Below are 135,406 nucleotides of genomic sequence, written 5' to 3'. Positions count from 1 at the left end.
AAATCATTTTAGGCGCCTCTACCAAATGTACTAAATATTGTGGGCATTTAGTGAGCCATGCCTTCTCCCAAATTCTACAATGAGCTTAACACCTTCTGGTTTGGTGATGTCTTCATTGTACAGCGGCACTATAGGCTCCTTTTTAATCCTCTTGTTGATTGTAGCAGCCTCGTATTTTAGAAGAGGATAGGGGAGAGAGGGTTGTAGCCATTCATGTTGAACGACATTTGCATCTAATTTCTGAATGGTCATTGACTTCAATATCCTCTGCTCCCACTGCATTGCTTCTTTGGCGGTGTCTTTTATGGCTGCTTCTATTGCTTTCTGTAGATTTTCCTCTTCTTCTTGTATGAGATCTCGGGGCTCTTGTAATGGTCCCACAAGAATGTCTTCTTGTATTGTTGTGTCCACCGGATCTGACACATGCTCTATATCAATTCCTTCCATAGCAGCCGGCCCATGACTTTGTTGATGTTCTTCACTTGTTTGGCTCTTAAGTTCGTCCAGCTGCTTCTGTAAGTCGTCTTTTGCTAACTGAGCTTGTACAGCTACTAATAGGTCATTAAGTTCTACATTGACTCTAGTAGCTTTTTCTAGCTTCTATCTTACCTCATCATTCTCTGTCTGCAGCATCTTTGTAGCATCTTCTAGTCTTTTCTGAAGGTTAACCAATTCTTCTTTCGATGATTTGTTATCATCTTCCAATCTGCTTTGTATCACCATTGATCCCTCTGCTAGCATCACTCTTTGCCTCTTTTCAAGCGTCAGCTCTTTTTGAAGTTCTATCTTTTGTTCTTCAAACACATCTTTATCTTAGCTAGTGCTAGTTGCAGCTGCAGCTCTTGCTCTGCCCAGAGATGCTCTCAACCTCTGAATCGTTTGATCTTTCACTTTGATTTGGTCCTTTAGTTCAATCACCTCATCTTGGCTAGCCTCATGTGATATTTCAGCCTTGTCCTTGGCCTCTTTCAAGCTCTCAACCTGTTTTGACTCTTCTGCCAGCTGTAGGGTGAGCCCATCCCTTTCCTTTTCTGCTTCAGTCAGAGCATTGCTCATTTTTTGGTATTCTTCTTCAGAGTTCATTAGCTTCTGATTGGTTTCTCGGTTTTGGCTTTCTAACTCTTGACATTTCTTCAGTGCTACTTCTAGTTCAGCTTGCAGCTGTGCCTGGCTGTGCATTTTCTCTTGACTTTTCTACTAAAGTGTTTCCACTTCCGCCTTCACCTTTTCTTCACTCAACCTCAACCCTTCATACTCAATCTCTTTGGCCACTGATCTAGCTTTTAATCCTTGCAGTTTCTGCATCACTTCTTCCCAATCTTCGCCTTGTGGTTGCAAATCCATGGTATCTATTGCAATCTCCTTTAGCTCCACCAAACAAGGGCTTAGCGTGTCTTCTTCTGGTTTAGGGGTTGACAGTTGAAAAGCTGTATGAGCTGCCTCTGCTCGGGTGTATCCAGTAGCTAGTAGATCCAAGAATATTCCATAGTTTTTTGCTTCTGGATCTTGCTTCTCGGGCTTCGATTCAAATTCTTCCTTCTGCTCTTTCTCTTTGTCCTCTTCTTTGTTGGAATCTTGTTGCTTCTCAGATTTACTCAACTCCTCAGTTTGTCGTGGTTGAGGAGGACTAGGAGGACGTGGTGATGGTGGAGGACTGGACTCGTGGCTTGATGGTGGGGTTGATGGCTTCTTTTTGAAGTCTCGATCAGCCTTTGTTTTCCTCTCTCTCTCTCTTCACCTTCGTGCTCTTCTAACAGCTGCCGCCGCACATCAGCAACCTCTTCTTTGGTAAAAGGTATGATTGGAATATTCTCGGCCGTCGCATCTAGGATCTCAAAATTCTTTATATAATCTTTGATGCGATCCCTATTAGTCCTTCGAGAACATCCAGACATGGCCTCAAGTGAGGGTTTCCATAATTCGTTTAGATCTCCTTTAAGCATTCTTTGGGCTCTGAAACTCTCCATTAGCCTCTCTAGCCGAGCGGCATTCTGGGATTTTGTCTCTTTTGTTGGCATCTGAATGGTAGCTTTCTTTCCTTTCTTTGGCTGAGGTGGCTCTTCTTCTACTGTCTCTAACCTTCTTTTCAGTCTGGTGGTTACCCTGGGAGCTGTAGGTTTCTCTTCTTCCTTGTCTTCTATCAGCTTCAACCACTCATTCTGTGATGGAGGAAGAGGCCATTGGCCCCTAGCATGTAGAGCTTCATATATCACCTTTGTAAGCATCTCCCCTGTTGTCATATACGTAGGATTCTTGGTTCCCATCCTCATAATGTGGTCTTGCAGGTATGCCGCATAATCTATCTCTCCAGTGCTGCTTGTCTTTATTGCCCATGTGAATGTTGTTCCAATTGCTGCAGGTGGCACAATGTACTTTTGAGGCCTCTTGGTGCAGATATGGAAATATTGGTTGTAAAGTTGGCACATGGTTGCCACCATTGGATCCGCAATATCCTCGAAGGTGTAGTTCTTCTTGGTTTCCTTGTATACCTTCACCTCTTCTCGCCTCTTGTTGACACTGTCTCCTCCATTACAGAGGTTCAAGGCACTTGCAACCACCCCTGGCGTGATTACAATCACTCTGTTCTTTCCTTGCAGATCTGTCACCTTGGCTATGCCATTCTCCTTTATTGTGGTGACGAATTCCCAGACTCTCTGAATGTCAATTCCTGCTGGAAAAGCCTCAAAATAATTGTGTAAGTCTAACTTTTCCCAGATAGACACTATTTGTGGCTTTCTCGTGTGGTATCATTGGCAGCTCTATGGCATTGCCCTCTGGGTCTTTGAACATGCCTTGGTATATTCTAAGGTCGTTTCCTTCAAGTAAGTTTCTTTGTAACCAAGTGGTAGTGGGCTTTATGGTTCCTGTTGGTATTATAAATGGCTCCACCTCATCTAGGTAGTCCTTGTTGGTCATTCTTTTCTTCTTTGCTGGCGACTTAGCGGCTGCAATGGATCCTGTTGCACTCAGTAGCCCAAAGTTAGCTTTCTTTATAGATTAGCTGATAAACTAAGTTTTAACTATCCAATTGACTTGAAAATTGAAACATGAGCTCAAGAGGGACTAAGGATGCCCTGCAAGTGAAAACAATAGGATTTGTGCTGCAAAATAAGCCTAAAGACATACTACGTGTAGGATGTCGTTTTCATTAGAATGACTTGAAACTTGACATGATGATAGCTTATGACTTGTACCTCACAGCTATGTGCTTGGATTTTGATATTTAGACACCAAAAAGTGCATGTTTGGACTATTTTTGGCTTCTTGGTATACAAATGAGTAGGATGTCTTGTAATGATGAGCAAATGATATCCAAATGACTTGAAACTTAATATGTAGGCTCCTTGTAGCATGTTGATCACATTCATGATGTCAAACTTTGCTCAGTAAGTCAAAATGACTCTCGAGACATACTACACGTAGGATGTCTTTTTGCTCAGAATTGCATGAAACTTGTCAATGTGATAGGGCATAGTCTGTGGATCATCACCATGGTCTTAGATTTTGATTTGGATAAGTTTTGAGGGTAGGAAGACCATTTTTTGTGCTTTAGAGTATGAAAAGTCCATCTATGGAGCTATGAGGCCAAAAAGTGATTTGTTTGGCTTGAAACTTGGTGGTTAGGTTTGTATGAATGTGATAAAGATGTTTGAAGATTAAAAAAAATCCACCTGCAGGTCATTTCAAGCTTGGGTTTGCCCTCATATATCTGTAGATTAATGATGTATAAGGGCATATGTACTTAGTTAGTCCAAAAAATTTTGCAATCAAATGTAAACCCCTCAAAAAAAGTCAAAACGTGCCCTTTTTGTTGCTTTTTACGGTCATCGGGTTCGCATTGAGAATGCCTCCCCCTCCTAATCGGAAGCCTCCTGGACGACAAGGTATTGCCTCGAGGTATGTGCAGTGCATGGGTTAAAAATCGTGCTAATGCGCGGCCTTGTAACGTGGCCCTACCTTATGCATACTCAGGTAGGGCCACGTTACAAGGGTTCGCATTGAGAATGCCTCCCCCTCCTAATCGGAAGCCTCCCGGACAACAAGGTATTGCCTCAAGGTATGTGCAGTGCATGGGTTAAAAATCGTGCTAATACGCGGCCTTGTAACGTGGCCCTACCTGATGCATACTCAGTCAATGCATGGTAAAATTAATGCGGTGCGAGAGGAGGGTATAAGCAAGATGCTCATTGGCATTCGACGTTGAGGTGTCCTGTTTGTTCCTGGTTTGGTTGGCAGATTTTCTTTGTAATTAAAAGTTGTAGTTCTGCCGCTCGTTGTTTGATCGTCTTCTTTGGGAAAGTGGCTTGGTTTGCCGCTACTGTAGATATTTCCGTTGTTCTGTCCTTGGATAGGAGTGTCTTGTCCGATGTGGCCATAATATTTTTCTCTTTTGATTGCCATTTGTAGCTTTGATTTGGGGGCGTTTGGAGGTTTATGCCTTCTTCTTTGGTTGTTTTTGTGGTTCTTTTGATCGGCACCCACATAGATCGATTTGCCGATGTCGGATTTAGGGATTGTCTGGCTTCTTGTGTTGCTTGTACTGAAGGGAGTTCTTGTAGCATCGCTTTGGGGATCCAAATGCGTGTCTCATGTAGTTGGCGATTGAGCATGTTTTTCGGTATCCAGATCTGTTTTATTGCTCGTTCACTTCCATCCTTCCGTACCCATACCTATTGTTTGCGTATCGCTAACCTTGATCTATTCATTATCGCCTGTGGTGTCTCATTTTTTGATTGAGTACGGTGGGCGGTTTCCTGGTTATGCTGGTTAAGTGGCACCCATATTTTTTGCTCTTTATCAAGTGATTATGGCACCATTATCTTGTTCTTCCGGGTTGTCTGAGAAATTGCTACCACCTAGTGTTGCTGTGCTTGTTGAATTTTGACAGTATTCGAACTCCAATCTATCTGCACATTATACTCTTTCTGCCATGGTTGTCCCAACAACATTGGATGTAGTGTCCTCGCATCTTCAACCACATAAAACTTGTGGGGATAAACATATTGATGTATTTGTACATGCAATATCGTCCAGCCCAACATGCTTAATGAATGTGATGTACTGCTTTCCAGTGCTTGTTGAGTAGGATGGAGTTGTTCTTCACGCTTGAGCTGTTTATAAAATTTGCAAAAAATCAGATTTGCTAGAGCTCCTAAATCAAGCAATGCCGTCGATTCAACTTGGTTTCTATCCACTTTGACTGTGATTATGGGATCCACTGTGTCGTAATTAAAATTCATTAATCGATTAGCATTTATTTGCAACGGTGATCCCATATGTTGTTGTTGTCGTAGAAGCCTTCTTTTTGCAATGCGCTCTTTTGCTTCTGCTTGTGCTTCTTCTCTTACCCTCTGTTTCTCCTTTGTTCGTTGTTTTTCATGATGGATTTGTTGAAGCATATCCTGTGTTAGTGGTAAATGATACTTTTTTAACCGACACCCACTAATCCAATTTGGCATTTCTTCACCTTCCAACTTCGCAAGTTTGACGGCTCCGCTTTGTGATCAGTCACTAATCACAAAGGGTCCCATCGCTCACTTTTTAAGTTTTTTGGCATGTTGCTTCAAAGTGTAAACAAGTACATAATCACCTGTTTTAAACTCTTTCGTGCGTACATGCTTGTCGAAAAACTCCTTTTGTCTTCTCTTCTGAGCATAGATCGAAGCTACAGCTCTCAATCGAAGTTCATCTAGCTTTTCAAGATTATCTATTCTTGAAGAGAGTTCATGTCTTGTCCATTCTAAGCATTTCGCCACTCGTAGAACTGGAATCAAAAACTCTATGGGCAATATAGCGTTTAGACCAAACACCATGTTGTACGGTGTTGTTCCAATCGATGTTTTATAAGCTATCATGTATGCCCATAGTGTTGAGTGTAATTGTTGATCCCAGTCTGCCCTTGATTCTGATACAATTTTAGTCAAAACAGTGCATAGGGTTTTATTGGTGGCCTCAGCCTGTCCATTTGCTTGTGGATGATATGGAGCAGATTTTTTATGTATGACCATGAATTCCTCTAGCAAGTATTCAATGACTTCATTAAAAAAATGTGTTCCTCAATCACTGACAATTTCTATTGGTAATCTGTATCTTACAAAGACATTCTCATACAAAAATTGTGCAGTGGTTCTTGCATCTGCTTTTTGTGTCACTTTGGTTTCAGCCCATTTTGTGAGATAGTCCATAGCCACGATCATATATTGGGTATGGATGCGATACACAGGAGGTGAAACAGGCCCCACAAAATCAATTCCCCATTTTGCAAATGCCCGTGCTCCCATCATTGGCCGTAGTGGCATCTCATCTCTTTTTATCGGCACTTTAGTGCTCTAACATGCATCACAATGCTTTACAAATTCCTCAGCATCCATGTGCAATGTAGGCCACCATATCCCCGCGATTAAGACAATTTTTACCGTCTTATCACTTGAAAAATGGCCTCCACTTATTCCTCCATGTGTGTGTTCTAGAATCAGTAGGTATTCACTTTCACTTGCACAGATTCTAAGTTGATTGTCCTTTCCTCGCTTGTAGAGTTAATTTTCAATTAAATTAAAGTCTCAAGCCTCCAACTCTATAGCCCTTTGTCGTGCTTTTCTTGTGTTTTCAGGAAATGCCCTCATTGTTAATAAATCAATGATATATTGACTCCATGCAGGTGCAATGGTTACCTGAAACAATGTCGCGTGATCCACCGGTCGTTCGGCACTATATATAATACATTTGTTAACATGTGTGTCAGCATACCTAGTTGGCCAATATACTCCTAAGTGTTTCAACCTTTTGTGCGTTTCCATTATTGAACAATGAAATGCACAGTCTTGGATGTGTGCTTCCTCAAGATAACACTCGAATTCCTCTGGATTTATACATAAGCGTAGAACCTTATCCAAGCCTAGATGGTATAGTCGTCCCGCAATCAATTGAAAGTTTTTTGTTTGTCAAAATGTTTGTTGTGTGGATTCTTCTTCCTTTTTATCAAATCTACCTCCAAAGGAAAGAATGCTAACAATTTTCTGAGACCATTTGGGTATCATTTCAATATTGAAAAGATAAGCATCAGGTATGTCATCATCGATTTCTTCAGGAGCTTGTCCGTTGTGTAGCCTTGAAAGATGATCCGCTCGTAGATGCGTTTTACCCTTTTTAACTACCACTATGAAGTCAAACTCTAGCAATATAATAAACCAGTGCAAAATTCTCCTAGTATTGCATGGTTTATTTACTAGATAGAGAAGAGCTTGATGATCTGTGAAGAACACAAATTTTTTTGCAAGCAGACAATGCCGAAATTTCTTTACAGCATATATCATTCCTAATCCCTCTATTTCAGTGGTGATGTAGTTCTTTTCTGCACTATTTAGCTGTCGGCTCGCATAACAAACTGGGAAATACATTGTTCCGTCTCCCGGTTGAGCCAAAATACTCCCAATTGCGTATGCAGAGGCATCAATGTGAACATGGAATATCTTTTCCCAATCTGGTGCTTTAAGTACAGGTGTTGATACAAGGTTTTCCTTAAGCTTTTTGAATGAAGTTTCACACTCCTCAGTCCAGTCGAAACTGACTAATAAACGATATAGTGGTTGTGCAATGACCGCATACATATATATGAATCTTCGATAATATCCGCAGTGTCCCATGAAAGATTATACTTGTTTGGCATTAGTAGGCCTAGGCAAGTCTACTATGACTCTAATTTTGTCTAGGTCAGTAGTTATGATATTTCCTGAGATAATATGTCCTAAGATGCAGATAGTTATGCCATTTCTTGAGACAATATGTCCTAAGATGCGGCCTTGCCTTACCATAAAAATGCACTTTTCCAGGTTGAGATAGATTCGATATGTTCTGCACTTCTCAAATACCTTTTGTAAATGGTCAATGTGTTCTTCTCGAATAAGAGAGTGGACACAGAGATCATCCATATTTATTTCTAAGAATATTCTTAGGTATTCTTTGAATGCATGAGTCATTAACCTTTGGAAGGTGGCTGGGGCATTGGTTAGGCCAAAATGCATAACTCTATACACATATATGCCCCATTTTGTGGCAAATGAAGTTTTGTGTTGATGCTCTATTGCAATTGCCAATTGGTTGTACCCCGAAAACCCATCCAAAAATGAATAGGCTTTGTTTTCCTGCTACCCTCTCAAGCACATGTTCTGTGATTGGCAAGGGATAATTATCCCTTATTGTTGCTACGTTTACCTTTTTGAGGTTCACACACACACACACACACACACACGCAACTTTCCGTTCTTTTTGGGGACAACCACAATGGGTGACACCCAATCTGTATGCTCGATTTCATAGATGAATTCGGCATCCTTCATCTTGTCAATCTCTTCTTTGATTTGTTTAGCAAATGTGTCATTATATGTGTAAGGACGTTGTTTGCTTGGTTTGGCATCTGACTTTAACGGAATTGCATGTTGGTATATCGATGGATCAACTCCCTTGAGGTCTTTGTAAGACCATGCAAACACATCTTTATACTTCTTGAGAAGCTGTGTTAGCATTTCTTCTTCTTCAGACCCCAAATCAGTTGCTATATAGAAAGACTGAGGCTCTTCGCCTGGCGCAATGAGGTCAATTCGTTTTGCATTTTCCAGTCCATCGTAAGATTCTTGGTTTATTCTTTCCCTTATTGGTGGTGTCATTATGATTGTTCTGTCGTGGATGGTGAATTTTCGATAGTGGGATAGTACATTCATGTTTTCTTTTTCTGAATCCTCCTTACCTTCACTTTCTGCGTCAGTAGTCCATACCTCTCGTAACGACCGTTTAAGTTCTTGGTATTTCTTTTTACGCTCCATTTTGTCCACTCGGGATCTTTTATCTTTTCACGTTTTGATTGTTGAGATTTTCTTGAATTTGTTTCCGTTTTAGTTTTTCGTGCTTGTTTTATGTCCTCATGTGTCCTTTTCCCTCAAACTCTTGAGAATCTTCCTGATATTTTGTCTTTTACACAATCCTCTACCTTGGCTAGCATTAGATAGTGCGCTTTGTCTTTTATCCTGGGCATCGGGTTTTCTCTAACCTTGTTTTCTGCTCTTTTTTTCCTATAGCATTCCTGTCGTGTAGGGTGCTGATTTGCAAAATCATAAAACTTGATATCTACGGTTGTTTCCCTACTCTCGTTTGAGCTGTCTGAACACTCGTTATCTGCATCGTTACTTAATTCCAGATGTGCAGAGGAGTCATAAAACTCTTCTTGTTCTGGTGACTCTACATTCTCGTCTCCTACTAATACAAGGTTTACCATGTAATAGGGTAGCACATCATAACCGTCCTTATCAGAAAATTTTGTTGTTGGGCTATCTGTAATGGCACAGACGTCCAATGTTGCTAGTATGTGTTCCCATTCCATAGGTTCTAATACATCTTCGGGAAAAGGTTCCGGAATATAATCCTTGTCTTCAATAGCTCTTTCTAAGATGCATTCCTCTCTTTTCAAGCTCCCACAATGTGAAGCTCCACACATCCATAGCTCTTTCCCCACGCCTGAGGTATATGTGGTCATAACCCCAATCCTGTACCATCTTTAATTGTCTCATGAACGTTCTTCCCAAGATGATCTCGTAATTGTTCTTTTTGCCAAAATCAACTATTGCAAATGTATGCTCATACTCGATTCCGCAAGAGGTGACAATTACTTTTTCTAAAAGTCCTAGAGGCTTTTCCATGAACCCATCTGCCATTTGTAATTTCATTATGGTTGCTCTCAAAGCCGGTTTTCCCCATTTTTTCTAGATTTCGTTTGTGGCGATAGCGACTCCCGCTCCACTATCGAAAATAGCTTTGGATACTACTCCCTGGAATTTCACTGGTAGTGTGGTATTTCCATCTTCTCCTTCACAATATTCTCCAACCTTGTTTAAAGGTACAGGCCTAGTGTTCAATTGAGGCTTGTCCAATTCTCTGATCCCTTCTTGAATTCTCGAGGTAGGGTCTTTTACTCCAAATTTTTCTAAGCATTTGCCTACTGTGGTCCACATGTTTGGTCGTAACCTCAGGAGCTCGGCTAACGTGATTGTGCATGCCACCGGGGTGGACAGTAACTCAATCAACCCTTGTGAATCCATTATTCTTTTGGGAGAAAGTCTTTGGGATGGGATTGCTCTCACTTCAGACTTAGCTTCATACTCCCCTAGGTAAGAGGGTAGAGTTTTTAGCGAGTCAGGCTGGCTGTGCCCCGAGCTAATTGACCCCTGGTCCCCCTCTTGTGAATGCATATCAAAGTTCATTTGTGATCTTACCTCAAATTCTTCAATGGGAGGTAAGATCTCATTTTTCTCGTTCTCAGCACGATTTAGTTGGTGGTTCACCTTGTTAGCTTCATTTGCTTCCCGGATTTGCTTCCACAGGTCATCTAGACTGTCACACTCTTTATCCATCCCCACAGATATTTTAGGTTGGAAACCATCAAATGTCTCATTAGTTGTATTTGGCACTATGATAGGTTCTAGCTTAGACTATGAGGCAGTCGTGAGTCCCTCCATTGTGTCCGCTTGTTTCTCTAGAGTTAGTGTGATAGGGGTTGGAGCTGGCAGACCTGTGCCAACTTGCAGGTTTACTAGGTGGGTTTTCTATCAAAGATTGGGTTGTTTCAATCATCTTCCTACACATTTCCAACCTTTGTTTTTCTAGTTCCGCATATGGATAAGTCATCCATCGTTGCTCTTGGTTTTGGTTGTTTTTTAGTCTGGCTTCGTATGCTTTTAAAAGTGCGTCAAGCTGCTCATTTATTTTTTCTACCAGTACTGATCCTCCCGATCCTGCACTTTTGGGTTCCACTATTTCCTTGGGTCCTATGGTTGCAGCAGTGTGTGAACTTAAACTAGTTAGATCCTTTAATCGCTCCAATCTATCCTTTGTGTAATTTATCTCCTCGGATAGAGCCGTTTGCTCTCGTTCCTTCCTGACTTTCATACGAGCCTTTCTAGCTTTCCAAGTGCTTCATTGATTTTTCATTTCTACACTGGGGGCATCGATCTTTGGCTCTTCAATTATGGGTTCGTTTGTCCTTCTTTGAGCTTGTGCCCGTGTGACTACCTGAATAGGTATTACTGTTTCATTTTCTGACCCCCCCCTAGATGGCACTGCTTCCAGCATTTTTTAAGTAGTTTTTGCTCCTTTGCTCGGGTTCTTAGGGAAATCAGGAATCAAGTGAGTAATTCCACACTCAGTGCAATACGCATTGACTCTAAAGATTTCATCGTGAGGACAGTCCCTTAGCCAATGATCTCCGCCACACTTGTAGCAGGGTCCCTTTGGCTGTTGAGGTGCTCCTTGAGCTCCTCTCTATTGGTAAGCATGCCTCTACCCGCCCATGCCTCCGTTGGCTATGAACAACACTGTTCGTTCATCCAAGCTGTATCTTCCTTCTCCTACAGTATGGGTAGCTGTTGGTGGTCTTGTACTTCCAATCATGCTCCAAGGTTCTTGCGTCTTAGGTTCTTCATGTGGATAATAGACAGGATTTGCTGCATATCCATTGGGATCCTCATAATATGCATGCATGGGCACCAAAGCCTTCTCTTGTTGTTCGTTTTCCGTTGGTGCATACCTTATGCCGACCGGTCTTGCTCCTAGTAGGGGTGGTTGTTGCCCAATACTGGTTGGGGTCTTTCAACTCCTACAGGTCCTGGTAGGTTACCTGCTGGATACCTAGGCATCGGTGGGATTTGAGGAGATGCTACTTGAGCTTGGGGAGCATAAGGTCACTCTCTCACATTTCCCTTGTTATAATAACATTCCTCCGTCACATGGTTTGTCCATTTTTGTTCAATTGCACACCACTTCGGGTGCTTAGCCTAAGGCTTGGCATACAAATTAATTTTTTTTAGCACTTCTTCCACCAGCTGCTCCTGACTTACAGCTACTTCTCCTTTCTGTGCTGACTTAGTGGACTTGCTTCCACTTTGTTGTGAGGATGAATCGTCATCAAGATCCTTGAATTCACCCTCCTTGTAGACCACACAATTGTCTACAAGGTAAAGAGCTTCCTTAGTTAACTCATTTAACGTTGTGCTCCGCTTCATATGTAAGTCCTTCTGGAGATCTGTGTTTCTCAATCCTTGAATAAATATAAGCATAAGTCTGGACTAGGTTGGTAGCTCTTCCACAGGGCAGAACTTCACATATCTCTTAAGTCGTAGGGCTGCCTTTCGAACAGATTCTCCTTCCTTCTATTTGAATTTATGGATTTGTGAGACTGTATTATGAGCTATTCCCCTTTATGAGAATTCCTCAATAAACCCGTCAAAAACCTCCTCCATAAACTCAAAATCTCTACGCTCCACAAAATCAAACCAATTGGCTGCATCCTCTTCTAGGGTAAGTCCAAACCCTACAAATTGAGTAGAAAAATCCAAACCTTCTTCAGCTCTAATTACATGCACGAAAGCTGCTACATGATCCATAGGATCTCTGTTTCCCGAGTATTTCTTGTTTACCCATTTTTGCACCTGAGAAGGTCTAATTCTATGATGGTCTACAAATCTCATCATTGGTTCTCCTCATCCTCCTCGATATGCCTCTTATGGCCTTCAATAGTGGGAGGGTTCCTCTCTCAGAGGTGCTCCTAAGCAATAATTCTGACGGTTCTTGCAAGAGGTGGTTCATCTCTCCGAATTCGTTCTCTTTGTTCTCGTTCCATGGGTTGTCTTCCGGGCTCTGCCGACTCTTGAGTTTTTGTCTTACTCTCACCTTGGTAATGTGAATGGAGTGGTGGTTCTTGTAAATCTCTTAGCCCTCGTGTGGCTGGATAACCACCTCTGTTTAGGTCTTGTTTGGATGTTGCATTTTGTTGAAGTCATGCCTACAATGATGGTTGGGTTGCCTACTGGTTCTGATTGTTGAAAGTCTGCCAGTTAGAATGTGATGTTGCATCGCACTCTTCTGAAAATGGATTTGTAGACTTGCTAGGGGTATATGTGGACCTTAGTACTTCTTCGGGGGCATATGTTGATGTTTCTGGAACTGTTGCCTTATCTACCTCCTCTAGCAGAATTCGTTTGTATTCTCGCCCGTACTTGTCAACAAAAATGATATCCTTCCCCATGGCAATTTCATAAGAGAACAAGTAAAGAACCTTGTCATCGCTTAATTCATTTGGGTAGGGTTCTTTGCATCGAAAATAAGAGACTACTCCCTCGCTCTCATGCTTGTAAATTCCCACATTCTCATTATAGGTAGAGACTCTTGTTGTTTTTTTATCATACATAAAATGAGCTCCAGGTCGATCAATTTAGGAGGCGGCTCTTGAGTTTTTGAGACCATTTTTCCTTTTGCCACATTATCTCCATACCTGTTGTAATCCTCAAGGTTCCTAACTATCAGATAGTGGTTCCCCTTTTCATCTCGAAATCTATCTCCATCATCATAGACTTGAATTATCTCCAGTCTCTGAGAAGGCCGTTCCTCTATACAAATACACTTGCGTCCCCGATAGTCAGAATAAACTAGGGCTCCCCGAGAGTTTGTTCCTTCTAAGAAGATTATAGTGAACTTGTCCTTGTTCAAAGGGTTTTGGGAGGTACTTCCTCCTAGCATCGGTCCTTCACCGGAGAAGTCTCATGGCTGTTGACTACCCATCATGAAGAAGGACTTGTCTGATGAAGTGTCAGTATCACTACCTTCCTCAATGATTGGGGCTAATGGATCTAGCCTTGCCTGAGTTACACTCTCCTCAGTGGATGCTAAGCTACCCTGATCATATGCCACTTTTGGGTCTCTCGAAATGTGTCTTCCTGATCTTAAATTCATCAAACTTAGCAATGCAATTCATCACAAATCCAACCACTCACCTGGCAAAGGATCAGTTTCTGCACAACTTCTTGCTTTGCTACCGAATACCTGTACACAAGCGTTTAATTTCGGCAATCGAATCAAAGAATTTAACCGCTAGAGGTGGTCTTAGTAATGATTGGTATAATTGGAGTGTTAGTCCCAACCACTACTGTACTCTATACACTTTTGATGTTCTTGATTAGGTCCACTAATCTTGAACTGTACACCACCTATATGTTTGTCAGTCTAGAGGTAACGTCTTAATTCTCATCTTTGCTTCGTAAATAGGTCAATCAAAGTCCAATTTCACTTCTGGAAGAAGTTCTGGAACCCTTAAGTCAATCGAAACCTCTTTGTATGTCCACATTTTAATATTGTCCTAAAATGACCCTGTAGACATCCTACGCGTAGGATGTCTTTTTGCTCTATTTCAATTTAAATTTACAAGGTAGCTTTCCCTTGATGTGCTGAGCTCACAGCTATTCTCACTTTTTGGTTTGGACACCTATAAGCTGGTCAACTAATCAGAAATGTGTTTCAAAAGCCTAATGTCCGTTTTGATGAATTCACCAGTCAAATCAACTCCAAATTGGACCAAACTTGACTAGGAGGTTTGTCCAAGGCTATATCAGAGCGTGGTATGTCAAATATAATTTTGGGCCTTGTAATCATGCATTAGACATACTACGTGTAGGATGTCTTTCGCATCAGAATTTCACCCAACTTGGCCCACAACTTTTCCTTGATGTGCTGAGCTCCCTGGTGTGTTTAGATTTGTGTTTAAATGTCAAAAGACCCCAAACTTAGCTATTCTGGCCTTTTTTTCTGTCAAAAATGCTAAAGTCTGCTTAAACCCCAATTTTCTTACCCAATTGAGATAAAACCTTTCACATGCACTCAATAAATCATGTAGATCATGCACATGAAGACATCCTATGGTCTTGGTCTCAAAATTATGCCTTGGCACAATTTGGGTAGGATGTGTCAAGATATGGTCAATCTTGCACTTTCCAAGTGAAAATAGGGTAAAACCTACCTTCTAAACACTCTGGTCAACTCAGATCCTCAAAATTCCTGCTAGATCACCCTGTAGACAACTACGCGTAGGATGTCTACTGTCTTAGAATTTGATTTTTCTCTACATGTGGGCTTCCCTATGCTCTGTATATCTCTCATCAATAATCACAGAAACTTTTGGACTTCAATTCAGCTTCTAAACACAATTCACCGTCTTTTATAGTTCTTCGATGAGCCTAACAACAAATATAACATGCATGAAGTGCTCCAGATCATAAATCATGATGTCCTACTTACCCTACTCCTAATCATCATGTGAGATGGTGATTTTCGTGTCTCGGTTGCTTCATGGCCTCCCACAGACTCTCAAGCTGTCTTCTCACCGCATCTACCACTCCAACTCCTACTCTCCACTCCACAACCTAACTCCTATCTAACACTACCGAAGACAGACGATCCAGGCCAGCCATATGCTCCCTAGACTCCTCCTAAGACCTAGAGAGTCCACCACCCTCTGATCCTATCTAAATGTAAAATAAGACTCTGGCCAGCCAAAGAATCACTATCCTCAAGGATTAGTCTCGGTCACCTACCTAGGGTTTTCGTCCCGACAGCGGCGCCAATGTTGGCGGATACGCTGCGACGGACGTCAACACAGCGATAACTCACCTAACAAGAATTGTCAGCTAAGGACGAAGCTCGACCTGCAGGCACGTGGAAGCAAGCATAGGGTGTCAACCTACACTCGACCGACTATTGACTACTTCCTATAGAGGTCTCTACTCAATGTTTAAGTTACAGCCTATTATAGTGCACAGGAGGAGATTTCCTACAACGCTTCCATGAGCCAAATACCCATTAAACGCTCTCAAAACGCTACGAAACTTGAGGGATATCCTATTAACACCAATAGGCCACTCTCTCCAAGGTCCATGACCCAAAAACCTACCCAAAAACACCCGGTGCAGAATCACGTAGGATGTCTGACAGGTTTTTTCAGGTCGACGTTTCTGAAAACTAAGGTGCGTAATATGTAACTCTACTCAATACGAACAGGTGGATATGCTGAAATGTGAAAACAGACACCGTTTGCTTACCGAATCCCTAGAAATAGCTCGCGGGTCAATCTCGCGAAGCCGAGTCGTACACGTGCAATGTGGGTATTGGCGCGTAGCTCTCTCCGGGGGCAGCACCCAACACTTCTCTGTACTTGATTCCAACCACCAGTGTGCGCGTAGCGTCAAGATAAGCTCTCACTCTCTCTCATACACGGAATATGCTTCTCACAGACACTTCATAGAATGAACAAGGGGTTTTTTCATTAAGGTTAAAATTTGGTATATATACCTTCCAAATACAAATCCTCATGTTCCAAAGTGAAATCCTACTCAGTCTAATGGCAAAAAATAATATACAAAATTGGAAACTTCTGCAAGCTCTCAGTATTTACAAGTGAAATTAACGGTTTTTCTTAATCAAAGAATGACTACATAGGATTTCCTTCTTTTCTCATTTCGTCAGTCTTCAGTTGAGTGTGGCCGCCAGTCTTCAGCTAACACCCATTCAGGTTGTGTGCATGGTGTGATCCCTACTCTTGCAATGTCGAGACCATGCACCCATTGTCCATGTGATGCTCTCGATGCAGTCCAGTGTGTGCCATCGAACCAGAGAAAAAAGAATTCTCTTTCGTCTCGATGGCGTCCCTTCGTCGTTTTCATATGTGCTGACGATCAAGCTGAGGAGCAACACCCTATTTACTAGAGCATGCATAGGACGTCCAAACATTGCAAATATTTGTCAAGAGAAGATGCACATCAGCCAAAGGCTAAGCCGCGTGAAGCAGTGACTAAAATGTGAATGTTGATTAGCACGTCAATCGTTAGTTTCATGAGCACTAGGTCCCAAGTGGGATAGTTACCACAAGATTGTGATAGTTTTGCCTTGCTATTTCCACGTGTCTCCTCCTTTCCGCCCCTTACTCAACATCGATTGTGCAAGCAGCTAATTGACACCTCACATTACCATGCTTACCCCTTACACTTACCGTTTGGACGCCACTTTTGCTTAAAATTGAAGGGGATCTATTGAGATTCCCATTAATAAAGCCCCAAAAAAATGTTGTACCCAATAAGCTTACTTAAAAATAGAGAATTCACATTATGGAAATGTGAGTATAAGTTAATAACTACGATGCATTTTCATGATTAACACTTGTCTTTGCAATTGTCTTTGCAATGAGTATCCTTTGTGTGCTTGACCAGTCAAATATAATTTTTTTTAAATTCTCCCTTTTTCACTAACAAAAAGGGAACATGTCACTATGTCCTTTGGGAAGGCCAAAAAAACGAAGCCAATGAATCTTTAATGATTTTGTAGTCCCACACGTAGAAAGAGAATTTGCAAAGTGAGTACAAATTAAAGTCAAATGAATTGACACATCTCCCTCCGTCAAGCCCTCCATTCTACCTTTGGCAAAAAGACATAGTAAGTCTGGTTTTAGCAAGCCAAAAAAGACTCAGTAAGTTACGTTACTCTGCTCAATTTTGAAAATTGTGAATCTAGGAAGATGCTCTCATGCTATTCGAGGTGAAAAGGTGGGGAGGTGCCGCGTGTGGAGAGAGAGAGAGAGAGAGAGAGAGAGAGAGAGAGAGAGAGAGAGAAGTGCCATGTGCAAGCAAGATAGTTTTTTGGGCCTGTGTCATCTTGACAATGCGATGTGCGAGTGAAAGTAGGAGAGGGAACTTTCACATTTGCAATAATCACCAACTTTGTTTATGGGAACTAGCTTCGCATCCTTTTCAAGTTTGTTCCAATCCTCCACTTCTCGACCTATTGTCTCAATAGGATCTTTAATTCCCATTTTCCCAAGACATATATCCACATCTGAGGTCTGACTTTTAACGGCTTAGCTACCATGAGTGTGCATCTCACTAGCATTGACATAAATTTTTGCAATCCTTAATAATCTATGACTTTATGAGTTCTTCTCTGAGATGGCAAAACCATAACATCATAATTTTCCTCATATGGTCCTAAGTAGGAAGGAAACTCCTTAAGGGTTTCTTCTCTACTATCCTTTGGCCTTTCTAATTCTTGGTCACCATACATGGATTTCATCTCAAAGTCCATCATGCCTTAGTCAAGGTTGACTTCTGCAATTGGTGCCGATTCCCACAAATGGTTTCCATCTCTAGCCTCTTTAACTACATCCCAAAGTTAGTTAGGACAATCACCTTTAACTTTCAACACTGTAGGAGGTATATGGTAAACAGATTCATCTATTGGGTTCTCTACCACGTGTTCAACCACTTCTTCTCCACAAGTACTCACATTCCCAATCCCTTGAGGATCTTGGATCCCTGTTTTATCCTCTTTCTCACCTTGCTCATTTGAGCCCTTTTTGTGAATCCCATCATTAACTAAAATCTCAGCTTCCTTCAATTGTAGCTTGGGCTAGCATATTTGTTGGAGGTTTCATAAGTGCTTGAGCAGTATCAATTAGCCTTTTTGCACATCTCCAACCTAAGATTTTTCAATTTTTCATTAGGATAAGTCATCCATCGATGCTCCATTGTCTATTGGTTGTCTAGTCTTGCTTCATATGCCTTCAAACTTGCTTCTAATGGCTCAAATTTCTTATTGACTAAGATCGAACCTCCTAAACTAGAATCTTTTGACTCTACTCCGCTTGGCTTGTGCTTGCTTTTGGGTATTTCTTTTAGTATAACACTAGATGAAGATCTTGTTGGTTTTGTTGTAGTTTCCCTCGAGCTTGTGATAACTCAGCTATAACAAGCTTTAGCTTCCTATAATATTGGGCTCTAACTTTATCTCTCATTGCTTTTCTCGTTCGTTTCACACTCACAAACTTGTTAGAGTCATCACTAATTTTCTCACTTGTCACTTTTTGTTTCGCTTGCACTCTCATGTGACCACCTTCAATGCACTTTTGCATCTAAATCAAAACCACTTGAAGAGGGGATAACCTCTACAATGTTCATTCTCGCTTTTCTTTCCTAATTTGGGTTTTGAGGAAAATCCTAATACAAATGTTTAATTCCACAACCACTACAATATCCATGTGAAATACTACTTGCAGCTTGCAAAGCGTTAGTAGTAACATTAGGGGTATTGTATGTCATGATAGCCGGGCCAGTCAGACAATCCCTTGCTAAATGAACCCCGTGACACTTAATACAAGGTCCTATAATCCTCTATTGTATTGGTTGATAAGCATGTGTTCTCTAGTGATGTGCAATTGTTTTAGCCTCTCCTTGATTGGCTATGAACATTAGTGTTCCCTAGCTCAACATAAATCCTTCATTCTGAGAGACACTCCCCATTTTCAAGGGATGATTACTAGAGAATGAATGTATTTTTTCATATGACTCCATAACCACTAATGGGTTAGGATTGTATGCATGGTGGTACCCATAGATTTCCTCTCTGTAATACATGTGTACGAGAACTATGGAATTCTTTTCTGGGTATTGGTCTAGATACACATACCTCACAACTACCTAGTATTGGTCTAGATACACATACCTCACAACTACCTAGTCGTCACTTGACACTGGCGGTTGGTGGACAACATTGGTCTTGGTCTTTCAACTCCTAGTTGTGGATTTGTAAGACCTGATACATATCCATGTGGCGGTGGTGCTGGCCAATTCTGTTGATACTGAGGATCTAATGATGCGTGAGCTGGTATTACGAGTTAGGCTGATAAGGACTTTCCCTCACTTGACCTCTATTGTAATAACATTCCTCAATGGCATGTTTAATCCACTTATTCTCAATGGAACACCACTTCTATCTAGGATATTGTTGTGGCAACATGGAGTATTGTTGCATTAGACGGTCTCCTTCACATGTCAAGCAAAGGTGGTCTTCTTTGGTTCTGGACTCTCAAAGTCTGATCCATTCTCTTCATAATTCATCCGTAAGATTATCCATATTCACTTGTTGATGTATCAGTGTTGTCCTCACTATATATACATCACTAGCTATAGCTTATGAGTCATTGTATTATATCCATATCCTGTGATACCTATCCATATATCGTGCATTGCCACCTCTTTAAATGATGCAAAATGTGCATGGGGATCCCTTGATTCTTTATACTTTGATGCCATGCATTTTGCAACTTGAGACGGACGCATGAACCTTGGCTCAACAACATATCTCATTACTCTCAAAGCTCTTGAAAAAGATTCCTCATAAGGAGGTGCTGTCATTGTGGGTGTAGCTCTTGATACTTCTCTCATATACACATCTAGCATTGCCCGCTCAATATGGTGTGGCATGTATGACCCAATAATGATCGTAAAGCCACATCTATCTGTAGTTATCTCTCGATAAGTATCCTCCACTCTGGTTACTCTTGTGGTAGAATCTACTCTTCTAATGCTCGGTTCTTCTCTCAACTTTATCTGTGCTTCAACAACTCTAATTTTGGCCGTTAAGTTCTTGGCTCTAGACTTCATGGCTTGCCAACATCCATAGTGTCAGACAAAAATCCTAGAATGACCAATAATTTTTAGAAGGGTCTCTTTGAGAACTAGGAAGTAGATTGACTTTCTCTTTCGGCCTATCATCCACAAACGGATGACCAAAGTGAAATAACTAATCTAATTATTCTTGAATCTATTAAAAGTCTATGTCATGGAAGTAGATCAATGTTCTCAATGAGAGAAGTACCTACCTCTTATAGAGTATGTGTACAATGACATTGTACATACTTCTATGGGGAAAGCACCTTTCAAGGTTAAAAAAGGAAGATCCAAAATTCCCTTACTACTTAAAGTATATGGGAAGATATTCGTTCCTAATCAATATAGTCGAGACTTACAAGAATCTTTTCCAAAGATTAAAAAGGTTATATCCATCTCACAGCAAAGGCAAAAAGGGATGCTACTAATAAGCACAGAAGAGCCTTGGCCTTTAAGAAAAATGATTGGGTCTTGCTAAAGTTTCTCAAGGCTCATCTAAGGCACCGACAAGAATCCTATGAGCCACCAAGAGTATTATGTAAATTAGCAAAAAGATACTATGGTCCTTTCATTTAAAATTCTTAAGCCAATCAATGAGATGGCTTATTATTTAAAGTTGCCCAACCATTCACAATGCTAACCATGTGAGCCTACTCAAGCCTTACGAAGGAGATCCATCAAAAGAACCAATAATGGAGGACTTACCAGAGATCGAAGATCAAGAAGAGGTGTTGCATACCAAATCGATTCTTCGACACGAAGACAAGGTACTAAGAAACGTTAACGTTATCCAATGATATCTTGTTAAGTTTAAGAATTATCCTTTTAAAGATGCTACATGGATGCAAGGAACCTAGCTTAAAGATAATATGACCATTATCAATGCTTACAATGCTACATTAGAGTAAGCAAATGAAAATGCATTTTAAATGAACAATGTTTTTGTGTTATAAGACTCATTCTCTTTCTTTTATTGTGCACAAAATTTAAGAAGTATGCATGCTTAGAATCATGTTTGAGATGATGACGTCTCCCTAACACCAAGTAGAACTTGTCACTCTACTTTAGAGGTATGATATGGACTAAAGAGCAGACATGCTTGCTATAGCTAAGTCTCTCGAGCACCAAATGGATTGATCATCCATTTTGGAATGATGTCGTAGGGTAAAAAAGAATCCTCTACTCCCTAGGAAACTTGGACTAATGACTAAGCTTTATCTTCTCTATCTCACAGTCGAGGACGACTATGATTTCAAGAGAGAGGTAATGTCATAAAATATAATATCTAACTTTACCAAATGATTTTCTCATATTAAACTGATCATTTAATATGGGAATATAAAAGGGACACAAGAGTTAATATATAGATATGTGCTTCTAGACCTATCTCAATAGCGAACCAAAAGGAGAAATGGTTGCATCTTGATAGGGGTCCAAAAGGAGATGGTCTACCAAAGAGCAATGTGCAATAAGTGCTTCTAGATTTACCTCAGCAAGGGACCAAGAGGAGAGATGGTTACATTTCACTAGGGGTCCAAAAGGAGGTAGTCTATCAAAGAGTGACGTGCATCTAATGGAGCTTCAAAGACCTTAGGGTTAGTTTCATTAAAGACCTCCAGAAGTTAGTGTTAAAAAGTCCTTTGACCTTAGGCAAGCTAGGACTGACCTTGAGGTGGGAAGCCTACCCAAGCATGAGGTGCTTGCCGGCTTGCTAACTAAAGTGTTTAACATGTTTGTGGGAACCTTGCCCAAAGCTTGACATGATTTTTATGCTTAAAATGACTAAGGTTCTTAAGGTGTTCAATTCAAAGATAACTCTCAAGAGGCATCAATTGTTTCCATGCTTGATTTACTAAGTGCTTGAAGTATTCAATTCAAACCAAATGACTTGGCCCTCATGATCTGCTTAAATCCTATTGGATAGGTTTTAAAGGGGTCCAATGAGAATTTAGATGCATGAAAATAAATATTTAAGTTCTTTCTCTCAAAGAGGAAAAAGAGGACACAAGTCCAAATGAAATATTTAAATTAGGAGAGAGAGAGAGAGAGGGAGATAGGGGGGTATACTCTCCCACAGACACACACACACACACACACACACATTCTCTCGTTGTGTGGAGTGCAAAGTGCAAGAGCTCCGTCTCCTTCTCCAAGATTGTTGAGAAGTTGGGAGCCTACACCAACACTCTTGGCTATGGAATGCAAATCCAACCAAGAGCCATGATTCAATGCTTAAGCTTGTCGTCTTCTTCATCTTCATTACTATGCTATTATGCTATGCTAAGTGAGAAGAGTGATGATAATTGAGGAACTATTTCTTTCTCCTATGAATGATTCTTCTTCCTCTTCCCTACCCTCATTCCCCGCTAGCTTTCTCCACCTTCGAAGGTGTTTGAGGTCTTGGGATTGAGCCTTGGGATAGTTAATGCTTTTTGCAAAGTGTAAGAGGGTTTGTGTATGCCTTCCATCATTATCCCTCCCTAATATATGACCACTTGTATGACCCTGCAGCTTGTGTGACCCTTCCTTAAAACTAAACACCTAAAGAGTGATCTATTGCGATTCAACTCCCTTAGCAGCCACATGATCGCATTTGTGGAGATTGGCAAAGAAACCTTAACCACCTCCAACGGCTTCAGCCGGTAGTGCACGCCTCGTAGCTTCTATTCCTTATACATTCCACCTTCTCACTGCTTTAATTTGGTTCAAAGGATGGATCGCCATCCAAGAAGTGACCTAGCTGTGTGTTAGGAAATATGACATAGCTAAGTAGATAATTGAGTAGATTACTTAATGGAGAGAGATAATTTTTACACACAAGAGATTATAGAGTAGAGAGAGAGAGAGAGTACACACGATATACGTGGTTCACCCAATATGGGCTATGTCCACGGGAAAGCAGCCACTCAATGGCTTTAGTACTTCAAAACAAAAAGTAGGTTACAAAGGGATTATATCCTTTTGGAGCTCCCGCCTTGCTTCACTCTCACCACCTCACACCCACCTTGTTGCATCAACTTCACACTGTGAAATGTGTGTAGAAATGGCCTCCTTTTATAGGCCAAAAGGGATGCCCTCTCTCATGAGAGGCAGCCATGTGTAGCCGCCCTTGTGTAGATAAGTCCAAATCGGACCCTCCAATCCGCCCATGTGTGGCCGCCCTTGAGAAGACAAATCCGCTTTTGAATTCGACCACCGGCCATTGACATCCGACCACTGGCCACCGGCCATTGACTTCCGACCACCGGCCACCGGCCATTGACTATCGGCCACTGGCCAACTGGCCAACCGATCGATCGTTTTCGACCACTTTCAAGTCGCCATCCGGCCATAATATTCCGGCAAAAAGGAATATTCCGTATTTTGATTTTTGGCGAGTTATTTTTCTTCACGCACGATGGCTTCTCCTCATAATGGGGGCCTTACAAATGTGCGTTTTTAACACAAAAAATTACAAGGGTAAATCAGGCTCCATACTTAACAATCTCCCACTTGGAGACTGATCTCCAAACCAAATGTATGACTACTTTCCATCCTGGATTCTTATCCTTGAATGCTGATTGAAGATGAGAAAAAGCTCAACTTCTCCTTATTGACCACCTTTGTAAACATATCTGCAGGATTTTTACTTATATGCACCTTTCCTAGCTTTAGATGTCCCTCTTCCAAAAGAGTGCGTATGAAGTGATATCTCACCTCAATGTGCTTTGTCCTTGAATAAAAGGCTGAGTTCTTCGCAAGATCGATAGCGCTTTGTCTATCACCAAGACACAATTGTCTTGTTTGAATCCAAGCTCTTCTAAGAATCTGTGAAGCCACATAATTTCTTTGCTTGCCTCCATCATTGTTGCATACTCTGCTTCCGTGGTAGAAAGTGAGACCACTTTCTGCAGCTTTGAAGCCTAGCTTACTGCTATGCCTCCAACTGTGAAGACATAGCTAGTAGTGCTCCTTCGAGTATCTTTGTCACCTGCCATATCTTCATCAACATACCCTTCTAGAAAAATATCAGTTCGTTCAAAATACAAAGCATTTGTTGTTGTCCCTTTTAGCACAGCTTGCCAGTGCTCTTTACCTGGGTTGTCCATGAACCTACTTACAACTCCCACTGCATGTGCAATGTCTGGCCTTATAGCATACATAAGAGAACCTACCGCTGCAACATATGGAACTTTAGACACATAGGCTATCTCCTCTTATGTCTTTGGACACATATACTTGGTTAGTTTAAAGTGACCAGCCAAAGCTGTAGAAACCGTTTTTGCATTTTGCATTGTAAACCTTTCTAGTACCTTCTTGATGTAATCCTCTCGAGATAGCTTTATTGTCTTCTTCATCCTGTCCCTTGATATCTTCATACCAAGTATCCTCTTTGCAGCACCTAAATATTGCATTGAAAATATTTAGACAACTCCTCTTTTAGATCTTTGATGTCTTGCATGTTAGCACTTGCAATCAGCAGGTCATCAACATACAACATTATGATGATGAACTTCCCATATCCCAAATTCTTTGTGTAGATACAATGATCCGAGTTGCATCTTGTGAATCCATGACCAACATCCATCGATCAAACTTCAAGTACCATTGTCTTTATGCTTGCTTTAAACCATACAAGCTCTTCTTTAATCTACAAACCATTTTCTCCTTACCTTTTACTTCATACCCCTATGGTTGAAGCATGTAAATTTTCTCCTCTAAGTCAACGTGAGGGAATGCCGTATTTACATCCATTTGCTCAAGATTTAGATCATGAGCAGCCACAAGGCTTAAGACAAGCTTAATTGAGTTCATTTTTACAACAGGAGAAAATATTTCATTGAAGTCAATACCTTTCTTTTGAGAAAACCCTTTTACCACAAGCCTAGACTTGTACCTTTTCTTCCCACCTTCTTCTTCCTTCAGCTTGTACACCCTTTTGTTTTGAAGTGCCCGCTTACCTTTAGGCAACTCAACCAACTCCCATGTTTGGTTGCGATGTAGTGAGTCCATCTCCACTTGCATGCTCTTCATCCATTCTTCTTTGGATTTGTGATGCATAGCTTCTTCGTTTGATTCTCGCTCTCCAGAATCTAGGATCAAGAGATGGTTGAAGGATAGAACGAACCTTTCTGGAGGTCTACTTGCTCTTGTAGATCTTCGGGGAATAGGTTGAGGCTCCTCATTTGGTTGACGTTGTTGCACATTGCCACCAGTTGCTGTCCTTGAGTCTTCACCGTCCTTAAGCTCCATGTACTCATCATCACCTGTTTCTTTTCTTTGTTTTCTTTCTAAGTAATCTTTGTACATATTTTGTTCGTTAAAAATTACATCCCTACTCTTAAAGATTTTACCATCTTCAGGATTCCATAGGCGATACCCAAAGTCACCTTCTCCATAGCCAATGAAGAAACACTTTTTGGACTTTGCATCTACCTTTGATCTTAGGCTTCTATCTATGTGCATGAAATCCTCACACCCAAACACTTTGAGAAATGCATAGTTCACTGGTTTACCTGTCCATGCCTCTTCTGGAACTCCCCCATCCAATTCGTTGAGGGTGACCGGTTAATTAAATACACATATGTACTTACAACTTCTGCCCAAATCTCAAGCGGTAGGCTTGCATGTAGCCGCATTCTTCGTGCTCGCTCCATGATTGTTCTGTTCATCCTTTCGAAAATGCCATTTTGTTGAGGTGTCCTTGGGGTTGTTCTTTGCCTCCGAATGCCATTGCTAGCACAAAATCTTTCAAAAGCTTGGCTGCAATATTCGCCTCCATTGTTGGATCTGAGGCATTGAACCTTAGTACCTGTTTCATTCTCCACAAAGGCTTTCCACCTTTGAAATATGGAAAACACATCGGATTTATTCTTCACTAGTACGGCCGGCCGCCTTCGGCGGCCTCTCTCTCTCTCCCCCTCTCTCCCTCTTTATCGCGTGCAACTGGGCTTTTTTTCTTTTTGGACTTTAGCCTTCAGGTTGTAGATTATGACACGTGTAAAGGGGATCCCTTCCGCCATATTATGTTAGTAATTTACATAAAACCCATGTTTTCCTAGTCGCATCGTCTATGAATGTTACATAGTACAATGAGCCACCAAGTGATGGTGTACTTGCAGGACCCCAAACATCAGAATGAACCAACTCAAGTTTTATATTTTTCTTTCATTTCCAGATTTTTGAAATTTTACCCTCTTTTGTTTACCATAAACACAATCTTCATAGAAATCTAAGTCTACATCTTTCAAACCTGGTAGAAGCTTCTTTGTTTGAAGGATTTGCATTCCTTTGGCACTCATATGCCCAAGCCGGTAGTGCCACATCGCACTTTCGACTTCTATAGTTGTTGCACAAGCTAAAGGTTGCATGCTAACAGTACACAAGTAAAGTGTACCAACCTTTTCTCCCTTGGCAACCACCAAAGATCCCTTTGAGATCTTGCACCGTTTGCTTCCGAATGGAATGTTGTGACCTTCATCGTCCAATTGTCCTGTAGAGATCAAATTTTTGCGAAGAGAAGCAACATGCCTAACATCTTTAAGCTTCCATTCATTTTCGTTAGCATTGTTGACACAAACTATATTTTTGTCGACAATTTCACAAGCTTCATCATCTCCCAAGTATACATACCCAAAATTACCTTTGGTGTAATCTTGAAAATGTTGCTTGTGTGGTGTCACATGGAATGAATCCCCGGAATCTACTATCTAGGAATTACCTTTGGTGTAATCTCGAAAATGTTGCTTGTGTGGTGTCACATGGAATGAATCCCCGGAATCTACTATCCAGGAATTAGACACATTGTCTAATGAGAGAATTAGAGCATCTTGCTCTACTTTACCTGCCACATTGGCCTCCGATGTTGGCTTGTGTTCTTGAGACTCCAACTCCTTCTTCTTCTTGGACCAGCAATCCTTCTTGACGTGGCCCTTCTTGCTGCAGTTCCAACATTCAAGAACTGACTTTTTGCATGACTTGCTCCGTCTTGAGCGATCATGACCATTTTGGTTTTTGAACCTCTCCTTAGGCCTTCCTCTTGTTTCCATTGACAATGCAACACTTGATGATTCTCCTGTGCTTCTCCTTTGCATTTCCTCGTTTAGGAGAACACCCACAACATCATCAAACTTAAGAGTATTTGTGCCAGAAATAGAATTACTTACAGCCATCACAAGGCTGTCCCAACTATCCGATAGAGACGATAGTATAAGGAGAGCTCGCATTTCGTCATTGAAATTTATTTTCACCGATCGAAGTTGACTTATGTTGGTGTTAAAGTCATTTTGGTGTTCTGCAACTGAACCATTCTCTGTCATCTTTTGATTGAATAAGCGCTTCATGAGAAATACCTTATTGGATGCCGATGGTTTCTCGTAGAAGTCGTCAAGTGACTTCATCAAGTCCTCTGTGGTCTTCATCTTCAAAATGTCGAAGGCCACCATTGACGCCAAGCTTAACCGGATTTTTCCCGGTGATTTTCGATCAAGGACAATCCATGCTTCATATGCCATCGTTGTAGGCTTCTTTGCAAGACCGCCTAGTGGCAAATAGAGGTCCTTATGGTAGAGATAGTTTTCAGTCTGCATCTTCCAATGTTGGTAGTTTTTGCCATTGAGCTTCTTGATCTTGAGCTTCCCTTCCTCCACCATTACTCTCACTCAATTCAAGGAATCCTTTCCTTGAGATAATTTAGCTACGAGCAAACCTTGCTTTGATACCAGTTGTTAGGAAATATGACGTAGCTAAGTAGATAATTGAGTAGATTACTTAATGGAGAGAGATAATTTTCACACACAAGAGATTATAGAGTAGAGAGAGAGAGAGAGAGAGTACACACAATATACGTGGTTCACCCAATGTGGGCTACGTCCACAAGAAAGCAGTCACTCAATGGCTTTAGTACTTCAAAACAAGAAGTAGGTTACAAAGGGATTATACCCTTTTGGAGCTCCCGCCTTGCTTCACTCTCACCACCTCACACCCACCTTGTTGCATCAACTTCACACTGTGAAATGTGTGTAAAAATAGCCTCCTTTTATAGGCCAAAAGGACTGCCCTCTCTCATGAGAGGCAGCCATGTGTAGCCACTCTTGTGTAGATAAGTCCAAATCGGACCCTCCAATCCGCCCATGTGTGGCCACCCTTGAGAAGACAAGTCTCCTTTTTGAATTCGGCCACCGGCCATTGACTTCCGACCACCGGCCAACTGAGCAGTCATTTTTTTACCACTTTCCTGCCGTCGTCCGGCCATAATATTTCGTGAAAAATAAATATTCCGCATTTTGATTTCCGATTTTATTTTCCGGCGAGTTATTTTTCTTCACGCACGATGGCTTCTCCTCAAATGGGGGCCTTACAAATGTGTGTTTTTAACACTGAAAATTACAAGGGGTAAATGAAGCTCCATACTTAACACTGTGGGGACTAGATGCCGCTTGTAGATGGGGTGAAAATAAAGCAAACCAGATTAAAGCATCTTATCATAAAAAAACAAAGCTTAAGAAGGAGTAAAGAGGAAGGGAGCTAGGACTTGGCTATCTAGATCATGGGTAGTGGTTTGCCTCTTGCTAGGATCTGGTAGCTTATTGGTGTATTATGAGATCCCTCCTCAAGGCTTGACACGAGCTTGAGGTTGTTTTATACATCTCTTTTGGAAGAGTTCAAAGAGCCACTCACAATTGTGAGTTTAGCAACAAAAAAAAGGAGTAAAGAGGAGAAGAAAATGGACAAGAATTACATGACTCTTAGCATCTTGAGGAAAAAGTCAAGAACTTATAGTAAAGTTAACCTCTTGTGGATGTGTCTATGTACCATGTTCTACTATATAGTTTTATATCATCCCTGGCAAGGCCTAAAGCCTTGTCATATGTACACTAGAGCAAGTTCTATCAAAGGTTATAGATCTCAAGCCATGCTTGTATCAAGTTGTGACATCTCCCAGATACCACAAATACATTTAGAACCATGCACTGACAATACATTGGCTGAGAGTGGAGCCACTCCAAGACATTGAAAAGGACACCAAAGCCTAGACTGGTTGAACAGGGAGAAACCCTCGACATGAGCAAGAACCCATACACTCATCCGTGCAAGTCAGCCACTATGGTGCCAATTGATCTATTCCACTCTTTAGAGTTCTTCCATTTCCCAATAGTGACAATCACTTCCTTGCTTTCTTGTACAATCTTCATGAATCTAGCTGTTTCTAGGGCATTCTCAAATACCCGACAGTTCCTAGCCTTCCACATGTGCTTTAAGTAATAGAATCTAACAATTTGCATATAAATAAGCAGTGCTTGTCTTTTCAACACCTTCCCTACTAGGAAGAGATTGTTCTTGAAGAACCCTATCTTCTAGGCCTTTTGAATCCATTTGCAAATCTTCCTTGTCAGGCCACAGATTGTCAAGAGCTCCTTGAATACATGAGGTAGGTCCACACTAGCCATTCTACATTGCGAGCATCTATCTAGACCAGAACCTCTAGCTAGAACCTTCACACCAGTTGGCAAGGATCCCCATAGTACCTTCCATAAAAAACCTTCATCCCATGCGACCATTGTGGGCACCATATGTTCTTTTCTATTGACACCCATGTTGATTCTAGCCATTGCTCATCCCATTACTGATTTTGATGGATTGCCCCCCCCCCCCCCCAAACAACACCGCGCGGAAGGTTAAAGATGTTTTCTTTTTGCAGTACTCACCAATTGGTGAGCTAAACCAAAACATGTGCCATGAGAGCCCACATAACCTTGGAAGGTTATAGATCTTAAGTAAAGAACATCTTTCACACTCAAATGTTATGTGCCCATGAGATTGCTCCTAGTGACAAGAAGCTTTCTAGATTCGGATAAGTTTTTTGGAGTATTAGTCTTTGAAGATAGGGATTGTGTTTTGAGGCGTACTTGTTGCTATTAATCTTTTGTTTTTTGCAAATCTCACATCATGTGAGAGGTTACATTAATAAAAAGAAAATCATACAAAGAATATCATCATAACACAAAAACATTGGCATGGATGCAACAGGGCACACACCTCCTGCCACCCAGGATAGGTCCCCTCTCATACAAATCCAGAGAAGCATATCGAATGAGAAGTTTGTCATAGGGGAAGAATCCGCTCTTTGATGCCAATGAAGGACCCATTCTAGAAAGCCAAACCATAACAATCGTCAAGATTTTGTGGAGAGCCAGGCACTAGCAAAGAGAAGCCAATCATTGCCACCATGTAGTTGACACCCGCCACATGACAACCAGGGCATGTTTGTTGCTCTTAATCTTGTATAGGAGTTGAGACAACATCCATGGGGCTAACAAATTAATGCCATCACATCTAGGTTTCAAAATTGTTCTCACCTATTTAGGGATACATCTTGACTCTTGTACATGGCTTTTGATACTTCACTATCTTTGATGACACAAAAATGAGAATCATAATACTTATGGTGTATATATCATAGCCATATACATACATCATAGGCACCAAGGTGGAGGTTCACTTAGGAGGTTAGAGGACATTACCATCTCCAGCAAACCTACCCTTCAATCCTGAAAACTGCAGGGCACCCTTACCCATCTTAGGGAAGGGAAATATTCAAGAGTGCCTATCCCATGAGAAGGGCTATCTAACATTTTGACCTTCAAAACAAAACGCAAAATTCTTGATGCCCTTATGATCAAATCTTTACCAGAATCAAGTTTTGTCATGAGTGCATTTTAAATAACCAAAAACATGCATTTTTGAACAATTGTAAATAAAACTCTAAAGGAAAATGAACAAGGGTGCACTTTGAGAATGTTGTGTAGCGGTACTAAAAATCAAATCAAGTGAACTACAATTTTCAAGATACACGTTGAGCAAGAGAAATAGTACCTGGTACATGCAAATACTTGGAACTTGAAATTTCCTTGAATTTGCACTTGTCAAAAAACAGAAGCTATCAATAAAGCTTGTCAATGCCTCGTAACTTCTTTGAATGCTTATTCAATTTCGCGCTCCCACCACATCATATAAATTTCACATGCATAGAAATTTCATGACATTTCATTGAAGACTTAGAACTTAGGACCTCAACTTGCAGTCCAAAAACCACATAGAACAAAGTGTAGGAGAGGGGTTGTTAGGGTAAGCCCAACTTTTGGCACCATATGGAAAGCCCTCTAGCCACCTAGGAAAAGATAAATGATCACTTGGTCCAATAGCAACATGATGCAACCTCTCTAGCCAATGATTGTAAAGCACTAAGCCTACTTAAGAGGTTGTTCTCTAATGAAGCATTTGCACTTTGAGCATTATCATTGTGTTTATACTCTCTCTCTCTTTATGCTCTTACACTTGGCATAGCCTAACCCTAATTTTCATATCTCTAGCCCTACTTTAACACCATGGTTAAGCTAAGGCTTCACCCTCCATAGCCTAATGCTAAACCATTGGTGATTAAGAGCGTGCTTATCTCTTCTTATACTTGATAATGGGGCTGGTGTAGCCATTGCCATTCAATAAGCTAAATAATAATGGGGGAATCCCATAATAAGGAGAACAAGAATGAACTTTTAGATTGCTGATGGGCATGTATAGCAATCGATGGGGTTGCTAGTAGATATAGTAGCCAACCATACGGTATTGATAACATGCACACACTTGCAATAGTAGACTTTGGAAAGAAGTCTAACTATGAAGTTATAGTGGGTTGTCCCTCCATGAGAGAGATAGAAATGATTTATGATCGGGGCTATAATTACATCCGCGTTAGGCAAGTGGGATCCATCACACATATTAACTCAATAGATCATACCTGTAGAGTTGTGGAAAAGACCTTGATTGATGAATTTGACTTATTGACAATGATATATAGTGACTTGCCATCTTTGCTAAACAAAAAGATAGAGCTATGTTTGTGTGAAGCACCTAATAAGGGGATTTTACAAAAGAAAGATTGGATTTTGAATCGTGATACTCAGGATCATGAGACCTATGTATTAAGAGCCTTGACTAAGCACCTATTTGAGCCTTTCAAATGGACTAGCATCCTTGCAATAATGGATGTCTATGTTTATGAGTCTACACCAACTAAACTTTGTGTTGAAGAAGGATATGTAATAATTCCATTAATTGTGGTGATTGTAAATGAACCTTCACCACAACTAGGAGAAGGCCATGTGGATCAAAGTTAATAGGATGAACCAAAGATTGAGCCATATTGGCCTATGGAAGGCCATTGGGTTCGTTGTGCAAGGTTGTTGCAACACCGAGACCGTTGGATTCTTTGGCCGGATGAGTGCCGCATGGCAAAGGTCTTTGTAAAATAACTTTGTTGTCCCTTCAATTGTTCCTTTACATCAACTTTTCATGGACATTATACAAGTTTATTGTTTCTTTATAGTGATTGGATTTACCTTTTTATACAAACAATTATAAAATTCTCTTGTTCTCGACCAAGAAGGCCATAGAGGAGTGGTGGAGAAAACGTGCAAACCTCTCACTATCAAAAATTTCACATTTAAAAGGTCTCTCCATATTGGTGCTAATGTGAGGCATTAAAATCATAAGATGCAAGAAAAGATGACCATTTCGGGTAACAATCACATCGTTTTCTATTTTTGTATGATACTCTCTCTCTCTCTCTCTCTCTCTCTCTCTCTCATATAACGCGCACACACACACACACACACAAAACTTATTACATCGAAACATATCACATTTATAAATCTTTCCTCCCCCCTTACCTCAACGGGCCATCATGAGTCCTCACCTTGTATTTTAATATGCTTGAGACATGATAAACTCATGGATGATGCTTACATTTATGGGGGAAGTTTTTAATAGCTCATTATTTTTGAGACATGGAAAAAACTAGGAAAACTAAATACCATCTAAAGAAGACATATTCCTAATATATTTACCACATGGATTTTTTGAATTCAACCAAATGTTGTGCAAATATAACCTGTGCAAAAGTGTCATGGCATGATCAGGTTTCATATATGCTTACACAGGTTACATTTGGCCTCTTTGCCATTTTAAAAAGCGGACACCTTGTTGTCCACTTCTTTCATGTCGAGATACCTACCACTTAGCCTCATGTTATAGAATACATACACCAAGTCGGTCACTCCTTTTGGATGTAGTTTCTTTCTCGTCTTTGAATGCACAAAGTCAAAGGTAGACCAATTTCTTTCATAGATTCCACTTAAGGTAGCTAGAGGTCTTTTAAGTTGATGAAATTGTTAGCCATTTTTTGTTCCAATTCAGCTTGTTATATTTTTATAATTTAATCTCTTTTCTTTTGTAACGTAAAAGATAGATCTTTTTTATTTTAAAAATTTAACTTGTGTTGTAAATCGATGGTTCCACAATTTAAAGTAATTAGTTGTACATTTTTAGTTAAAATCTCGAGCTTGATTTTCTCAAATTTTGGATTTCCATGATGCAGACTTTAAAACTCAAGTAATTTTTGGCATGTCGTTTTTTGGCTTTTTTGTTTTTTGTTGTTGTTGTGGGGAGAGGCTCATGATTTGTAAGTTGAGAAAAACAATTTGATGTGAAAAAAGTGTACTCTTTTGTTTCTCCAAAAAGAAGCATCATGGGATATCTTGTGAGATTTCTTTTGAGAATTCATGACGGAAGCTTTTTCTATTACATTCTCTTTGTGGAGATTTTATGCACCATTTCATTGAAACTTGGTTGGATTGTAAAGTGGACTACAATGATGCACGGTTAATTTTACTGACCTCCCGAGCAGAAGGGAAAATATGTGGGATAAAAGTATCTCAATAGATTCATACAAGTAAGGATTTTTTGAAATTGTGGCCACATACCTAATATGGAATCTATATCAATTCATAAACTTTCAACTAATATGCCCTCTCATGCATGCTCCTGCATGTGTATATGTGTGCACATAGACATACATGAGAGAGAGAGAGAGAGAGAGTTTTAATATTTATATATTTTATAGTGAAAATTTATCTTACACATCAAAGCATATGATGGTTATTTTTTAACTTGTTACAATTATATTTTAAGTATCTCTTTTCCTCCACATATATATATTTTCAAGCGACATAAAACTCATCATTTTATTTTTTGATTATCTTGTTCTTTATGTATATTCGGACGAGCACAAATATACATTCAAGCTCCTCTCTGTGTCCTTTTCATACATTTTATGCTTGCTCTTAGCTCTAACCGTGTCCTTTTGCTAGATGACAAAGCACATCAATTTACAACTCTCAAAAAAATGACTACCCTCCAAAACATCATTTTCATGTATCTCGATCCTTTCTTTTATGGTAGCTCCAATCTTTCCTTTTTCCACACAATGTCATCTTCAAATGCTCAAAACAATGTCATTTTCAAATGATTAGTTGTGTACACACATTACTAAACAAAGGTGCATCCTAAACTGTGTTTAATTCGATAAATTTGGAATGCATAAGACTTTAGTAACCGGTTGCATTTTGGGTGCAATTATGGACCATTGGATAAAGTTTGTTGCTTAGTGCTGCATGGCAACAAACTCTTTTTTCTACTATTCTTGTAGGCCCTTGTGTGTCTCTCTCTTTAAAGAGAAGCATTGAGTATTGGGTCACACATAATCTTTCTTATCTTTTTGGACTACAGAGGGAGTCCTTAGTGAAGGGTGTTTTTTTGGGTGAAAATTTGGACCATTGGAAAAAACTTGTCGGTTAATGCCACATGACAAGCTAATGATAATTTTATATCATTTCTTAGGCCCTTGTTGACATTTGTGTACCATTGTCTTTAAAGAGGGGAATTGAGTTTTATGTCAAAAATTATTTTTTATGCCTTGAAAAATATTGTAATGTATTTCATTGTTACACTTTTTTTCAAAAAAACATAATATTGTATTGTGACACTACATGTTTAAAAATAATAGTTTATTTTTGGTGACTCTATAATTCAATCAGTCACAATTGTGAGTTTTGCGCACACAAAAAAAAGTGTCACTTTCTATTTTTCTCAAAGAAGGTTTTTATTCGGAAATTCTTGTCAAATATAGCCTTATGTAGGCCATAGTGAATTTTCACTTTGTTTCACTCTTTTTTTTTTGCTTGAAGAAGGCCATAAGAGGGTGGTGGAGAAATGGTGCAATTTGTTGGCCGTTGATGTAGAGGTTGTCAATGGTGGACACGTGTCCTTTTAAGTTGGAAAATGAAAGTTTTGTAAATATTATATCTTCATTTTAAATTATAAATGGGTATTTCCATGATTGTAATTTGGTCTTTCATCAAAAGCTCTCTTTACTTCTTCTTCTTCTTCTTTTATCGTATATTTGGACATCTAAAAAAAGACTTAAAGAATAAAGCATTGAAAGTGCATTCATAGAAATTTGATCCCCTGATGTGAAATATTGCAATATTTTGATTTGTTAAAAAATCTTCTCATTTAAGGACCTCTAAGAGGACATTTCATGAAGTTATAGTTTGATTTTTTATTCTAATTAAACTTACCTTTAATATGACCCGTTCTTCACTTTAGTGTTTTTAAAAGCGGTCTCCATATTGGTTTCTCTACTATCAAAATATGATTTGTGTGCTCATGTAAGGCATTAAAATCATCGGCACAAAGTCTTGTCTTTTTGTATGATTTACTATCTCTCTCTCTCTCTCTCTCTCTCTCTCTCTCTCACACACACACACACACACACACAAATAAAAAGAATGTCTTATAAATGAAGTGCACTTTTAGACATAAGTTATTTCAAAGGCACAAGTTAATTCATTTAAGAATGTCTTATAAATGAAGTGCACTGTTAAGCACAAGTTATTTCGAACTCTCTCTCTCTCTCTCTCTCTCTCTCTCTCTCTCTCTCTCTTATCTCCAGACTTAGATGAGCGTCTGGGAAAGTTGCCCAGTAGAGAAACTGCCAGACATACCAGGCTTTAAAAATAGTCTAAGACTTTAACTTAGCGGTCTACTGAAGCACATTATGAGACAGAATCTGACATAGGTTGATTGAAGCCTTGGCATCCAATCTCTTAGCCAGTAACATAGCAAACAACTTTTCTGAAAAATATGTGGGGTTGTTCTCTAGACTCATAGCTTCAACCACAAACCGGTAAGCAACTGGAACGTCCAAACCTACTACTAGAACCCCTTGTGCAATGGCCTTACGTTTTTTCTTAGCTACGTCATCTTCCTTTAGAGCTGTACTTATTTTCTTTGTAGTTGCCACAGCCGGCTTCGACTCATTTGGCATCTTGAAAGCATAAGCAATGTTGTCCAGAGTTGCTAACACTTTCATTCCATACACCATAGCACTGCCTTCATCAACATTGAAGGAATCAAGAACCTACCTCATGATGGCTGTGTCGAACTCTATTCTTGTGGCTTGCACCACCATATGCAAATCCCACAGTCATAGCAACGCTTCTGCTTGCTCAGTAAACACATACCGTTGTATCTTACTATGGGGAATGAGTCGTAGGGAGGCTTTGATAGAGGTGATAAGTGCTTGAGTCTCTTCTATAGTGTCCTGCATCTTATCCGACATTTTTCTTCGGTCCATACAAGGTGAAGACGATGCCTCTGTGGAAGAAGAAGAAGACTTACCCGAATATTCAAATCCGTATCTAGGTGTGTCAGGTAAAGACAAACAGCAATAGACAGTTGCTTCTGAAGAAGAAGTCTGTGGTTGCAGGGATGAAGCTTCGGAGCTTGGCGATAGCGAATGTGTGACAGCAGGCAAACATCGCGCAGGAGATTTATGAGGAAAAATGCTTACTCGTCTTACTGTTATACGCGTTCGCGCCATAAAAGCTCCACTACTTACCGTTCCTAGAGTCTTGTGCACCACAAATGACGTGGCATACATGCATTGGCTAATACTCTCCACGTTCCTTGAAATGATTACTACTGATGGTCCAACTGACCCTTTTTCCCATAAAAATTGATACTGGTTCTGACACTTTACAGATTCTGCTACTGACACAGTTTTGTCGTACTGGAACTTTTCTGACCCTTGAGCTACCTCTTTGATTGGCTTTGGTACTGGCTCCACATGAAACATGCTAAGAATAACCGATTCTCAATTTTCCTTGTTTTCAGCTCCCAAAATACCAGTATCCTCATCCTTGGAAGTCTCTTTGTCATTGGAATAGTATAGCTTGATTTTGGCCCCATTATAAACGCCTGGCAACAGTAATCCAGAGAAATCTTTCAATCTTACTATGCCATTGGAAAACACCCAATCAACTTCATATGGACCAGCCCAAGCTATCTTTAAGTTCAGTTTCTTAGGACCTAGTTTTGATTGATACAGCAGAACCAAATCTCCCTTCTGAAATTCCCTAACTTTAATTCTTCGATCATGCTAGTGTTTCCGTCTTTGCTGAACAATTTCCTATTCCAGCATAGCAAGCTGTCTCAACTCATCCAGCTGTGTTAAATCCTCCAGTCTCTGTTTCAGATTGTGATTAAAATCCAATCCATACTCCACTGCCATCCTGAGACTGGGAATTACAAACTCCATAGGCACAACAACTTCAATGCCATATACCATTCTAAATGGTGTTAGTCCAGTGGTGACCTTATAGGCTGTTCTATATGCCCAGAGAGCAGTCTGGAGTTTCAGATCCCACTAGTGTGGCTCCTTTTGCACAATCTTAGTGAGAATGGTCTTGACAGTTTTGTTACTGCTCTCTGCTTGCCTATTGCATCAAGGATAATATGGTGTTGATTTCTGATGTTTTACTGAGAGCATTTCCATTAAAATGTCCATAATATCATTTATAAATTGTGTTCCTTGATCAGATACAATCTCTACAGGACATCCATAACAGCATATGATATTTTCAAATAAGAACACAGCAGTGGACTTCGCAATGTTGTCAGGAAGAGCTTTAGCTTCCATCCATTTGGTGACATAGCAAGTAGCCATCAATATATACCTATTCTTCCTTGGAGTAATTTTCTTGAATGGACCCATAAAATCCAGACCCCATTTCATAAATACTCCCAGTGGCTGAACTGGAGTTAGAGGAGTCATGTCTGCTGCTGTGGGTCTCCCCATCCTCTGACATATATCACATGTTTTACAAAAGATTCTAACATCAGCTATTAAAGTTTGCCACCACAAACCTGCTTGCAAAATTTTCTTGTAAGTAATATCAGTAGAGAAATGTCCTCCAGAATCCCCATTATGTGCCTCTGAATTACTTGCATTCTGCCTTCCATAGGTACACATCTTCGAAGAACTCCATCTACTCCCAATCTGTAAAGTGATCCGACACTGATGGTGAACTTCAGACTCTTAATAATCAGCACCTTCTTCTAATTCTGCATCCAATTGTCTGGAAATCCTCCCTTAGAAAGAAATTGATATACATCACAACTCTGGATTAGTGGTTTCTTCAGCTGTTATCTGAAATAGTTCTGCATCCACTGGCTCGTCTCTCAAAGATGCTTCAGAGTAGCCATCCGTACTTCTGGACAAGAAATCAACACCATAATGGGTTTTACCAGGCTTATGAAAAATGAAAAACTTAAATTCCACCAGGAACATCATCCATCTTTCAGTCTACCTTGAATAATGACTTTGTTGATAAAAAATAATAATGCCTGATGATCCACATAAAAGTGAAATAGCTTGCCTAGTAAAAAATGTCGGAATTTGGTAGCGCTGAAAACCATTCCTAAGGCTTCTCTTTCAGTAGTGGTATACCCTTGTTCAGCCTGATTGAATCTTCGACTGGCAAAATATAATGGATAATCAGTTCTGCCTTCTGGCTGAGCCAAAATTGCTCCCATCACCAGTCCTAAAGCATCTACATGTACATGAAAAATGACATCCCAATTCGGTTGTCGAAGTACTGGCTTACTGATAATAGCATTCTTTAGACTCTAAAAACTTTCCTCACATTCAGCAATCCAACTAAACTTGCTGGTCTTCTTCGTGAGTTCATACAAAGGTAATACCTGGGAAGCAAACTTGTGCACAAATCTTCTATAAAAATTGATATATCCCAAGAAAGAACTTAACTCTGATGCATTGCGAGGAGCCTTGGCCTATTGGACACACTGAATCTTGTCATTGGCCATTTCTATACCATTCCTGGACACTACATGTCCCAGTAGCTATCCTTTCTAGACCAAGAAAACAGATTTGAATGGGTTCAAACAGATTCGCTTTTCCTGACAGTGCTGGAAAACCATTTCTAGAAAAAGTAAATGCTTCTTCTCTATTGAATATATAGTGAAGTCATCCATAAATATGGCAAGGAATCGGTGGAGAAATTCACTAAATATTTCCATCACACACCGTTGAAAAGTCACTGGAGCGTTGCAAAGACCAAATGGCATCATGCAGATACATGAATGCTCCCCACTCAGTAATGAAGGTCGTTTTACTCCGGTCCTTGGGAGAAATCTGTAACTGGTTATAGCCACTATAACCATCCATAAAGCTATACATCTCATAACCTGCAATTTCATCAAACATCATGTCTATAAAGGGTAAGGGAAATGGATCCTTGATGGTATGAGCATTCAGCTTCCGATAATCCGCACAGACTTGAAGCTTTCCATTCTTCTTAGGTACCACCACAATGGGAAATAACCAATCACTACTGGCTACTTCACTAATGAATCCAGCCTTCAGAAGGTTATCAATCTCTTCCTTGACCTTCTTGTCATAATTAGGATTCATTCTGTACCTTTGCAACCATACTGGTCTGGCATCTTGTTTCAATGGTATTCGATGTTGACATACCTTTGGATCTACTCCCTTGAGATCAGTATGTTCCCATGCAAATACCTTTGTAGGGCTGAAACATGTGCCGAGCCTTTTCTTTCATTATTGGATTCACATGCTTGTTGACTTTGATCATTTTAGGATTTTCCTCCGAACCCAAATTCCATTCCTCTATTTCTTGATCATCTGGAAGCAACCAGCTAGGCCCACCACCTTTTGTTTGGTTGAGTCCTCCATATAATTCCAAGACGGTCCTCTGAGCTCTGAACCATTATTCTGAATTTCAGTGTCGTCTACAAAATATTCTTGTTCAGAAGCCGTTGGTATACTGGAATCAACTGGTTCTTCCGGCCTTCCAGCCAGCTGAACTGGTCGTTCCCAAGAGTTCAGTTTAATGAACTGATCTGGAAATTGCCTCTTTTGCTTTTCAGCTTGATCTTTGTCTAGTAAGACTGCGTTGAGGTCTATTTCAACTAGTGAAAAAATATTAATTGCAGCTAGCATCCTCTCAATTTTCTTCACCTTATACTTCTAGCAAAGCTCTTCTGGTCGCAGCTCCTTTCGCTAGCTCCTAGTGTTGTTTGTCTGAATCTGAATTCTGCTACTGGAACCTTGTATTGTTAGAGTCTGAGTGGCATAGTTGTGAACAGCTTGCGCTGTTCGCAACCACGGGCGCCCCATTAGCATTCCATATGCACCTTGCAGGTCCAGTACTAGCAAACTAGTTTTGAACTTTTCTTTGCCTACTCTTATCTGCAGACTCTCTATCATTCTTGTTGCTTGCACCACTCGATGATCTGCCATTTGAACTTTGAAAGGTGTTGGTTCAGGTTCGTGATACCCATTATTTGTTGAAGGTGTGCCCCTAGGATATTTACTCCTACTCCTCCATCCAATATGACACCATAAGTGGCTCCCACTGTTTTCTAACCTACGAGCCACCGAGAGTATTATGCTAAACTAGCAAAAAGATACTATGGTCCTTTTAAATTCTTAAGCCAATCAATGAGATGGCTTTATCAATTAAAGTTCCTCAACCATTGGCTCATGCACAATGTTTTCCATAAAAGCCTATGTAAGCCTTACAAAGGAGCACCACCAAAAGAAGCAATAGTTGCAGACCCTCCAAAAATCGAAGATCAAGAACAAGTACTTCAATTTGAGTCTATCCTACGACATGAAGACAAGGTATTAAGAAATGGTAAGATTATCTGACGATATCTTATCAAGTTAAAGAATTATCCTTTTAAAGATGCTAAATGGATGCAAAGAATCTAGCTTAAGGATAATATGAACCTTGTCAATGCTTACAATGATGCCTTAAAGTAAGCATATGAAAATGCATTTTAAATGAATAATGTTTTTGTCTTATAAGACTAGTTTTCTTTTTATTGTGCATAAATTTAAGGAGTATGCATGCTTAGGATCACGTTGTGGTGATGACGTCTCCCAAACACCAAGTAGAACTTGTTACTCTACTTTGGAAGTATGATATGGACTAAAGAGCAGACATGCTTGTGGCAGCTATGTCTCCCAAGCACCAAATGGATTAGTCATCCATCTTGGAATGATGTCATAGGAGGGTAAAAAGGGATCCTCTACCCGCTAAGTAACATGGACTAATGACTAGGCTTTATCTTCTCTACCTCATAGTGGAGGATGACTATGATTTCAAGAGAGAGGTAATGTCATAAAATATAATAATTAACTAACCCAAATGATTTTCTCATATTAAACTAATCATTTAATGTGGAAGAATAAACGGGAACAAGAGTTAGACTAGAAACATGTGCTTCTAGACCTATCTCAGCAGGGGTCCAAAAGGAGAGATGGTTGCATCTCAATAGGGGTCCAAAAGAAGACGTTCTACCAAAGAGCAATGTGCAATAAGTGCTTCTAGACTTATCTCAAGAGGGGACCAAGAGGAGAGATGGTTACATCTCAATACGGGTCCAAAAGGAGGTAGTCTATCAAACATCAACGTGCATCTAATGGAGGTAAAAGACCTTAGGTTTAGCTTCATTAAAGACCTCCAATAGTTAGTTTTAATTGTCCTTTGACATTAGGCAAGCTAGGGTTGAGCTTGAGGTGGGAACCCGACCTAAGCTTGAGGTGCTTGTCGTGCTTGCTGACTAAGGTGCTTGAGGTGCTTGTCATGCTTGATGACTAAGGTGCTTGTCATGCTTGATGAGGAAGGTGCTTCAGTAGCTTCATATGCATGGGGGGTAAGGTGCTTGAGTCAAAAAGAGACCCTACAAAGGAGGGGGAAAGCCCCAAAGTTAGGGGAATCTTTGACTTAGTCTCCCACTCATCCAAAGGGCACCCTTTTCTCAAGGGGCACATGGGACACATGTCAGACTCTCCCTATGCTTAGTCACATGGTGTGCTTGAATGTTATTGGCTGGGCTAAAGAGAGGTCCAATGAGCTTATAGTTCCATTGAACATATATCTAGATATTTTCAAGCTCTCTCTCTTTCTCTCTCTAAGGGGTAAGGAGGACACTTGTCCAAAGACTACCCATGTACTTGAAATGCATGGTGCATATGATTGGCTAGGGGGAGAGGGGTCTAATGAGCTTGAGGCATGATAAAAAAGTAGAACTCGCCCCAAGAAAGCAAGGGGTGTGATGGGGGGGTATATACCTCTCACACACTCATTTTGTGGATTCATTCTCACTTGGTGAAAGTAGAGGAACTCCACCTTCTTCTCCAAGATTGTGAGAATTGAGAGCCTACACCAACACTCTTGGCTATGGAATACAAATCCAAGAGCCATGCTTCAATGCTTAAGCTAGCCATCTTCTCCATCTTCATTACTATGCTATTATGTATGCTAGCAAGAAGAGTGATGATAAGTGAGGAACTATTTCTTTCTCCTATGGAATTTTTCTTCTTCCTCTTCCCTACCCTCATTCCCCGCTAGCTCTCTCCACCTTTGAAAAGGTGTTTGAGACTGAGGCTTGGGATAGTTAACACTTTCTACAAAGTTTATGTTATGTTTGTGATGCATGAAGCTTTCCATCTTCATTGCATCACCTAGGTCACAAGGAACACAAAGATTGTATTGTGCCAAGTCTCTCTTGATGGGAAAACCTATAATACAAATGCCTATTGGAGGGGGGACCTTCTCCGTATGAATCCGGTCCTCAATCATTGTCATGTTATCTAAACTCTCTCTCTTGCAAAAGTATTGTTCATGCCAAGTTGACTAAGTACCATGTTTATGTTGCTACCATCAATTAAGTTCACATATCCTCGCAAAGTAATCTCACAAAAGTGCTTTATCTAATTCCTAATTATGTTGCTCTCAAAGTTCATAGGCCATTTCCATTACACATTGGCTCCATATGAGTTGGATAACGGCTCATTCAAGATTCATGAGAGACAAATTGTGAGACATGGCTTGATATGAAGAATACATCTCTTGATTTCCTCTCAACTATACTCTTAAAGGTGTTGCAATATTTCCTGTTGTTTCCATATGTAGCATGTCTCTTAGTTGAGCCAAAAACCCTGCTGGTGGGTGATGTGGAATCGTTTACGTTCATTCAAAACTCTTGTTATTCCTTAACTAGTCTACCATTGTGATCTACAAATAGTGACCTAGATCTACAAATAGTGATAATTTTCCCCTATCGAGTCTTTTGACAAATGCTTTTGGTATACCTAGGTTGGACACCATAAAAGTCTCAAATTAGTAATCCCATTTCTACCTAGCTATACCTAACTCAATTTGAGATTTACTTCAAAAAATTAGAGCAATTTTGGTGAACTACACTATAAACAATCTCAAAATCACAAAAAAATCACACTTGGACTCTTTAACATATAATTTATGTTACGTAAGAAGATCAAACACCTGCTTCAAATATCGTTAGTGCTCTTCCTCGGATGCACTGTATAGATGAGGATGCCATCTAGGAAAATAGTGATAAGCTTGCCTACATATACGGTTTGAAAACACTATTCATGATTATCATTAAAGTAGATGGTGCATTGGTTAAACCAAAAGACAACACTAAAAATTCATCTTGTCCAAACCTTGTTTGGAAAGAAGATTTAGGTATATCAACAAGTCCAATTCTTCCTTAATGATACCTTGATCGTAGGTCTATTTTCATAAAAATATGAGAATTCATGAGTTTATTAAATAACTCATTACCTTTGGCAATGGATACTTATTTTTAGTAGTAACTGCATTTAGACGTACCACGATCATCTACGCACATGTGCATACTAGTATCCTTTTTCTTCACCATTAGAATGGTGCCCATGACAAGAAATTAGGCTAAATAAACCCTCTATTGAGGCAGTCAACAATCTGATGTTCCTCCTTAATAGCCTCAGAATGACTCAATCTATACGGGGGTTTACTAGCAAGTTTACTATGTACAAGCGCATCTATGCCGTGTTGCACAAAATGTGTCGGTGGTAACCCATGTGGTAAATCTTGTGGAAAAACATTTTTGTATTCCATTAAGAGTTCCTTCAATTGATAAACAACATTTGATTGTTGTGATTGCAGAGAAGTAGTAAGAGAAGGAGGAGATAAAAGAGAAGCATGTGACATTGAGAAATTTACAGACACAATATAATCATTATCAACATTTCATAAGAGTGACACAAAGAGTAACACAAAAAGCTTTCTTCTATTTCATCATTTAAAGAGAGCTTCATAAGCTCGACTGTACAAATGAGTGGTCAGAGAAATACATCTTTTTTTCCCAATAGCAGCAAGTGTGTACCATTGGATGCAAACATAATATTGTTACGCTCATAACTATATCGTGATCCTAACTCATGAAACCACTCCTGAATGAACACCACATCTTCTCTATCCATATTCATTACCTGAAAATCTAAGGATGTCTGATACGATTGGATCTCGAGAGGTACACCTCTTACTTGGGTATCTAACACTTTATTAGCATGACCATTTATCATCGCTACCTTGTAGTAGTGGGAACTAGGTGTTTGAGACATATCACCAACTTATAGTTAATGAAACTATGAGAGGCTCCATCATCTAGCAATATTCTAACCTTGTGACTGTGGATGTAGCCATACATTCTCACAAGCTTGTGTGGACCAAATGTCGGTTGCCACATAGAGACCTTGATACAACACATCGGGAGCGTCACTATGTATAAATTGTGTATGACTATTTTTTAAACTCCTTATCTGTGAATTTTTAACAAATAAATACACCCTTTTCCTATTCAATCTGTATTACTTTTTTCAATTCCATTTTATGGTACCTTTTTGTATGTGAAAAAATGAGAAAAATTTAAATTTAATAATCCCTTCTGTTGCGCTCACATGATAGTTAGATAATAATTAAGTGACCCCCTCGAGTACAACACTCATGCATTGCTTTAGTATGTGTTACCTCCACATTGGAATAATGAGAAGAGGATTTCAAGGAAAGCAATTGCACCATGTGAACTGCTTTTTCCTTACCTTAGGTAGCATATTTCCCCTTAGGACAATCCTTTTTGCCATGCCCACTTCCCATGCAAGTAAAACATAACTTCTCTTTCTTTAATTTTTTAAATTCCTTAATTGAAATATGGATTGTAGGCCCCTTGGGCTTGTTGGTTTTAATTTCAAATTCCTCACTTGAAATATGGACTCTATGCTCCTTGGGATTTTTGCATGCATCAAATGAGGCTACCATAAATTCTCTTTTATTATGTGCTTGATGATTACCTTGAGATGCACGTGCATGCAAACTATTAGGCATATGTGTGTTATGCAATGATTTATCATCAAGATCATCATGAATATGTACTTAAACTACAACTTCCTCAAGTGTTTTGGGATCTTGGGCTTTAACATGCTTCTTAAGCTCATGAGTTAACCCACGAATAAAGCCTTGTAGCACCTGGAAATAATCTAAACCCTCCAACTTGAGGATAACATCTCTATAATGCAAGGTAAATTCAAATAGTGTCTTATGCTACCGCATAAAACACTTATTGCATGTTGTTCAATTTCTATCCTTCTCATCAGTTAAAAGAAATTCTTTTCTAAACATATCCTCAAAAGCAACACATGTGCGCGATATGATGCCCTTCTCCTTGAGCGTCATCCACCATTTAAAATATTGTCCCATTTTCTAAGGAACATATTTATCATGTCCTTATTGCGTTCTTTCTCCTCCTTTCGAAAGAGTGACGGATTCATATTTTTCAACAACTCATCCACCTGATCTTTCTGAGTGAGAATTTGCAACAAGATTGGATTGGAGCCATAGAATGAATTTTCAGGTCTTGAGCTCGAAAAAGCCCTAGGTGGCTCACTTATATTGCCTAATAAGAAATCACATTAATAAGAAATTTTCACAAAATAAATCTAAAATTGTTAATTTTAGCCAATCTCAATTGAACCAGTCACTTATCTGCATCCAATAGTAAATTTTCTCTCAGACATAAAAATACCAAAATATATCTTGCTAATTCTTCCATTAAGAGTACAATCATTAATGACTTTGCCCTTTGTGCACTAAATCCTTCTAATTTTGGCAGAAAAATTGAAAGAATTTTAATTGTGTCCTTATGCAAATGAATTGATTTTTAAGGTCAAGCTAATGTGATAGGTAGGATTTATGTCAACATGAAGGGTATTTATTGGGATTTAATGCTCAAAGTTTTGCCTTAAAAATTACAATTGAGAGTTGCCATATTACTAAAAAATTTTACATTACAAACTGGGATATGTGGGCAATGTTTTTCACTTGTTGAGGTCCAATGAAATTACAATTAGGATTTACCATTCAGACTAGGAAATTTACACTACAAAACGTGATGTGCGGCAACAACACCGGTTCATCGATAGAAATTTGGGAAATTGATTTTTTGAAACTAGTGCAGGAAATTTTATCATTAGAAAGAAAATAGCATGTACATCTTAAAAACAAAGCAGGAGGTTGATATACAAAAGTCCAAAGGTTTATAGAAAAATGATTTTATGGAGCAAATATGGTGATTTACAAAACTTCAAAAGATTTATAGAAAAATGATTTTATGGAGCAATATTTTCAAGTTTTTTTTTTATGGTTTATCAAACTCAGTTACTTGGGGGACCCTACTGGCTCGTATGTTAGTTTATTCATTCGTTTCTGAGATTCTTCGATGAGAGCCTCACCTCTTAGGTAGGCTCCTAACTTGAGATGCCTACCCTTCAAAAGGGAACTTGCGATTCGATCACGCAACCGGCCGCACTTTGGCTCTCGTGCAAACAACATAACTAGGCAAAACTCCTGCGCAGCTGTAAGCAACAACGCTCATCTTTTAAAAAAAAAATCCAGTTGACCCCCGCCTCGCTACCTGCTTCGTTCGATGCTGGCCCTCGCCCTCCTGAAGTCTGCCTCGTCTCACCTCCCCTGTTGAGACTTCTTGTTTGTCGCCATTGCAGTTCTCCATGGTCATCGACTTTTGCAGTCTCGTTTTGTTTTCACCAAGGGTATCTTTTGATTATTTGGTGATTTTCCCATTTTCTGCAATGGGATACCCCCTCCTGGTTTACAAAAGTTCAAAAGAGATGTAGAAAAATGATCTTATGGAGCAATAGTGAATGTAATTATTAAATAGAAAAGGTAGCCAACTTGCCAAATGCATCACCTAGTGCTGCGGCGTGTTGCTGGATTGTATGCAAGGTGCTGATGATTGGGAGGGAGTGTAGTGCGAGTGAGAGGGGCCGTACAAATAAATGCGACGCTTTCAGTTGGAAAGGAAACATTCGCAGTGGGTCTCGAGAGGAGTCAAGTTTCAAGGGCCGATAATCAAGGAAGCAAAGCGCGGGCCCCCTTTGGCAGTGAGGTCTATGGCTGCGGTTCATCAAGGGGTGGGGGACGAGGTGGCGTTGGCTGCCTGTGTCTTGGCGCTATCACACCATACCCCGCCTTTATAACACTTTTCCCCCCTCCTCCGCCCTCTTCTTTTCTTGTAGACGTCTCGCAGCAGCAGCAGTAGCAGTAGCAGCCGTCCCTCCATATCCGCCTGTAGCAGCAAAACGCCGTCCGACACAAAGGTGTCACTCTCTTTCTTCTTCTTGCATTTCCTTTCCCCCATTCCTCATACATGCGTGTATGGTATTGCTTATTCGTCATACGCTTTCTGGTTGGTAGCTTTCCCGTGAGCACGCAGATAAGGAACCCCCCCCCCCCCCCCCCCCCCCCCCCCCCCCCCCCCCCCCGCGCTCCTCCTCGTGAGTGCATTTCACCTTCCTCCCTTCGTGAAGCTTGGATTGATCGCACGCTGGATTTTCCCGTGTGTTGAGTCAGATTATGTGTCGCGCACGCTTCCGTGTGCGTGTGTGTCCTGCGCTTTTTTTCAACCATTACTTGGGAGGACCTTCCAGCTCTCAAGCAGCAGGTAGGACTTTATCCTGCAAGCTCAATGTGCTACAGACGAGGGGCTAGCTTCCATTGCGCTTTTGCACTGCATCGGTTTTCTTGCGTGTAGGTACGTCTTTTATTGCATGCATGAAGACTTACCACAATCTTGAGGAGGTTTCAGACCAAATTTACTTCTCCATTGGGTCATGCTTGGATTAAAGGTTTAGAATGATGATCCTCCTATGTCCGAATGTCTACGTTACTGGAGCCATGACTGCAGTCTGTACCTTCTGCATTAACATATACTCTGAAAATGAGAGCTTGTTAGGCCCAGGCAATAACCTTTGCTAGCGAACAGGCTTTATGGTTGGAATCATCTCTTCGAGTTTTGTCTTTTGCTTTTGATGAGCCTTGAGAAGCTTCCGTATTGTTGAAGCCAAATCATACTGTTGATGTTTTGCGGTAATCGATTGGAACTTTGCAGGCAGCTAATCTCATCGAATAGGTCTCTAAAATTTTCCGTTCTTTGAGAGCATGTTCTCAAATATATCAAACACGCTCCTATCTTCTACTACTATTTTCAGAATTTGATCAGAAGCCCTAGGATTGCCATGCCATCAGTATCCTTTGTTCATAAAATTTCACCAATTCGAGATTCATCTGCCTTTTTTGTTAATGAAAATATGAAAAGTCCTCTTTACTTTTGTCTTGCTGATTGCTTTCTAGCACCTTTCTTTGAGTTAGTCACTAATTAGCATGGAGAGTATTTAAATTTGTGCTGAGAGAAAAAGGTGAAGTTTAAACTGACCAGCCATCAGAAGCATTGACAGCCATCAGCCATCAGCCATCAGCCATCGGAAGCATGATACGTGTAAACGACAGGCGTGTTTGAGAAAACGGATTTTTTATTCTTTCTTCCTGTGGAATATTGAACAAGATATGTGTAAACCACAGCCACACTAAAAAGGGATTCTTGATTTTCTGTTTGCCTGTGGAATATTGAAAGTTTCCATGAAGGCTTTAAGAACATTACACAAAAGCGTTAGGGTTTCTTTGTGCATCCTTTGTTTAAGAGAGGAAGCCATGCTTCCAAGTCATGGGACACCGAAAAGCCCATTCTAGATCAGACAGGCCATGCTTGCTGCTGATCAAACTGCACGAATCTTCCTCTGAATGATGTGTGCATTGAAAAGCTCATGCATTCTGTGCTAGCGATAAGTTTACTCGGTGTATACAAGAGTGTCGTTATAGGGGAGGCAAAGGTTTTCTGTTTTTGTTAGCACGGTTGTTTTGGAAGCTGTAGAGAGGTAAGAGAATGTTTGCACAATGGAGGAAATTGAAGGCATATATTCTGGAACAAGTCTTTTTTCAGAGAACTCCGCTTTCTTGATAAGGTCATGCAGCCAGAATTAATTCACTAATAATTTCTGCCAATCAAGGTTTGAAAGGCTAATAAATGAGATGGGAGATGTTGTACAAGTAAAAATGAGATGCAGATACTGTGATAGTTTTTTTGCTTTTCTATGTTGTTGTGTCTTATCATACAACATAGCCTGTGATGTATAGGGCTATATCAAGGCTTAGGCAGTCTAGGAGCTTGGGCCTCATCTGAGCATCTGCGACCAGTTATATGAATGACAAAGTGAATGACCATAAAGACTTCATATGTGAGCAACCAAACAACTCAAACGCTGCCATTGGAAGAGTAGAACACACTTTAAGGAATGCTTTGAGCAAGCATGTTGTATGGTGGGCTAGGGGCAAATGCAAGGCAGTAAAGAGGAGTATTTCAGGTGAAGCAAACCTGAAAGTGGCTAGCTAATCATGTCTCAAACCTAACCATTCGTGTATGTTTAAGTTTATTATATTTATACTTATTTCATTATATATAAATTTCTTCCCATCCAAATCATTTCACTGTTAGAGCTTGAAACTAAATTTTGATATTTTTGTCAGCCACCAGTTCAATGATCTTCACTATGGTGATTGACAAAGATATAATCCTTTCGACAGAGAAACATAAATGCTGATTTGCTTTGCATTGTATGGGATCCAATAGTAGCAGGAAGTGCATCTCCTAGATGTGCCTATGTATTGGTGTGTGCACATGCGTACCTACAGGCTGCCTCATATTGTTTGTGATCCACTATGTGGGGGTTGATCTTTTGCCTTCCCCATTGGTGCCCCTTTACATATGTTGTGGCTGAGTTATTTGATGTTGGGATGATATCTATTGTAAGGTGGGCTAGGGGTAAATGCAAGGCAGTAAAGAGGAGTATTTCAGGTGAAGCAAACCTGAAAGTGGCTAGCTAATCATATCTCAAACCTAACCATTCATGTATGTTTAAGTTTATTATATTTATACTTATTTCATTATATAAATTTATTCCCATCCAAATCATTTCACTGTTAGAGCTTGAAACTAAATTTTGATATTTTCGTCAGCCACCAGTTCAATGATCTTTACTATGGTGATTGACAAAGATATAATCCTTTCGACAGATAAACATAATAGCTGATTTGCTTTGCATTGTATGGGATCCAATAGTAGCAGGAAGTGCATCTTCTAGATGTGCCTATGTATTGGTGTGTGCACACGCGTACCTACAGGCCGCCTCGTATTGTTTGTGATCCACAATGTGGAAGTTGATCTTTTGCCTTCCCCACTTTATTGGTGCCCCTTTACATATGTTGTGGCTGAGTTATTTGATGTTGGGATGATATCTGTTGTAAGGGATTCGGCTAGTGTCGCAGGAAGGTCTGCGTTTTTGCCCAATGGCTGAAGCAGAGAAAAGTCTGAAGGAGCTGCGTATTCCGTCTTGGAGACATGTGGAGTCTGCATGTTTGCCCGCCAGTGGAATTGGGGAGGATGGTGCTGCAATTCAATCCCTAGAGGAGCAATGCTGGGCTTAGATCGTCTTTTGAGGGGTGGGCTCGTGTTAGGGATTCAGCATTGAAAAGCCTTTGGCCCCTGTATGTGTGGCCAATGAAAGGTTTTCCAATGGTGAGATCCATCTTTTGGAGGGGTAGTGGTCCTCTCAACTGAGGATTACTGCTTGTAGTTGTGGCCGTGAAGAGGAAGTGATTTGGAGCTTTGGTCTCTGGCCAATGGTTATCACCTTAGCTCTATGTTTAAAACCCTAACATGAGAGGTTGTGAGGCTATGCGTTTACTTGGGTGTCGCCTTGGACCTGTAATTTGTACTTTCTTTGAGGTGATGGTTGATGGGTCTCAACCAGACAAATTAATGGTTGGACATAAAAGACGTGGCAGTGTTTAACCAAGTGATAACGAGGCAGGACCTTCTGCAAATCAGGGCATGAATCGTGGCTGCTGAAGTGGACATTGTACGGCAGCTTCTGATGATGCCTTTTGGCCAGCTTTTGGGGGTCCCATTTTCAGAAATTGCAAGCTTTTGGGAGTGCCCAATTTAGGGGTCCCTGGGTACCTTTATAAGAGTGCCTTGAGGGAGGGATTTGCAGATCATTGCATTGAAGAGTGAGCAATTGTACTCTGTGATTATCAATATAGAAAGAAGTACCGAAAGGGTGCCAGACTTTGGGTCCAGTGCATCTGGAAGTGGAACTCCATGGCTTTGTGCCGACTTTTCTCTCTTTTCAGCTCCATTGTTCAGTTTGTTCGAGTATTTGTTTGTGTGTTGTTTATTCTTGCTTGGTGTCCAAGCTGGTTAAAGAGAGACTTCCCAGAGTGGTCCTTTGTGACTACTATTATAAAAAGAAATATTGTGTGTGGTGCCTGAATTAGGGACTAGTGCATCTGGGTAGAAAACTATTGTAGTCTGTAATTGGCTTGGTCTGATAAGGCGGTATTCTCATACCAACGCATAACTATAATTTAAAACTCTTCAACTTTAAAACTCAAAGTAGTCACGACATGAAGGGGCCGAGCCAGATCCCCGGAGTCTAGCGCCCCTTTCGGTATTTCTCTGTGTATTAGACAATCTCAGAGTACAATTGCAAGGAAACCACTGCACGATCTATGGTTCCAAGCTGTTCTTTCGGAGTGAACCCCCTCGGCATCCTTATAAAGGCCCTTGGCCGAAAAGCAACAGATACAAAAAGTGGACGCTATTAAAAAGCAACCGCTAAGTGTTGGAATTAATGTAGTCTAAGGGACCAAATAGGTCCACTTTAATATCAGCCACCCCTTCATATGCACATTAATTAATAAGGGTGGAGGTTTTTGCCATTGGGTTTTACTTCACCACATGTAGATACTTAGCACTCCTAGAATGATTCCGCCCCTAGTCTCCCTCTTTTTATGTAGCCATTAAATGCACCTCATGCATGGTCATATCATACATTCTAGGTGGGTGTATTCACATGGCCCTCACATGCTCTTTATCGGTGTATATGAAGGCCCTCTATTGTACTCTTTTTTTATGCTCTTAATGTAACCACTTATTGCTTACATTGTGTGCCATTAGTCTTATGCTTAATGGTGTATTAGTGTGTGTAATTAAGTGAGATACCTAGAGGCTACACACACTCTAGTGTGTAGATTAAGTTGTCTATTACATTGCCATATGTGCACTAATCAAATGTGGTCCTAATTTCCAACTTGATTAGCCTAGCCCTTTGCTTTGGAGCCATAATTATGGAGTGTGTGGTTTCCTAATCACTTATGCATCCTCGGAACAGCTAGTTGGTATTTTGGCCACCACGGTAGCTTCGGGTGTCCGTTTTGCTGAACCAAAGACTCTATTTGAAGCCAATCACAAGCACTACGCATCCATGTAAAGATTCAGCATTTCCAGGTACCCTAAGGCTTTTCAGTAACAACATTTAGATTTTGGGCTATCGGGAGTACATTTTTTGCCAATCGTTTGTGCTTGGACCTCTTTTACTTTTGTGTTATTTTTAGGTGTGTGTAAGGGGACTTTCCTACACCAACCCAAATGGGCAAAGATGGGGAGCCACCTAAGTTTCAAAGACAAGGACTTCACACTTGGCAAACCCATGTCAAAAATGGTTCACAAATGAAAGACTTGTAGAAGATCATCACTACCAAGAAGAAGAGACTTGAATTACTAGAGATGCTCGAGCCACTGGGATGCCAATAACACCAAAGCTCTTGCGATCATCGCAGTGGCTCTTGGAGATCACTATATCCACCACCTTTCAGATGAAGAAAGTGTGGCTAAAGCTTTGGAGAAATTGGACAAAAAACAAAGGTCAAATTGCAGCTCTATAGACTCAACATGAAGCTAGGGAGTTCATTCTCCTTACACCTAAATGATTTTAAAAGCTTGCATAGTCAATTAGCATCAATTCAAGCAGTAGTTGAAGAAGATTATAGTATTGCACTTCTACTCTTGAGCATGCATGAAGAGTATGACAACATTGTCACCACTCTTTTGAAGATGCCTAATCTAAAGCTTGTAGATGTGGAGTCTTCTCCAAGTATTACAATAAGTACAATACCTTCAATCTATCTTCATTTCAATGGACTTGAATGTGTATGACCACTAGTTAGAGCTCCATTGCAGCTTCCATCTGGTGTTGAGCTTGCATTTCAGCTTGGCATACATTGCTGAAGGAAAGCCACACTAAAAGCCCAAGGACGTGCTCAATGGGAAGGAATTGCAGTTCAATTCAAAAACCTGTACTTTTTGTGGTAAGACTCTTTTTTTTGAAAGAAGGCACAAAAGGCATATCTACTCAGTTAATGCAAGGATGAAGAAGAATCTCAAGATGAAGATCTACCAAAGTCTTCCTCTAAAGAAGAGGAGGTCAACCTTGTAGAAACACGACTGACAAGCCACTGAGCTTGGGAGATCCAAACGCCCCGACTGCGAGGGTCATCGAGACATCGGTGGAAGCTGCATTAGAGGGACCATACTGTTCTGGCACGACATGGGAGACGCCTAGTCAGAGTACTCACTAAGGAGGACATTGATGAGCTTCGCCAACCACCGATGTTGGATATCATAGGATAGAATCTTGATTCCAGCATTTCAGCCTTTCATTTCATTTCATTTCACTTTAGCTCAGTTCAATTTCAGTTTTCAGTCTTCTACACAGACATTGTATCAAATTCACCATTTGTAAACTCTTTTGTCTCATAGGTCACTTTGGCCTTTTGAAGACGTTAATATATCATTTCATTTCTCTCTCTCTCTCTCCGTGCTCTTTGACACCTGGCATTGAATCTCATTCTCAAGATGAACATTGTGCTGCATTATGTTTCTCATTGCTGCATGAGAACTGCTGCCCTTAGGGCAAAAAAGGTTGTTTGCAAATTACAACACATCCAACAGGAATGTAACACAAAGGAAGGATGTTGCTGGTCCCAAAGGCCAGTTTGGCCTTGTGATGATGACCCCTTTCCTTCTCTCACGTTCCCTGATGACCCCTTTCCTTCTCTCACGTTCCCTAGTTTGTTTTTACGGTCTGTATTTTTTAAATCTTGTGTAGTCTTATCTTGAGAATGCTTATTTTTTGTCTGTTCTTTCTAAAAAATAATCCGGGTGGTTTTGTCTGACAAAATTCTTCGCCTTATCCCTCAGGACAATACTAGGTTGAGGAGAGACTACTCCTATGCTTGTCAGTTGCAGCCTACAGCTATAGAGTCTTTCAGGAGATCTTTCTCATCTATTTTAGCTAGGGAGTCGGTTAGGATTGTGGTTTTCTTCTTTGTGACACTTTATGATGAGAAATATTTTCATCAATTGACCTTTTAAGAGATGTTAACATATCTTTATTTCTTTCTTCTCTTTACCTCTGTCTTACTTATAACCTGAGCGCTTGTCTGATTTTCCGAATCATTAATTTGTCCTGCACATGGAAATATTACATAATACAAATAGACAAAAGACTCTAGTAGTGATAAGATGGCATTCCAATTTTTTCCGTTTTCAGGGATGTTGTTACTTCTATCTATGTCAGATGTTATGTGATGACAATATATACTGTTTATAAATACACATGGGTTTATGGTATCTTGGTAAGGGAGTCATGTTCTAGCATACTTTCCATCCTCTGTGTAACTCAGTGGGTTTGATGCTTTTTTTTTTTGTAGATATTCCTTTTGTAACAAAACTGAAGGAACAACTTTGTAGTGACGTTGATCGTGTTTCTGGCAAAGAAAGCCTTAAGACAGCAATCTATGTTTCAACAGTAAGTGTATGGTAGCTGCATTTTGAATGCACAGAGAATTGCATCCTGAGTTTCCAGAAGAGAATCTTGAAATTTTCCATGACGCCTGGCACTTCACCAAAAATTCTGTTTATGTCATCAAATGGCACTCTTCCTCTGGCTTCGGTAGCAATACCCATGGAGAAGAAAGAGGATGATCATGGTCAAGTTGAGGGGTGGCTTGAGGCAATGCGATCATCTTCACCACCTCGGTTTTTTAGTGAAGCAGAAGACGACAGGAGACAGATTTCATTTGAGGAATTGGCCAAAGCTCAGTATGAGAAATGGGTTGTAAGTTGTCTTTTTGATCCTTTACACTTTCTTCTTCAATGTTGGCATTTTAAACTGTTTGTATTTTCTTTTGTTTTACAATTCATGTCTATGTTTAAACTCGTGAAGCTTGTTACACTGGGTTGGATCTGAGATGTTTTGACACCGTTAAGATAGGTGCCATATAAGTGTAGTGTAAAGTTCTTCTGGCCCGAAATTTAAGTTATCTGTTCTTTAGCTTGAATCATGGGAATAGAGAAATCTAGACAGAGCCACCAGGGCAGTGCATTGTCCCTTGTAAAGTGATGATTTGTTATCTTGCAATACAAATTTCCCCATTTTTATCGCACATTGCGCACGTCACATTCCCCTACACTGTGACTGTTCTGCTTTGTACTAACTTATGAGTAACTATGAAGTCCAAAGGTGTCAATATTACTTAAAGAAAGTCAATTACTTTCTCAACCTGTAGCTTGGAATTTTGACGTGGAACCTTTTACAGGTGAGGAGAGGTAGGATGAATAGATGAAAAAGAAGATATGGTGCACTGTTTTGCTTGATGTCAAATATACATGTAATATGTTTGCTAAAAAGAAATCTGGGTGTCAGTCTGTAAGAAAACATTGAGGGAAGAAAATTGCCAGGTGAAGCATCCGTCGGCTCTACATATGTTTGAGCCAATTACAAAGCAGGCAAGAGGAAAGCAAATTGCTGTTTTTTTAGACTATGATGGAACTCTTTCACCAATTGTTGAGGACCCTGATTGTGCTTATATGTCTGAGCAGGTAGTTTCCAGAACCTTTATGAAGTGTTGCAATATTACCTTGCACTGTTAAGTCTATTTCAGCTGTTTTCTCTGCTTACTTTCGATGTAACTACTCTGATGGGGGCTAATACTTTCTGCAGATGCGTGCGACGGTCAAGGAAGTTGCTGCAAATTTTCCCACTGCAATAATCACTGGCAGACGTAGAGATAAGGCACAGGCTTTTAAATGTTTTTATTTCCTTTAAAGACTTAGCACATGCCGTTTTGAATGATCTCTGACTGCCGAAATGAGAATCTTTAAAAAATGCCAGCAATAATGGGGCAGCTGACATTACTTTTGGTTACTGTTTATATATGCAGGTGTATGAGTTTGTGCATTTGGCAGAGTTATATTATGCAGGTAGCCATGGAATGGATATTATGGGTCCTGCTGAGGGCTGTAATGGCTATAAAGCCCATGGCTTGCAGACAAAAGACTCAAAGGTGGTATTCAGTTTGTTCTGACATTGTCTTTTGAAGTACATGTTCCTGCACAACCATGGGTCTTATTGGTTGCAGATCACATTCTTGCGCCTGGTGTAGTCAGGTCTGATCATAATTTTGTCCATGCAAAAAAGGCATTGTTCAACTTCTTAATTGCACAATATATTGCTTACAAGTTTTGGTCGTGGCACACGTAATTACCATGCTGATTTTTTTCATAAAGAGGCATGGTAGATTGCTTCATCTATTAAATTTCCGGTGAGGCTGGATGTGGTTAAAGTCTCCTATTGCTCATATTTATTGAGCAATAGGAGACTTTAATTATTTTTGGTAAGTTTGATATTGTCAACCTCATAGAGTCCTAAATTTGCTTGTATCTGTGGGCTGATGAATCAATAGATTCTACAGTCAAGTCTTTTCCTTTGTTTAGTAATGTGAATTCTTACGTTTACTAATATTTAAGTATACTTAGCATAGTTGATCACACAAAAATTTCTCTCATAGAGAAAAGACCCTTTCTTACAATTTTCTTATTTCCTTCTTTTCTCACAGTAATTGAGTCTCTTGGGGCTAGAGGTGGCCTTATATCTATCTCCTGTTTTTAGCTTGTTATTGCTTCTGGCATGTTTTTCTCGTGTATTCATTGAGTGGAATCCACACAAGTTATCGCTTTTGCTGAAGCAAAAGCTGTGCTTTTCATTCTTATCTCCTCTAAAATGAAACATAGTTCCTGCTGATACATCACGTGTCACTGTTGCTTCGTTTAGAGAGGTAATGAGGTTGGGTCTCTTAAGTCCTTGTATTTTAAGGCTTTAGGCTTAGCCTTTTGTCCAAGGGAGGGCTTCCTCAAAAACCAGCCCCCTTTTTTGATGAAGAAGCTCGTCATTGGAAAGTGTTCCTATACTGAGGGCCGGGTTCCTTGTCTCTCTTTTTTTCGATTCGTGAGAATTGGATGCCTTGTGATCAAGAGTTTCTCCCTTTAAAGTAATGGGATCCTAAATAAACTGTCCTTACTCTTGGGGTAGGGCTTAGGGGATGCTACCTTAATCTAACCCATGAGGAATTATTTTGAGCTGCTCAATTTTCTGATGTACAATTTCAGAAGATAACTGTAATGGACTGATCAGACATGCATAATCAGTCAGTAATGTGACATGAAGCGTATAAATGGGAGAGACGAACCTAGATACTTAAGCGGCTCAGTGTTCCCCTGTCCAGCCAATCTTCATGAAGATGGCCTTCTTTAGAGGATTTTTTTATTGGCAGCAGGCAGAGTTATTGTAGCTCAAGCTATTTGACTTCACATTGTCTCAACTCAGGAGGACCACATGACATCTATGTTACCTAAAGGTAGAGACAGAGTAGCATCTGCAGATGCCTAGTTTCTCTGACGTTCAGGAGGATTTCAGAGGTTCTATTGTGATGAGATCCATGCATCATGGACTTTCAAGATAAGGAGTCGTTTACACCATGAGTGCAACAGCAGACAGCAGCTTTTGAATGACAAGGCCAAAGGTTTTCGAATGTGTTGTTTTTCTAAAAAAAATGACGACAGACATCACAGTCGAAGAGAGGAGCAGATGTCGATTTGAGAGATTTTTAGAGGGGAGCAAATGACGAAGAGCGAAGGCCCATGACCATTCCCACGAGTTCCAAAATTACCTTGGGGTTTCCCACCGCAAGCATCTAGTATATAAAACAAGAAGTGTGTTTGTGTGTGAGTGACATTGTCAGATAATCCAAACTGTGATTGCCACTATGTTAACATATATTGATTTGTCACACTCGTGGAGAGAATTGAAGTATCTCATGGTTTTCAATTTTTCATATACGTGCTCATATTGATGTCGTTAATGTTTGCAAATATTTGGTGACAGGGGAATGATGTTGTTCTTTTCCAGCCAGCTAGTGAATATCTGTCTTTGATGGATGAGGTACTTTTTGCTCATGTCTCCTGTTCAATCTATGCTAAAATATACACTACGTAAAAGTCTCCTGTGGTGCAAACTTGTTAAAAGCCAAGTATCTTTTCATCTTTGATCATTTCTAATTCTTTGTAGCAACTCATGCTGAAAACAATAGAAAATCTTGATAAGACTTTCATGAGATTTGTTTTTCTGGATTGGCAGGTTTGCTTACTTCTAAAAGAGAGGAGTAAGAAGTATCGTGGAGCACGAGTAGATCACAATAAATATTGTGCCACATTGCACTTCAGATGTGTGAAGGAAGAGGTGATGCTCATAGAAAACTTATGGATGGAAATATTATGTCTTGAGAACTCTTAATTCTTGTCACGCAATGGTGGCTCTATGCTATCAATACAACTTTTAAGTATCCGGTAGTAGCTTGCATGAAGTTCTTTGGCATAAAGTTGCCATGCATATTAATTATCTTCCTTCAAATAGTCTGCTTTTCCCTTTTGGGTTAGTAACATGTGACGATCAGTCTAATCACAACATCAACACCCTTGCTGGCTTTTTGCAACTCCTTCACATAAAGCATCGTAGACAATGTACTTTGACTTCTATATTAATGCTACTGATGAAACTGCATGTGCATGTTTTGATGGTATCTCCTTTAGATATCATACCCCTCCCTTTAAAAGAGGAGTAATCACCCTCGATTATGCGTACAAAACAAACAAAAAACCAGGATTCAATAGACATTGAGTCCATGCAAGCATGCATTTGACCATCACTCACAAGACGGTACAATCTCAAAGCATGCAGTAGCACAAAGAACCCATAATAATCAATAATCACATCCACATCTTAGTCTCCATTGAGACCTCATATACAAATTGTGATCACACTGAGTCATTTATCCATCACATCCAGGCCTTGCTAACCTCTTATTGACATCTCAATGCACTAAATTCATCGTTTCAAACATCAGTATCAGCCCTACCGGTGAATGGATACAAAATGTTGCAGACATTCCATCTCACATGCTCAAACAAATACAATTTGAAAGAGCACACATCATTTGTTCAAACACTTCCATCACACATTCTGGAATTCAAACCATAACATCACATATTGCGGTAAAGTATGTACAATCATACAGCAGTCACCACATAGAATGCCGTCAGCACAAAAATGCTCGACTCGAGCTTAATGCGTTGTTGAACTGTGACTAAGGAGTGGAGTGGCTCCTCTCTTGTGCAGCATGCACCACACTAGAGCCAACTCGCTGAATTGGTGTGCAATTTTGGAATGGTTGCAGCCAAACCAAGAGCCTCCAAGTAAAGCGCTAACAACTGAGGAGTATTTTTCAAAGTCCTCCTCCTCCATCCACTTTGCGTCAAGGGCAGGGTAGTTTCTGAACTTAACCAAGTATACGAGGACCAGTTTTACCCTTCACTTTCCTTTCCTTGTGCGTGAGGATCTACTCGGGTATAAAAATCTCCTTGGCTTCCTCTACTTCAGGTTGCTCCTGGCGTTTGTTTCACTGCCTTGTCAGTGACTTGCCGATTACAATGTCACTCGTAGCCAGTTCAAAGTAGTCATATTAGTTTTGGCATAGTCATTGCTGAAGTTGCCGCAAAATGAATGGAAAGAAAATTCTCTGAAGCTTCAAAGTCAAAGAATATCAAAGCTTTCTCTCCTTTTACTTGTCCCCAAGATCCGCAAAGTTCTCGGGCTTATCATTAGTCACAGTGCCAATCATATCAACAACCAAGCCAATTGATGGTTTAGAGCGCTTGGTTGGAGATCTTTTTGGAGAGGTAATTTTTGGCAAAAGCACTCTTGAGCTATGACCAAGTCTTGGGAGCATAGGGTTTGGCTATAAGGGCACTCCACCATTGCAGAGCATTTTCGTTGAGAAAATGCCGGCGGTGACTCTAGCAAGCTTGGAGTCTTCTATGTAAGCCTTGTGTAAAACCAAAATGAAACACTTGACACAACGGAAAAGATTGCACTTGCACTTTGTAGATGGCACAGAAGAGACGTAGTTCCGCTTTGGAGAGTGTTGGCCCTCAAGTGGAGCGCCCGCGGCAGTATTTGTGTTATTATCAAAGAGAGTTTACAACTGTCTTCAACCACCCACTGATGATGTGTTTATGACTGAGGCCTTGTATCAAATTTTAGGCTCTTGTCCTCACAAAAGCAACTTGAAAATTACTCGAAAATCATTCAAACAGTAGATATCAAAGCATCTGCTTTTGATAAGTGGACATTAAAGTAGGGAAGTGTAGCGCGGATAGTGTGTCGTGCTCTCTACAGTGGGTGCGGGGTGCTCCTCAGTGCAATGTGCGTGACAATCTCACTCAAAACAGACTGTTGAAAACAAAGGAACAATAGATAACAACTGAGCTCACAGAGACACAAAAGTAGACCAGAACATATGACTCGACTATCTCAAAGAACCGATACAGACTCTGGCGTGGCAGCACACTCAGCTCCAACCCAGGACTCACAGGTACAATGGGGGGGTCGAGGTTCAGATGTGCAAGGATTGTGAAGACGTGCTGCGTGTAAAGACGTGCTGTGTATACACTTGCTACCTAGACGACGACGACGCTGGACCATATATGAAGAAGATAATAATCATAACCCAACAGCTACTCCTCATATGTACAACCATAAAGAGCCACCAACGGCTCATACATGTCAGCCATCTAAGTCTATTCCTAAATTAAGTGGTAGGTGACCAGGCCACAATGTCCACTAGACCACCGTCTGTATCCCTGCCACGTGTCACTGTCCAGCCCAGAGAGTCCGTCCAATGTGAACCAGATCAGACCAACTGTACTAACTATGTGTCCTGTACTTACGATTGCCGGGTTGAGCAGGTGGAGTAATTGGACCAACAAAGTCCAAGCCCCATCGCTCAAAGGGCAACCACGCCATAGATACCTGCAGAGGGCGATTGGATTGCTTGCTAGGCTTGGGCGCAGATCGCTGACAGACATCACAAATCTTGACATGAGCAATAGCATCTCTAAATATATAGGGCCACCATAAGCCGGTTTATAAGTTTTTTTGTGCCGTGATGTGACTAGGGTAATGGCCACCAGTAGGACCACTGCGTGTATCTTCCAGAATGTGGTCTACTTCATGAGGGGAGACGTACCTGCGCAGCACACCATCTGGCCCATATTTGTAGAGCTGTCCGCCAATCAAAGAGAAGGGTCTAGACTTCAGCAAGAGTCTTCTTTTTTGCAAGGGAGAAGCATTCTCAGGATATAGGGCAGTAGAGAGCAGATATAACACATCTCCGTATCATTCTGAGGTCGTGTCGACCTTAAAGAGATGACTATCCGGAAAGTCATCATCAATCCCAGTATCGGGCTCACCTGTATGTATGTGAGATAGATGGTCGGCCATGACGTGCCGCTTGCCTGGATTAAGACTACTTCGAAATCAAATTCCTGGAATATCAGTAGCCACCTCCAGACTCTTCCTGCAACTTGGCGTTTATTCAGAAGATAGCATAGCGCATGATGATCCGTGATGATAGTGAAGTGAACCCCTAACAAGTAATGCCGAAACTTTTGTAAAGAATACACCATAGCCAAACCTTCCCTTTCTGTGGTGCTGTAGTTGCACTCTGCTTTGGTGAGCAGGTTACTTGCATAGTGAACAAGGCGATCCAGGTTGTACTCCTTACTAGGCTGAGTTAGCACAGCACCCGCAGCCAGTTGATTGGCATCAGTATGCAGAGACCAATCTGGAGCCACTAGAATAGGTGCTTCAGTGAGGCGTTTTTTGAGGTATGCAAATGCTTCAGCCTCAGGTTTTGACCATTGGAAGGGTACAGTAGCACTAGTGAGTCAGGTCAATGGTTGAGCCACTTGTGCATACATTCGTATAAACCTGCGATGATAACCTGTGTGGCCTACAAAGCTCTGAACACCTTTCGGGTTGATGGGAGGTGGTAACTTCAAGATGGCCATGATCTTCTCTGGGTTTGGCGCTAAACCTTTGGCAGACACCACATGGCCTAGAAGTGTACCCTCTGTTACCAAAAAATGACATTTGTTAGGATTGAGCTTTAGGCGTGCCTCTCTGCACCTGAGGAAGACAGGAGCGAGTTGAGCGAGGTGCTCCTCTAGATTTTTTACCGGGGTTGAACATTGAGTACTTGAGAAGGTCGAAAAAAATCGTCCATGAAGATGCGAAGATGATCCGTAAGTAAAGGGCAGAATATGAGATATATTGCTCGATTGAAGAAAGGTGGAGCGTTTTTCAACCCAAACGACATTCTAGTGTAGATAAAAATACCCCAGGGAGTCACAAAGGCTGTTTTAAGCTGATCACCTGGATGGATGCCCAACTGATTGTATCCATTGAACCCATCCATGAAACTGTACAATACATGCCTTGCTACATCTTCGAGCACACGCTCAGTGAAAGGTGTGGGAAAACCATCTGGGATAGTTATCTTGTTTAGAGCGTGGTAATCTACGCACACACGGATTTTATTGGACTGCTTCTTAGGTGCTATCACCATGGGTGATAATCTACGCACACACGGATTTTATTGGACTGCTTCTTAGGTGCTATCACCATGGGTGATAACTACTCAGAGTGCTCCATAGGTACAATGATCCCCGCCTCTTGCATTTTTTCGAGCTCTGACTTAACAGCCTCTGCATACTTTGGGTTGAGCTTGTAAGCTCGGTCTCTGACAGGCTTAGCCCCTTCAACCAGAGGGATAGTGTGGACACCCAATTCTGGTGGGATCCCTTCTGTTGCTAAATTGGCTTCATCTGACAGAAAAATAATTCTAAATGAATTATTGGATTTATAAGTGAGAGGGTTTTCTCACTTGGAACACCAAGAAAATAATTCTAAATGAATTATTAGAATTTTAAGTGAGAGGGTTTTTCTCACTGGAGACATCGGAGTACAGAGTATCCCTAGTGCGTCATTCAAAGTAATGACAGGAGCATTGTGAAAGGGAATATCTGTAAGGCCACCAGGAACGGGTATTTCTGATGCGTCACAACGAATGGGTGACAGGGAGCATCAGTAAGAAGTATCCGACCATCCGGGAACGAACATCTCTGATGCATCATAGGAGGGGTGACATAGAGCATCGTGAAGGGGATTGTACGTAAGTTCGGTAGGAAAGGACTAGGTGATGGGTATTCCTGATGCGTCACAAGGTGGGTGAGGGGTGCATCGGAAAGGGGATATCCATAGTCGAGAGGAAATCCGAACTGGAAAGAGGAATACGCGTAAAGACGCAAGCACAAGAATAAAGCTGGGTTCTAAGAAGCTTTTCTTAAAAAGCGAAAAATTTCAACGAGTTTTCAAACGCTTTCTCGCGAGGAATCTATGTTTGCATTGCATTTGTACATGTGGTTGCATCCAGGGACGGCTGGGAAGTGTTGTGAAAAGCATTGTTTTAAACTTATAAGGTTTTATTGAGTTTTTGGGCAGGTTCAGACCAATTTTAAAATATGCCGGCCGCCCACTTAATAAGTGGGCAGCCACTTAGAAAATAAAGAAACAAAACTAGCCAGCGAATTCTCTCTCCCTATTTCGGGTAGAACCGCACAAAATAAAAAAGGCCGCGAACTCTACGCGAGCAGCTATTCGTGCCGTGGCCAAGGAGCTATAAAAGCACCACATGCCCTCACTCAAAAGGGAGTTACCAACGTCAGCAAGAGAAGACTCTGCCGCCAGATAACGCAACAGATCGTGAGACTACGAAGCACGGAAGTCTCTCTTCCCGCGCAAGAGCGACAGGTATCTATTGTGGATTCGCCATACGAATTGTTGTCGCATGTTTGCGTGTGTGTTTGCAGGTACTTCATCGCGAAGGAGAAGCGAGAAGGCTTCGGCCTACGCTTGGGAATTCCAGGAACGGAATTCGGAAATTGTCTGCGGAGTCTCGACTTCGAGTACAGACGGAAAAAGGATTGAGAGTTCGTCTCTCGGATTTCCCTTACCAGCCCATCTTCTGGTCCCCAGTACTGTGTGGATCTTCTCACTCTCTCTCTCTCTCTCTCTCTCTATCTATTTCTCTCTATATCCTCAGGCTTCAGTAATAAGTGATAAATCCTATTTATTCGAATGTATTTTATATTGTTATGCGCTCCCGTTTGTGACACCTTCCAAATCCTTGTAGGACCAAACAAAAACATCTTTAAAAGAGTGTATAAAAGAAACTACCTGATCAAGTAATGCGGGATGCTCGCATAACCAAGCTGCTAAGAGGATGTGCTAAGGGTTGTCAGGGTCGCCCAGGTTGACTTTATTGACCGGGTCAGGAGGTGTAACTGTGGAGGGTGCTTCGGAAGTTGAGAAGTGAGCTGCCTCTTGGAGTATGAGACATCATGGGCTGGTGTTGGATCGATTGGAAACTCTGCATACTCTTCTTGTAACCATCCTGGTGGAAGCTCCTCGAAGGGTAAATCTTCAGACATAGACATAGCAGAGTGCTTTTGAGGGGATGGGGCGTCCGAACTAGGAGATGTCAGAGGAAGGGGGGGGGTCATTGGCGAGCTTATACAGAGGAGATTTCTTCCCCCTTCGGTGATGTGTTATAGGTTCACCAAGGCCGATGGCTTCCATCAGAGGGACACTTGAATCATGGGCATCAAGGACTGACACTTCTTCGACTGGCACACTTTCTGTTATAGGGCTTGGGACACTGGTGTCTGCCTAAGGAGCTGGGAGAGAGAGTGTTACAGGCACAGGTGAGGCTTGAATAGAGACCACATAGCATGGCATCGATGTGGTAGCTTCCAACCAGTGCAGCAGGTCTTCGTCAGACCCGTCAAGTGGGATGGGCTGCTCGGGGTCGGGGTTGGACTGTACTGACAATGAGTTGTGATGAACCACTGGATCCATACCTCCTTCGAGTCGAATTGGTTGCATGGGGGAGCCAAGAGTATGTATCCACATGGCGTCGTTTCCCCAGTCATGAAATGCCTTAGTATGCCGCAACCATGGTCTACCAATAAGCAAAGGAAATCCTCCCTCCACCTGATAAAGACTGACCACCACAAAATCCAAGCTAAATGTGAAGTCTTGTACCTTTAGAGGCACCTTCTCTACTATGTCCACAGGGTAGATTGTCCTCTGGTCGACCAATGTAGCAGTGAATGGAGCAAGGTGGGTAGGCTGCAGACCTAAGGCCAACATAGTAAATTCTGGCATCAGATTGATCCTAGATCCACCATCCACTATGACGCTTGAGAATTGATACCCAAGAATAGACACTGTGAGACAAGGACTTTTGTAGTCGGTGAGGGGAGCAGCTGGATAAGAAATCATGTAGGACTCCAAGGGTTGCACAGGTAGGTGTCCGCCACTAGTAGGCCCTGCACCAGGATACAAAGACTGGATGATGGAAAGGGTGTCACTTCAAAAATTTGCATCAAGTTGAAGCATGTCGTACAGTGACACTTGCTGAAAGGTGTTTTTCAAGATAGACTCTGCTATAGGCTTCTCTCTTTTGATCAGATCTTGCTCTGGTATCTTAAGCTTCTGCAAGTCCTCTACTGCTTCCATGAAAGCACCATCAATGTCTGATAGAAGAGAGGTAGGTTGGCTCTTGGCACTACCTACTGGTTTGTCAGCTACTAAGGGAGTTTGACTGATTTGTGTGACTGGAGACGAAAAAATTGGACTACCAGGGAGGCTGAGACCAAGAGCAGCTCTCTGTGCCCGTGTGAGCACACCAGCCGGCTCTTCACTTGCTTCAATCCACCTCGAGAGGTAACTACAAGAGTGGAAGGCGGGGCGTGTGGAATGGAGCTTAGTGTGATGAGGTTAACCTTTGGGAATGTAAACTCCTGATGGTTCTGGCTTGTGCTTGCAGATGTGGATGCACATTGTTTTGGGCAGTCCTTACTATAGTGATCCTTAGCTTCAGGGCAGTGTCGACAAGGAGGGGATCCTTTTGGCAACGGACATTTGCTCTGATAATGTCCATACTCCCCGCACCTGTAGCACAAAATTGTCCTATTGGAGGGGCGAGGTGGTCTCGGCCCTTGCTACATGGGGCCAGATGCTGACGTGTAGAAGCTTTGGGGAACTGAAGGAGTACTAGCATGATAAAAGCTGGAGGATGCAAAGTTGTTGTGCATACCTTGCATAGGAGGTGTTGTCAGTAGAGGTGGCATCGGGTTTTCATGGCCATAGGGTGAAACCATGTTGGATGCAGGTGCTATCCCTTGTTGGAGAGAAGGACCTAGACTTTGTTGTATTTGCCGCAATCCCTTGATATAGTAGCAATCCTTGTCTTCATGCCCAGACTTTTCGTAGAAGTGGCAATAAGCCCGAAGGGGACAGTCCTGTGGAGGATGTCCTGGAGAACGACATGAGCTACACCATACCATAGCCTTAGTCTCCTGGTGAGACCGAAGCTCTTCTAGCTCTCTCTTGATTTGATCGAAAGCCTCAAGATGTGGTTGTTTCTCCTGTCTAAGAGAGATTGATTTCTCCTCTTGGAGAGCGTGTTGTAGTTTTAGGGCTTCAAGTTCCCTACGTAAAGAAGTCAATGGATCAGCAGGACTTTCCGAAAACACAGAGGAGGTCTCGATGTGAGGGGAGTTGGTGAACAGCTTCCTAGCCCCCTCTATCCTAGTAGCAACTGCGACGAACTCCTCCAGAGTGGTGTCTGGTCGGAGACTCTCTCTCAGTGTTTTTGCTGAGAATTTTTGGGAAGAGCCTTCTCCACCCACTTCTTAACCATAAATTCACCGGGTTGTTGGGGAAGCTTGGCAACCAGGGACTTGGTTCTAGTCATAAGTTCTGCAAAAGTCTCCTCTGGCTGGAGCACCATGTTGGCCAACTCATCCAAAACCTTTTCCTGGTAGTCACTTGGCCTGTCTTAAAGTTGCCCAAGTTGCAAAATGGTTCTCTGCAAACTGACTGTACCATTTGTTTGTTAAGCTATCCAAGGTAGATGGAAAGAGTACCAAATAAGCATCTTCTCTATTAAGACCACGACCCCTACAGAGAGATACAAACCTTCTTGCATGGTCGTGTGCATCTTCTGAAGAGAGTCCCTTGAAGGTAGGAAACTTGATGTTTACCTTGGCCAAAACACTAGCCAACACCTCCATGGCCTCTTGCTCAGGAGCCCGTTGCTCAATAGCCTGCTGTAACAAAATAGGAGAGAGCTTTACTGGGGAAGGTGACCTGGAAGATGTGGAACCGGATGGAGGAATGGGTGATGCTGTATGTGGAGGTATGGGTGATGAGGTTGATGGACTTCTACTAGGTACGAAGTCATCTTCTGCTGTAGTACTTTAGAGGACTCAGTAGTGCGCTTTGATGCTCGAATGACCGCCTTGTATGTGTCATGTAGCGACCACAAATCCAACCAAGCTTTGGACAAGAAGACCTTTAACTGCTTTAATTGGTTGAAGATAGGTCTAGACTCTACTAGACCAGGCAAGTGACTAGACCCCGGCTGGACCAGGGACGAGGAGGGCTGGACTAGGGACAAGGAGGGACTAGACCAGGGACGAGGAAGGCCTAGACCAGGACGAGAGCTAGTCGGACCAAGGCGAGAGAGGACCAAACAGGACCAGACCAGCAGGCTACACAGTGCAAGGCAAAGTAGGTGAAACCAACTAGCTTCATGATTTGTGCCTCAACAGAGAGTGAGACTTCAGTTGAGGTCCATCGTGATCGCCAAAATGAGAGCACTCGTAGCGCGGATAGTGTGTCGTGCTCTCTACAATGGGTGCTCCTCGGTGCAATGTGCGTGACAATCTCATTCAAAACAGATTGAAAACAAAGGAACAATAGATAACAATTGAGCGCACAGAGACACAACAGCAGACCAGAACATATGACTCGACTATCTCAAAGAATCTGGCGTGGCAGCACACTCAGCTCCAGCCCAGGACTCACAGGTACAATGGGGATGTCGAGGCTCAAATGTGCAAGGATGGTGAAGACGTGCTGCGTGTAAAGACGTGCTGTGTGTATACACTCGCTACCTAGACGACGACGCTGGACCATATATGAAGAAGATAATAATCATAACCCAATAGCTACTCCTCATATGTACAACCATAAAGAGCCACCAACGGCTCATAAATGTCAGCCATTTAAGTCTATCCCTAAACTGAGTGGTAGGTGACCAGGCCACGATGTCCACTATGTCACGATTGTGACTTGTTACACTCTTCTTGACTCATTACAGATGTAGATGCGAAGTGTGACTAACCCAGGAGGACTCCTGTTCTCGAATGGTCGCACCTCTTCGCCCAAAAGACATACCTCTTCGCCAAAAGCCACACTCCTTCGACGACTGGTCACACCCCTTCACCGTACGGATGCGACTCTTCACCCAATGGTTGCAGCTCTTCGCCGAAAGGATGTGTCTTTTCGCCTAAAGTCATGTCTCTTCACAAAGAGACATGCCTCTTCACTGATGACTATTCAATTCCTATAAAAGGAACCCTTGTATCACACTTTCAATCAATCAAACACAGAGTCTTCTAAGTCTTGTTCTAAGTTCAGTTTCAATTTCTTAAGTCTTAATCATGAGTTTAAGTACTTAATTAAGGATTAGCGACTAGAATCCTTACAGTGGTATCAGAGAAAATTTTTCCCGGGACCCGAAGGTTGTGAGCCTCTCACCCTCGCCGCTACTCTCCCCCTTCCCGGAGTTGTATGGAAGCAGAAGAAAGATGGCCAGGACCCATGTCAGCATGAGGTAATCTTTTCTCAAACACATACATAAAGATAAGCAGAAGACGGCAGACAAAGTAGGTGTTGCAGTGTACCGGTTGCAATTCAAGACTCTTTGCGAGGACAGGATGAGTTGCACTCTTTCCTTCTTGCGCAAGTGACGCGACCCAGTGCATCCAGGCCGCCCCTTCACCCGGCACCTCACTCACGGCAGCCACATGTTGGCAGCGCTGGCTGTTTTTCCAAGAGGCAGCAGCGTTCGAATTAAAAAGGCAGCTACGCAGCGTTTCACTTTAATTAAGCCAGCGCTGATTTAAATTGGGGCCACCTTTTCATTTTAAAAGGTTTATTGGCTGGCTGCCCAACCTCACTTTTAAGTGGGCACCCTTGGGCACCCCATAATTAAAAAAAAAAAAAAAAAAACAAGAAGGCCAACTGCAGCTAGCGCAATGACTTATCAACGCCAGCGTGAGAGAAATTCATCGCCCCCTCTTCTGCTAATTCCCAACGCCACCAATTTTGGCCATCGATAGATGCGCATGTGGGCTTGTTCAGAGTCATGGACGACGATGCCCTCGACGTTCCCGTCAATTTTCTCTCGTACATAGACGAGGTACCCGAAGAAATATTTCCAGAAAATCCTCCTCCGGCTCTCGAAGTGATAATTATACCAGATACCCCCGAAGCAGAACCCGTACCGAAACCGAAACCCGCATTCGAACCGGAAGTCATTCTCATTTCGGATTCCCCATCTCCAGTTCCAGTTCCAGAGGAAAGATAGGTCCCCGACTTCATTCCGGCACCCGAGCCTGCTCCTGTACCTGCATTACAGCCAGCAGTGTTGCCCCAAAATTACCTGGTTTATGTCACTCATCGGCATGCCTCGCGCTCACAGGGCTGGGTGGTGTGGCATATCATCGTTACGTGCGAGCCTCTTCATTTGCCACACTACGAGCACATACTGAGCCGGTACCCCCACTTGGCCTATTCTCTGGCGGAGTGTCGAGTGGATTCTGTAAACTACATTATTTCCCAGCAGCCTTTAGTTCGGGTTCACAGCGAGTTACAGCTTCCGGACTACACGCTTTTGACGCCAGACGACACACCTCCTATCGACGAGGTGGAAGATATCGAGGATTCGGATCTTGGACCAGATTTCTTAGAGGAGTGGGACGCAGCATTAGCAACAGCTTCACCCTTTTACGGCAACCACACCTCTCCAGCTTCTCCGAGATATTCCCTCTGAGCCGTCAGAATGTCAGAGACAGGCAGTGCTGCACCAGACGATCCAATAGCCATTCTCAGAGAACAGATGTCCGTCCTCCAGGAGGCCCTCTCCACCGGTCTTGCATCGATGACCGCACGTTTGGATGTCCTGCAGGCCTTTTCTTCTTCGAGGACGCAGCCAGCTACCCATTCAGTTTCTTCGGTAGCAGAGTCAGTTCCTGAGCAAGTCGACGCTCCGGAACCAGAGGTAGACAATCTTGAATTGAAATATCTTTTTAAGATAATAAACACAGCACAAAAAAAGAAGATGGATGTAAAGTTGCTCGAGCCATACAACGGTCGCCGCGATAAGCGCGTGCTGGACCATTGGCTTTTCAAAATGGAGGTTTACTTTTCAAATACTGATCTCATTGAAAGCAAGAAAGTTGCTTTGGCTAGCTCTCTACTAAAGGATATTGCATTCCTTTGGTGGCGTCGCCGCATCAAAGATGGGAAAATCACCGCTACTTGGGACAAATTCCGGTGCGTTCTTTGCAAGGCTTTTGAGCCTGCAAATGCCGATTTCCACGCCCAGTCTTCTCTCTGCCGCCTGAGCCAAATTGGTTCCTTGGCCGCGTACATCTCAGAGTTTCAAAAATTAACTCTTGAGATAGAGACTCTCAGTCCTTCCGACAAACTCCACAGTTTTGTTGACGGACTTGAGCCTTCCCTGCGAGATGATGTCCATAAATTTAACCCTGCTACACTAGATGCTGCAATGCTTATGTTGAGCGTCTTGGTGACAATCGGCGCCCACTCAGAAGTTTCCTTCCTAGTGATCGAGTTTCCAATTCTGCAAGCTCTTCACAACGTAATTACCAAGGACAAGGTGGTCAGAATCAGCGTTCATTCTCAGGAGCTCACTCTTCGAGACAATACTCTGTTGGACAAACTTCTTTCCGACCCCAATCTTCTGGACAAGCAGCCACTTCCAGAGCCTCCTCTTCGGCAAATAATCAGAATCGACGAAACAATCGTCCCAATCATAGAAGGAATGGTCGTCGTGATTTTCGGCCAAATACGTCCTCTGGACAGCAATCCTCTTCATCAGCTCCTTCAACCTCCAACTCCAACCGTACAGGATTATGTACAATTTGTCATGGAGATCACAGTTGGTATGAATGCCCCAAGAAGCCAAATCCTTCAAATCCTCGCCAGAATTCTCACATGGAGACCACAATTGCAGAACCTATCCACAGCCAACCTCCTGTCCCAGACAAAGGCAAACATGCAGCAAGTTGTGTTCGAGTTTCCAAGGTTGTAAGTGCCTTAATGATGAATGCTCGGAATCACGTTACTGCTCCAGTGGATCTTTCGAATCAGGTTCTCAGCCTCCTTGGCTTTGTTGGCAAGCAGCCAATCAACGTTCTTGTGGACAGTGGGTGTTCTACTAATTTCGTCAGCACATCTTTGATTACTAAACTGCACCTTCAAATTCACCCTAGTGAAGCAACTTACCAAGTAGAACTTGCTGATGGTTCCTTCCTCGAGTGCAACAAAAGGATTAAAAAGTTGGATTTTCAGATACAGGATTACCAAGATCAGCTTGGTTTTTCAGTTATGCCCTTGTCACATTACGACTTGATCCTTGGCCAATCTTGGTTATTTCAGTATGATCCAATAATCAGTTTCAGAGATCACTCAAGTCGGCTCTTTCACAAGCAACAGGAAATAGAGCTTTGTGGTCTTTTCAGTGCCAAACCCATTATTTTGGTTTTTGCTTTACAAGTCAAATGGCTGGTTCGAAAACGTGATTGTGCTACAGCCTTAATCATGTCAAGAGATGTTAAACCCGGTGCAGAAGAAGCAGAAGTTAAATCCTTCTCAAATATTGCCTATTTGCAGCAACCCTTCTTTCAACCACATTTGGACTTGTTTCCCGACGAGCTACCAACAACTTTGTCTCCTCGGCGTCCTGTGGATCATCCCATTGATTTGATCCCCGGCCAACCTCCACCAATTCGAGCCCCTTATCGAGTTTCATACTCAGAGTCTCAAGAGATACAGCGGCAGCTAGAAGATTTGTTGGATAAGGGTCATATTCGCCCAAGCAAAAGTCCCTTTGGAGCTTCTGTTCTGTTGGTCAAAAAGAAGGATGGATCTATGCGTCTTTGCATCGACTATCGTGCTTTGAATAAGTTGACGATCAAAAACAAGTTTCCCCTGCCTCGCATTGACGAGTTATTTGATCAGTTACTTGGAGCAAAGATCTACTCCAAAATTGATCTAAAATCAAGGTATCACCAAATTCGCATTCGTATTGGTGATGAGTACAAGACAGCTTTTCGCACAAAGTATGGTCACTATGAATTTCTGGTATTACCATTTGGGTTAACCAATGCCCCGGCCTCTTTTATGACGCTGATGAATGAAATATTCGGACCATACTTGGACAAGTTTGTGATCGTGTATTTGGATGACATTTTAGTTTTCAGTCGAACGATGGCTGATCACAAGGAACATTTGAAGCTTGTCTTCCAAGTTTTGCGAACCAATGTGCTATACATCAATAAGAAGAAAAGTGATTTCTTCAAGAATCAGGTGGAATACCTTGGTCACATTATTTCTGCCAGTGGCGTTGCAGTCGATCCCAAGAAAATACAGGTCATAGTGGATTGGCCTTTACCGCTCACCATCTCAGATGTGCGCTCTTTTTTGGGACTTGCAAACTTCTATCATACCAAGGTCCACAAATTCTCCGACATTGCAGCTCCTTTGATTGAGCTTACCAAGCAGGATAAACTTCAATGGACTGAAGAAGCAGAACAGTCGTTCAAAGCCCTTAAGCATGCCTTGACGACAACTTCAGTTTTGGCTATTGCAGATCCTACTCAACCTTTTCAGGTCATGACCGATGCGTCAGATCGTGCTTATGGAGGTGTTCTTATGCAGAATGAGCGTGTCATTGCTTTTGACAGCCGCAAATTTTCAGCCATACAAATGAGATACCCAGTTTATAACAAGGAATTTTTAGCCATTGTTCATGCTTACCGCACTTGGAAACACTATCTTCTTGGCGCAGATTCCGTGGTGCAGACAGATCATCAGTCATTGACATACATTTTTACTCAACCTGTGATGAATCCTCGTCAAGGACGATGGGTTGAGTTCTTGGCAAATTTTCATATGATTATTCAATACGTGCCAGGCCTTGCAAATGCAGTTGCAGATGTCTTAAGCCGTCTTTCTCGAGCTATCAACTTTGCCATTTCCGGTGTGCAGATGGAAATACTTGCTTGTTTCAAGCATGAGTATTTGACAGATCGAGATTTTGGGGATGCATTTCAAGCTCTTAAATCCTCTAATCCGACTCCTACAAAGATGAATATGTTTGCAGCTTGCACCATTGTCAATGACTTGTTGTATTACATTGATCGCATTTGTGTTCCACACAATACACCATTGCGGAAAATTTTGATCCAGGAACATCATGAAGTCCCTTTTGCTGCTCATCCAGGCATCAACAAGACATACAGATTGTTATCTGCAAAATATTTTTGGCCACAAATGCAGCAAGATGTTATCAAGTTTGTCAAAGCTTGTCATTTCTGTCAAACAATGAAGGCCTCTCGACAACTTCCTCAAGGGTTACTTTATCCTTTGCCCGTACCTCAAGAAAGATGGGAAAGTGTCGACATGGATTTTATCACTACATTGCCTCGTTCTCAAAAAGGCAATGCACAGATTCTCGTAGTGGTGGATCGGTTTTCAAAGATGGCACACTTTATTTCTTGCAAGAAAGTTGCCTCAGCACCAGACGTTGCGCAATTGTTTGTGCAACACATTTTCAGATTACATGGATTACCAAAGTCTATTGTTTCAGACAGAGATCCAAAATTCACAGGGCATTTTTGGACATCCCTTTTCAAATCCCTTCTTACAAATTTGTTATTCAGCTCAGCATGCCATCCTCAAATTGATGGGCAGACAGAAAGAGTGAATCAAATTTTGGAAGAAATTCTTCGACATTACATACAAATTCGATTGGGATCATGGGAAGAGTATTTGCCACTTGTAGAGTTCGCATACAATAACTCTATCCATTCAGTAACTGGCATGACTCCATTCCAAGCAGCTTATGGGCATACTCCTCTTATACCGACAAACTTTGTTCTTCAACACAAAGTAGCTCTAGCAGATCAGTTGGTTCAAGAAATGCAAGATGTACTTATTCAAGTACGTGACAAGTTGGTTCATGTCCAACAAAAGTACCAAAAACAAGCCAATAAGCATCGACGACATGTAGATTTCCAAGAGGGAGATTTGGTTTTATTATATGTAGCACCTCATCGCTACAAAACTGTGAAATCGGTCTTTCCAAAGTTGTGCCCTCGCTTCTATGGACCTTTCAAAATAATCAAAAAGTACTCAGTTGTCAGTTACAAGTTGGAACTTCCACTCTCATGGGGAAAACTTCATCCAACTTTCCACATTTCTTGGCTCAAACAATACATACAAGGAGATTCGCCAATTCTAGACTTATCTTCTTATGTGCCAGATATTGAAGATGAACACATAATTCTTGTTCCAGAAAAGATTCTTGATGTAAGACAAAAAGAAACAAGATGAAAGATCACAACATAATTTCTTGTCAAGTGGATGGATCTTGATGAGTCAGACTCAACTTGGCAGACGGATGAAGATATGCAGCAGTACCCAAACCTCCTTCAAGAATTCTTTGAAAAGCGGAAGACTTTCATCTGAACACGGGGTTTTAATGTAAATGGGAGGGAATGTCACGATTGTGACTTGTTACACTCTTCTTGATTCATTACAGATGCAGATGCGAAGTGTGACTAACACAGGAGGACTCCTGTTCTTGAATGGTCACACCCCTTCGCCCAAAAGACATACCTCTTTGCCAAAAGCCACACTCCTTCGACGACTGGTCACACCCCTTCACCGTACGGATGCGACTCTTCACCCAATGGTTGCAGCTCTTCGCTGAAAGGATGTGTCTTTTCGCCTAAAGTCATGTCTCTTCACAAAGAGACATGCCTCTTCACTGATGACTATTCAATTCCTATAAAAGGAACCCTTGTATCACACTTTCAATCAATCAAACACAGAGTCTTCTAAGTCTTGTTCTAAGTTCAGTTTCAATTTCTTAAGTCTTAATCATGAGTTTAAGTACTTAATTAAGGATTAGCGACTAGAATCCTTACAGTTAGACCACCGTTCGTATCCCTACCACGTGTCATTGTCCAGCCCAGAGAGTCCGTCGAGTGTGAACCAGACCCAACGAGACCAGACCAACTGCACTAAGTATGTGTCCTGTGAAAGTGACACCCTAGCCCTGCCTACAGGAAGTCAACTGCTTTACATAATTTGCGTCCAAACGTTTCCTCAGTAAGTCTATGTCAGAAAATCTGCTGTACAACTATATCATCTGTTGTCATTTGGCCACATCATTTGCACAATGGATTTCTCAGCACATTTTACAAGCCCTGGCGCCAAGAGTTGAGTGCATTTTCTACTTGATGGCCTCTGCATCTTCTCTACCCACTGCTTATCTTGCCGGTTCCAGCTCCTACGCACCTCCGGTTGTCTTGCCATGCCAGCAAGCTTGTCATATATCCCTCTTATAGGAGAAAGTAGTCGTCCGTGATCACGCGATTACAGGTCCATGGGCAAAAACTCAACCAACATTGTTTATAGTTATTGCCCCATAGTCACACAAGCATAATCTGATCATCAATCACATTCAGTGGACCAAGAGAATGCTGCAGTCATTCATCTCCCACAGTTATAGTCACATCACATACACCACAAAACATAGTCAGGGGGGTGATGCATCAATCTGGTGACAATTTGCATCAAATGCTCTGGTGCTTAGTGCAAGAAGTATTCAAGTGACCTCTTTGAAAGATCATGGTTTTTGAGAGTGTCATACATGGTTCCATAGCATGCCTGGTGAAGCACACATTCCTAAACCATGTCTAATCATGCCACTAAATCCAATACAACACTCTAGTGATGGTATGTACCTTCTTGATATATCCAACACATATACCCCGCTAGGCTATGTCTTTATGTTGTTTGATATTGACACATCAATCTACAATGGGTCTTATCAGTCTCATCTTGTTAACAAAACCCCAAAAAATGTTGATGAATCATGAAGAGGAAGCATGTCTCTGTGGTAGAATGTTGTCTTTCTTCTACCCAGAAATGCATAATTCTTATAAAACCAGTGCATGTTCAAAAGGACAATAGAGTGAGGTAGCTTCATGATATGGAAGTCAATTGTGCGAGAGCAGTCTTGCATTTTACCTTGGAGGGAACCAATCGCAGGAGATATTGGCGTCGTGTCACCCATAGCCAGTTCAGTTTGAATCGAATCACCAAGTTGGACATAGTCAATGCCAAGATTGGAAAGAACATTCTTTGAAGCTCCAAGATCAAGGAATATCAAAGTGTTTTCTCGAGACTCATCATTAATCACAATGCCAATCATATCGGCAATCAAACCAACTGATGGTCTAGGATGCTTGGTTGTCGGGTTTGCTATAAGCATAGGACCCTACAAGAATTGGCTGCCAAAAAAAATTGATTGTGCTGGGAATCTCTTACCTCCAGTTGTACTACCTATAGATGTTTTAGCCAGACTTTTAGGGTGCGTAGCAAAGATTTTGCAAGCAAAAATCAGTTGCCAAGATTTGGAAACTAGAACTACCAAAAGTTTTGCGAAAGCGTGTTGCCTCAAGATCTAAAGTTTCTTGCCCATTGCTATTGTTGATTGGCCGTCTTTTGAGGGGCTGGGTGCGATAGTAGCACAACTTCCTCGAGCCATTGCAAGAGGGAAGAATCGATGAGCCCGCTTGTTGGGGCAAGCTTCAAAGATGCTGGTACACCTTGCTTTGAATGCACAAGCATTGAACGTGCTCGCTTGTCTTTGAGATGCCTTGAATATGCTAATTCCAAGTTGTTGTAAGTTAGCAAATCTGCAGCTGAATTTGTAGGTATCCACAAAGGAATCTGGTGTAAAATTTGCTGAGTTTTCTGTAGATTGACCTTGGACTCGGGAGGATGCAAAAAATAGGAGGCTGCTTAGTGTGTGTAAAGTTTCAAGCGGAGGAGGGATGTGCCTTATTGTGCTAAAAAATGTGGGGCCTTCAACTTTGCTGAGAGTGTTAAAATTTAGCCACGGTGCACCTAAAAAGAGATACGCCGGATGGGAGATGCCTAACAAGGCTATTGAGAATGGGGCGGGGGCCTACCGAGTTGCTTGCAATCAAATATGTAAGAGAATGGGCATTAATGAGCTTTCATGTGAACTCTTTCAGAGACTGGCTGTCACAAACGGGAGCGCATAACAATATAAAATACATCCGGATAAATAGGATTTATCACTTATTACTGAAGCCAGAGGATATAGAGAGAAATAAATAGAGAGAGAGATAGAGAGTGAGAAGATCGACACAGTACTGGGGACCAGAAGATGGGCTGGTCCCCCCCCCCCGTAATAGTATCTTTATTACTGAGGAGAAGTCTATACAAGCACTTGAACCGAACGTATTACCACGTTCGTTCTAGAATAAGACTTGATGGTTCCCGGAAGCCTCAGCTTCCGATTCCTAGGGCAAAACCCTATTCCAAGGAACTTCCGTTCCTTATTCCAATTCCTCGAGAATCAAGGTTCTCGCCTCTGGATCTCACCTTCCAGACTCAGGGCATGGCATCCCTGCAACTCTCTTTCCAGAGTGCTCTTCCCGCAGAACAACTCTGCTTTCCCGGACACGAAGTCCTTACTTGGGAATCCCAACTTCCGGATCACAACTTGAGAGACTACCTCTCTCCGATCCGTGGATCTACTTCCCAAACTCGGGTACGAAACCCCTGGGCTGATCTGGCCCTAGTTCCTTAGAGCGCTTTTCTCCTGCAGAGGCTCATACCTTCCTCTGCTCCTACTCCCTCACTAAGAGGAAGTACACCTGCAAACAAATACTCAGAGTTCATAACATGAAAATCGTTACCTTCAAAGTCTCGACGCTCGAAACACAACTCCGTTCTCGAAAAGCAATTCCCCGGAAGAGATCTCTCCATAGAAAATCCTCTCTTCCAATCCTACACACAAAAGAGGTGTGTTCTCGGGTTCCTTCTCGTAAATCAGCCCCGTCTATGACGTTTATGGGCTGAAAACAGAGAAAAACAGCAACTTGTCGCGATGGAAACACGCTTCGTAGGCACTTCTTTGCGAGGGAACTCGCGCACTGGGTCTTGGCGACATCTGGGACACTTGGGGCAGCCATGGGCATCACCGGCAACGTCTTCTTTACGGGTGAAATCTGCAGCAGCATCTCCTCCTTGCAAAGATTGGTCCTCCCCTCTGAGTGAGGGCATGTGATGCTTTTATAGCTCCTAGCCACGAGCACGAATAGCTGCTGGCGTAGAGATCGCGGCCGTTTTTTTTTTTTTCAATTTTTTTTTTTTTTTTTTGTTTTACCAGAAAAAGAGAGAGAGAAAACGTTGGCTGATCTGTTGCCTTATTTATCAGATGGCTACCCACTTATTAAGTGGGCGGCCGGCGTATTTTAAAAATAGTTTGAACTTGCCCAAAAACTCAATAAAACCTTATAAGTTAAAAACAATGCTTTCACAGCACTTCCCAGGCGTCCTTGGATGCAATCACATGCACAGTTGCAATGCAGACATAGACTTCCTCGCGGGAAAGCATTTGCTTTCCCAAAAAGCAATCCCGCTTTCTCAGAAAGCATCTGTTTTTCCTCAAAGTTTCCTCCGAACCCATCTTCATTCAAGTGCTTGCTGTTTCCTTGTGCACAATTCTAACACAGTTCGGAATTTCCTCCCGACTATGGATATTCCCTTTCAGATGCACCCGTCACCCACCTTGTGACGCATCAGGAATACCCATCACCTAGTCCTTTCCTACCGAACTTACGGTACAATCTCCTTCACGATGCTCTATGTCACCCATCCTATGACGCATTAGAGATGTCCGTTCCCGGATGATCCGTTCCTGGTGGCCTTATAGATATTCCCTTTCACAGTGCTCCCGTCATTACTCTGAATGACGCACTAGGAATATTCTGTACTCGGGTGTCTCCAGTGAGAAAAACCCTCTCACTTAAAATTCCAATAATTCATTTAGAATTATTTTTCCTTGGTGTTCCAAGCGAGAAAACCCTCTCACTTATAAATCCAATAATTCATTTAGAATTATTTTTCTGTTAGATAAAGCCAATTTGGCAACAGTGGCTCACACACATTCGCACCAAGGAAAAGTGGCTGCAAAGAGGAAAATCGAATTTATTGATGATGGTTAGAATACAGCTAGATGCGAATGAAGATGCTGAAGGCTAATTCAATCACACACTAACGATGGATATAAAATTTGCTCCATTAATGAGCTTATTAAGAGAGTTCTAGAATGAAAATCCAAAATCAAATGTTTTCTTATCACAAGCCACTTAATCAAGGAGGGTAGCGGCTCCAACAGCTTGCCCAGACTTGACTAGTTAACAAGTGATTAGAGAGAAAGATCAACTAGAGAAGGAGACAATACTAATCACTAAGAGAAGTTAATAATTCCCTTCAAGCTGTGATACCTCTTATAGGGTTAGGGTGGAACCTGGATTAGTGAGAATAGAATTCATGGTGTGTGTGTGTGTGTGTAATCAAAGAGAGAGAGACAACATGCATCTCTCTCAGTAGTGCTATGTCCAAGAGTTGTTGGTAGCATTTGGTATGACCCAATACAGACCTATCTCTTCTTTGATGGATCCCAACCAGAAGTAGTTTCAATATGATCCCTTAGATGTAATTGATGCTACAAAGTATTGGAAGCTGGTTGGTTCTCTAGTTTGGTTGATGAACACTCATTTTGACATCAGTTCCTGGTGGGACTCTCAGTTCATGTATGCAGAGGTGCGCCAAGCCACATATGGAGTAGGCTCTTCAGATCTTGCGGTAGTTGAAAAAGTCTCTACCGTTGGGCAGTTGGTATGTTGTTGGAGGTGCAGACTTGAAGATTACTCTTCGAGGATCAAGTGATTCTGTTTTGAATCCAGATGGACGACGTCCGATTGTAGGTTACACCTTTTGATTTAGTAGAAGAGTGATTTCATGGAGCAACAAGAAGTGCTTGCAATTGCTTTATCATCTAGTATCGGGTTGTTTGCAATGCTACATGTGAGTTACTGTGGTTACAGAGGTTGCTTTTGGAGGTTGGCTTTCCGCAGCAAACGACCACGATTTACTCTTAACAATCTGAGTTGTATGGCCATTGCGAGGTACCCGATGTTTTTGCTAGCTCCGTTGAATTGGTTCCCCATCTAGGAGCCGAGAGGGGGGCTCTTAGAGTTACATCTTCTGTCTTGTCATGGTATCGGTATATTTTAGGAGTAGTTTGGGGAGCGAGGCTTGGTTTGTGGTTGTGCTTGGCCGTATTTGAGGTAGGCATACCTTTTTAGGTGGTGCAAGCCATATATGTGCTCACCCAATAGGTTGGCTTGAGGCAAGATCCCTGTTCCTTGGGTTCCCCGGGGTCAAAGTCTCTTATTTTTGCAATTTTCCCCTGGTATGTTCGGTGGGACACTAGATTTGGTCCCATGGGCCATTTTCTGGCCAATTCATTATTATGACGTGATGATATTATCAAGGCACACTCCCTTCATTTTTGGTCATGGGGTTTTTAGGTTGAGTCGGGAAGATATATAGGGGTCTCTTGGCCCTTTGTATTTAGGCATCATTTTGTCACAAATTGATGACGTGGCATGACCAACTAATAATTTGTTCCAACTTATGGGCAACTGTCGACAGGGCCAAAGGGCACAAAGACAAAAAAAAAAGCGTAGAAGTTGCTGACGTGGTAGGTTGTACGGACGCTCGCAAATTGCGCTGCTGATGTGGCATGCTGTACAGAATTCCGCAAGTCACGCTGGTTGTTTTGAGCGCTAGCTTTTGGCACTAGGTGCTTTTGAAACTGAAGCGTTTCATGTAAACTGCTTCCAAGGCCAAGGGCCTTCAAAGAAGACCCTAGGGCTCTCTCTGGCTCATAAAAAGCTGATGAGCCGGTGAGCAAAGGAGAGCCTAGGGCACCTGTACTTGCTTAATTGTTAATACAAAAATAAATACCGAAAGAGGCGCCAGTCTTTGGGGCCAATCTCTCTGGGCATGGAACTACGTCGGGCCGTGTCGACTCAATTGAACTGTGATTTAATTTTGTGAAGTGTTTAGAGTAAATCTTTCTTGTGTCGTGACAGATTCCAGACTTGGGAGTGTCCAAGTTTTTTATAGTGGTATCAGAGTTCAATCGATTTCTCTACTACGGAGAAATCCGATCCCTTTTCTCGCGACACACATGGATTCAGGCAAGAATCAAACGACGACTCCTACCACCTCGAGAACGGGAGGCAATACGAAGAATTCAAGTGCATTATCAGAGCACGAGTACGGGCCACCTTGGCCTATGGAGTACCAACTTATGGAGATGCAACGTAAACAGCAGGTTGATGAGTGCACAAAGCGGATGCTCCAATTTGCAAAGGATCCACAGTATGCCAAATTTTTGACCCGGCACCCGATGGATGAAGTGCATACTCATTGGCAGAAAGCCATTGAGTCACCCATAAACCGGCCCTCAAGCAACCCCCTACCGCCAAGGATGTTTATTGAACTTAATGATGTCGTCGAAAAACGAATCAATCAACTTCTAGAAGCGAAGAAGCCATCGACGAAACAATTGAAGAAGCGCAACAAGGGGAGTGACTACCCCGGTTACTTGGGCCGTCAATCTTCTTTTGCAAATGTTCGAAAACAAAAGAAGCACGTACGTTTCAAAGGACTACCCAGTTCTTCTTCTTCTTCTGACAATTCGGATAGATCTTTCTTTCCGACTCGAGCGGGGAGGACAAAAAGGGCAAGAAGCAAAGCAAGCATCAAACTTTTGCCATTTTATGTTGATCTTGTTTGAATCAATGGTCGGAAAGAACAAGAAGAAGGGAAAGAAGAGCAGATCCCGACCTGTTTCTGATAGTTCTATTGAGGAGTCATCCTCCTCTGATAGTTTGGACTCCGATGATCACATGTTTGATACAAAGAAGAAACACTTTTATAGAGCCAATCAATATGATTTTCTCGAGGACAAAGGCAAAAAGACCAAGGAATTTAAAGAGGGTGGACAAGCAGTAAAGTTTTAAACTTTTAAGGGTTTCGAGATGCTCCGAAGGCTTTAGCCTTTATTCAGCAGTTTGACATAGCATTTTCTGGAGGGCGCTACTCAGAGCACTTCAAGATCAGGAGGATACTATCATTCTTGAAAGGAAATGCATGAACGTGGTGGTCCACTCTTCTTTTGAGGAGAGAAGCCCCAACTAAGTGGTTAACATTCAAACGGCTCTTTATTTCTTCCTGTTTGACTCAAGAGTACGAACGAGATGTGAGGACCACTTGGAACCATCTTCGGATGACCAAGGTTGACACTTTGGATGCTTATTGCGAAAGATTTTGGGATGCTTTTCTACTGACCTCTTCTTTTAAGAAGGTCACTTTCAAGGAACAAATCGAGTGGTTTTGCTGTGGACTTCCCATAGAGATCCGAGATTACTGCCTTTAGTAGAAGTCCAAGTCCATACAACAATTGATAGGACATGCTAAGCGGGGATTCTCTATACATTTGGGTAACCTGACTTACCCCACTGATGAAGTTTCGACACCAAGGACCGGACAGAGTTTGACAAATGAAAATAAAAGAAAGAGGAAGTTTCACAAAAAGAAGGATGCATGACCCCAATCAACCGAGGAGTAGAGAAATGAATATCTCAAAGAGGGGAAGTGCTTTGACTGCGGAGAACAAGGACACATCTCTGCGAAGTGCCCCAAAAAGGCACAACGAGAACAATCAGAAGATAGGCCAGAGAGCTCCAGAGCAGCAGAAGTACATGGCAGAAAAGGCAAGATAAAAGTAGGATTGGTACCAGATTGCGTGGGGACCACAGATGGACAAAAGCACAAAACTTTGCCGTGCATGGGGCAAAGTAAAAGATCAAGAAGCCCTCATCTTCTTTGATGGAGGAGCCAAGGCCAACTTCATTTCACCTGAATTGGCGGCTCGGTTTGAAATCATGCTCGACACAATGGGGCCATAGGCGGAGGTAGTTCTAGCGGCACCCGGACGGGATGTTGCCATTGTCAGGGGTATTTAGGGCACGAGGACTTTTACATCATGCCTTTGGAAGGGTATGACGTTCCCCTAGGAATCCCTTGCTACCACAAGAACAACGCCGTGGTTGACTATCGGGCCAAGAAAGCGACTTTGACGAATGAGAAGGGCAATAAAGTTGTACTTGATGTAAAATTGAAGGGCGAGTCCGTCCCTATTGTATTGGCTTTGGCCATTTCGAAATTAATGAAATCCACTCTTTTTGTTTACTCGATCTACTCGAAAGAATTGAATGATGAACAAAGAATCAATATGTATGAATTTGATAAAAAACGACAATAAGTTTTGCACACATATGCTGACTGTTTCTCTGAAGGCCTACCAGGCGAGTTACCTCCACCTTGTCCTGAGGACCACACCTTTGTCTTGATTCTCGCAAGTCCACCACCAAACTGGCCACCTTATTGAGCTAGCCAAGCCTAGAATGAAGAAATAATGAACCAAGTGAAAGAACTTTTAGGAAAGGGTCTCATCCAACCTAGCACATCACCTTACTGTTCTCCAATTTTACTAGTGTTAAAGAAAGATAGATCTTGGAGAATGTGCATTGATTACAGAGCTCTCAATAAAATCACCATCAAGAATAAATTCCCTTGTCATGTGCACATGGCTCTGTGTCACGTGGACATGCTTCATCGACTTCTAGAGCCAGTTTTCCCCTTCTTCCGAGATAGGGATGTCTAGAATCCTAGGAGGATTAGTAGCGGCAATTTTGTGAGCCTGTTTGCAGGACCTGCATGTCCGTACAAGTCCATTGGATTAGGTTTTCTAGCTTGCATAAATGGTTTGTATACACGTTTTGACAGATGTTATTACACTACAGTGGAAGTGTAAAACTAGATCTTCACCATTTCAATTTTGCTGCACCTGACATTGGTGTGAGGGCTTTCAAGATTTTGCACTAATCCTCTAATCCCCAAAAGTTGTGTCGGCAGCCCTTCGGTGTATACTCCTCCCACTCTTGGAACAGTAGGCTTGCCATTGCGCGTAGAGCCATGTGCCTTGAGCATCCGAAAATAGCAACCAATTGTGTACCGGGTGTTGCATGCGGGGTGCACCGACGAGGGGGTAGATAGTCTCTCGAAGATTAGTGTGCGACCTTCCTTGAACCAAGAGTAGTCCTTGCATGGCCAAGACTCGTAGCGGTATGGAGACCACCAATCAAGAAGGAGAGCAAATGCCACCTACGGATCCTCCTAGCCCTCCCCCTACCCCTCCCTCTTTGCCACCAAATCCCATGGATGCTATGATGCACATGATGACAGAGATGATGATGTGGCAAGAGGAGACACATCGACAAGAGCGGGTGGAAGCGGCGGAGCATGAGGAGCACTGATTGGCAACCGAAGACGAGGCTCGTAAACGGGAGCGCAAGGAAGCCGCAGAACGTGGCATGCTCAGCATTACACACACACACCTTGGCAGGACTTGGAAAACGCGTTGCAGGGTTGACGTGGCAGCAGTGTAAGGACAGCCGGAAAACGCGGCGTTGATCTTCTGGCGTGGCTGAGTGTACGGATGCCCGCTTTTTGCGCTGACTGTACTGCGATCCTTTTTACGAGGCACTTATGGATTCAAGCAGAGGACAATCGACTTCCTGTGCATTTGGAGATGCGGGAAGAGATCACGAAGAAGATGCACGCGTAGAGTACAGCCTACCTCGGCCTACTCAGGCGCAGCTTACAGGAATTCACTTCGAAACAGTTCACAATTTGATTCGACACTGGCCCGGTGGAGTTCCGTGCCAAGAGATATTGGCCCCAAAGACTGGCGTCACTTTCAGTATTTCTTTTTGTATTAAATCTGTTGCTCAAAGTACAAGGGAGTGGGAGGGTCTCACTCTATGACTCTGCTTCCAGATACTTTGCAGAGTGGGAGCCCTGCCCACACTTATAAAGGTTTACAAGGGATGCCAAAAGTAGAGCCCCAAAAGCAATCAATTTTTAAAAGCTTTTCGTGTCGCGGTAGATTCTTGACTTGGAGTGTCTAAGTCTGTTACAGAGGTATCGGAGCGCGGCCGATTTCTCTTCTATCGGGAAATCGGAAGAGATGGAACATCGGAGATTGGTCGATGATGCGACTAAGTTGATGATGAATTTTGCGAAGGACCGCATTGGATGCGAAGTGGATGGAGGAGGAGGACCTAGCAGATACCTCTCACATTTTGGAACTTTACCTTGAGGCTTTTGGTTTAGCTACGTCTACTCCGAAAGATCCCGTGGATCAATAGGGTTAGATCTGGTGCAGACGGGATTGCACAAGAGGGTAGTCACTCCGCTCCTTTGTCACAAATTACCTAGATGGAATAGTCACAGATTTCTCTTTTGGATTTTAGGGAAACTGCTGTGCTGACAGCATTCTGCTGTATGACTTTATGGATATTGAATATGGGAATTGCCGAAATTGAATCTGAATGAGGTGTACTCTCTCATGTGATTTGTTTGCGTGTAGGAACTGAAAGACGAAATGGCTGCAGCATTTCGGTCTTGAAAATCTATAGACATGGTCGCAATAAGAATTATCTAATCCGACATCAGTGAGGTCCAGGATAGACCTAGATGCGATTGCTAAATATGTCCGAGGAATCATGGTCTTAGATTTGGAATCAATTTTTAGGTGATTAATCTGATGTGAATGTGCACTGACTGTGTTGTGAATGTGCAAGTGCTAATTTTGTGCTGGTGTAGTGCATCGATACTTAGAATCAATGTCTATTGAACTGGTTTATGGTCTCTGTCTGTTTCGCAGGCGTAACCGAGGGTGATTACCATTCTTTCAAGAGGGGGGGTGTCACAAACTAATGACGTGGTATGACCAACTAATAAGTTTTTTCAACTTATGGGCAATTGCCGACGGGGCCAAAGGGACACAAAGACATTAAAAAATGTGTAGAAGCTGCTAACGTGACTGGCTGTATAGACGCCCACGAATTGCGTTGCTGACGTGGCATGCTGTACGGAATTTCGCAAATTGTGCTGCTTGTTTTGGCACCAGATGTTTTTGAAATTGAAGCTTTTCATGTAATACTTTTCGAAGGCCAAGGGCCTTTAAATAAGACCCTAGGACTCTCTCTGGCTCATACAGAGTTGACGAGCCGGTGAGCAGAGGAGAGCCCATGGCACCTGTAATTGCTTAATTGTTAATACAAAAAGCAATATCGAAAGGGGCGCTAGTCTTTGGGGCCAATCTTTCTGGGCATGGAGCTACGCCGGGCCGTGTCGACTTAATTGAACTGTGATTTAATTTTGTGAAGTGTTTAGAGTGAACCTCTCGCATGTCGCGACAGATTCCAGACTTGGAGTGTCCCAGTTTGTTACACATTTAGTGCATATTACCAGCGTTTGGGGGTCTACAACGATTTCTCTCTCTGCCACAATCTAGTGTTTTCTCATTGCAGGAGCTCGCTTTATAGCGTTTTTCTACTGGTAACGTTTTCTCTCTCTTCCATTGCAATCTGACTTCCCTCTCTCTAGCCTCTTGTTGCAAGTGCTTTGTGCATAGAGATTGTTGGTGTGCTGCCCTCGGCGTGTGGTGGGCTGAAATAGACTTGGACATCCCAAGTTGAAGATCTAGAGCAGCACAAGTGATAGAAACCGAAATAATTCAACAAAACTGAGAGAAAGAGACAATACGACACGGGATGGCGCCTAAATGCAGTGGCCCCAAAGACTAGTGCCCCTCTTCGGTATTTCTTCATTCTTATCTTCAACAAGCACAATGTTCGAGGGTCCTCTCTCTCTGCAATGCTCCCAAGCAAATCTGCCAGAAATGGAGGTCCTAACACACTTATAAAGGCCCTAGGCGTGGCCCAAAGTTGTTACATGAAAAGCATTAGTCTAAAACCATCTGGAGCCTCAAAAGCTAGCGCCCCATGGACTATCCGTATGGTGTGCCACCTTAGTTGTTGTCAGCGCAAAATCGCTGCGTGTTTTTGCGGCAGTCCATACAACCTACCACGTCATCAGCTGCTTACGCAATTTTGGTCTCGCTTTTATTTTTAAAAGGTTTTAGGCCCCTCAGCCTGGTTCCATAAGTGGGGCGGGTTAGGTTTTTAATCCTAACCCCTTTGGGCCCTCCTTGACAAGAACTTGAAAGTTGGTAAAACTTTTTCTGCCTCTTTTGATAGGGCTTAGGCCATGCCACGTCATCACTTTGCGACATGGGCTGCCCTTGTTCGGAGGTTGATTAGTCATGGTAGATCCAAGATCTGGTAGCTACCCATGTTCGAGATGAGGTTTGGTTGTTCAAACTTGATCGTCATCCTATTCACCCTCTATGCTGCACCTTTGACAATAGGAAGAACAGGAGCATTGCTAGAAGAAGGTTTCTCTTTTGTGGTAAGTTTTCCAACCATGAACTTATAGCCAACTGTCGCATGGTCCATAAGCTCTTGCATGGTAGAAACTTTGATGTTAAGACAATGCCCCTTGTAACGGAGAAAGGAGGCCACAACAGTATTGTTCACAATGATCTGCCAAGGTTCCAAACTATACTCCTTCAAGACAACAACATGAAGGTAAGTGCTAAAACTTTGATTGTAATTGTGAAGGGTTTCCATGGTGTACATCATCCTTTTGGTTCAGGTAGAGAGAATTTCTAACTCAAAAGCACATGAATTTTGATGAGTCTTGGGAGTAGAGGGTTTGGCTATAAGGGCACTATACCATTGCGGAGCATTTCCTTTAAGAAAACTGGTGACTCTAGCAAGCTTGGAGTCTTCTGTGTAAATCCCATCATTGAAGTCCACTTCAAGTTGTTAGAGAAACTGTAAAGCTTTTGTTCTATCCCGAACTCCATGGAATGTGTCGAACTTTATAGTAGAACTACCATCGTTGAACGGTTTGGGCCTTCCAACATAGGTGGAAGATAATAACCCGGATACATGGGATAAGGCCCTGCCATAAAAGGATATGGAAGTGGTGGTGGCAAAGAAGAAATTGTAGATATAAGAGGAAACTTCAAAATAGGATTCTCATTGGCCATGCTGTGGAAAACAGCTCTAACTAAAGAAGATTGTGGAAGGAGCAAGAGAAGTAGAAATTGGAGGAAGAAAATGGGTCAGGTCCGGAACTATGTAATAGGGCGTCTGAGGAGGTAAAAATTGATGGACATTGGTGGAAGAGGTGGGAGAGATGCCACACAAAGGATTGAGGTTGAGAGTCGTATTGCATTTTCGGTGTAGAGTTGGGGTTTATTAATCAATGTTATTCTAGTATGATGATATATCATAAAATCACAATGTGTCTCAAATGTGATGATGTGGCCTACCAACTAAAAAGGACCTGTTTTAAGCACCCGAAATTGGCCAAACTAATGAGAACTTATTCCAAGACCAAAAATTGATGACGTGGCATGTTGTACGGACATCCCAGAATTCGTGCTGATAATCACAAAACTGTACAAAATCCCTAAAATCCAAACATGACTAAAGATCCGAAAGTCTGATTTTGGACACCACCTTTTGTATCTGATGCTTTTAGGACCTAAGACCTTTAAATATGAGTCTTAGGGGCCTCTCTAGAATTCTGGAACGTGCAGATTGCAGAGCAGGCTCTCCCCGACAATTGTACCTTGTGCATATCAATATAAAAGAAATATTGAAAGGGGCACCAAGCTTTGTTGCAGTTTCTGCTCGTGTGTTGCTATTGATTTCTCGCTTGGGTGTCCAAGCATGTTAACATGGTATCAGAGCTCAGACGAGTGTTCTCCCACAGAGGATCCGATTGGTTTTCTGCAGCACACATGGCTTCCAACAATGAAGCGGATAGAGGACAACATCCGAGCTACTACAGTTTTTCAGGAGCATGAAGAGCACTCGAATCCCAACAAGGGAACAAAGAGAACCAACGGAGATTCCAACGAGGGCAACCCTTCTTCTAAAGAATCAGGAGAAGACCATGGCAAGTCTTTAGCAGGGGATCTTGACAGATCTAAGTGCAAACGACAGCTTGAGGTTGACACCTGTGCAAGGCGCGTTGTCAAATTCTCCAAGGGCCCGAACTATATGAAGTATCTGAAGCATCATCCAATTGTTGAGCTTTACAATAGATGGCAGAATGCTGTCCATACTCTGACCAAGTTAGCAATGAAAATCCAGGCAAAGCTGGGTGGAGCGAAGTAGAAGTTGTACTCACGGGAAGAGTTTGGTGAAGCTCTTGAATTTTAAGTCAGCAAGTTGATGAAAGCTAAAAAGCACTCATGGAAGGGCAGCAAGTCTAAGGATCATGCCGGCTATTTGGGGCGGAAATCTACTTGCACGAAGGCAAGCGGATCAAAGAAACGTGCTCGCTTTGACAATGATCCCAATTCTTATTCGTCTTCCGATAGTTTGTCCTCTAGTTCTAGGGAGGATGAAGAGAGACGGAAGAAGCGAAGCAAGAACAAGAAAATCAAATCAAAGAAAAAGTCTAGAAAGCACAAAAATCAATCTAGCAATTTAGAGGAGGAAACCTCTTCCACCTCTAAGAGTTTAGACAGTGATGCCCACACCTTTGGTACATTTTATGGTAAGAAGAATAACCTATTATGAGCCACTCAGTACAACAACTTGGAATAAAAGAAGCAGAAAAGGAGTTCAAGGATGGGGGCCAAGCGGTTAAGTTTGATACTTTGTTGGCGGGCTACAAGGATGCCCATCGAGCTCTTTCTTTCATTCAGCAGTTTGACACCGCTTTCTATTGAGGAAACTTCTAGAAAGCCTCTAACATACATGGTGGTATTTTTTGAAGGGGAATGCTCAAACATGGCGGTTGACTCTTCTTCTTTTTATAGCAAAGCGGGTGAAATTCAAGAAATTGTTTTCTTGACTATGGTTGACACAGTAGTACGAGCGGACGTGATCACAACATCGAACCATTTGAAGATGCGGGAAGATGAGAGTTTGCCTACCTACAGTTTAAATTTTTGAGATACTTTTTGGCCGTTTGTGTCTTTTTGGAACAGAACTTTTTTGGAATTGATGCAATGGTTTACCCCAGGAGGTCCAACGATATTGTTTGAAACAAAAGTCCAAAAGCATTCAGGAGCTCATGGAACATGCTTTGGACCATTTGTTCATGCACTTAGGCTCCTTGACTTATAGGACGGATGAGCGAGTGTGCAAGTCATATGAGAAAGCATCTTCTAAGGAGAAGAAGAAGGGCAAGAAGCAAAAGAAGAAATCAAGATTGATAGTAGAGTTGTGCGCAGACTACTTCAAAGATGGCAAATGCTATGGTTGTGGAGAAGTTGGGTCACATTCTCGGTAAACAAAGAATCACAATAAAAAGCTGATGATAAATTAGAGAGTTTTGAAGTCTCAGAGTGATGTGCCAAAGGATAGGGATCCAAATCAGCAACCAGAAGTGGAAGAGACAAAAGAGATTCTCGTTCCAGATCAGGTCCTAGTGCACAAAGGAAGGAAAGTGAAGTGTAAGCTGATCCACCAATATTTGGTCATTTTCAGGAACGATCAGTCTCTTGATGCAAAGTGGATGGAGGAGCACTTAGCAGATTCTCTTTGGTTACTAGAGTTGTACCTTGTGGCTTTTGCTTTAGCTATGCCTATTCCAAAAGTGCACATCGAATCAGCGGGTTGAATCCGGTGCGATGCGTGCTGCACAAGAGGGGAGCCACTCCACTCCTTTGTCACAAACTACCTAGATGGAATGAAGTCATTAATTTCTCTTTGAGATTTTAGGGGTACTCACAAGCTAGCAGTATTTTGCAGGAAGGACTTTATTTTTTTTTCTCGAGAAAAAGATCTTTCTATTAGTTAATGAAACTACATATTGGGGCTACAACCACCTCTATTAGAGAGGGCTACAACAATCATTAGGGGAGACTCTCCCAATGAAAAAACAGCATATGTACAATGAGGCTAAATCAAGAGATGGGAGGAGGGAAAAGCCACACAGGTAGACGGTAGTGCCATCTGAGCACACCCTGGACCATGGTGAAGAAAGGCCCAGGGCGCCAGAGTCGAAGGAAAGCCTCTCTACGCTCTTGCATGCGGTCGGAGCTGCTCTTGAGTCTCTCGAACTGTCCTCTGAGATTATGGATCAGCTCTAGCCAGAAATCTTAAACTGTCTCTACTGGTGGTACAAGGCAAGCCTCAGAGATGCGGAAGCAGCGGGCCCGCCAGATGAACCAGAGTGTCAGGCCGCATATGAGCTCCCGAGTCCCAACACTCCTCTCTCTCACTGCACCACTCCTGTGGAGTAAGCTCTGTAGCAGGCTAGAGTGTAGGTCGACCCCCTTGCATCACTATCATCCTGCTGGTGGAGGATAGCTCAAATTGTAGTGCTGGGTCCGTGAGAGTGGACCAAGCAACTGCCCTCTAAGTGTACTACCGTGCTGTGGAAAGAGCTGGCATCAGCCGAAGAACACGAAGCCAAACCTGTTGTGCCAAAGGAGAGTCCCAAAGACAATGACGCTGACTCTCTACAGAATGGTCACAAGCTACGCATGCTGCCGAGAGACCACTATGTACAAGCTAGCTTCCCACTGCTCTAGCTTTATGTGCAATTAGCCACTGGAACAAAGTGACTTGCTGCGGCTGTCTGGCGTCCCACAACCTCGCCCAAAAAGCTGACAAGAACTCAGCTGTGAGACCCTCCTCTTGCCAATGGGACGAGCCTCTCTTCGTGCTGGCAGTATGTGACGTCCCAATCGAATAGTGTACTGAAAGAAAGGGACAACTGGATGGGCGGATGAGGAGAAAGGGTCTCACTGCACTCGTGCCAGTGGATAGCTCTCCCAAGCCCACAGCCTCCAGTGGCCAGTCTCAAGAGCTGCTGGGTGAGGATCTACGACACAAGTCCTCCCATAGATGCCCACAACTCGGATCCTCTGAAAACAACACTCTGCCACCTGTGGGGCCTCTACTGAAACTCGGTGTAGACGACCATCACCTTGTAGCTCGAAAAACAGAGAGGGTACAATCTCTAAGCAAGCCCGAACTGCGATGAGGACCTCCAATCGCGTGAATGCCCCCATCCATCTGGGCGCTGTTGACTCGAGAGGTGTGAACCACTCAGCTGGTATTGCCTCTTTGATGTCCTGACACATGGTCTGCACCCCTCTCATGCCCTGTAGCTGGATGCTTTGAAGCTCCTCTGACAAGCGTGAGAACTGTAGCCAGTCACCTAAAGTGCGTGTTGGATCCTCTGCCATGGGACCCCAAGAAACATGAGGCCTACTACCATGGGGTTGCAACAAGGGGCTGTCTCAGGCACTCCTCCGTGCAAGTAGGCTAATGTTGCTCCAGGCCTCTCCGCAGCCGCTCCTCCCACTCACAGCAAATGGTCCTCCAGTCTCCTACTCAGGCCAACTCTGCGCATCTCTGTGAAAATCCATCTGGTCGAAGGTCTTCGGGGGCCTCTAGCGTGAGGCACTCTAGCACTAAGCAGCTGAAGCAAAAACTCCTTCCAGGGCTCCTCCCCTGGAAGAAATCCTATGACAAAAAACTTCCCAAGAAGGGCTCTGCTCTGCTGTGCTGGGTCTATGATCCCCAACCCCCCCTGAGAACAAGGTAGAGGGATGACCTGCCATGCCACTTTGGCCCGGGCTATCTGAGTGTCGCGCCCTGACCAAAGGAAATTCCTGATCAGCCTCTCTACCTGGCTGATGCAGGAACTCGAAAAGATTCAAGAAGAAGTGATGTACCACATAGTAGCCAACAACAAGTGGTTGGCCACTACAACTCTGCCTGCCACAGATAGTCGTGCGGAGCTTTAATGTAACAACTTCCTCCTGATGTGGACAGGAGGAGGGGGGCAATCTGCTGCTCAGGAGACAAGTCCATGCCAACTTGACAGCCCAAGTATCCTACTGCAATCCCTTGGGGAATTTATATGAAACCCTCACTTGGCAGCGAATCAGGCGTAGGAGCACTACCAACCGAGAAAGCCACTGTCTTTCTCTAGCTGATCAGTGCGCTTGATGCACAACAAAAGGTCTCAAGAGCCTGCTCACACTTGTGAAGGTTGGCCTCGTGGCCCTCCAAGTACAAAGCTGAGTCGTCTGCAAACTCAGCATCCAGTACCTCGTCTCCCCAAATAGGAGCGCTAAGCCACGTAGACCAACCTGCTGTGAAACCAAAAATCGCCTCAGCATAGAATAGAAAGAGGAAGGGGGCAAGAGGGCAGCCCTATCTGACCGAACGTATGAGCATGAAATGATCACCTCTACCACCTAACAAAAGTACCTAACTGTGTGGGCGTCTGTAAATAGCTGACACACCTTTGATCCAGGCATCTGAGAAGCCCATCTTGCGTAGATTGCCCTCCAAAAAGTCCCAGCCAACTCTATCGTAGGCCCTCTCAAAATAGAGAAGAAGTATCACTAGATCCTCACCACGGAGGCGCGCGAGGGCAGATGCCTCCCAAAAAGTAAAGATGATGTCCAGGATACTACGCTCCTTGACAAAACCTGTCTGTGTCCCATGTATAATGCTCTCTAGAAGGTGGCTGAATCCTCAGACTCAGAGCCTTGGAAAGAATTTTGTAGGCTAAGTTGAGGATGTTTATGGGCCGCCATTGTCGAATCTCATCCAAGGAGCCACCCTCCCTGGGAAGAGGTAAATCAGGCACTCACTCATGTTGTTAGGCATCTCTCTTGTGTGTAGGATGTACTGAAAAGCGCTGCAGAGATCTGAGCCAAGCAAGTCCCAGTACTCCAAGAAAAAGCTGGGAGTCAAATCATCCTCACTTGGACAGCTACCACGGGGAAGTGCTCTGAGGGCCGCGTGGAGCTCCTCTAGCTAGAGAGGCAACTCAAGCCTCTGGCACATCTCCTCAATCACAAGACAAGGCATCTGTTTACAAACCTGCTCTCTGCATGCATCCTGACGCTCTGATTGAGGCTCTACTGGCAGCAGGTCACGGTAAAAGTCAGTAGCAACTGCACGCATGTCTCTGGCTCTGAAGCAACTGACCCGTCAGGCCTCCTCAATTGGCTGACCCTGGCATGCGCATGTCGGGGTCCCACTCTCTCAAAGAAAGCCCTCGTCACTTTGTCACCCACCTTGGTCCACTTAGATGCCTGTCGATGGAAAGCAAACTCATGGCGCCTCTCCTCTGTGTTGGCGAGCTCCTGGTGAGCCTGTTGCAACTACTCCTCCAACCAAGGACTGTTTGGATGCTGCTCCTGCATCCTCTGCAAGGAAGCAACGCCTCATCGGAGACGCTGCTCCTCCTCTCTCGCTGGAGCCAGGCGGGCCATAGGCTCCTGGAGAAATAGCCGACTAAGCTGAGCAAGTCTAGAGGCCACTCTGTCTGCAGGAGAGTCCTGCATGTCAAAGCCCTTTGTCCAAAAGGCACCACTCGCTCTTTGAGCGCAGAGTCCAGTAAGACCCTCTCAGGGATGCGTAGCATCGTGCTCCCCCTCCTTTGTCTACCTGTCACTGTGAGGATCACCGGTGCATGGTCCGAAAAAGAAGTCCCAACCAGAATGCAAATTGTCCCACCCAAGTCACAGAAGCGGTCACTAGTGTAGAAGCGATCTATCTGAGATAGATTCACTCCTCCCACTCTGCGGTCCAAACGAAAGAAGGCCAGGCTGTCTGGGGGGCCAGCCTCACAAAGCTAGAATGCTGCCACACATTTGAAACCCGCAGTCATACATAACCTCTCCAAAGCTGCCAACTCAACTCCATGCACAAAAGTATGGCTACCTCCAATCCTGTGATAGCGGTCCTCCAACATATTAAAGTCACCCCTAATGCACCATTGCGCTGCCTGCAGCAAAGACTCTACGATGTGAGACCAAAACTTTGCTCGTGCACTTGCCACATTGGGCGCATAGATGTTCAGGAAGCCCAAGAGGCACCCCTGAACTTGTATAGTGATCCACTGAGCCCTGCCAGGCACAAAAATCCCTTTGTCCACAATGGCTTGTTGCGAAGAGTCCGCAATAGTCATACATGCCCCTCCCTGGATGCCACTAGGTCCAAATGCAGCTGACCAAAATGTCTCATCCGTGCAAGCAAAAGCTGACCAGAACGTCTAATGCGTCTGCCACACAGATGATGCTCCTGTGGCATAAGAAGGTCAATCTCTCCTCCCACAAGGCATCGCTGAAGTTCTAACGCAGTCGGCGCAGAAACTGGGGCCCACCTAATCCTTGCACGTTCCATGAGACGATCCTCATGGGGAGCGAGAGAGAACTGATGCTGCAGCAACAGCTAACCGTGCTATCTTCGAGGCAGGCTTGGATGGGGAGTAATCCGCATCCTAGCGTCCCCAAGATAGGCATGATTGCAAAGAGTGTCTAGCCCAAGCCCAAGAAGAACGAGCCGTGCGCAAAGCAACCTCCTCTGTCCAGGAGTCCTCATGTATGTGTACATAACATGGCGGGCTCTGTGTGTCAGCAAAGAAGTGAACCACAATGTGTCTACATCCTATTGAGTCTGGAGGTGTCATTGAAAACTTGGCCAACGGCCACAAAGTCTGAACCAAGTCTGTAACCCCTAGGTCTCCCATGTGATGAGAGAACTTGAGGGTCTGTGCCTGCAACCACTCCAACACTCTAGAGTCCACTCAGACTGGTCCTTGTCGCGTAGGGGGAAGGAGAAGCCAACTGCTGAGTCCAAGGCCTCTATCCCTCTAGCTGCAAGGAACAGTACATGAACTCTGAAGTAAGCTGCCTCAAGGTATGGTGAGGGGCCGCGGAGAAACCATATAAAGGCGTAGGCAAAGAAATTCCAACGACGACGAATGTCGAAGCTCGTCAGACCACGAGGAATTGTTGCAAAGGGGGACATCTGCACCAGAAAGGGGGCTCGCAAGAAAGCGTGTCCCTCTCTCGCTAAGCGACTCGTGGAAAAATTGCTGCCAAAAGATCTCCTAGCAGCCGAGGATGGTCCTGTCCCCTAGGACGACTGCGGGGAAGGAGCGGGAGGAGATGTGGAAGCAGGGGGGCTCGTGGGAGGAGGAGGAGAGGGGGGGCGGGGGGGAGCGGCGGAGGGAGGGTGAGGTGGAGAGGCAGAAGGAGGAGGTGGAGGGGGAGGGGAACTCGGGGGGAGGAGGGGCTGTCGTAGGTGAGGCTGAGGTGGAGGGTGGAGCAGGGACCTTGTCCTGCTAAGGAGGGTCGAATCGGTTCCCTGTGGGAACCCACTGCTACTGGACTGGAGCTTGGGGACCACTCCGAGTGCCAAGCTGGCGTGGTGGCCCCTGTCGACTCGACCACGAACCTGCTGTCTGCTCTTTTCCGCTTCAACCCCAGGCTCGGAGGGTGGCTCTAAGAACCAACCGTTTAAGAAGTGGACTTGGACGACAAGAACTGAGAATTGGATGAATAAGTATATCCCAACGGCTGACTTTAGCTCAGTCCGCTACCACGCATGGGACAAGTGGGACGAGAGGCATTCGTGCCTGGCGTTGGAGCCCTATAAGGAGGCCGACTATGAACAAACACGTGGATACCTGCTGCTGCAGCTCAATAGGAACACTATAGTGAATAGAAAGGAGGAGATAGTTACATGCGCGGACACAGCATTTGCACACTGTGCTCCCAGTTAGAGGGTCGTTCGCTTTCGCATTTGCTGATGAGGTGTCCGGCGGTAGATGAATCCAGGGGGAGATGGCTAAACTGATTCAACTCCACCTTCAACACACTCGACCCTTCGTTGGACCCTGAAGAAAGGACCGTTATCCTCCTTGGTGGAGAGGCTCGCGGTAAGCGGCTGCCCTTCTAGGTACGCCGTGATCCACACTCGAGGGACGAAACCGTAGGGCACGTGCTTGTGGCGAAGTTCCTCGGTGAAGTTGTACCCCGGTATTTGGGTGCTCTGCATAGGCGGATGGGGAGATAATGCTCCCCTTCCTATGGTGTTATTTGAATCCGATCCCTTCCGGGGGAAATGACGTAATTCTCCCCAAGCGAAGCGAGATGAGCTACAAGAGCACCCAAGTGCCATTCCCCCCCCGGGGGGGTCAACTTCACCTAAAAGGGGTTGGGAGATGCAAAAGCGAGACATTACCAGCCACAGCGGACGCCCCCTGTGAGCCGACGCCCTTCCAAGCGGGTATGGCATTTCCTAGGGGAAAACCATCGGGTTTCAAAGGGAGTTTAGTGAGGTGAGCGATAAGTTACCTAGAGGAGGCAACTTCAAAGGGAAGACCGAAGCAAGTCCCACAGTACCTGGGCCTCTGAACCGAGGTACTTGGTCGCTGTCACGCCCAAATCCAAGTGGCGAGTGGGTCTCTCAAGGGATTAGTCATGGCGCTAAGAGTGTAGATAATTTTGAACTCTCGTAGTCCAGAGGAAACTAGTGACAAAAGCGTCTGCCTTCGGTTTCTGGGTGCATGGTCCTGGTCGTTCTTCTTGTATACTTTTTTGGTGTATGAGGGGAGCGGCCGGGCGTGCCCTACCCCGATTCCGAAAACAAAACAAAACAAAAAAGCTCTGCGTGCATACCCTGTGACTTTGTCTGCTGCTGCTGGCAAGCCCTTGAAGGATGGGTTGAGCTTGTGGTGTAGGTCGGGGTCTCCTCCGTAGACAGGCCTTCGTAAGATGGCCCATCTGACGATAAATAAAACACTGATTCGGGAGGCCCGAATACTCCACGCTTTGACGGAACCAACCTCCACTCACCCGAGGTAGTAGGATGATCTTCGGGAGAGTGTGGGTGTCCTGAACCAGAACACGTACTGTGGGGATGCCGGCCGCCTTGGCAGCTACAGAGGCTGTCGTGCGAAGTGTCTCCAAGACAGTCCCAATCGTTGAGCCTATCTTGTAAAGGAGTGGAAGGTACTCCCTCCTCAGGCCGGGGAAGCAGACTGAGATAGGCAAGTGTGTCTCCGCGACAAGAACGCCGGTACTTGGGTTGAAACCGTGGCGCCACTGTCGAAAGTGTGCTCGGACTGCTTGGATGGCCAAGGGGCTCATCGTAATGACCTTGGACACCATCTCGGGAGTCTCAAACTCTATCTGGTAGTAGCCACGTCTGAGAAGCTAAACATCGAGAATCTTGCCCACCTTTGCGAGAAGGCGGACCTGAAGGAGATTGCGCACTTCCCCTCCGCTGGGTCTGGTGCCGAGAATCTTGCAAATAACAGAGGTTGCCTGAACACGCACCACCTCTGCCTCTAAGCTCGCTTGATCTATAGGTGAGAGAGCAAGTCGGATGGTGGGTTCTGCGGGGTCGGGCGAGGGGGCTGCAGAGGAGTCCCTCTGTGGCGGAGGAGAATCCTCCATATGTGTCTGCTGCTGCAAGGGCGAATGAAGGGGAGTCTAAGGCGTCGAAACGAGCGAAGTGTGACGGTGCCGCTGTGAACCAGCTCTGACAGAGACAAAGACTCGAGGCGGGGGGGATGGCCCAAGCAGGAGGAGTGGGGGGGAGGGAGCGTGATGTCGGGCAGGGGCAACGCGGGCGCGAGGGAGGGGGCAGCGTGGCGGGTAGGGGCAGCAGGACGGGGAGGAGGAGGCAGCGTGGTGAGGTGAGGAGGAGGGCAGCGGGCAAAGGAGGGGGGGGGGGGGGGGGGGGGGGGGGGGCTGGGCTGGCGATGGCGAGGCAGTTAGGCGAAGCGCACGAGGGAGCAGCAGCAGCGAGCAGGACGACTTTATGAAAAGATGTACATTGAAATGGGAATTCCTTAAAAAGGACTTATTACAAAAGATGAAATGACTGCAGCATTTTTTGCCCCATCTTTTGTTTGTTTTTTCATACAAGTATCATAGTAGTAGAAGAATCTTTAGGAGCTTATAAAAGAAAAAGCATTTCAGCTAGTTTCTTTTAAATTTCTATCTGTGGTCAGAATATGAATTTATTGTAAGGTCTAGTGTAATTGTGACATCTAAATAGAGCATTCTTCATGGGCTCCTGATGTCAATAAGTGTTATGTAGGCAAAGTAAGATATTTTTGCTTTCTTAAGCTTGTGTAGGGAAATTGCTAAGTTTTTGGGCTGTAATATTGTATCTTTACTTCTTTTTGTGGGGAACTGAGTTCTAATCCTTTGTTCAATCATCAGGATTGGCTTTCACTTGCCAAAGAGGTACATGCAATCTTAAAAGAATACCCAGAGCTAACCTTAACTCAAGGACGAAAGGTTAGTATTTTACAGTTCACCAAAGAAGGGAACATTCTTTGTTGTGCAGATAGTCAATGTAGTTTAAGTGTACTACTTATTATGACCATTAATTACCTTGTTTAGAGCAGCTGGTTGTCATATAGGTCAAGCATAATTTGTACTGCATAGCTGAAATGGGAATTGTGGTTAGTTTTGTTAAGCTTCTTAGATCTTTGTGGTGAGGTACCATGGAGCAGGGTTTTTTTCATGAATCCTGTTTTGTCAGTCTTTATCAGATGTGAGTATAAGATTAGTAGCTCGGTTATGATTTGACTGCTTCAGAGTGTAAGCCAGCTACCAGTTACATGGGAGTCAACAAGATTGTGAGGAACTATCATCAGCTCATTTTGTCAATTTTGTAATTAGCAAGTTTCAAGTCTTGTTGAAGCCAGTTAGGAAACAAAGAGTGTGAAGGTAAATGGTGCCGGTTGAAAGTATTTGGTTAAAGTTCAGAATTGCAGCAGAAATGACCATAAAGGACAACGTGAAACTTTTGAAGCAATTTTAAGAGTTCATCTTGAGTTGACTATCAAAAGAAATTCAGGAACCTAGGAAAGATCTGAACTGAGGTCTGTACATGACTCTCACCATGTCTCTGTCAAAGGTTACATTGTGGAAGCGCAAAGCCAAGAGAATGCGAGAGAGAGAGAGAGAGAGAGAGAGAGAGAGAGAGAGAGAGAGATGAGATGAAATGTTATATTAACGTCTTCAAAAGGCCAAAATGACCTATGAGACCAATCTGTTACAAAGTATGAATCTGATACCATGTCTGGGTACAAAAGAACTAGAACAAAAATACTACTACTACTAGAATCCATCCTCATCTGCACTCTAGAGTCGAGAGAGTATGGATCGAATTCTCTACTGTAGTCTCCATCGATGCTGTGTAGCCCCTCTCCTCAATCGTGGCCGTCTGGATCTCCGTAGCTCCAGTGCTCTGTCGATGAGAGTGCCGGTAGTGGTCGAATGAGTGTGGGCCGAGCTCTGCAGTGATGGCTGCTCCTCTGGCTGTCCCTTATCTAGTGAAAAGACAGTCCCCATATTTGCACCCCATACAACATAGCTGAGGCTACTTAAGTATCAAAAAGAAAGAGAGAGAGAGAGAGAGAGAGAGAGAGAGAGAGAGAGAGAGAGAGAGAGAGAGAGAGATAAAATGTAATATTAATGTCTTCAAAAGGCCAAAATGACCTATGAGACCAAAAGGTTACATGTGGTGAATCTTATACCAGGTCTAGGTACAAAAAGTACAAAGAACTGAAAAGAAAATAGTGGGTAGGGGTGGGATGAAAGCTGATACAAAGGGAATACAAAGGGTGAGCTGATACAATGGAGCTCTCTGATAATTGAGGCATCATATATACATATACATTAGTATCCAAAAGGCTATAGAGATTCAATGTCCTCCAAGGTAGGCACTTTGTCGGGACGGCTCCAATGTATGGTATGGATCCTCTGTCGCAATCTACGTCGATGTCGAGAGGGCCCCCTCATCTGTGGGCGACGGGACCGCTCCAACTCTATTGCCCGATCAAGCAGTATGTCTCTGGTGCCTCTGGTGTTGTTATGCTGTGGAGGCTACTTGAACTCCTCTGTCTGCGACCGAAAGAAATCTGTAATCTTTCGCTGTCGTTGAATCTTTCTCATTGTGCGCCTCATCAAGAGGTCCTCTCTGTGTTTGCGAATCTCAAGTAAGTATAATCCGAGGCATCTCTGATCTTGGTATCTCATGACTCTAGAAAGTGGCCCAAAACCCTCTCTAAATAGACAGTGAAAGCAGCCTTGTATCTCATAGTATACTGGGCAGTGACATATGTAATGTAGCTTTGTCTCGGGCTCTATTTGGCACACCTAACAAATCCTAGACTCAGTGTGTATTCCTCTAAATCTGCCGGTCTCAATCTCTAGCTGATGTGAGGATATGCGTATCTGACCAATAGCACATCATATCCTGTAACAGACTTGGACACTCCAAGTAAAGAATCTACCGCGACAACACCAAATAACCACTTCAAAACAGTTCACAGTTCACAATTTATTCAATAGTGTCCCGGCGGAGTTCTGTGCCTAGAGATATTGGCCCCAAAGATTGGCGCCCCTTTCGGTATTTCTTTTTGTATTAATCTGAGTTCAAAGTACAAGAGTGCGGGCAGACACTCACACTCAGACTCTGCGTCCAGATGCTCCGAGTTGTGAGAGGCCTACTCACATATTTAAAGTTACAAGGGATGCCAAAAGCAGAGCCCCAAAAGCTGAAAATCAAAAGCCCATAAATAAAGCAAAAGGCTCTTTCTCTCTCTTGCTTATAAAATGAAGCAAGTTCCAAAAAGCTGTTCAAGCAAAAGCTTTTAAAATAGAGCAGAAGCTTTTTCTCTCTCATTCTTCTATGCTTTTATAAAATAAAAGCAAAAGCTTTTCTCTCTCTCATCTCTTGCGTTGAGTAAAAGCAAAAGCCAAAATCTGTCTAGCTTTCCGTAAATCACGTTGGTGTCCGTACAGCCTGCCACGTGTCAGCTTGCCACGTCAGCAAATCCGGGTTAGGGTTTCAGCAGAATTAGGGTTTTGAACAGCCACGTCATCACTTTGTGACATACCCCCCGCTTGAAAGCATTGTAATTGCCCTCGATTACGCCTGCAAAACAGACAGAGGCCATAAACCGTCTTAGCAGACACTGATTGTTAGTACCTACACGAAGGACACACATCTAGCACATGTACCAATCGATAGTCACATCACAGGACATCACAGGACATCACATGACATTCAACATTCATTCGGATCTTAGACCATGATTTATCGGCAATGTAGCTAGCAATCTCATCTAGATCCAATCGGGACCTCATAGATGCCCAATTGACTAACCCCTATTGCAACCATGTCTATTCGAGATCATTTAGACCAAAATGTTGCAGTCATTTTGTCTATCAGTTCCTGCACTTAAAAACAAGTCAAGAACAAATCAGTTTCATATTCAGGAATTCCATTTCATAAAGTCATCCAGTAGAATACTGTCAGCTCTGAGTATCCCTGAAGCTCAAAGAGACATTAGTGTCTCTAGTATTCAAAAATCGAGACATCTGTTGACAAAGGAGCGGAGTAACTCCCCTCTTGTGCAAACCCACTGCACCAAATCTCCGGCCAAGCTGAATTCTGGGTTCCATTTGGAATAGACTATGCTAAACCAAAAGCTTCAAGGTAAAGATTCACATTCCGAGGAATATCAGCTAGGTCTTCCTCCTTTATTCGCTTTGCATCCAATGTGAAGTAGGTCTTGAATTTAACCAAGAACCGTCAGTTCGCTTTACCTTCTTACTTTCTTTTTGTGCCAATGTCTGTTCTGGAACGAGTATCTGCTCGTTTTCGTCCATTTTGGGTTGTTCATCATCAGGCACATCGCCTTCAAAAGGCTTCAAGAGAATCACATGAAAAACATTGTGAATCCTCCAAGTATTCTGGCAGCTCCAGTCCAAAGGAGATATCATTCATTTTTTCGGAAAACCTGGAAAGGTCCACACTATGTCATGCTAAGCTTACAAAGAAGCCGCTCCTTTCCCCTTTGTTTTCTTTCTCGGTCGTGCCTTCCCATAATGTAAGAGTACCCAATCCTCTCCTTCAATTTCAAATCGCGACAATGTCGATCTGCTGCCTTTCTATGTCTTTCTTGGAATTTCTGCAAAGCCTTCCGGACCAAGTCCCTCGTGAGCTGGTCGGCTTCAAAGAAAAATCTTATATTTCGCGCTAAGGAAGGGTAGAACCTTTGCAGCAAATTCAAAAATCTCAAATGGCATCTTCCCCATCAAAGAGTCAAACGTGTTTCTGTAGGCATATTCTACCAAAGGTAAAAACCTTTCCCAAGTAGTCTTCTGATTCAACCAAGAAGACTTCAACAAAGCCAGTACCGCTGAATTAGCAATCTCTGATTGCCCGTCAGTCTGCGGGTGGAACGAGAACTGCAACCGCGTGCCTATGTTCTCCCAAATAGCTATCCAAAACAAACTCATGAACCTGGGGTGCTGTCGGAGACAATCGTCTCACGCATGCCATGTAATCTGAAGACCTAGGCAATAAACAATTGTGTCCACGCTGTGTTCTCGGAAGATGAAATCCATTGCAATACTTTCCCAGGGCGGGTGGGTATGGGTAAAAGGCTGTAACAATCCCTATGCTTTATGCGTGTCAAACTTGACCTTCGGGCATACCAAGCAATTGCGTACAAACTCATCCACATCCTTCTTGAGTCTCGGCCAAAAAATAAGTATGTCTCTACCTCTTTCAAGGTGGTAGCAATGCATCGGCGACCCATAAAAAGCGGACAGTGGCATTCGGTTAGAACCTTTTCCCTTCAACGGCTGTGTAACGCACAACATGGTTTTCTTCATCAAGTAGCCACCCGAATGGAATAATCTGCTACTATCTCCCCTTTCTATATTCAACTGAATACATCTGCAAAATCTGTTCTGTGGCGTACTGACCAACCATATCCTCGAAGTTTCTATGATGTATCGCGGAAATAGCCAGAACCAACGGCTTTTGGGACAAAGTATTTGCCACCAATTTCTTCTGTCCCTGCACATGGACAATCCGGAAGTAAATCGTGACAAGATGTTTGCCCACCGCATTTGCTTTTTCCGATAGTTGCTTCCGTGACAAGAAGTAGCGTAAACTTGCATCATCTGCGAAAACCGTAAAATCGGCTCCGAGTAGGTAATGTCGCCACTGAATAAGAGCGTGATAGCCGCCAAAAGCTCTTTCTCACAAATCTGTGCTGTCAATTCTGGCCTTGAGAACAATCGGCTCTCGTAGGCAATGACATTGGCCTTCTTGCATTAAGACCGCATCCAGGCTACGACCACAAGTATCACAATATACTACAAACGACTTCTGCCTGGCAAAGTCAAAACTGGTCCCGTAGTCAATTGCTCTTTCAAAGTCTGAAAGGCAGTCAACTTTGTGGGTCCCCGCGAGAAAAGGACTCCTATCTGTGTCAAGATATGCTGAGGGGAAGCAACCTCTACAAACTTTCGAATGAACCATCGCAATAAGCGTCCACTGTATCTTTCTCGGTCATCCGAAGATGGTTCAAGTAGTTCGTATATCACGTTCATACTCTCGAGTCAACTAAGAAGAAATAAAAAGCCTCTTAAATTTGAGCCATTACACTGGCGCAGCCTTGCTTAATAGAAGCGTGGACCACCAAGTTCGATTAAAGTAAGAGGCAGCTCTCCGAATGTTAGAGTGCTCTGAGTAACGCCCTCCCGCGAAAGCGATGTCAAACTGCCGTACAAAAGACAAAGCCTTCGAAGCATCTCTATAACCAGAAAACGTGTCAAATTTAATTGACTATCCACCTTCCTTAAACTCTCTGACTTTCTTGCTTTTGTCTTCCAAAAAATCATATTGGTTGGCTTTGTAAAAATTCTTCTTCTCTACATAAAAGTTGTTGTCGTCAGAGTCTGAACTGTCTGCAGACGAGTCCTCAATAGAACTGTCACTCACGGGGCGAGATTTAGACTTCTTTGCCTTTTTCTTGCCCTTTCCGAAGCGTTGCTTTTTGCTTCACTTTTTTTTGCCTTTTCGGTCTTCTTCGCTCAAGTCAGATGAGCTAGAAGAACTATCAGAAGAAGAAGAAGAAGAAGAAGAAGAAGAAGAAGAAGAAGAAGAACTGGGTACTTCTTCAAATCGAACACGCTTTTTCTGTTTCTTTGCCTTTTCAAATGTCGACTAACGACCCAAATAGCCCGGGAAGTCAGTGCCTTTCTTCTACTTTTTACTGTGCTTTTTAGCTTTGTTTTGCGTGTCAAAAAGTTGAGCAATTCGTGCATCGACCACCTCTTCTAATTCTTGCTTTGTGTACATCCTGGGAGTAGGAGGTTTCTTGGGTGGATCTGTGGTCTGCCGCCACTGCACGTGTACTTCCTCCAAAGAGGTCTTGCTCATATATTTTGCCATTTTTGGTCCTTGGCAAAATTGAGCATTATCTTTGTTGCATTGCCGATCAATTGAGACGACGCTCCATCTCTTGACACTCCGCTTGAGCAGGCCGAGGCGGGCCATACTCCTTGCCAGATTCTTCGTTGTGATCCCTTCCCGCATATCCGGATGCAGAGGGAGTCAACCGATCTTTGCCTAAAGCCATAGGTGCCGCAGAAAAAAAATTTGGGATCGGATTTCCCGTAGAAGAGAAATCAGCCGTGCTTTGATACCACTGTAACAGATTTGGACACTCTAAGTCAAGAATCTACCGCGACAGCACGAAATAACCACTTCAAAACAGTTCACGATTCACAATTTATTCGACACTGGCCCGATGGAGTTCTCTGCCTAGAGATATTGGCCCCAAAGATTGGCGCCCCTTTCGGTATTTCTTTTTGTATTAATCTGAGTTCAAAGTACAAGAGTGCGGGCTGGCGCTCACACTCAGACTCTGCGTCCAGATGCTCCCAGTTGTGAGAGGCCTGCTCACATATTTAAAGTCACAAGGGATGCCAAAAGCAGAGCCCCAAAAGCTGAAAATCAAAAGCCCATAAATAAAGCAAAAGGCTCTTTCCCTCTTGCTTATAAAATGAAGCAAGTTCCAAAAAGCTGTTCAAGCAAAAGCTTTTAAAGCTTTTTCTCTCATTTTTCTATACTTTTATAAAATAAAAGCAAAAGCTTCTCTCTCTCTCTCTCTCTCATCTCTTGTGTTGAGTGAAAGCAAAAGCCAAAATCTGCCCACCTTTCCATAGATCACACTGGTCAACCCGCCATGTGTCAGCCCGCCACGTCAGCAAATCAGGGCTAGGGTTAGGGTTAGGCTTTTAGCAGAATTAGGGTTACTAATTTAGGGTTAGGGTTTCAACATAATTAGGGTTTCGGGCAGCCACGTCATCACTTTGTGACATATCCCGTGGGATAGATGAGTATCCATGTATTCTGGCTTGATCACAAAATCACCCTCCGTGAGCTGGAGAAGATGCTCTCTATAGAAAGTCATCTTCGTACCTAGCTCATGTGTAGGCTGTATTCGTGTCCTCTTCGTATCCAACTGAATCAAGTCCTGTCTGATGAGCGTAGTAATCTTTGCCGTAGTGAGGGAGATGGAGGGTGCATCCAGAGAGTACTGAAATGGGGGTAGCCGATCCATACTAAAGCCATGTAACTGAAACCAAGATGCCATCTCTGCATATCAACATGATTTATCTCCCTACAATGCCAGTTGTGGTGAGGACTCTAGTGCTAATCGAGCATATCTGTCTCTAGGGAGAGCCCAAGTGCTATGCATAAATGAAACTGATCGAGTGAGTACCTCCACTACCAATGGAGGAGCAGCAAGCTCCGCCCTAACAATGTCATGTGGTACTGAGGCCTTGGCCCTAATCACCCAAGAAATCATAGACACAAGGGCTTCTGCAAACATCTCCATCCATCAGTACTGCCAGCTTTGCTATGATGATCAACTGAGGGACCCCATATCTCCACTCCGTACAGCATAGCCGAGGTGACCAAAGTGTCAAAGGGCGAAATCTTTGTCCGAGGTTCCTGGAGGTGAACCTGCGAACATATCCTCTCAAGTCTCTCCAATGCTGCATAGGCTCTGGTCAATCGCGTATGTGTTGCACGCCTCAGGGAAAATACTTGACCACTGTAAACCGCCCCAAGATAAGTGTATGTATCTGCATACTCCACAGTCTCTCGACCATATGTAAAAGTGGGGGCGGACCTCCTTACCCACTGCGCCGTGGTGTTAAACACCATTATCAAGGTTCACAGACAATCCACTGTCCCGTGCAAATACATGCAATGCATCCAAATGACGTGCATCCATCTGCCAGTCTCAATCTCGAGCTGATGTGAGGACGTGCGTATCTGGCCAATGGCACAACGCAAACCTCCTCGTGTCCAGCTAGATCAGATCCAGACGAATGAGTCTATTAATCTCTACCCGCGTCAGAGACCTCAAGGGTGCCTATAGAGAGTATTGAATAGGAGGCAACCTGTCCATAGTGAAACCATGTGTCTGAAACCATGATGCCATCTGTGCATACCAGCATGATGTATCCCCATTAAGAGCTAATTGTCTGGAGGACTCTAGAGCCACCCTAGCATATCTGTCTCTGGTAGTATCCCAGAGATTGTGTACAAAGGAGACTGATCTAGTAATCGCCTCAATCTCCATAGGGGGGAGAGCTAATTCCGATCAAATGATATCATGCGGTACGGAAGCCTTGGCTCTAATCAACCGAGAGATCATAGATACCAGGCGCTTCTCCATACGCCTCCATCCATCCTGGCCTACAGAAGGTCCCCAAACCTGCACCCCATATAACATAGTAGAGGCAACCAAAGTATCAAAGAGCCATAACTTTGTCCTAGGTTCTTGGAACTGAACCTGCGAACACATCCTCTCCATTTCTCCCAGAGCCGCACCAGCTCTAGTTAGTCTAGTCTCTGCTGCTCTTCTCAAAGAAAATCTCGGCCCAGTAAAGACTACCCCCAAGTAAGTGTATGCATCTGTATACTCCACAATCTCCTGACCATATTTGAAAGTATGTATTGATCTCTTGACCCATTGCGGTGTGGTGTTAAACACCATAACCTTAGTTTTACCTAGGTTTACACACAATCCACTATCCTCTGCAAAACTGCGTAGTGCATCCAAATGTCGTTGCATACCTTCTGGTGAGTCAGATATCAGCACAATAGCATCAGCATATAGCAACAATGGGATCCACGTCCCTGCCAGTTGGGCACCCTGTCACCCTCTCTGTCAATCTAATCAGATACCTCATCAACATACATACCAAATAGAGTAGGAGACAATGGGCAGCCCTGTTTCACTCCAATAGTAGAGTGAACTAAATCAGATACCCCTTCCAGAGTGCAAACATGTCCCATCACTAATCTGTACAAAGCCATAATCCCCCAAATCACCTCTATGGGCACCCCCATCTCCTGCAGTCTGCGCGTCAATCGAGCTCTTGGTACCATGTCAAATGCTTTGCGAAAATCCACAAAGCTACAATAGATCCGTCTCCCATGTGCTCTGCCCTCCTCAATGATGGCCTTGAGTGTCAGAATATGATCAAGAGTGGAGAAACCCCTTATGAAGCCGGCTTGACCCTTTGCTCGTACACCCTCGCCCTCTGCCCAATTACTCAAGTGTTGCTCCAGAATAGATGCATACAACCATGCCAATGTGTGTCCAACCATAATAGTGCGGTAGTTCCCAGGCTCTATAGGGTCACCCGCCTTGAAGATGGGCACAATATTACACAACCTCCAAGTCTCAGGTAATCCCTCACACATGGCACGATTGAACAACACTGCGAGGACCTCCTTCAGCATATCCCTGGCATGCATAAAGTGCTTCGCTACTAGACCGTCATGATCATATGCCTTCCCGGTCCTCATCATGTCGATGGCCCTTCGTACCATCTCAGGTGTAAAGAAAGTGCTCGTAGCTGGGCAAGGCTTGGTAGGGTCTGGAAGGGGTTCCTGTCCAGGAACCGTATATAATGATGTCGCATATTGGCCCCACACATCAGGTGAAGTAATCACTGGCGGAGGGGAGTGCTTATGGAAGAGTCGCCATGGCTCTCCTGAGTCCCTACACAAGAACATCTGATATAAGTCTCGCTCCATCTGAGCTAGGTAAGCTCGTTTTTTCCGTCGCACAACGCGTCGGAAAGCAATCCGAGACTGTCTGTAAGTGATGACGCCTAAAAGAAGATCCCTCTATAGCTAGACTCTCATCTCTGTGCATTCCTCATCATACCAACTATTCTGGGACATGCTCCCAGAATGTCGTCTCTTGCCCGGCTGAGTGTGTGGGTATGCCACTGATGTAGCCCCATGCAGTGTCTCAGTCAGTAGAGTGCTGCACTCCTCCACTGAGAGGCCTGTACCATTCGTACCAGCTGTGCCTTCCAATAGACGGTCCCAGATCTCCTCTGTATAAACGAAATCAGTCTCTGGCGTAAATGTATAGCGGGTGTTTGACCTGCCTCCTGATGTCTGGGTTGTACTATACTGAAATTTAACGGACAGTGTCAAGAGAGCATGATCTACTGCTATGCACACTGGCCTGGCTCCCATTGTGAAATCTTGAATGCAGGGGACAAAGCTCGATTGTGTCATAACATAATCCACTGTACTAGCCCCATGTCTGTGTGGGAAGCATGTGAAACCGGCTGCTTTAGGAAATCGTTGTAAGCCGTTAAGTATGGCTAATCCATGTGTAGTCGTCATTTCCATGAGGTATCTCCCATACTCCGTCCGCTCTCTGTCATTTGAGCATCTGTCAAGTCCCAACTCACCCACATCCAGCTCTCTAAGCATCTCATCTGAAGTGTCGTAGAAGATTCTCTGCAAATTTCTCGTTCGGGCATTGAAGTCCCCTAGGAGAATGATATCACCATCCCTAGAAAACTCCCATATGTCATCATCTAGTATAGAGAAAGGCGACTGCCCTCTGGATGCAGCATACACTGATGTACTGGGAGGAAAGTAACATATGGCAATATATAGGAATCGACCTGTGTTAGCTCTCAGTCTCACCCACATATATCTAGCATGATCATCTCTTCGTACAATATGCAGTAATGGTTGTAGTTCCTCTCTGAATAGCACTTCTACTCCTCTTGAACCTCTACTCCCATGCTCAGATCTCGCATTTGTCCTGTGAGCTGTCTCCCATCTGTATCCCAACACATGTGGCATCACCTGTCCACGGGCCTGATGAGTCTCTGAGAAGAATACAATATCCTTGTCTTTGAAACTGTCCTCAAATGCACCCACGTCCAACTTCATAGACCCATTACAATTCCAGGTAGCCATCTTCAATGTGGTCCCATAGGTCTCGCACCGTCATGCCATGCGCCGCTCTAAAATCACCACCCGTCCATCTCTGTAGAAGGCTATCTTTCCCTTCTCCCTTGCCGTTGTAATCTCTTGCATTACCTCTCTCATATGTGCGAGCTGTGAGAGAGTCTGGTTATCACCGAGGAAAATACCTGTCTTTTTGAGAGTAGGCCTCTTCCTCAAGAATTCCTTCTTCTCTTCCAACGAGGGGAAGCGTAGTATGAGAGCTCTCCCCTTTGAAGACTCTCCCGTGCCATCACTTTTCTTACCTACCCTCCATGCCTTTGTGTGCAAAGGCTTCTCCATCCCCATCATTGATGTAAGGCTTGTGACCTCTTTCTCCACATTGTTTATGTCCTTGAGACCGGTCACTCTCACATGCAGTGCTCGCATCCGCCTTCTTTGTGCCTCTTCGAGGGTCATGTTGATAAGCGTCGGTGTGCAAGGAGTTTCTTGACCTTTCCCTTTCTTGGCGACCTCAATCCATTTTTCGGCCTCGTCCGCCTTTTTCTGTGTCCTTGTTATCATCTCCGCCCATGAAGATGTCTTTGCCACACTCAGTTTCTCTTCCTCTATGATCATCCTTACCTGTTCCTTGATTTCCTTGATTTCATCTATTACCGAGGGCTGAAATTCGCCTTCCTCTAGCCCATTGCTTACTCTATCAGCAAGCTCTTGTTTAAGAGAGAGAGAGAGAGAGAGAGAGAGAGAGAGAGAGAGAGAGAGAGAGAGAGAGAGAAATGAAATGAAATGAAATGTTATATTAACGTCTTCAAAAGGCCAAAGTGACCTATGAGACCAGAAAGTTACAATGCGGTGTATCTGATACAAAGTCAGATTAAAAAAATAAATTAAACTAGGATAACAAAATATAAATACTGTGGGATCCTAAACTAAGCAGTACAATGTGAAGCCAATATGGGAGGGGAGTAGAGATCCATGTTCATTTGCACTCTGGACGACGAAAAAGTATGGCTCGAATCCTTTGCTGTAGCCTCCTTCGAAACTGTGTAGCTCCTCTTCTCCATCGGGGTCGTCTAGATCTCCCTAGCTCCAATGCTTGGTCTATGAGTAGTGCGGGTAAACCTCTCCCCTATTGGCTGCTGCTCTGTCTGCTCTTCTGGGTGTACAATATCTAGTGTAAAGAAATCTGTGATCTGTCTCTAGGGTTGTCTCTCTTCAGCTCTCCTCAGTAAAGTTTCTCCATGCCTGTGTAACTCAAGTAGAGATAGCCTAAGACATCTTTGATCCTCATAACTCATGACCCTAGATAGCGGCCCAAAACCTTGTCTGAATAGACAATGAAAACGGCCTCGTATCTCACAGTACACTGTGCAATGACATATGTAATGTACTTCTGTCTTTGGCTCTAGATGGCATAAGCGGCATATCATTCTATCTGCTCGTGTCCCTCTGAATCTGCCAGTCTTAATCTCGAGTTGATGTGAGGACGTGCATGTCTAGCCAATGGCACAACGCAAACCATAAGAAAGATGCGTGTCCATATAGCCAGTTCGAATCACAAACCCATTCCCCGTGAGGTGGAGAAGATGCTCTCTATAGAAAGCCATCTTTGTGCCCAACTCCTGTAACAGCTCTATCCATGTCCTCCTCGTGTCCAGCTGGATCAGATCCTCACGAATAAGTCTATTAATCTGTACGTGCGTCAGAGACCTCAAGGGTGCCTGTAGAGAGTATTGAAAAGGAGGCAACCTGTCCATGGTGAAACTATGTGTTTGAAACCATGATGCCATTTGTGCATACCAGCATGATGTATCCCCATTAAGAGCTAATTGTCTGGAGGACTCTAGAGCCACCCTAGCATATCTGTCTCTGGTAGTATCCCAGAGATTGTGTACAAAGGAGACTGATCTAGTAATCGCCTCAATCTCCATAGGGGGGAGAGCTAATTCCGATCAAATGATATCATGCGGTACGGAAGCCTTGGCTCTAATCAGCCGAGAGATCATAGATACCAGGGGCTTCTCCATACGCCTCCAGCCATCCTGGCCTATAGAAGGTCCGCAAACTTGCACCCCATATAACATAGTAGAGGCAACCAAAGTATCAAAGAGCCATAACTTTTGTCCTAGGTTCCTGGAACTGAACCTACGAACACATCCTCTCCATTCCTCCCAGAGCCACACCAGCTCTAGTTAGTCTAGTCTCTGCTGCTCTTCTCAAAGAAAATCTCAGCCTAGTAAAGACTACCCCGAGGTAAGTGTATGCATCTATATACTCCACAATCTCCTGACCATATTTGAAAGTAGGTATTGATCTCCTAATCCATTGCGGTGTGGTGTTAAACACCATAACCTTGGTTTTACCTAGGTTTACACACAGTCTACTATCCTCTGCAAAACTGCGTAGTGCATCCAAATGTCGTGGCATACCTTCTGGTGAGTCAGATATCAGCACAATATCATCAGCATATAGCAACAATGGGATCCACGTCCCTGCCAGCTGGGCACCCCTGTCACCCTCTCTGTCAATGTATTCAGACACCTCATCAACATACATACCAAATAGAGTAGGAGACAATGGGCAGCCCTGTTTCACTCCAATAGTAGAGTGAACTAAATCAGATACCCCTTCCGGACTGCGTACATGTCCCACCACTGATCTGTACAAAGCCATAATCCCCCAAACCACCTCTATGGGCACCCCCATCTCCTGCAGTCTGCGCATCAATCGAGCTCTTGGTACCATGTCAAATGCTTTGCGAAAATCCACAAAGCTACAATATATCCGTCTCCCATGTGCTCTGCCCTCCTCAATGATGGCCCTGAGTGTCAGAATATGATCAAGAGTGGAGAAACCCCTCCTGAATCCGGCCTGACCCTTTGCTCGTACACCCTCGCCCTCTGCCCAATTACTCATGTGTTGCTCCAGAATAGATGCATACAATCGTGCCAATATGTGTCCAACCATAATAGTGCAGTAGTTTCTAGGCTCTGTAGGGTCACCAGCCTTGAAGATGGGCACAATATTAGACAACCTTCAAGTCTCAGGTAATCCCTCACACATGGTACGATTGAACAACACTGCGAGAACCTCCATCAGCATATCCCTGGCATGTATAAAGTGCTCCGATACTAGACCGTCATGATCATATGCCTTCCCGTCCTCATCCTGGCGATGGCCCTTTGTACCATCTCAGGTGTAAAGAAAGTGCTCGTAGCTGGGCAAGGCTTGGTAGGGTCTGGAAGGGGTTCTTGTCCAGGAACCGTATATAATGATGTCGCATATTGGCCCCACACATCAGGTGAAGTAATCACTGGGGGAGGGGAGTGCTCATGGAAGAGTCGCCATGCCTCTCTTGAGTTCCTACTCAAGAACATTTGATATAAGTCTTGCTCCATCTGAGCTAGGTAAGCTCGCTTCTTCCGTCGCACAAGGCGTCGGAAAGCAATCCGAGACTGTCTGTAAGTGATGACGCCTAAAAGAAGATCCCTCTATAGCTAGGCTCTCATCTCTGTGCATTCCTCATCATACCAACTATTCTGGGACATGCTCCCAGAATGTCGTCTCTTGCCCGGCTGAGTGTGTGGGTATGCCATTGATGTAGCCCCATGCAGTGTCTCAGTCAGTAGAGTGCTGCACTCCTCCACTGAGAGGCCTGTACCATTTGTACCAATTGTGCCTTCCAATAGACGGTCCCAGATCTCCTCTGTATAAACGAAATCAGTCTCTGGCGTAAATGTATAGCGGGTGTTTGACCTGCCTCCTGATGTCTGGGTTGTACTATACTGAAATTTAACGGACAGTGTCAAGAGAGCATGATCTACTGCTATGCCCACTAGCCTGGCTCCCATTGTGAAATCTTGAATGCAGGGGACAAAGCTCGATTGTGTCATAACATAATCCACTGTACTAGCCCCATGTCTGTGTGGGAAGCATGTGAAACCGGCTGCTTCAGGAAATCGTTGTAAGCCGTTAAGTATGGCTAATCCATGTGTAGTCGTCATTTCCATGAGGTATCTCCCATACTCCGTCCGCTCTCTGTCATTTGAGCATCTGTCAAGTCCCAACTCACCCACATCCAGCTCTCTAAGCATCTCATCGGAAGTGTCATAGAAGATTGTCTGTGAGTTGCCTGTTCGGGCATTGAAGTCCCCTAGCAGAATGATATCACCATCCCTAGAAAACTCCCATATGTCATCATCTAGAATAGAGAAAGGCGACTGCCCTCTGGATGTAGCATACACTGATGTACTGGGAGGAAAGTAACATATAGTAATATATAGGAATCTACATGTGTCAGCTCTCAGTCTCACCCACATACATCTAGCATGATCATCTCTTCGTACAATATGCAGTAATGGTTGTAGTTCCTCTCTGAATAGCACTTCTACTCCTCCTGAACCTGTACTCCCATGCTCAGATCTCGCATTTGTCCTGTGAGCTGTCTCCTATCTGTATCCCATCACCTGTGGCATCGCCTGTCCAGGAGCCTGATGAGTCTCTGAGAAGAATACAATATCCTTGTCTTTGAAACTGTCCTCAAATGAACCCACGTCCAACCTCATAGACCCATTACAATTCTAGGTAGCCATCTTCAGTGTGGTCCCATAGGTCTCGCACCGTCATGTATTGCGCCGCTCTAAAATCACCACCCGTCCATCTCTGTAAAAGGCTATCTTTCCCTTCTCCCTTGCCGCTGAAATATCTGGCATTACCTCTCTCATATGTGCGGGCTGTGAGAGAGTCAGGTCATCACCGAGGAAAATACCTATCTTTTTGAGAGTAGGCCTCTTCCTCAAGAATTGCTTCTTCTCGTCCAACGAGGGGAAGCGTAGTATGAGAGCTCTCCCCTTTGAAGACTCTCCTGTGCCATCACTTTTCTTACCAACCCTCCACGCCTTTGTGTGCAAAGGCTTCTCCATACTGATCATGGATGTAAGGCTTGTGACCTCTTTCTCCACATTGTTTATGTCCTTGAGACCGGTCACTCTCACATGTAGTGCTCGCGTCCGCCTTCTTTGTTCCTCTTCGAGGGTCATGTTGATAAGCGTCGGTGTACAAGGGGTTTCTTGACCTTTCTCTTTCTTGGCGACCTCAATCCATTTTTCGGCCTCGTCCGCCTTTTTCTGTGTCCTTGTTATCATCTCCACCCATGAAGCTGTCTTTGCCACACTCAGTTTCTCTTCCTCTGTGATCATCCTTACCTGTTCCTTGATTTCCTTGATTTCATCAATTACCGAGGGCTGAAATTCGCCTTCTCTAGTCCACTGGTTACTCTATCAACAAGCTCCTGTTTAAGGGCTGAGACTTCTTTTTTGAGTGTCCGTATCTCGCCGTTTGGGTTCACCTGTTTGAGGGCTGAGACTTCTTCTTTGAGTGTTTGTATTTCTGTGTTAAGTCTCTCTTTGTCCTTCTTCCATTGTGCGCCTTCATTGAAGACTATCTGAAGGAGGTTGGACTTCTCCTTCCACCATCCTTGCATCTCTGTTTTCCACTCCTTCATTTCCCTCTCCATCTGCGCTATCCGCTTGTTCCTGAGCATGAAGGTTGCCTTTGCACGCGACTTGCAAACATGCGAGACATGGACGGCTTCCGTGTCCTGTGCAGGGTCTTGTGCAGGGGAGATTGCTTCCATGTTTTGTTGTTGAAGAGATGTATTGGGCTCACTTACCATTTCGCAAAAGACATACACCAGATGGGGTCCCAGACCCCCCTCCAAGGGCCCCCCACTCCGTTGCCGGAATGGTATGTACTTTCGGTTGCACGAACCTATTGCAATATGCTGATGCAACACTCGGCCGACCGACAGATGCTGATGCAACAGTTCTTCGCGAAGGAAACGCTAGGAACTCCGCGTTGAACACTGTGGTATTGCTGTGTTGCAAAGCAGGAATTATGGGAAGGCTGAAAACTGTTATAACTGTTGAAGCAACGTAGATGCTGTGTGGGCTGCTCGCGATGGGCCAGCTGCAGGGAAGGGCTGACCACGACCACCTCTTAAAGGCCTGCGATGGCACTCGGGGTTGTGGGCTGTGCGCTAAGCCTACTGTATTGCCTGCGCAGCATTTGCAGTGCTGCTCACGCTGAGAGAGAGAGAGAGAGAGAGAGAGAGAGAGAGAGAGAGAGAGAGAGAGAGAGCTCATACCTGGTCGCTGCAGTCCGTGTGCCCTCCCAGTGGGGCTGGTGGTGCTGGGCGGTAGTGTTACCGGTCGCTGCAGTCCTACTCGCGCTGAGAGAGACCCGCCACTGCCTTGCTGCACCTGAGTGCGAGCTTACCACAGCAGCAGGAGGGGGGGGGGGGGGTGTTGCGAGGGGGTGGAGCTGCACCTTACGTGCTGCCGTTGCCTTGCTTCAGCCTCGCGCCAGACCTGCCCCCCCAGAGCTTCAGCCTGCCACAGACCTGCTCGACCTGCTCAGAGAGAGAGCCCGCCATTCCTGTTCGCGCGCCACAGACCTGCTCGACCTGCTCAGAGAAATAGCCCGCCAATGAGAGAGAGAAATGACATGAAATGTTATATTAAACGTCTTCAAATAGCCAAAATGACCTATGAGACCAAACTGATACAATCCTTGTGGATCTAGTCCAATGTCTGGGTACAAAAATAAAAATGAAGTAAAGTGAAAAACTAAAACTAAAAGACTCAAATCATCAGCCTGAAAATCATCATCATCATCATCCATGCCCGAGGATACCCGCCATCGGGCGTTGTCCGAGAAAGTATTGCATCCGTCATTGAAGAGCTTCGTCAATGTCCGCCTCTGTAAATAATCGTACTGGGCGTCTCCCATGTCGTGCTAGAATAGTCCTGATTCTTTGGTGGAGCCTCCGTCGATGTCGTGGTCACCCCTGTAGACATGGGCGTCTAGCTCTCCCGAGCTCAGTGGCTCTGTCCACTAATATCCATCCGGTAGAAGTGGGCTCTGAAGTCTGCTGCGAAGCATGCTCATCCTCATGCTGAGTCCGTGCTCTAAAGAAGTCATTGATCTCCCTCTGTGAATGTCTCCCATTCCCTGGTCTCCTCAAGAGACTTTCCCTGTGTCTGTGCAGCTCTAGCAAAAACAACCTGAGGCATCTCCGATCTTGATATGTCATGACTCTAGCCAACGGGCCAAAGCCCTCTATGAATAGACAGATCAAGTGCCCTAACCACTTCACCCATGCCCCCGTGTTGAAATATATGGGATCGGCGTGATGTTGTAAACCCGGACCATCCATGTTGAGGATGGGCTATGACATGTGCCTCATCTGTGTGAATTCCCACTAGGTCATGTATCCATGATTACCCATTATATAAGTCATATGCTAACATGTATCCCTTATGCCATGTGCTAGAGTCCAAAAGCATCCCTGCAATTTACAAAATGCCGTCCCCAATTCCTGAATTCGCTGTATTTCAATTTACATTAGCCTTAGTGCTCCACTAGGTCGTGGAAGGCTGAAATATTTAGATTATACATAATATGTTAACCCAAAAGGCTACTTTTTTTATTTTATCTTCTTGCTCAGAAAACAGCATTGGACACAAACTCTTGCTTCCATGTGTGTGGTTCTTCACTTCTCTGCTTTTGTCCATTGACATACTTCATTCCGGGGATGCATTCTTTGGAAAATTTTCAGGTTGTTGTCTGTATGTCACTCAAATGATTGTTGAGTGACATACTTCATTCCAGGGATGCATTCGTTGGCAAATTTTCAGGCTGTTGTCTGTATGTCACTCAACTGATTGTTGATTGGAAATAAGTGTAATACCTTTCTTAGCATTCCAGGTTTGACGTGGCTGGTAATTCTTTTCGGTTGCATTGGAGTGCTGCTTTTCCCATTGCGCTATCCAAGATTGAGCATCAAAAGGCTGGCACAAGGAGTGAACCTGGTTGATGATATCGTGGATGACACTGGGTACTGTGTCTCAGTTCTTGTGGCTAAACATTACTTTGGCTGGGCAATCACTACCGATCCTTTTGGCATCAGGTTCATTATTGGCTTCAACCTTTTCTACCAATCCTCCGTTTGAGTTCTTAACGATGATTAGTTGATTGGCAGATTTGCAACTTCTGTTATCCCATATTACAACCAAAAGATATAGAATCATCCTCTTGGGCCGTGGATGTATGCAATGCGACATTGCACATGCGGAAAAGTGTAAATGTTTTGCTTGGACATGGAAGTGTCATCTTCCTTTTCTCTAAGGAGAGATTTGTCTCTATGGAAATATCTCATTGGAGTGCTTCCAATAGGCAGTGTCCTTGCTATAATGCAAAATCTCAGGCAAGCAATGTCAATGTTGTCGCCATTCAGAGGAGATCCCTGCCCATTTATATTGATATTTTCCTCATTCTCGAACACTGTTTTCACGCCTTATTCAATGCCTTCTATCAGAGTTCCTCCTCCTGTCCGCTTTGGCAGGTGTTTGGATAGGTATTAGGCCTCATCCCTCAGAGGATGCCTCCATTTTCTTTGTTGGCTTCGCTTTTGTATGATCCATTTGGAATTTTAAAAATGATCTTATGTTCCTTCAAATTCCAAGGCTGCTGCAGCCTGCAGTTCTATGTGACATCTGTCCAGCAGACATTACCTTGCTCCTTCACCATTGAGGACACCCCTTTGCAGGCTTTGGAGATGTTTTTATGCATGTTTCTAGTTGCACGACATCTCAACCCTCTAGTTTAGGTTTTGAGTTTTGGCCTTATCTTTGTACAGTATCTTCTTTGTGGGTTTTTCTTTGCCTTGAGGCTTGCTGCCAATTATATATAGTAAATAAAAAGCTTCTAAATGAAGCAATGGTGTAATCACCCATATCATTCTGCCCTATCTCCATTAAAGTATGGAAGATGAGTAATTAGTCAATCTTTCTGCCTAATCTGTGAGTCACACAAGAAACGTGTGGCGTGCGTGATTTTTTTTTCAAAATTTGGTATTGAAGTCAGGGAATATTTCCCTGCAGTGAAAGTACCTGCTTGACACTGGTGGCTGGGGCCATAGTACATGCCCCTTTCTACTAAGATAGATGTGTATGCTGTCTTGCAGTGAAAGGACCTTCTTGGTACTGGTACCCATATCTCTTTTTGTTCTATCAATATAATTGTGTATGGTGTCTTGGTTTTGCTTACATGAAATCATATGTGGTTGGTTTATGTGATGTTGTACGGCACCTCGATGCACGTCTGCATTGCATACGAAGTGTTAGTATTCAACCAAAAAGGATTACAAGGAAAGTAGTAGGGAATGTTTGAAGGGGTTAAAATTTTTGAATGAAGTAACAATAAATATTTCACTCTGAGCTCCAATGTCAAAAAATAAATTGCTGCTCATCAGACTCTTGTTTCATGGGCTTGCCACTCACTTTAACTTTATGGAAGTGTGCTGGATCCCGGGACCACACTCCATGAGGGATCTGCACTAAAGTTTTGTGTCTTCAATTGCAGTCTCAATTGCTTACTTCCAGGTCAAGATTTAGCTTCTGTAATGAAGGATTAAATATTAGTATGGATAACAGGTTTTGGAGCTACGTCCTGCAATAGAGTGGCACAAGGGAAAGGCTTTGGAATTTCTTATAGAAGCACTTGGTAAGCTGGACTAAACAACCCTTGAAGATTGTGTTATGGTGGTGTTGTCAACCATTAAAAAGGAGAAATATTTACTCTATAGATCAATCATGGAGACCCATAAATGTGAAATTCAATTGAAACAGAATAATTATAAGCCTATTTATGTTTATTATGCCGGGTCATTGACATTTTTTCTTGAGGTGCATCAAGTGATGAGAACAGCTCAATGTTCTCATTTATTATTCTACTCGTATTTCATTGATGCATAGTCTAATGTTCTGATTTATCATGCCATCCATGCTTGATGTTTTAAAGCCTTGTAATCGCATTATCTTGATAACCGAAAGAGTCCGGAAGGGTTTAACGGCAAGCCTGTGAGTGGAATAATCATGAAATTATCAAAGGAGCAAATGCATCATCTTTTAAGGGGGCGATAGGTTAATTAAAATGCCTGAGTCCCAACATTGGGGAGGTTAAAAGCGAGTTTTCAATGCTTTCTACACGTGCGTGCAGGTTTGAGTAATCCATCCAAGGTGTTTCCTATCTACATCGGGGATGACCGGACAGATGAAGATGCCTTCCAGGTCTTCCTGCTCTATCTTACAAATCTCATTGATGTGTTGTCCTTCGCTATTCTTGCCGTTGCTCAAGCCCTTTCTGTCACAGGTATTAAGAGACAAAGAATCCAGCTGTAGTATCTTAGTCTCTAAGGTTTCCAAAGACACCTGCGCTACTTATTCTTTACAGGACCCATCACAGGTAGAATGTCCAACAGAGCTCTTATTCATTTTACAAGGTTTAGGGAGCCACTGTTCTGTAATAGTGTCATGTCTTGGATTGTAGGTAATGCAATTTTTGCAACAACTAGTAGATTGGAAAGCAAGGCGTTGACCTTTGGCAACGTGTAGGAAGCTGGCAGATAGACTCATGTAAGCATTGATGAAATAAATGTGTGTGGTCATGTGCATGCATGTGCACGTCTTTGAAAAAAAAATTGTGTGAAACACAGGGGTGTCTGTTTTCGTTCATCACCTTGAGGTTTCCATTGGGAATGTAGATTCTTTTGGAAGAGAGAGAGAGAGAGAGAGAGAGAGAGAGAGAGAGAGAAATGAAATGTTGTATTAACGTCTTCAAAAGGCCAAAGTGACCTATGAGACCAGGAAGTTACAATGCGGTGTATCTGATATCAAGTCAGATTAACAAAATAAATTAAACTAGGGATAACAAGATATAAATACTGCGGAATCCTAAACTAAGCGGATAGGTGTGAAAGGCGAAAGGCGTGAATCGCGTGAACTGAGCTATACAATGTGTAGACAATTTGGGAGGGAAGTAGAAATCTATCTGCATAGAGATCCATCTTCATCCGCACTCTGGACGACGAAAAAGTATGGCTCGAATCCTTTGCTGTAGCCTCCTTCTAAACTGTGTAGCTCCTCTTCTCCATCGGGGTCGTCTAGATCTCCCTAGCTCCAATGCACGGTCTATTAGAATGCCAGTAGTGCGGGTAGACCTCTCCATTGTTGGTTGCTCCTCTGTCTGTTCTTCTGGGTGTACAGTATCTAGTGTAAAGAAATCTGTGATCTGTCTCTGCGGTTGTCTCTCTTCAGCTCTCCTCAGTTATATTAAAGTGAGAATGAAGTAAAGTGAAAAACTAAAATCATCATCATTATCATCGTCATCAATGCCCGAGGATGCCCAGCACGGCATCGTATGAGAAAGTATTGCATCGGTCACTAAAGAGCATCGTTAATGTCCGCCTCTGTAAATTGTTGTATTGGACGTCTCCCACGTTGTGGTAGGATATTGTATCAAAGGCTTTGCGGAAATCCACAAAAGCAACAATAGATCCGTCTCCCATGTGATCTCCCCTCCTTAATAATGGCTCTGAGTGTCAGAATATGATCAAGAGTAGAAAAACCTCTCCTGAACTCGCCTGTCCTGCTTCCCATACACCCTCTCTCTCTGCCCATCTACTCAACTGCGCTCAAGGATGAATGCATACAACTGTGTCAATGTGTCCAATCATGATAGTGCGGTAGTTCCTAGGCTCCATATGGTCCCCTGACTTGAAGATAGGTATGATAGTAGACAAACACCAAGTATCAGGTAGGCCCTCGCACATGGCACGGTTGAACATCATTGTTAGAATCTCTGCATGCCGATCTCTCGCATGTATAAAATGCTCTTCTACTAGACCATCGTGATCATGTGCTCTCCTGGTTCTGATCCTGTCAATGGTCTTCTTTACCATCTCGGCAATAAAGAAAGCACATGTGTGTGGGCATGGCTCTGGCGGATCTGCAAGAGGTAGCTGCTCGGAGACTATGTAGAGAGATGATGCATATTGACCCCATACCTCCATAGAAGTGATGACTGGTGGGGGAGAATGCGCATGGAAGAGTCCTCAGTCGCCATGCCTCACCTGAATCCTGGCTCAAAAACAACTGGTATAAATCCTTCTCTAATCGAGCTAGAAACGCCCTCTTCTTCCGTCGCACCAAACGTCGAGAAGCAATGTGTGATTGCCCTGTAAGTGATGACTCCTAGAAGTACCTCCCCCTGTAGTCGGGCTCTCATCTCTCTGCACTCCTCATTATACCAGCTATTCCGGGGTATGGTCCTAGAACATCGTCACTGCCCAGGTTCAGTGTGGGTATGCCTCTAGTGCTGCATCCTACAGTGTCTCTGTCAATATATAAGTGAGCTCCTCTAGAGATCTCCCCGGATCGTTTGTGCATAAACGTCTGTATATACCATCTATGTAGAGAGAATCAGTCTTTGCGTAGATGTCTGTGCCAGTCGAGCTATGCTGAACATGAATGAGACGGTAAACATGAGGAGGGCATGACTATTGCTACCCCGATAGGCTTGGGCTTGGGCCCGCCGACTGCAAAGTCTTGAATAAGAGGGTATAAAACTGGGTTGAGCCAAAACATAATCCACTATGCTAGCCCGATGTCTATGAGGAAAACAAGTGAACCCACTTGATGCTAGAAATCTCTGGAGGCCATGCAAGATGGCCAGTACATGTGGAATCCCCATGTCTGTCAAATATCCCCCATATCCTGTGTGCTCCTCAACTTGGCCAATCCCATATCATTGACATCCAATTCTCTCAACATTTTCTCTGAGGTATCATGGAAAGCTGTCTGAGATTGGCCCGTCCTGGCATTAAAGTCCCCCAAAAGAATGACATCTCCATCCCTAGAGAACTCCCATATGTCCTCATCCAATATCATGTAGGGTGATTGCCCCTTGGGCCATGCATAATGAGATGTGCTGGAGACAAAATAGCATATTGCAATGTAGAGTGGCCTCCCTGTCTCCACTCTCACTCTGACCCACATATATCTGGCCTGCTCATCTCTCCGAACAATACTGATGAGGGGCTGAAGCTTCTCCCTAAATAGGACTGCCACACCTCCTGACCCACGTCCGCTATGCGTTGATCTCACATGCTGTCTACAGGTAGTCTCCCAATGGTATCTCGTCACTCTAGGTAATGCGCCACCAGGACTCTGATGCGTCTCCAAGTAAAAAATAATGTCTCTTTCCTTGAAGCTATCCTCAAATACGCCTAGATCTAGCTTCATTAATCCATTACAATTCCATGATTCCATGCTGCCATTTTAAGGTTGGTGCCATAGGTCTCGCACCGTCATGTGGTGCCTCTTTCCAAAACCACTACTCTCCCTCCCCTGTAGAGAGAAATTTTCCCTTTCTCCCTTGCTGCCTTGATCTCTAGCATCAACTCTTGCATGTGTGCTACTTGTGTAGGAGTGAGGTCATCACCCTAAAATATCCCAGTTTGCTTGAATGTTGGTCTCTTCTTCAAGAATTCCTTCCTAGCTTCCAACGTAGGGAAACGTATAATGAGTGCTCTTTACTTGGAACTTCCTTTCATCACTTCCCTTTCCCTTCTTTCCCACTCTTCAAGCACTTGTCTGTTTGGATTCATAAATACCCATGCGCTTCAAGAGTTCTTTCACTTTTTCTTCTACTTTTCGAGTGTCTTTGAGACCTGTAACACTTACATGAAGGGCTCTAGTCTTCTTCTTTTGCTCCTCCTCAATTGTCATATTGATGATAGTGGATGTCGTTGTGGCTTCATGCACCTTATCTTTTCCTTTCTTTGCGTCCTCGATCCACTTTTTAGCTTTATCAACTTGCTCTTGTGTTTTGAATAGGTGCTCCACCCATGAAGAGGTTGTTCGTGCCTTCTGCTCTTCCTCTTCACGTAGAGTTTTCACCTGCTCCTTAATGTTTTCGAGCTCCTTTATCATTGAGGGTTGATTTTCTCCCTCCTTTTCGGGGGTATTTTTACAAGATGCGAGTTCTCCCTTGAGTGCTTCGATCAATGCATCCTTTTCATTCATGCGTTCTTTCATTTTTTATTTCTAGGATTCAGAAGCAGCAAGTGCAGCCTCTAATCTTTTTGGCATCATGCATTCCATTACATTCACTTCTGTCCTCACTATAGTTTGCATTTCGACCTTCAATGATCGTCACACTTACCAAGCATCTCTTTGTCCAACTCTTTCCTCATATCTGCATACATACCTTTTTCGTAAGTCTCCGCATTTTCATACATCTCTTTTTCAATGTCACCCTCACTATAGTCAGCATTTCGACCTTCAGTGATGTGTATATCTCGTCACGCTTACCAAGCATCTCTTTGTCCAACTCTTCCCTCATATCTGCATACATAGCTTTTTTGTAAGTCTCCGTCTTCGCATACATCTCTTTTTCAATGTCACTCCTCAAAAGGCTCAGCTCCGCCTTAATCATCACCTGGACCTTCTCATACATTAAGTCATCTTTGACTCTAGAAAGTTTCTCTGCTCTCACTGAACCTGGCAATAGTGTGCTCTCTCGAATCCTCCGCCTAAATGACGCTTTTGATTTAGGTGGGGTTTCATAAATATCGTCATCCCCGAGGTCAATTGATTGGTCCGTCCTCATGAATCTTAAATTGCAGTGCTAGCGAGTTTACCGTACATGAAGAAGTACCACATCAGCTGACTGACTGGGCTGCAAATGGTTAAGGCAACAAGCTCTGCAACCTGCAGGCTATTGAGGGCACAGCGGGTATAGCTAGCGCAGCTGGGTACCATCAGTGTTGTTGCAAGTCCTCGTAGCTGGATAAAGTTAGCACAAAAGACTAGGTGGCGCAGGGCAAGCAGAAGCATCAACTCCAAGGTAGAGAGAGAGAGAGAGAGAGAGAGAGAGATGAAATGTTATATTGAACGTCTTCAAAAGGCCAAAATGACCTATAAGAACAAACTGATACAATCTTTGTGGATCTAATACAATGTCTGGGTAACAAAATAAATTGAAGTAAAATAAAAGTTAAAATGAACATCAATGTCTGAGGATGTCGGCATGGGGCGCTGTTCGAGGATGTATTGCGTTGGTTGCTAAAAAGCATCGTCAATGTCCACCTCTATAAATAGTCGTACTGTGGATGTCTCCCATGTCGTACTAGAATGGGATGGAGCCTCCGTCAATGTCATGGTGGCCCTTGTAGTCGTGGGCTTCTAGCTCTCCCAAGCTCAATGGCTCAGTCAATCAATATACCTCTAGTATAGGTGGACTCTGAAATTTGCTGTGAAGCTTGCTCATCTGAGTGCCGAGTCTCTACTCTATAGAAGTGAGCGATCTCCCTTTGTGAATGTCTCCCACTGTCTAACAAAATGAGAGAGAGAGAGAGAGAGAGAGAGAGAGAGAGAGAGAGAGAGAGAGAGAGAGAGAGAGAGAGAGAGAGAGAGAGAGAGAGAGAAATGAAATGAAATGAAATGTTATATTAACGTCTTCAAAAGGCCAAAATGACCTATGAGACCAATCAGTTACAAAATAGTGAATCTAATACCATGTCTGGGTACAAAAGAACTAGAAAAGAACTAGAAGTGGAACAAAATACTACTACTACTACTACAATCTAAAACTACGTGGGTGTAGCAGCTGATACAATAGGTACCCGGTAAACTGGATGTAACAGTGTGTGAAACAAAGATGGAAGAAATGGTGAGGATCCATCCTCATCTGCACTCTGGATGTCGAGAGAGTATGGCTCGAATCTTCTGTTGTAGTCTCCGTCGATGCTGTGTAGCTCCTCTCCTCAGTCGCGGTCGTCTGTATCTCTGTAGCTCCAATGCTCGGTCGATGAGAGTGCCAGTAGTGGTCGAATGAGTGTGGGACGAGCTCTGCAGTGGTGGCTGCTCCTCTGGCTGTCCCATATCTAGTGAAAAGAAATCTGTAATGTGTCTCTGGGACTGCCTCTCTCTAGCTCTCCCCAGTAAAGTGTCTCTATACCTGTGTAACTCAAGTAGATATAGTCCAAGACATCTCTGATCCTCATAACTCATGACCCTAGATAGAGGACCAAAACCCTCTCTGAATAAGCAGTGGAAACGCCCCCGTATCTCATAGAACACTGTGCAATGACATATGTAGTGCAACTCTGTCTCTGGCTCTCTCTGGCATAATCGGCATATCCTGTTGTCTGCTGGTATCCCTCTGAATCTACCAGTCTCAATCTCGAGCTGATGTGAGGATGTGCGTATCTGACCAATGGCACAACGCAAACCATGAGACATATGTGTGTCCATGTAGCTGGGTCGAATCACAAACCCATCTCCTGTGAGGTGGAGAAGATGCTCTCTATAGAAAGCCATCTTCGTGCTCAACTCCTGAGGCGGCTCTATCCATGTCCTCCTGGTGTCGAGCTGGATCAGGTCCTGACGAATGAGTCTAGTGATCTCCACCCGTGTAAGAGACAGCGAGGGTGCCTGAAGAGAATACTGGAAAGGGGGCAACCTGTCCATGGTGAAGCCATGCGTCTGAAACCATGAAGTCATCTGTGCATACCATCTGAGAGAGAGAGAGAGAGAGAGAGAGAGAGAGAGAGAGAGAGAGAGAGAGAAATGAAATGAAGTGAAATGATATATTAACGTCTTCAAAAGGCCAAAATGACCTATGAGACCAAGCTGTTACAACATAGTGAATCTGATACCATGTCCGGAAGAATAAAAAAAAATTGAATCTATATGCTTAGGGAAGTACAATCATGAAGTGCGTCAAGCTGACTAGCTCAATCCTACGTCAAATTGGGAGTGTGGTTGCATGTATAATTGCGGATGAGTTTGCCAGCATCTGAGAAAATCTCTCTTGGGCTGCCTAGTGATGGCCAATCTGGATCTGTATGTGGAGTCTTGGAGCTCTATATGCTAGAGCTTGGGGGCATCTCTTAGCTCTAACCGTCTCAACCTGCTATAGGGTGACCCCTTGCTGTGTCTGTGTGACGGGTGGCGGTAGGCTGGTGGTCTCTGAAAGAAGTTTGTAAGCTGTCACTGTCTAGCACCCTCTAGTGCCATTGTAGGTGCCTGCAATGTCTTTCTACGCATACGTATCTCCTTTAGAAAATGGCCAAACTAGTTTATGATTTGTCGTAGGGTGGGATGTCTTATGAAGAGAGCCTCATATCTGTCTCTAATTCTCCCATATGCTCTACATCTGCAAAAAAAAAGTGTTCTCATCCTCAATCGCCCTCTCTGTGCAAAGCAGGCAGAGCCACTGAGCTAGGGGGTATGAGCAGCTCTTCCTCTCTCTATCTCTAGCTGGTGTGATGATACCCAGAGCTGACCAATCGCCACTCTTGAACTATGTGGCAAAGGTGGGTTGGGGTGGGGTGGAGAGGGGGGTGGGGCTGCTGTATCTCTAGTGGTGCGCACATCTATATGCTCAGGGAAGTACAATCATGAAGTGCATCAAGCTAACTAGCTCAATCCTTGTCAAACTCGGAGTGTAAGAACTGGTGCAAAGGTAGGTGTGGTGTAACGGTTGCACGTATGATCATGGCTGAGTTTTCCAACTCCGAACAGATTTTTCTTGGGCTCTAAGTGACGGCAAATCTGGATCTCTTGGATTTGCATGTGATGGAGTCTTGAAGCTTTATATCGTGGAGCTCCTAGCTCTAACCATCTCTGTCTACTATAGGGTGACCCTTTGCTGTGTTTGTGTGATGGGTGTCAGTAGGGTGGTGGTCCTTTGGAAGAAGTCTGTAAGCTGTGGCTGTATGCCACCCTCTGGTGCCAGCAGTCTCACTAGAAAATGGTTAACCTAGCGCATGATTTGTCGTAGGGTGGGCTGTCTTATGAAAAGAGCCTCATTTGTCTTTAATTCCCTCATATGCTCTACATCTGCAGACGAAGTGATCCTTGTTCTCAGTCGCCCTCTTTGTGAAAATCTAGCAGAGCCTCCGAGTTGGGGTTAATGAGCAGCTCTTCTTTTCTCTATCTCTAGCTGGTATGTTGATACCCAGAGCTGACCAATCACCACTTGTGAACTATGTGGCATGTATATGTCCATGTAGTGTGGTCTATGGATGAATCCCTCATCTAGCATGGTCAAGAAGTGCTCACTCTAATATAAAATCTTTGGGGGAAAAAGCTGTCTAGCTGCGATCCATGTCTCTCTAATGTAGTGCTGCAATAGATCCTATCTGAGTAATGTGCTCCTCTCAATGTGTGAGAGATGGATGAGGGCGAGTCCAGGTCATACTAAAAGGGTGATAATCTATCCATGTCGAATCCATGTGCTCCAAACCACTCTCTCCCCTACAAGTACTGAGATTTCTGCTCGCCTCACTTTGAAAGTTGTTTGGAGACCGCGAAGACTCTGTAAGTGGGTCTACCTAATGGTATCTCTCTCATCCTCTGAATGAGGCAAACTGTCTGGAAAATAGCCTCGACTAGCATGGGTAGAGAGAGAGAGAGAGAGAGAGAGAGAGAGAGAGAGAGAGTTTCTTTTCAACCTTGAGAGTTAAGACTATTTCTAGCATCTTCAGTGTTCTATTGTGCTCAGATTTATAGAGATAACCTTTCCGCGCGCGCATGCGCGCGCGCGCGCGCGCGAGAGAGAGAGAGAGAGAGAGAGAGAGAGAGAGAGAGAGAGAGAGAGAGAGAGAGAGAGAGATGAACTGAAATGAAATGTTATATTAAAGTCTTCAAAAGGCCAAAATGACCTATGAGACCAAAAGGTTACAACCATGTGTGACTCTAGTACAGTGTTAGGGGAACATAAAGATAAAAATAAATGAGGATACCTAGAGTGGGTAGGTATGTAAGCTAAACCTATATCCTCATTATCATCAATGTCCTCATCACATAATACATCAGCTCAAAACATATGGGAAGTGGGTACAATCACATAAGGGCTAATGAGGTGCACAGCGGGGGAAGTAGACAATGGTGATCATGCCATGAGCTCTCTCATGGGTCTCTGCAGTATGGCCGCAATATCCTCCATGTCAGCTCTCGAGGGGCGGCGTGCTCGATGTCCCTCAATGATGCTCCGTACCCTCTGATGTAGACCTCGTTTACGGTGTGAAGATCTTGGTATCCTCCGATGTCGTGAGTGGATGGCTCGATCAAGGAAAATGTCCCAATGAGGGTGTGATTGGGTAACTTGTGGTGGGCCATTCCGAATAGTCCCTCTGTAAAATGTAGTGATCTGGCTCTGTATGGATCTTCTATGTGTAGGCCTTTTGCTCCTAAGGGTAGTCTCTATGAGTCTACAGATCTCCATGAAGAAGAGACCTAGGCACCTTTGATCATAGTAATCCGTGATGCAAGATAAGGGGCCAAAGCCCTCTCTGAATAAGCAATGAAAATGCTCGCGGATCTTGTAGTGTGTTGTGCATTGGCAGATATAGTACTCCTCTGTCTCTGGCTCTCTGTGGGAAACCTGGCACAATCTTCTCTGTGGGGGTATATCTCTATATTGACCAGTCTCTATCTCCAACTGGTGAGATGAGGTGCAACACACCAATAACACATATAATGCCATGAGTTAGGTGGGTGTCCATATACTTGGGGCGTGAGATGAACTCATCATCTGTCATCTTCGTCCGGAGAAGATGGTCTCGATAAAAAGCCATCTTCGTCCCCAACTCATGTGACGAAGATAGCTAAGTTCTTCTAGTATCCAGCTGAATGAGATCATGTCTGATAATCTTGCTAAACTTTGAATGTCAGTGGGTGAGGGACTCTTCCCGATCTTCGTCCCCAACTCATGTGACGAAGATAGCTAAGTTCTTCTAGTATCCAGCTGAATGAGATCATGCGTGATAATCTTGCTAAACTTTGAATGTCTGTGGGTGAGGGACTCTTCCCGAGTTGATAACCTAGGAGGCCCAGTGTGATTGCTATCTCTTGGGACTTACTATCACGGCTATAGGAACACTCTCTATCCAAGGCTTATAGAGCATGCTGCGAGCGGCTACAAATTTCTGGAAGAAACCTAACCCTAATTTTTGGTGCAGGCTTTATAATGGAAAACCAGTCCTCTTTTCGAGTTCGACTGACGTTGAGAATACTTGTTCAGTTGAAATGGATGGTATCTGTTTTAAACCTGTCTTGGTGCCGATTTGAATTGTTGAGAATGCCTGCACATACTCATGGCCCGGACCATTGTGGTTATTTGCGGGGGCTCATGGTCCAGACCCTTGTGGTTATTTACGGGGGGAGTGTTGTTGTTGTTACTCATGGCCCGGACCTGGATGGTTATTGGGGGAGTATTAAGAAATATGAGTTGTGGTTACTCTCAACACCTCCAAGCGATGCAGGCTACAGTTTGGGGAGCTGTAAAAAGGCCTCTATATCTCATGGGCCGGACCTTTTTTGGTTATTTGCGGGAGGAGTGATGAGGGAGTCGTTGAACAGCTCATGGCTCAAACCCAAATGGTTATTTGCGGGGGGAGTGTTCATCAGCGGCTATATGTTTCTATGTTTCGTAACATGCATATGTGAGCATTTGTGCTGCATTGTGATGTGCCAACCACCAAATATTCTTGATTGTGGGGAAAAGTTGTGATTGTTGCCGTGTGTATCGTCTCTGTCAATATCTGGCTGAGCTCGGAAAATGATCTATGGGGATTCTCCCCTGCTAGAAGACTATGCTAGAAGACTATACGACTCTTCTATATAAACTCCATCTGTCTCTCTGCAGAAGTAGTATCTCAGATAGCTATGTGGTGCATGATGAAAACCACCAATAGTGTAAGTAAAATCTATTGCAAAAGATATTTAAGCATAATCTACATCCACTCCAACAGGTCTGGGTGAGACTGATAAGTCCTGAATGCATGGTATAAGTGATGTATGAGCCAAAATATAATCCACAGTGCTAGCACCATGTCTATGACGGAAGCAAGTGAAGCTGCTTGAACCGGAGTATCTATCAAGGCCATTTAAAATAGCCAATCCTTGTGTTGTGCCCATCTCAATTAGATATCTCCCATACTCTATAAGTTCCTCAACATCCTCTGAGCTCCTGGGGAGCCCCATGGAGTCTAGCTCTCTCACCATCTCCTCGGAAGTGTCAAAGAAAGATGCCTGATGACATGCTGTCGTAGCATTGGAATCCCAAGTAGGATGACATCTCCATCCCTCGAGAACTCCCAAATATCCTCATCTAGTATCATGTATGGTGATTGGGTGAAGCATAATGAGATGTGCTGAAGTAACATATGGCAATGTAGAGAGCTTTGCCCTCCTTCGCTCTTAACTCTGATCCACATATAGCGGGCACTTTCGTCTCCGCGAACCACCTAGATGATAGGGTGTAACTCCTCCCTAAATAACACTGCTACTACTCCCAATCCTCTGCTACTATGCTCATTACAAGCCACTTGTCTACATGTGCTCTCCTATCTATATCCAATCCCCCCAAGGGGGACTCTGATGAGTCTTTGAATAGAAAATGATGTCCCTCCCTTTGAAGGAACCCTTGAAGACTCCAACATCCAATCGTAACAAGCCGTTGCATTTCCACACTGCAAGCTTTAGGTTGGTCCCATAAATTGTGCACCGTCATGATGTGTGCTTGTCAAGTACTATCACTTTGCGAGTGATAGTACTATCACCCCCTCTATAGAAGGCGAGTTTTCCCTTCTCTCTGGCAGCCAGGATCTTGGGCATACATTCTTTCATGTGTGCTAGTTGAGATAAAGTAAGATCGTCTCCCAAGAAAATCCTTGTTTGTGCTAGTGTAGGCCTTTTTTTGAGGAAGTCCTTCCTCAAAAAGGAAGCAAAACAAATTATTAGAGCACATTCCTTGGAGGGGTGTGCACACGCGCGCGTGTGTTTGTGTGTGTGTGTGTGAGAGAGAGAGAGAGAGAGAGAGAGAGAGAGTGTGTGTTTCTTTTCAACCTTGGAGAACTTCACAAGGACCAACAAAAAATAGACAGTTTGGTAGAGAGTAGGGGTGGGAGAGAAAAACAAATTTGAGTCAACCCACCATTTTTGCATTTCAAATAGAGCTTACAACCTTTGGGTTTTGGGGGTGAGTGGTAGAGTATGGGCAGCATAGCATACATGGTTTTTTTCTCATTTACGCAAAAAAATTGTGTGTATGGGTGAGATTCGAGTTTAGAACTGATTGCCTTTTTCGTTTGTAGATGATAGATGAGCGTTGATAGCCAACACGGACAGCAGATAGCATAACAGTTAATTATGACCGATGCTTCATGTGACCTGTTAATTGGTACGGCAAAGTTTTTTAGTCTCTCTTTTGGAGCTCTAAAAGTATTACTTTGTAATCGTTTCCACAATTCCATGCAGGTGAGATTTATAGGCTTTGAAAACTGCTACCGTCAAAAGTTCAAAGTGCAGGGCATTTTTAGTCGATATAAAGCTCGTAGAGCACTGCTTTTAGTCGATTAATTCCTTATACCTTCTAATGAGGGCAAGGTGGCACTTACAACTATTAAGGACTATTTATTTGTCATTTGAACAATTTTCTTGGCCACATAATCACATGGAGCGTGCCTTGTGGTAAAATGAAAGGGTTGAATGTCAGTCTTTATGAAGAATGTCAATGTTACTGTTATACATTTTTTGGGATATATACATGAAAAATGAAAATTAATCGAGATTATTTTTAGATTGTTGACTGGTTTAAGGTTATCAAATGGATTCACAAGACAAAATTCCCATCAGCCTGCCATTCATTTGTGAATCTTGGAATCGTTGGAATTGCTTCTCAAGCCTTAGGAAAAAAAGAGACTCACTCTCTCTCTCTCTCTCTCTCTCTCTCTCTCTCTCTCTCTCTCTCTACTTATTTATCTATTTATGTTTATATATTTATTAAAAAAATTTGGCTTCACTTTAGGCTTTTGTCTCTTTTTGCTGATTTTTAGGGTTTTGTTTTTGTTTATTGCTCTCTCTCTCTCTCTCTCTCTCTCTCTCTCTCTCTCTCACACACACACACACACACACACACACACACACAACCTACACGAGGCTCCCCCCGTTTGAGCCTTGTCAAGTCCCTTCGAGCCTCTCCGGGTGTTTTGAAGGTTTTCTTCTCCCCCCATTGCCTCCATGACAAGCAAAGTGGCTTCCCTGATGGCAAGCAAAGTGGCTACATGTACGTCCACCAACAAGCGGCTCTCTGCATCCAAGGCCGAGATGAAGGAATGGAGAAAGGAGAAAGTGACCTTGCTCAAAGAGTGGATGAAGGATAGAGAAGAATGGAATAATCAAAGACACATAATGAAGGACGAGATGGGATACTCAAGCCAGAGGTTGCCTCCCGCCAAGATCGTTGATTATGTGAAGGGAGATTGTAGAGTTGAACAAAGAAGCCATTAAGGATGTGCATACAAAAGCAATCACTGAGAGCTTTGAGAACAAGATGGAGGCCACCAAAGAAGAGGTAGTGAAGTGGAACATCAGAAAGAGGTGAAGGAGGAAGTGCAAGAATTTGAATAAATCCCTAATACACACTACCCTTGAGGACAATAGAAAGTGACATACACATTGACTCAACATAAGCTTCACTGTCGTAGTGGAAGAGAGAGACTCCACAATGGGTATGGATGGTAGAGTACCATGTATGAAGCTTGGGTACAAAGAAGAAGAGTCACCCCCTCTTTAACAAGATTTGGAGCGCCAGAAAAGACGTAACAAGAGAATGTTCTTATCCTCTATTCTTCTCCAAAGAGGCAAGGACCTCTTTCATTAGGAAAAGGATGATTCTAAAAGAAATTACAGGCCTCCCAGCTACCTAGATGATGACCTCACACTTTTACAACTCAAACATAGACGGGTATGCAATTGAGAGTACTTGACAAAGGGAAGAAGGCATCATACCGCAATGGCTGGGTCATCATTGATGGCAAGATCGTTGCATAAGACTCATGTTCTATGGGACACAACATGAGGAGATACGCCTCACAGGTTGGAAACACAATGGTGATCTATGAACACGCCCAGAGCGACTAGAGAACTTGATGAACAATCAAGACATTGCCTTACTTACAAAGACATTAGAACCCAGAGAAGGGCCTATTGAGGATCCGCAAATTCCAATGAGAGTCCACCCACTACAAATGTAGATGTCAGAATACTTTCCGAGGTTTTAGAGGAGTCATTGTTCACTTCAAACAAGAGTGGAAGAGTAGGGTACAGATTGTAGCATGAGATCCGGAGACCCCTTTGGTTTGGATCCGCTTAGAGATTACACGTTGCCCTCTGTTATTCACACATAGACTCCAACTTCGCTACCACTAACCAGGGGGAAGGTGGTGGGGAGAGTCAATGTACATATGCTTGATGGAGGGATTATGGAGTACTTTACACTGGGGCAAGTTTTCATCATGGGAGACTTCAATGCTCGGATATGTAGACACTATTGTGAGGCCTACGCTCTCGGGGACCAAGAAATATTGCATGGTGTAGGCTATATATCTCATTAAGTCTTTCACCATCCCACCCATCCATCAGAGCCCATCATGCCTATCTCTCTCTTTTTGTCACTAGAGTCGGTTGCTTCAGAGATGGTTGGGTCATCATTAATGGATGACTCGTGGTTTATCAGATTAAGGCTATGGGACATATGTCAGTCTGCACACAAGGCTACACCTTGCA

At 43.3% G+C, this 135,406-nt stretch overlaps 2 protein-coding genes across 8 annotated transcripts; one reads left to right on the top strand and one right to left on the bottom strand.

Annotated features, from left to right (window-relative positions):
- The first annotated feature begins 48,262 nt into the window (after positions 1-48,262).
- On the top strand, positions 48,263-133,418 carry LOC147426785 (putative trehalose-phosphate phosphatase C). 7 transcript variants are annotated; one of them, XR_015186268.1, is made up of 15 exons: positions 48,266-48,377; positions 55,382-55,479; positions 55,628-55,788; positions 56,412-56,552; positions 56,674-56,745; positions 56,894-57,016; positions 58,894-58,950; positions 59,146-59,247; positions 100,028-100,105; positions 120,422-120,491; positions 120,987-121,057; positions 121,140-121,232; positions 121,317-121,402; positions 132,934-133,019; positions 133,097-133,418. XR_015186268.1 is itself a non-coding variant. In XM_086498955.1 (13 exons), exons 2-12 carry the CDS (start codon positions 55,558-55,560, stop codon positions 121,362-121,364), a joined length of 1,086 nt encoding a protein of 361 aa, XP_086355081.1. In that variant the 5' UTR covers positions 48,318-48,467; positions 55,382-55,557; the 3' UTR covers positions 121,365-121,402; positions 133,097-133,418. The 7 variants fall into 7 exon arrangements, 1 of the variants encoding a protein (XP_086355081.1); XR_015186267.1 differs by having other exon boundaries at positions 48,320-48,467; XR_015186265.1 differs by having other exon boundaries at positions 48,263-48,377; positions 55,382-55,788.
- LOC147426786 (uncharacterized) lies at positions 114,059-115,246 on the bottom strand. Its single transcript, XM_086498954.1, is given in 1 exon segment — positions 114,059-115,246. A coding segment is annotated over 1 exon segment (1,188 nt).
- Positions 133,419-135,406: the final 1,988 nt, after the last annotated feature.

This window comes from Adiantum capillus-veneris, chromosome 24 (assembly GCF_014529385.1).
Source record: "Adiantum capillus-veneris isolate H3 chromosome 24, ASM1452938v2, whole genome shotgun sequence".
In the NCBI taxonomy this organism is placed as follows: domain Eukaryota; kingdom Viridiplantae; phylum Streptophyta; class Polypodiopsida; order Polypodiales; family Pteridaceae; genus Adiantum; species Adiantum capillus-veneris.
The sequence above is the reverse complement of the archived record's forward strand: the minus strand, read 5'-3'. Positions and strand labels throughout refer to the sequence as shown.

What these genes read in the sequence shown, in the direction of transcription:
- LOC147426785 (XM_086498955.1), top strand. Translation starts at nt 55,558, where the DNA reads ATGACGCCTGGCACTTCACCAAAAATTCTGTTTATGTCATCAAATGGC. An exon ending in TCAGATGTGTGAAGGAAGAG is followed by an intron (nt 59,248 to 100,027) that starts GTGATGCTCATA and finishes TTCAATCATCAG; the next exon opens with GATTGGCTTTCACTTGCCAA. An exon ending in CTTTACAGGACCCATCACAG is followed by an intron (nt 121,233 to 121,316) that starts GTAGAATGTCCA and finishes CTTGGATTGTAG; the next exon opens with GTAATGCAATTTTTGCAACA.